Source organism: Stegodyphus dumicola, chromosome 3 (genome assembly GCF_044657685.1).
Source record: "Stegodyphus dumicola isolate Sdum_Otavi_A_Nest chromosome 3, ASM4465768v1".
Lineage (NCBI taxonomy): Eukaryota > Metazoa > Arthropoda > Arachnida > Araneae > Eresidae > Stegodyphus > Stegodyphus dumicola.
Genome location: NC_140770.1, coordinates 148630683 through 148774861, shown reverse-complemented (window position 1 = coordinate 148774861; position 144179 = coordinate 148630683). Strand labels below are relative to the sequence as shown.

The following is a 144179-nucleotide window of genomic DNA, read 5'->3' as shown; positions in this document are numbered from 1 at the left end:
CTGCCGAAAGCCTTAGCCAGTAAGATGGCTGTTCTCAATATCCAGAATGAGGACCACAAATGTCTCGTCTGGAGTGTCTTGGCGGCCCTTCATCCCGTTGAAGATTATCGACAACATGCGTACAGATTTTCACACTATAAGTCCTATGAAGGAGAAATCCATATAGATGGTCTGTCTTTTCCCACCCCCATTCACCAGCTGGACAAGTTCGAGAAAATGAACAACCTGTCGATCAACGTGTTCGGTTGGGAAAAAAATGAGATTTTACCTCTTCGGATCACCAGGAGTAGAAATGGTAATTTATCCTTATTTTGTAAACTTTAATAGACATGTTTTAGGTTTGAAAATTGTTTTATGGAATGATATTTTTCTTTTTTAGGTGATCGCCATATCAATCTCCTGCTCATTTCCGATGACGAGAAGAGACATTATTGTCTCATTAAGAACATGTCTCGTCTTCTTGCTGTCCTCACGAAACATAACGGCGTGACATTTTATTGTGAGTATTGTCTTCACCGATTCACAAAGAAGGAGACTCTCGACGCGCGTGTAGAAGACTGTCAAGTGCATGGAGTACAAAAAATTAAAATGCCGGAAAATAAATGGTTAAAATTTGACAAGCACCAGTTTCAACTACCCATTCCATATATAGTTTATGCCGACTTCGAATCCATTTTAGTAAAGTAAGCTACCTGCCTACCGGATCCTTTTAAGTCCTCAACCACCCCTGTAGCCAACCATCTTCCTTGTGGATACTGTTACGTGATCGTGGTACCCGACTGTTCATTTTATCGGGAACCTCAAGTCTACAGAGGGAAAGACGCTGTCAACCACTTTCTAGAGGCTTTACTGGAAGAAGAAAGGAGTATCTTTGAAATTTTGAAAACTGTAAAGCCCATGATTTTCACGCAAGAAAATCAGTGGGCCTATGAATCTGCCTCTGAATGTCATATCTGTGAGAAGTCATTGAATGGAGATAAGGTAAGTATTATTCGAATATTTTAACTTCACTCAGTAATATGCGTTTATAATAATGTGTTTTTAAAACTAATTTTTAATTTTTCTAGGTGCCATCTTACGGCAGTCTACAGAGGAGCAGCTCATAATGGATGCAACATCAATTTCAAATTTGCAAATTTTCTACCTGTGGTCTTCCATAATCTGAAGGGGTATGATTCTCACCTCCTGATGCAAGCGGTGGGAAAATTCAAAGACGAAGAGATTAAGTGTATTCCGCAGAATTCAGAAAAATTCATTTCTGTTTCTTTGGGTCGTATACGCTTCATCGATTCTCTACAATTTCTGAATGCTTCTTTAGACAAGCTCACGGCTAATTTGGAGCCACAACAATTCCAACTGACAAGAACCTATTTTCGGGAAAAAACAGATCTGATGCTTCGAAAAGGTAACCAGAATTTCTATAACATTTTATATATGGTAATGTATTATTACTTTCTTATATAGGTAATTTATTTTCATATTTTTTTCCCAGGTGTCTACCCCTATGAATATCTAGACTCGTTTGAACGATTTGATGAGCCGCACCTTCCACCTCTCACTGCCTTCTACAGCCATTTAACAGAGAGTGATACCAACGATGAAGATTACCAGCATGCGAACTGAGTCTGGGAAGAATTTGGATTACATCATCTAGGAGACTACCACGACCTCTATGTAAAAAGCGATGTTTTGCTTCTGGCGGATATTTTTCAAAACTTCAGACGATTGTGTCTTGATTTTTACAAAGTGGATCCGGCACACGTTTATACAGCCCCTGGTCTGGCCTGGCAAGCCGCTCTACGCATGTCCGACGTCCAACTGGAGTTACTCACCGATCCTGATATGTTTCTCTTTATAGAAAAGGGTATTCGAGGTGGCATCGCTATGATTTCACATCGCTTCAGCCAAGCCAATAATAAATATATGGAAAATTATGACCCAACGAAGCCATCATCTTATATTATGCATTTGGATGCTAATAACCTTTACGGGTAAGTATCCTTTCCAAATGTTTAGATATAATATTTTCTCTATTATTTACTTGTGATATTCATTATTTTTATTCTATCTTTTTAGATGGGCTTTGAGCCAAGCTTTACCAACCCATGACTTCCGGTGGCATGACGGACCTCTTAACTTCATGGAGATGGCTGACGATGCGGAAGAAGGATGTATCCTTGAAGTTGATCTGGAGTATCCAAGGGAACTTCACGATGATCATTCGGACTATTCTCTTGCTCCCGAACAAGTCGTCGTGACTCCTGATATGTGGTCACCTTACACACGAGACCTGGCAACTAAATTCCAAATCCCACCGAGCAGTTCTACCAAACTGGTGCCAAATCTGCGACCTAAGCATCGGTACGTGATACATTACCAAAATCTGAAGCAATATGTTTCACTGGGGCTTCACGTGACCAAGATCCATCGAGTGCTGACTTTCAAACAATCTCCTTTGCTTGCAACATACATTGAATTCAACACTAGGCAACGTAAACTGGCTAAATCTTCATTCGAAAAAGATTTGTTTAAACTCTTAAACAATTCAGTTTTTGGAAAGACGATGGAAAATCTCAGAAAACGTACCTGCATTGATCTGGTTCATCGAGAGAAACGAGCCAAGAAGTTAGTCGCTGCACCAACATTTCATTCCTTCAAGATCATCACAGACGATCTGGCTGCCATTGAACGACGGAAAACCAGCTTCGTCCTATCTATGTTGGTTTTGAATCGTCCTATCTATGTAGGCTTCAGCATCTTGGAATTATCAAAAACGTTTATGTATCAATTTCATTATGGATATATCAAGAAAACATATGCATCAAAGGCCCGTTTATTATTCACAGACACCGACAGTCTTTGTTACGAAATAGAAACTGGTGATATTTTTCAAGACATGGGCAACAATTTGAACTTATTCGATACCTCAGATTACCCAGAAAATCATCCGCTCTACAGCCTTACCAATAAAAAGACGATCGGTAAAATGAAAGATGAACTATCTGGACAAATTGCCCAAGAATTTGTTGGACTCAAGGCAAAAATGTACAGCCTACTGAGTAACTCTACTGAGAAAAAAAACTGCTAAGGGCGTATCGAAAACCATTCTTAAAAGACAGATTCGTCATGTGGACTATGTTAACTGTCTTTTACAACAACAACGCGGCCTTGCGCATGCGCAACGTATTGCTAGCCACAGTCATCAAATAAAGTCTGTGGCTTACACGAAAGCTACTTTGTGTCCTTTCGATACGAAACGGTACCTTTTAGACGATGGGATATCGTCCTATGCATACGGACATTTTGCCATATAATTTTTAGTTTGAATAATTTTATCTCAAAATTCTCTGTACATTCAATCAAAACTCTAAAAGTATTTTATTGTGGAAATTTATGATGTAAATAAGTGTAATGATATGTTTTCAAACTTTAATAAATGTTTATTTAAATATATTTTTTCTTGTTTTGTACTTTAACAAACTCAGTCTTCAGTAAAGAGAGAGTTCTCTTAATCTTTTTAAGAAAATGTTTAACACGTTAGAAAATAATTAATCTGGCAAGTTAGAAAAATTAATTTTAGTTTTATCAAAAAAGGGAAAGTTAGAAAAATTAAAAATCTAGTGAAACAGCTATAAATAGAATTGTTTTTCGAATAAGAATTTAGTTAAGATGGAACTGTTGAAATTAAAGCATCCTTTCACGATGTTAGCTGCTGGTCCTAGTGGTAGCGGAAAAATCATGTTTATTAAAAAATTAATGGATCACCAAATGATCACTCCTTTTCCTCCTAAAATTATTTGGTGCTATGGTGCTTATCAAAGTCTTTACGATGAGATGAATCATATTAAATTTTGTGATGGGTTGCCTGAAAACAACCACACTTTATCAAATTCTGTGATTATTATTGATGATCTTATGTCGGAACTCGGAAATGATATAAGATTGACTAAGGTATTTACCAAAGGATCTCATCATCGAAATCTTAGTGTTATTTTCATTGTACAAAATTTGTTTCATAAAGGTATTCGGGAAATGTCTTTGAATGCTAATTATTTAGTGCTCTTTAAAAATACAAGAGACAAGTCTCAAATTATGCATCTGGGAAGGCAGTTATATCCAGGAAAGAACAAGTTTTTTTCAAGAAGTGTATCAGGATGCTACATCTAAACCTTACAGTTATTTACTGGTTGATCTCAAACCTGAAACATCTGACGCCATGCGTCTGAGAACGGGGTTTTTTCCAAACGATAAATACTACATCTATCAACCTCGCTAGTCATTTGCTGGTGAGCTGTCAACGAGTGAATATGTCTGTGGTGATCGACTTTGAAGGCTTCCAACATTCTTCAAGACTTGTTATTAAAGAACTTGCAGCTTTTGCGGTAGGGGACCCAACGTATCGCGGCAGATGGACTTTTCAACCCCCATGTTCTTTTGAAGATTTCAGCAAGAAAACACAACTCGCGTTTTCGTGGGTATCTCTGAATATACATCATATGGACTGGACATATGGAGATATGTCATATACAGATTTAAATTAGTCCTTCAGATGCTGTTTCGTTCATTAAAAAAAGTATATGTCAAAGGTCTGGAAAAAAAGAAATTTTTTCAAAATCATACCAGAAAAGAAGTGATTAATTTGGATGATGTAAACTGTCCCCGTTTTAGTGACTTACCTCCAAGAGAAATAGTCTGCCCTTATTTGCATGTGAAGAACTTTTCACACTGTGCTGTTCAAAAAGCCGCCGCTTATGCACGCTTCGTAGAGACTCTATAAAAGCCCAACACTTTTTTCTTTCCTGTCATTCGTGTATAAAATGTCGAACTGTTCGCAGCACCAATTAGAGCAACTGAAATTCATCTTGAAAAGTAAATTTTCAAGTGATTTGCTTCGCAAGTACCCCAATAGTGTCATAAAAACTGTGTGTGAGTGTGCCTTAAACTTGCTTTGAGGTCATCTTGCCGTTTCCCCCAAGCGAAAGGCTGAATTAGCACCTTATAAACGAAGTTTACGAAAACTCGCCAATAAAAAAGTACCTCTTTATAAGAAAAGAAGACTGCTTGTACAAAAAGGAGAAGGTTTTCTAAGTGTTCTCTTACCTGCGGCTATTTCTGTCGTTATTTCTCTTATGGAGTTCAGTAAAAAACTTCTCATCGTACCAGAAGAAAGACGACAAACGGTGGAACATCTAACCGAACTGGATGAGAAAATGGATCTAATTTTAAAGAAAAAAGACCTTGATGAAAGTAAAAAAGCAGCTTTGTATCTGCAAGTACTCCAGAAATATATTACCTATCAATTACCACCACCCGTTGAAAAAACAGAGAAACCTATGGAAAAGAAAGAAAACACTTTGGTGAAGAAAGAAGAAATTCCTATGGAAGATCCATTTGAGAAAAAAGTTGTGAATGTGGCTCCTTTAAAATACAAGTCTCAAGCAAAAGACATTTATCATCATGTGAAGAAACATATTTCAGATGGAGGTGAACTCATTTATCGGGATCAAGTCGTTCCAGGGACTCATGTTGTGACACTCAGCAATCATTTTTTAAGAAATAAGAAAAAACCAGTTGTTAGACAAAATGAATTTTATGCTGTGTTAAAAGAATTAGATTTACCTACTATGTATGATGTTTATAACAAATTAAATGTCATGTATGCTCGAAGAAATGTATGGATTAGATATTAAATGAAACAATGTTAACTTGATATATGTGTCTTTATTGTGTTCTTAGGAATAAGATACTTTTCCGAAATTAAAAATAATTATGAAAGAAAAAAAAAAAGATAAAAAGATTTTTTCTAAGACGGAAAAAGTTTTATTTACAGTTTTTGAGATGAAAAATTTCAGTTTTTGTTAAATCGAAAAAAAAAAAAAAATTCATTTCGATTGTTTTTAGGTAGAACAAATTTCACTTTAATTTTTTTAGGGAGAAAAATTTCCACTTTTATTTTGTCTATGGGAAAACTCATGTTAATTTTAAAATGTAAGGGGGAAAAATTACACTTTGATTTTGAAAAGTCGAAAAAAATTCAGTTAGATATTTTTAGGTAGGAAAATGTTCACTTTAATTTTTTTAGGGAGAAAAATCTCCTTTTTTATTTTGTCTATGGGAAAACCTATGTTAATTTTAAAATGTAAGGGGGAAAAGTTACACTTTGTTTTTATAAAGGCGAAAAAAATTCATTTAGATTTTTTTAGGTCGAAAAAATTTCACTTTAATTTTTTTGGGGGAGAAAAATCTCCACTTTTATTTTTTTAGGTCGAAAAGTGTTATTTGTGTTGTTCTTCATATGAAAAAGTTTCGTTGTCATTATATTTAAAACTCAATATGCTTTTATATAAGTTGAAAAAAAGTCAGAAAAATAAAACACAAAAGAAAAAATACAATTCAAACATTTTATTGTTTAAAAATCATTCTTACACCGTAAGTTTTTTTTCACAAATTGATACAGGTTAAAATCACTCATTTTACATAAATTTTCAATAATGGCAAACATAGATTGGCCTTGGCTTCGTTTTAGTACATAATAAATACAGTATGCTCCACATACATTAGAAGTTACACTCTGTAATGGAATATTATTCCATTTTACATTTGAACAGTGAAATCCATAAACATCTGGAGATTGTCCATAAGAATCAAAAAATTATAATTCTTCATCTTGAAAAAAGGCTACCCAATGCGCTCCGGGTTCTGTGGACTTGTCTGTATTCACAACGATGGCTGATCTTCTAATTAAGGGAGGTATTTTATCTGCTGGATAAACTCCTCGAAAGACAGCTGCTGCTTCACGATGACAAAATGTTTTGTATGATACGAACATCCATCAGTTAAAGTCAAAAATGATGTTCCTCGATTTATTAATTTCAATCACGTTATAAAATTCTGCAAAGAAAAACACACACGGTTTGCTTGAGAGGTTGGTTGAACGTTAACTCAATCCGTAGATTAGGATGCTTAATGAAATTCATATGTTCTCCATCACAAAGGTCTGGTGATAATTCAAAACCAAGTAACACGTTACCTTGTAAATAGTCTTCTCTCGAGATAAAAATGCCTCTATCTTGCTGGGATTTATTGAAAAACAGGCTATGATAAGCTCGAATATAATTGTTGTTATAAAAATTTGGTTCCAGTGGATTGTAAGGCACAGGCTGTCCGTCGATGTACACTCCAATGAAATTCAGGTAATAATGTTTAAACTCAAATGGCGACTTGGCGAAATTTCCGTGAAAAGCGTCATTATCAACACATCCAATTACAATTCTTTGAGGCATCTGACCAACAAAAACATTGTCTTGTATCACGGACATGCTATTTTGGGGAATGGAATAGACTTTACATAATACTCTATTGATAGGATACTTAGCATTACTCTTCTCTAATGCTTTGGCATGACCTAGGATAACTCCAGGGCTCACACGCACTTTTCTCACGAAAAGAGATACATGTTCTAAAACCACTTTATGACCTGCTTTTCCTTGCAAACAAAACTACGGCTTGCTTCTGATAAGAGTTAATTTAACATCCACCATATTTAATAAAAGCCTTTCTTGATGAAATAAATCAAAATGAATGCCACCAATCATATCAATAGTAGAACTCAGTTTGAAAAAGGAAGATCGCTTCTCTAGATCTTTGTCATACATTTCAGCTGTCAATTTTGAAGTTTTACTATCATAGCCGTGATTGAGCAAAGTTCCAATATAAGCTCTATAGGGGTATGTGTTAGTAGAAGAAGACACCAGTCGTTCGTTTAATGTGACATCCACCTGAGAAAATAAAGAATGCAGGAACAAATTTACTGGGCCGATGCTATCATCCTTATTCAGATGTGAACCATCCGTTTTTATTATTTTTGCTCTCACGTAGAGTTGTGTTTGTGACAGGTCAATATAATCTTCTCCACTTCCTGAAATATGGAATTCTACGGGACCTCCGTCAAATACGTTAGATAGAGGATGAAACTGAACTCATTGATCACTTTGAATCGCCGTTTGAGTTCCAGGTAAATGAAAAAGTTCTAATTCGGATTTAACACATTCAGGGGAATCTTTCATGATAAAAGCCATTATGAATCGAAAATATCACGTCTTCTCTGCTTCACAGCTTTCGGAGAAATGAAGTGTTTTGACTGTTTTCGTTTCCTTTTATACTTGCCACTACCAACCATGGTCTGGGCTTTACGAATAGCTTTTGCCGCTAATACTTTTCCCGCCTCTTTGGCTCTTTGTTTAGCAGCAGACTTAATGTTTTCACCTGCCAAAACATCATTTGCGATGAGAGCTCCGGTGCGCAAAGCTTCTTTTCCAACCGTTTTGGCTCCTTTCACAAACAAAGGCATAGCAGAGCGAAATAGACTGCGAAAAAATCCACCGAGACCATAGCCCTTTTGATAGGGTTGACCTTGTTAATAAGGAAGCCTCAAGCCGGTTTGATAATGATTTTCATAATTTTGAGTACAACATTCGTATGGTACGAGCATCTTTATGTCTTTTTAACAAATAAAACGTTTCCTCTTCTGTTGTCATATTTATAGGATTTGTCGCCTTCGGAAATGAAGCACAAGAATTAACTTACCCCTCTCAAAAGGAACGAATGTACCCGAATTGAGCCGGATTTCCATTTCGATTGTATTAAATGAATTTCTTGCTACTGGTACATAATGTGGTCTGTCGTATTGTACATTTACGGTATCACCATCTTTTCCAGCAACTGTCACGACTCTTAAGAGGGGAGCTTGCACATTACCAACAATATGAGGCGAAACGATGTCACTATACACATAAAGTAATGTATGAGCAGAATGCAGATCCCCCACATATGGACTATTCCAAATACCTTCGACAATTTGCGGTTCGAAGCCTAATAAACTTGCCAATCCCGAATCATAAAATATTAACCGAGCTCCATTTTGCGTGACAATTTTTACTCTTTTTGTTGAACGATTATACTATAAGGAGATTTTATCTTTAAATGATGCTAAAGTCATGGCCTTTAAGAGATCTGGGACAGTTTCGTAACATCCTGGTGGTATTTTTCTATTGGCAACTTCCCTTACACCTGAAGAGTCACCCAAATCAAAGCCAAAGAGATTGTTATCTTTGTTAATATTGTACCAGGTATGCGGTAAATGATCTCAGAAAGACCAACTTCCCATTTCCCGTTCAAAGATATGGGTACTGGCAATTGAGTAATGAAATGAGAGATAGTATTTTCTGGAAAATAACGTTGAGAGCTATCACTAGGAACGTCATATAGAAAGACATCTTGGCAAATGACGATTCTTTATACGATGTGGAGTTTTTATATTCTTTTCACATCGGTCACCCATGCATTAAATTTTGGTGGATAACCTACGAATTTCACATAGTATTCCGTCACACCGTTTCTCTTTCTTTCTCGCAACACTTTTTCAACAGGATAATATCCCGAATCTGAAATTTTTTGCAGTTTCTTTTTGTAAAAGGTTCCTTCAATGACTTCTCCGGCAAGGTCTTTAAGTCGATAAACAGGTGGATTTCCAGGAAGGATTTCATGGATCGTAAATATTTCTCTTGTCCAGTTACTTTCATAGCCTTTTTCAAAAATCATTTTTAATTTGCTAACGCGCACTGTATCTCCCACTTTGAACCTTAGGTTGAGGTTTAGGTAGGTCTTTATATAATTGATTCCACACTTGTTTCTCATTGTTTTTATTGACATTCGCTGGTTCAGTTTGAATGGAGCGATGCCAGGTATAATTATAACTGTGAATTAATTTATCTATTACGTCAATATAACGATATGTATTCATTTCCCTGAAGTACTTCCACATTTTGCTTTTGAGGGTTCTGTGGAATCATTCGATGATGCTTGCCTTTACTGTACTGTTCTCAGTTGTGAGAAAACGAACTTTTTCTTTTTTAAGATAAGTTTGAACGATTTTATTCTGATACTCTTTACCTTTGTCAGTCTGTAACACACGTGGTTTTCTCTCGCTAAAAATATGCTCAAGAGCTGATTTGACTCTCTGACCTGTTTTATCTTTGATTGGAACAGCCCAAGCATATTTGGAAAACACATCAATACACGTTAGCAAATATTTATACCCATCGTTGTGTTTGGCAAGAGACTGCATATCTGCCAAATCAGATTGAAACTGAGCGTCAATGCCTCTGACGAGGACGCGATTGGGACGAAAATGTCGCTGGGTAGGCTTGTGCAAAGTATATGACGCTTTACTGGTAAGCCAATTCTTGATCGTTTTTTGACTTTCTTTGCCTTTTAAAGCACGATGCAAAGCACTCACTCCACCAAAACTGGCGGGAAGGACTGGATCGCGATACATCTGAGTCAGATTCAAGGTATGTACAGCAGTGATTTTTACTAATAGAAATGTGAAAGCTCATTTATAGTTTTCTCTAAATTTATAGTTTACTCTAAAACATACAGCCTCTTATTTCTATATCAATCCTTCTTATGAACGGAAAGTAAATGTGCATGAGTATTTATAGTGTTCCCTTAATTTTATATATATTTATTTTTAACTTAATTATGAGACAGTAAAGAGACCATTATAAACCAATAATTTTATTTACTTTTTAAACATTCATAATATTCAATACCATAAGCACCATATTTTTCTAAATTGGTAGGACGGACGCCAAATGTTGATTCTTCACGTTAAAACCTATGTTAATGTTATTTTATATATCTGACTTTGAATCTTGATTTTTTGAAGAACACAAACCTTGTCCAAACTTAAAGCTTTATTCAACTAAAACTTCCAAATGATGATAACTTAACACCATGAACAAACTTAACATCTTAAGTGGAAAATACCCGCACATTCAAATTCCTAGGAATGCTTTGAACTGTCAGCTATTCGGCGACTGAGGAAAAGAACACATCTTATAAGGACAAAAATCCATCTGGTCTCTCTGGCATAACTCGCCATTTAAGCTGAACTGGACTCAAAAACGCCTGACTGGACTATACTGGAACCCAGACTGGACTAGACTGGATTGGAAACCATCATCCCCTCAAATCTCCTCTGGGCAGGTCTGCACTGCTTCGAACTGAAAATGAACTGCGCCGCTACTAAGAAAAGCACCACCTTTTATTGACGGTTGTTGTCGTTACTATAGACGATTATGCAAATATTTAACAGTGTTTGATATGGCAGGAAATAAAACAATTGATGTTAAAGGAAGAAAAACAGTTCACATAAAAACAACAGGTCACGAAAAGTCTCATCTCAGCGTAGTGCTTTCCTGTTTAAGAGGATGGCACAAAATTAAAACTCATGGTTATTTTTAAAAGAATGAAGATACTAAAATGTAATTTCCCAAATAATATAAAATTATGGATGAGAAATGTTTAGCAAAAGCATCATGTTGCCTTAAAGAAACCAGAAAGTCTTTTAGTTTGAGGCATCTTCAGATCCCATTTAATGGATAATATGAAAAAATTGTTGAAAGAGAATACAGACATGGGAGTTATTATAGGCAGATTAACGCCATTAGTTCAGACTTTAGATATATGTTACCATAAAGCATTTAAAGAAAATTTGAAAAATAGTGTAATTTGTGGATGCCAAAAGGTGAAAAAGCATTTACAAAAGGAGGCCTCATGCCAGTCAAGAAATAGTGTACGAGTGGATAATAAAAGCATGGATTGAATTTAATCCCTACATAATTCAAAATTTATTTAAAAATTTTGTTTATTTAATAGTCTAGAAGGAATGAATGATTATTATTTATTTATGAATCAGAGTAACAGTGTTGGTGTAGAAGAAACAGAATTCAGTGTTGTGTCTGAAGATAAATGGAAGGCGAATATGACGAACTTTTCAAGTTATCAGATAATGAACATTTTAAAATTCATAATGTATGTCATTTCTTTTAAACAAACAGCATTTAGGTACATATTGTTTTACTTCCAATGGTTAGGCAATAAGTTACAAAGTACTAAAATCTTACAAATAAAGGATTACAAACAATAGAACTAAGCACAAAAACACCGAAGTCATTGTCTGAGGAGTGCTGTTGCCTCCCAGTAATCTTAACAATCTTTTTCTCTAACCCATGAAATCTTTCGCTCAGACCTCAGTTGATAATCAAAGTACCAAGATACTTTGATTACCAACATGGACAACTTTACTTATCCGGGAATGACTTTTGATAATAAATTAAGTTGGAAGCTTCATGTTGAGCAGCTTACCGAACGTGTTTCAAATACGAATTCTTAAGACTCTTAGCAGGATGCATTTGGGGCTGTGCTCGGTCAACTTTTAACATTACATTTAATACTTATATCTTGTCTTTAATGACGTATTGTTGCGAAGCTCTCCTCACTGTACCACAATCAGCCAATTTCTCGCCAAATATTTTTGGCGAGAAACTCCACGGTGCCATACTACTATCTAAATTTTTTATCTACATTTCGAACTTTAAGCCTAAAATGTTTCCAAAAAACGCGGTTTTTGCACATGCAAGAACCACTTTTTGAATACACAATTTAAGCTAAAAATACGAAACAAAATATTTAGATAGCAAAAACGTAAAGTTTCTAACCAAAAATATTTGACAAGAATCCATGTACACAGCGATATGTTTTAACTTAAAAAAAAACATCTACGAATTGCACAATCTAAGCAACGAACGAATTTATGAATTAGGCACACCTCGCTTTAATAGATTAACATAACAACAATAAATTTCAAAGAATACCATGTACACAGCATCCTCTTTAAATTAAAAAAAAACTTCTACGAATTGCACAATCTAGGCACGGCGCACAAATCAACAAAATAAACTAAAATAACAAACAATTCAAAAAACAACAAGAACAACATAAATTCATAGTAAAAATAATGGACATAACATTCTACAAAATAAAAACATGAAAATAAAATGCACTTACCATAATACATTCTTTAATAAAATTTCGCCAGTGATACAACGTCTTGCCACAATTTTGCTATATCACGTTTAATAACACCAAACGTGAAGGATGAAATGTGTGATCTGAAAAAAAATATGGAATTAAAGTAACTTACCCCCAAAGGATGACACTTCAAATAATGTGAATTACGAAAATTTTATTATATCTTGACATCGTGAAAATTTAAATTAATACTAGTATAAATCAAGAAAACATATCCAGACAGAAGACAATAGACGGCAAACTACTGCAGCAGTAAGAATCAGTCCTACCAATTTGAGTCCTAACCTTTGGTGCACAAAATGCGTAAAGTTCCAATCTAAAAAATCTCAGTTCATCTTCGTTACACAAAGTTACATGATAACAAAATTCAATTTTTATAGCGAAGGACTTTGACTTGAATTATTATTCAAGTATATTTTTGTGGAAAAACAAGGCTAATTCTAGCATCAAGATGCAACACGTGCACGGGAATTCCTTTCGAGAACGTCTCAAGTCGTAAAACATCATTCATTTACCGCAGAAGTCAGCATCTAGATCAATTTTAGTTGAATCTTCATATCACTTATTATTATTATTATTATTATTATTATTATTATTATTTGACAAAATGCTTTCTCTTGAAACTATATAGAGATGGTCGTCAGAAAGGCACGAAAAAGAACAAATTGCAGACACGCATCATCCCCGGTGAGGACGGACAGAAGTCTGCCCTACACCTTCGGAGTCTAGCAGCAGAAGAGGGAGAAAACCGGTTGAAATGATCAATCTCGCTCTGTCATTGAGCGGTCGCAGTGGACAGACTTGATGTTGAATAAATGTGGAGGCTTGCCTGCACACACGTCTTTCTGCGATTCAAAATTTCGAAAGTAACGATAATAACTTCCTCCAAAGTTAACTTACCACACGAAAACCACGATCCAAATCTTAAACTCCGCTGACAGCCACATTCTTTTACCACTCAGCATTTGATTGCAAATCCGCACAAGAATTATCAGAAACGCCCTTCTTCGTCCGAGTTCTCAAAGCAGCTCCGCATTTCGGACTCCGTTTTAAAAGTTCCACAGAAATTCCAAAAGTACACTTCGATCCTCATAAACACACCCGTGAACAAAAGACTCGTTAACAACTCCAACATCGTACCTTTTCATACTAAATTTACTTTCCACACAATCTAAAATACGCGACTGCAATCTTGCCATCAGGTCTATCATAGCAACATAGGGCATTTCAAAACACGCACGATACGAACCAATGAGCAATTAAACCACTGCAGCAAAAGAGTTAAGTTTCAACGTCAAAAGGGTTGCCATACAAACAACATCGTCCCCGAAACCAGCGCAGAACATATAGCGTCACATTTGGTGATCTTAGGGCGTATATAAGAGTACAGCCCTCGTTTGTAATTATTAGCTGTTTAATTTCGACATGATCCCAAATTCTTGTTCGATTCGGCCCAGGCACCGTGGTGTCCTAACACCGCTCCCACACCGGTCGAAAAGCAGATTTTCAAGAATACTTTGTAATCCAGACTACGATGCATTTGAAAACTGCATATATTAAAAGAGAAAATACAGTAAATCACAGTTAACACGCCTTTCAATGTTCCATTCAGAAAAGATATATATAAATAAGAGAGATGTATAACCGACATTTTAACTTAGGATGACTTGCATACAGTGCTTTAAGCAGTTTTATCATTGTGCCCATTGCTTTACACAATTTTATCTTGCATTTGTTTTCTTAAAATGTTATTTATATTTTAGTCGAATATTTTATTTTTGAAATCGCAAGAATCAAATATCATAAGATTAAAAAGTTTTAAATTAAAAAAAAGTACAAATACTAAATTTTACGCAAAAAATTATTTTTTCTTCTCTTTTTCTTCAGGCATTCTACTTTATTCTTGATCTTTTTCTTTAAGCATTCTACAAGTATATTAAAAAGCATCCAACTTTTCGAAATATCTTGGTATTTCTGACAATCATTTTAAATAAAGTTATCGTCTTCCATTTCATAAAGGCCCACAAACGGCCGAGCGATAAAGTCGATGAACACTGGTAGTTCACTCCGGGGTTCGAATCCCGGTAAAGGGGCTGGTTGCATGGGCGTTTTCGTGGATTTTCTCATGTGTAACGTGTATGTTAACTGGTTTCCCTTAGAAAGTTATTCACGAAAGACTTTCTAAGGGTTCTTTTAGGCAAATAGCCCTGCTTTGCCGTAACTTAATAATCCAATTCAATCCATTTCATCAGTATTTGGTCAGAGCCTTTATCAGTCTTTAGTGGCTAAACATTTTGAAGGTATGAGATAAAAGGAAAGACTGGTTTCATCAAGAGGTTTTGATTTATTAAATTATGACAATGCACAACTAGGTCTATCTGCCCAAGGGGAGAGATGCCTTCGTGGAGGATTTATAAATGAAACTGGCTCGTATACACGTTACACAAGGGGAGAACCACGAAAACACCCCTGCAGACAGCCCGTTCTCGGGATTCGAACCTCGGACCGAACTACCAGTGTTCAGCTTTACCGCTCGGCCGCTGTTTCATCAGGAGGAGAAAAAACATCTTTAGGTGACATCCACACACATCACTGGATAAACTCCTGAATCTTCAAATAATTCGACTGAGAAAATTCATGGGATTCTCCATTTATGATACGATATGATGTTTTTTAACGTAATTTAAATTTATACAACCATATAGTTTAAAACCAGTCGCTCTTCACTTTAATCTGCAATGATTTCGTTTTTGTCTTTTCTGTTAACCGCAAGCTCAATTGATGGTATTTGCTGGTGTACACGTCCAAGTGTTTTCTCTTTGAACATCTAAATTCTTTGAAGTATCCTGAAAGTATATTCAAAAGCGTCCAACTTTTTTAACCATCTTGGTATGTCTGACAGCCAAACTTCAATGCAAATTTTTGGTTACTTTTCTCCCTAATTTTCTTCTTTCCTTCTACAGTTATTTTCAGGGCTGACACAAGAAAATTAAGATTTTTCGATTGCTAGACTTCCATAAATTTTGCATTCTTGTCAATTTTTTTAAAATATCAATTACATGAATTACGTTTCAGCTAAAGACAGCTTTTCATTTTCTAGACATTTTAACTATAAATAAAGTTTAAAGCGAAGTTCAAAGGATAAATATTTTAATTAAAAGATTTTTGCTAAATGACAAAGAAATAAAACAGTCCAGAAGTGTTTATTCTGTACCACCGAGTAACCCGATTCTTATATCGGCTGAAACAATCTAAATCATATTAAAGATCATGTTTTTTAATCCAATCTATAACGCGAGAGAAAAATTAGCTTCTTAAAACATTCTTTCTAAGAGAATTAATATAAAAATTTATATTTTTATATATATTTTTAAAGCTGGGACTTGAACCGAACGGTCAAACTTTTAAAGTTTAATTTACATGGTGGTTATAATTAAAGTTCCACCTTGAAATGGTCATAAAAGGAAAACTACCGGACCAAATATTATCAAACTTGGGAATCGTGTAAAGGAGGTTATGAGAATTTATTTTCCGCGGGAAAAAAAAAAAAAAGTTAAAAAACTCACCACCAAGGGAAAATGGCACTGTATGCAATTTTGTTAAATAAACTTAGACATAAAAACATCTGTTTAAAAGTTTCCGAAACGTGTTACAAAGCATTTTCAATGTAGCGTCCAGCATTTTCCGAAAGCAAGTTAAATCCTGTTACTCTATTCTCAACAGCAGCTCTTAGCATATCAGGAGGAATGTTACGGACATATCGGTGTATCACATTTTACATTTCTGCGAAATTGTTTAGATTATCACCATAAACAGTGCTTTTAAGATAACCCCATAGCCAAAAGTCACAGATATTGAGGTCTGGGGGGAAGAGGGGAAGTGTCGGCCTATAAGACGTTCATTCGTGAAATGTTGCCTAAGTAACTGTGCGACACACGTGAGGTGGGGCCCAGCCCTGCATAAAAATCGTAGTATCTAAAATGCCACGTTACTGCAGTTCATGTATCACGAAACATTTTAACAAGTGAGCTGCAATCACAGTGGTCCAGCTGTCGAGTGCTCTTCAAAGAAAAATGGTTCAGCTATAAAACTAGCTGTCATTCAACACCAAACGGTGTGGAAAGACTGCTATGCAATCGAATGCAGTAGAAGAATGCAATGGTAGATAACATGAGGGATTTCTTTGGCCCAAATTGATTAAAAGCGTTTTGAATCAGTATCTTCATGTTTTATGGCTGAATTCAGGCTTCAAAAATTACAAATTAGCGATCTGTAAGAAAACGATTTTCAGATTGTACGCACTTGTGCGAGTGATTTGCGATCTCGTATTTTCTAATCGCTAATTCGTAGTTTTCACGGATTTCTCACTTACACGGATGGCGCACTCGACTTTTATCGAATTTAACGCCTTTAAATGGTAATTTGCTTACTTCAAAGTTTCTTAAGGGTATACAGCATATTAAAACCGTGTAACAAAAGGTTAAGTTACATTCCGACCCATATTTCGTTTAACAATATTGGATACAGGGCCATTTATTCCATGGTGGTGAAGTTTCGAACTTCCGTTTTTTTGCGCAAAATAAATTCCCATGACCATTGTATTTGTACACGATTACCAAAATTGATAACATTTGCTCCAGTAGTTTTCCTTTTATGACCGTTTCAATGTGGAATTTTAATTATAATCACTCTGTATATTCTTAAATTTTAATTTGAAGCTATGCTTTATATGTATACCATGTGTAAAATTTCCGCTTTTATGAAAAAAATAAATAATCGAAGCAAATATACTTAGGATAATGAACAAAAACTGAAAACATTTCCCCTCCCTCCGAAAATAAAGTATTGAAACTTCGACCTTGAATTTATTGGGTTATCGAAATATTTAATTTAACTTATCTTCTAACTCCTAATTCCGACAACAATTCCGCCAAAAATTCCGAATTACTGAAGCTGAAGTAAAAGGTTTAGTATATATTCACTGTATGTTAATATAGTAATCAGAGTGTAATAAAAATAGATTATAGAAAATATTTCTATGTTCAAATAACCAACTAACCTAGTTTAAGCGCGATTTCCAAGGGAAGTTACTAGCAAAACCCGAATACTCATTAAAAATCATGTAAGCTTGCCAATCGGAAGTAACATAAAAGATAAGGCGGCAATAATTGAATTGCTGGTTACGGTACGCTGTTTCTAAACTTAGATGGTCATTCCTTAATTAAATATAATTCATTTGTAACTTCTACTAGAGCTGACGTTAAGAGCTGAAGTGTAAATAAATAATATCGTGTGCAATCTTGATTAATATAGCCCACCAGCGGCCGAGCGGTAAAGTCGCTGAACACTGGTAGTTCGGTCCGAGGTTCGAATCCCGCGAACGGGCTGGCTGCATGGGCGTTTTCGTGGTTTTCCCCATGTGTAACGTGTATACGAGCCAGTTTCCCTTAGAAAGTCCTCCACGAAAGCATCTTCCTCTTAGGCAGATAGCCCTCGAGGCCATAATCACACGCATACAATACAATGCATACAATACTTGATTAATATAAATTAGAAATATTTGCATAGAAAAATATTGGCATTCAGACAAAGTGTGTGTGTGATTATGGCAAAGCCTCGAGGGTTATCTGCCTAAGGGAAGGGGTGCTTTCGTGGAGGACTTTCTAAAGGAAATTGGCTCGTATACACGTTACACATGGGAAAACCACGAAAACGCTCATGCAGCCAGCCCGTTAGCGGGATTCGAACCTCGGACCGAACTACCAGTGTTCAGCGACTTTACCGCTCGGCCGCTGGTGGGCCACATTCAGATAAAGTTTTTTGAAATATTTGTAATTACTTTATAAGAAAGATTTGTTAATAACCTTAATAATTACTTATCATATTACTGATGATTAGGATTCAGTTCTTGACAATTACAGTCTAAATTAGAATTTTAAGGAAATAATGAAAATACGCTACGCACAAAAATACATTTTAGGATAAAAATGAGTTGATTTTTTATGTTTAAAAGCTTCTTAAATTCATTTAATAAACATCGTACCCTCGTTGTTAATTGAATCCAGAATGTTTGGTGTCGTTTATATAATTATTCTTACTTGTCCACAGAACCTGATGACTTATCCAGCCATTAAGTAGCTGCAGATTATTTCTACATAACCATTGAACTTCTATTAATTCGGTCTCTAGAGGGTTATATGTTTATATCATACTTTTATAAAAATGATTATTCTAAATCTTATGTTTCTACACTCACGTTTGTGAAAATTGCAACACCAAGAAGGAATCGTCATAATTGAATGCAATTTAATACACAGTTGAGTGGTAGTGGTACAAATAAATGATTAAATGTTCAAAGCAAACAAACAAGAACAAGAGATCAGAATCAGTATTTTGTGTGGCCACCACGCGCCGCAATAAGTGCTGCTACACGACGTGGCATGGAGTCAAACAAAGTTTGAATGTCTGACTGAGGAAGAGCATTCCATATCGTTTGTACGCGTACCCAAAGTTCGTCTGCAGACGCAACAGGACGAGGATCACGAGCAAGACGCCGACCAGTGACATCCCACACATGTTCAATTGGCGACATATCCGGGGAACACGCAGGCCAAGGAAGAAGCTGTACCTGCTGCGCTGCAAAGAAGGATTTAACAATCCGAGCAGTATGAGGGCGGGCATTGTCCTGTTGAAATACAGCGCCTGGCAAGCTTTGAAGGAAGGGAACAGCTTCGGGCTGTAGAACTTCACGGATATACCGGTTGCTGTTCAGATTGCCCACAATTCGTAGCAATTGAGATCGTCTATGATATGCTATGGCGACCCAGACCATAACTCCGGGTGTTCGTCCACTGTGGCGTTCGATAATGCACTCCGGAAGGTGGCGTTGACCGGCATAGCGTCTGACACGAATGCGGCCATCATGGTACCACAAATTAAAGCGGGATTCGTCAGAAAACACGACATGCTGCCAATCAGCACGCCAGTCTCTATGCTGATTGGCCCATTGTAGCCGCAGGCGGCGATGGTCGTGCGTTAGGGGGATCCTGTATAAAGGAGTCCGTGCGCGCAGTCCACACTGCAGCAGACGTCTACGAATTGATGAAGCACACAATGAAACACCTGTAGCTATTGACCACAGTGCTGCCAATTGTCTAGAGGAAGCTGTACGGTCCGTCCGCGCCATGCGGACCAGGTGTCTATCATCGCGAGCTGACGTCACATTTCGGGGTCCACTCCCGGATTTCCGAGTTGTCCGACACTCGTCCGTCCACTGCTTCCAAACGCGCATCACTGTGCTGCTGTTACGCTGCACAGGAGAGGCTACTGCACGATACGACAATCCAGCTTCACGAAGGCCGATGATTCTCCCTCGTTCAAACTCTGTAAGTTGTTCAAATCTCGCTCTCTTTCGCCGACGAGGCATAAGTACAGATTGAGTTAACGTTTACCACTAGCAGATAACCACCGATAACCATACACGCCTCGCTACAGCCGTCTATTTATTCGGATCCATCAGCCGTTCAGAGGGCGCTGCTCAGCATACGCATGCGCTACGGATTTGCAATTCTAATCATTTGCATATCATGCGCTACTTTGCATTTCCTGAAAATTTCAGCTCACTCGCGTAAGTCCTTCATGGTGTTGCAATTTTCACAAACGTGAGTGTATAAATATATACTGTGCTTTAAAAGGATGGATGATAGTATCAGCCGCTTTTTCAGCCACTTCGTAAGCAACAGTTTGCTTAGAAATAAATTATGCTGTTAATGTCAAAATATTTTCATAAAATTCAAATAAACATCAAACGAAAGTTCTCAGTTTCACACAATTCGATTTAAAAGAAGTTAAAGTAAAATAGCAGACGATAAAACGCCGAAGGTAAAAATTTACTCTAATTTTTTTTTTTTTTAAAGGAAGAAAGAGAGAAATTAAAAAAAAATAGTTAAAAATTTGAATAATATCATGTATAATTTTAAAAAAATAGCTTTTCATATATTATTAATAAATATTTATTACGCATCATTGAGGGGAAAAAATTCATATAATTAATTCTTCGTAAAATCTTATTTGAAATTTAAGGTTAAAAATAGCTGTGGCAATTCACTGTAACAAAAGTCCATAAACCACATTTGGCGTTATTATCGCTCAAAAAAAAAAAAAAAAAAAAAAAAAAGATGCCAAATTTCAAAACGTGAAAATATGTAAATTCGTGTATATCTTAGAACATTTTGAATAAAAAAGTCTAATTTTTTGCAGATATGTTTAGAAATGCACCTACTTTAAGATGATGATAAGAATTTTATAGCTTATAATTCAAAATTTTTTTCGAAAAATTTATAAAAATTATTTAAAAATATAAATTTAAAAAATAAAACGCAAAAATGGGTAAATTTTATTTGGAATGAACCTTAATTTCGAAATGTGAAAGGAAAAATCAAAAAGGTTCAATAAAAAAAAGAGATATTAATAAATATTTGCCAAATTCAATTAACATGGAGGAGCTAAAATTTTGAGAGCTAATATTTTAAAAACTACTCGTATGATTTTTACAAAACTTGGCATTCTGGCATAATTTGATTCGTAGAATCGAAATATGGCAAAAAATTGGTATGTTATTTCAGAAAAAGTCCGATTTTGTGTCAAAATTCCTATGTTAGATAAGTGCTATATATAAATCTAATATATATCCTAAGTCGCGCTTTCGAGACATGAAAAACGCAGTTTGAATTTTGTCAATCGGCGCAGTAGTCCCTTTTTTTTTTTTTTTTTTTTTTTAGCAGTGTACATGTAAAAATCTAATTTTTGCATGGTCATCTTTTCCCTATTTTTAAATCTATAACTTTTATATCCGGCATATAATGCACACTCGTAAATTTCAGTCTTATTTTTTTTTTTGTATTAAAAGTGCACATTATACACCGAAATAACAGTATAGATACAGATATATAGCCTCATTTCTTTACCTGCATCTTTGTGAGGTTTATTTATTTTTATAGGCCGAGGGATTTGCTTTTTTCACATCTGTGAGTTTAAATGAATTTCGAAACTGAATTTCAGTGCATAACAGTAACAAAAATAGAAAATTACAGAATTAAATTACTTACTTTTGCGATATCTAATTACTTTGAATTTTATTGTGGAAACAGTAAAATACTATTTTAAGTAAGTTCAGTGGCGTAGTTAGGGTGGGACAAGGGAGGACATCTGTCCGCGGGCACAGCATCCAAGAGGCGCCAAACTGATGTGATGAAATTGCAGAATGAAATGTTTTCCGTTCTTGGTACACACAAAGGGGCGCAAAATCTTCAGTTGCCCCGGGCGCTGAAAGCCCTAGCTACGCCTCTGAGTAAGTTTATCCTCTTTAGCAGCCCCAAGGACATTTCTTCCAGTTTCTAGGTCTAGCATCGAGCACTAAGGTTGCTGAACACTAGTAGTTCGACCCAAGTTCGTATGCTGGCAAACGGGCTGGCTGCATGGGTGTTTTCGTGGTTTTGCCCATGCGTAACATGGCTATGAGCCAATTTCCCTTGGAAAGTTGCCCACAAAGGCATCCCTTCCTTTAGGCATATAGCCATCATATGCTTTGCATAATGAATTAAACCAAATTAATCCAATCTCCTAGTTTCCATGAAAAAATTCAATTCCATTATAAATGCTGCTCTTTATTGCAACTCTTTTTATACCTATTATCAGTTTCACTTATGGAAGGAAATTCCTCATCTGAGGGATGGAAGGGCACTTTCTTATTGTCTTAGGAGTTTTAAGATGGGAAAATTTTGTCCATCAGTCAAGTCTGAGAACTTTCATTTTTTTCCATCTGTATACTCTGAATTAGAAGGAAAACAGATTAAAAACTTGAGTTTATGAAAAAGAAGCAGGTGCAATTTTAGCTTGTAAAAATGCTAATCATTTTAGTAATTCGTTATGTAATATATTGTGAATTTCTTTCTAATTTGTTCCAAATTTGTTTTAAATTGAATGATGTTATCTCTTCTATTATTAATGTTATCATTATAATCATTGAGGCTCCTCTTTATATTTTGGAAATACAATAATACCATATGTTATCAATTATAGAATGGACTTTTTAATTTCTCGTATGTAAAAAATCTGATACTAAGATAATCAGTAAATAAAATAAAATTGTAAAATAACTCTTAAACAGATACATTATTGTAATACAAAGCTAAAATCTAATTTCAAATTGGTCTATTATTCATTTCTTTGTGAGTTAATATCCGAATCTGCTTCTTCTTCTATGATGCTGATTTCTGCATCATATTAATTCAAAGTCTGATTCTTCTTGACCTTTATTTATTACCTGATCATATTCAGTGCTCACAAAATATGTTAAACATTACAAATGCCTACATTTTCCCAGAGATTTACAAATATGCCCGTAAATGCTTACAGAATGAAAAATGCACTCATTATATTGTGATTTCTAATCCATCTGCTGTTGGCTAATAATAGCATCACATTCATCTGAAATAGACATAGTAAATTTGTATCTGAATTTTCTTGTTGCATGATTGTGAGTATGTAAAGGAAAGTATCAAAAGTATCCACCTGTCCACACTAATATAATAATGTGGTATGAGAAATTCAGTGGAGGACTTGTTTATATTATGGTAACCATTTGGGGCTGATTTGATGATAATTTATGAAATAATAACATAAAAATTAATTTTGATTTCAGGAAAGAGAAGAGAAATTAATTCAAGGAATTAAAAAGCACTTCACTGAAGTTGAATCGTTTCAGTTATATTTAGAATGATGTATTTCAAGTAAGTTTGTATTTCAGTTTGTTATAATTTTATGAATGCTTTATTACTCTGAATTCTTTTAATATTAATTACAGAGTTATACCTTTAAAACCATTTACAGAAATCTGCATATAAGATGCATATTATAATGGAACCCAAATTTATCATTTTCCAGTTTGATTTTGGGGGAAAAGAAACAAGCACAGAAGCTATTAAACATCATAAATAAGTAAAACTGTAAATTAATAATGTGTATTTTCAGTATGAATGAAATAAAAAAATATACTTTAATCCTCCCCTCCCCCCCCCCGAAAAAAAAAACTATGTGACTCAAATTTGCCCGAGTTGGAATTATAAGCTTTTGAGATTTCAAATGTTTTCACGGTTATGTCATTTCAATTGTTTGCATAAGGGGGAGGTTGTGAAAATCTTGATTAAATTTTTCATAGTATAAGAATGAGAGTTCTGCGACAAGTGGAGCCGAGGACGTGGGCAATGACGTCACAGGTGCAACGTGCAACATCCCACCAGGGGCGTGGCAAACGATATCGCGAGTTGAGTTGTTTTAGGCTGCTGGTTGAGTTGTAGACTTCCTTCTTATAATCTAAATTCAGTTTTCAAAATTGACAACGGAAAATATTTTCTGCATCTTAATTTTGGTGATATGCTGATGCTGCCCTCTGATTTTGAAAAAGTGAATCATATGTTTTAGAAATATATTTTTAAGTCTGGTGTTAAAATTATTCAATGCGCGACTCTGAAAACAATATAAGAGAAAAAAAATAAAAGACTCCCCTTTAATGACAATTCATCACATCAAATGAAAATGAAACTACATAAATGTTTTATTACACAATTTTATTCTGATACTTTTATCCTTTCTAGGTTTCCATGAACATTTAACTTATTTCTTATGTTTCTTGTTCATAATAAAATATTTATTTACTGTCATATTTTTTAATACTAACGTTTTTAATTTGTAATTTTTTATTTAATTTCCACATATTATTTTTTTCATATCTTTTATAATTTTCAACATACCCTGATTTTTAACTTGTACTGACTTTTACACGATATTTATTTGTTACATTACTTAGATGCAATTTGGCACTTTTTTTTAACGTTATAGTGTTCAATATATTCTGAAATTTAACTTCATAACTACGGTTTATTATTTCGTTTAATTTTAAACATAATATGAATTTTTTTTGGTCTATTTTTTAAGCGGTTCTAGTTTTCTATACATTATAGTTTTCTTTCAATAACGTTGGTTTTCATTACTTTGTAGAGATATTAGGTATATTTTTGGATGAGAAATAGCAAACGCCTTCGCCAGGAATCGAACCACGGACGTCAGGAATATTGGCTCAGCGTGCAGAACCATTACACCACTAAGGCCACGCTAGGAAAGTGGGAGAAGTACCTTATAACTTCCATAACTCTCTTATTTTGTTTTTCCATAACTCTCTTATTAGCTAACATATTTTCTTATGAACGAAAGATTGTCAAAAATATGACACAGTATAACTCTTACGAATATACATACTTTTACCAACATACACACATTACCGATCGAAACGAAGAAAGACACAGATATTTTACTCCAATCTACATTAAATTTCAAAAATATTTAAACTTTCATACATTCCCGAATACGAACGAAAACTAAATAGATATTGTTATGTTTGCATATATTAGACAAAATTTTTATGAATGATATTTGAATTAATGCTTAGAACCAATGGCGTAAATAGAAGTCTTGGGCCCCTTTGCAAAAAAATTTTCTTGGGGCCCCCAAAAAACTTTACAGGAAAAAAAAAAAAAAAAAAAAAAAAAAAAAAAAAAAAAAGACGAAAAGGAAAGAAAAGAAATAAAAGGGAAAAAATCTGAAAGGTTTTAAATTTTAACGATCAATCAAAAGGGTTTGTTAAGGGTTTTTACCCTCTCGCTGAGCACGCAATATACCAGTCTGCTGTTGTACTAATTCCTGCTAAACGGTGTTTTTTTTTTTTTTTTTTTTTTTTTTAATTTTATTCGTCTTTTTAGTTTTTCCTTTTAACTTTCATAAATTTCATTGCACTTACGCCACATACAGTTCAACACCAAAATCACAAAATTTTTAAAAGCTGAATAGCAGCATATGCTTAGAACTCTAGATGCAATGTTAAGTGTTGGCATACATTTTTATATTCTTTTTAGTTTTTTCCTAGTTTTTTACATCAGTATCTAGTTTTCTTAGTAAGATGGCTAAAAAATTTTTTTTTCACAATTAAGATTTTATGTGCTGCTTATTTATCAAGTATCACGTTCAATTAACTTGCGCCATATAAAAATCAGTTAAGCTCTACCCTACCCGACGAGACGACTCCTGACCTAAACTGTCCTGTAGGACAACGAACTGGATGATGCCATCCCACAGAAGGAAGAAACCACTATCAGCGCACCACAGCGAAGGGCCGGATGGCGGATCAGATGTGGTAAATTGAACGATAGTCATAAGAAAATGAAAGTTTTTGTTATGAAGACTATTGTGCCTTGTGCAGTAAGTCCTTCGTACGATTAAAAAAAGAAAAATGATTTGGGATGAAAACTATGTCTTGAAGGGAAAATGTAAAAAGCATTCCTATGAAAGTTAGGCATGGTTATTGGAAATTTTGACTTTGAGATTTTTGATTTAAAGAACTAGCATATACACCACAACCAAAGAGAACATGATTTGTGAATAAACATATTTTGACAAAATTTTTATAAAGGAACTAATAGTAAAGAGAAGCTATTTTAACATATCTAGCAAAGTTGCAGAACTCTGATGTTAAAAATTAGAGTAATAATAATAATAAAAATAATTAAAAAAAGTAAAATAGCAAAATCACAATAGAATTAAAAACAGCATATTTGTATAAGCAGGTGAGTTAGGGATCATAAGGGGAGATTTATTGTAAAAGAAAAGTAATTTTAGGTCTCATTCAGTATCAGTATATCAGGAATAAAAACTTGAATGGAGCTACAGAGTTCTCCTCTATGCTTCACTGTAAGTCCGTAATGTATATAAGGATGTACATGGTATTAGAATGGAGACAAATTATATAGGATGCGAAATGTTTTGCAGTTAAAATTCCATTTAATTTATTTTAATTATTTATTTACTATATCGATTTATTACTAATTATATTGGATTGGAATATTTGAATATGAATTAGCTGAATATTTAAGAAAAATATTATGACTGCGAGAATATAAAAAACATTTTTTGAATATTTGCTTTCTTACAGAAAGCAGATGAATTCATTTTTACTTAATGAACATCAATATTTAGTAGCTAATTAATCTGTTCTCTATCGAGCACCTTAGTTCAGTGATCCGTATTAATGTGCCCTTTTTTTTAAAAAAAATAAATGCTTCAAGAATAATTAGAAAAGGACTTAACTCTCTTCTTATCTTTAAATTCTTCGTTAAAAAAACTGCATTTTCAGCTATAATCAGGTGAAATAATTCTCTAACTATAATTCAAAGCATAAAAAATAAGGTACATAAACGGCTTGGAAATGGAGCTAGCATTGAGATTCTCTTTAAGAAATATGGTGAAGCTTACAAAAAGTCTGCGAAGCGAAGTAATTCCGTAGAATATTTTCTAACGCTTTATGATTAAATTGCACGGAATTATACTTTATAAACGACATGAAGATATGATTTAATGTATATGTGTGTGGCTCACTAGCGGCTGAGCGGTAAAGTCGCTGAACCCTGGTAGGTCGATCCAGGGTTCGAATCCTGGTGAACGGGAGGGCTGTATTGGTGTTTTCGTGGTTTCCTCCGTGTTTAACGTGCATATGAGTCAGTTTTTGCTTAGAAAGTTCTCCGAGAAGCATCCTTACCCTTAGGCAAATAGCCGTCGAATGATTTGCTATAATCAAACAAACCAGACAAAACAATAAATATGTAGCTTAACAAACTGCTATATTTTAAGTATACTTATAAAATAGTATATAAATATATATAATTATTAAAAGAAAAGTCGAATCTTAATTGATTGTATATAATTTAAACCCTATGAAGACCTTAATAATTCTTTCTCACACAAGTCGTAACCCAAAAGGAGAACAAGTAAAATTAAACTTCAGATACGTATAATACAAAAAATACAAAATAGAAAAATAAATTATATATTTACGAAACCTAACTAACCATTTATATTGATATTACGAATGGTAATGAACACTGCATAATAAAGATATTTTTCTTTGATATTTTATACCTTGTTCTATATTTTGTTCCGTTTATATATACCTATACGTAGATATATATAATTTAAGGATTCTATATTAACTACTACATATAAAACCCAAAAGTGCATCAATAATGTATTTTTCAGTATTATTTAACTTCTTTCTGAAGAATTTTCTGCAGCTTAATTTGCGTTATTTTATTCATAAGTCTCAAATAAAAACAATTATTGTTTATATGTCATTAGAAAATTAACCAATAAACAGCGACCACAATGTAATTGAAAAACAGTCCTTAGACGTGAAAAGATTGAAAGCCATTTGGTAGACACTATTTTCTCAGATACTCAGCTATTTCGCGTACATGTAACATAGAATTCGAAATGAACAACTCAATATTTACTACAAATTCAATCATGTTACAAATATCTGTCTTTCTACTCCTATGGCTTTAAAAAAAGATGTTATTTGCCTTACAGATTATCATTCAATGATACATTTTCATTGTACAAAATTGCATTCATTCGAAGAATTCAATTTGTATTTTCCCCTGTATAAAACTGAATGTATAGAAGTTAGATGTTTAAAGGACCTCCCACATTTTCTCAAGATCCCGAGCAAGATTATCCCTCCTTTTTAGCGTCTCCCGTGAAAAAAGGGGTTCAAAATTTACGACTTGATCGCATATAGGCTGATTTCGTACGGCCAGCCACATAATATAGTTATTACCAAAAAAAAAAAAAAAAAAAATGCATCAGGATGAGTCCAGCTAATATAATTTCATGAATTCCACACTTAATAGTGGATAATATTGTCAAAGCTGACGAATTTCTTGAAAATTTAAGTAATGAAAAGGAAAAAAGACAATGGGCACTCTTAAAGGAGAAAGAACACAAATCGAACCCCGCTTTGTTCCCAAAGTCAGAGAAGAAACGCTTTTTAAAACCTGTGGATGGTTCATTGTGATGAAAAGAGGTATTTGTAAAATATAAAATTTATTAAATATAACATAATGACACTTCGACGAGAAAACCGAACTGCTGCATCATTTCGCCACTCTACGAATAAAGATTTCAGTTTCTATTTTTGTAATTTTTTATGAACTGCTAATGTACGACAGTCAATTATTAATATGAATTGCTAATGTACGACAGTCACTTATATAATATTAAAACTGATACTGTGCTGCGGTACTAATAATTAATTTAAAACGGAAAGTTCGTGCGTTGTTAAAAAATTTTACTTTTTGACAAAACAAGAAACTTTAATTTCAATACTAACAAATTAATAAATTGGAATTCCAACATATCCAAAAAAGTAATTAACAATACAATAATAAATCAAATACAACGAATTAAAAATATCTGCACAGATACAATAGATCTACAACGCGAAATTTTGCTTCTTATTAAAATTTTCAAAAATAATCTAATACCCAATCAATTTATTAACCATTGCCTTAAAAGAGCAGGCGTTAAATACTCACTCTAAATCATTTAACTGATAGGGATATGATAATTTGTTCCTAAACCTGAGAAGGCGGTATAAGTTGGATGACTATCAGTGGAAGGATTTGTATATAATGTAATTACTCAGTTGCATATTTTGTAAAAAGCTAATTGTCTTCAGACTTATGCTGTTACTTAAAAAATGGGCATATTTCATAATCTTTAGTCTGTCAAATAGCTCTTTGACAGTGAAAATTCCTTTTTTCCTTTCTTAAACTCTTTATCGTTTCGACACAATTAGCCAGAAATTAATTAATTTCCATTCACTAGTATTTTCAAAATAATTTTAACAGAAGGTTTCACTCAGATAAGAACTCCACAGAATACATCCCTCAAGAATTCCGAGTCCCACCCACTACCATAAATTACTTCACCCAAGTCTTACCGACTGATATTATTCCAAGCCCCCGCTGCCGCTAAGAATTTTTCGGAAACACTACACTTCTGAGTCAGACGCGAAGAGAACATCACCTTGTCCACTCCCCACTAGAATTTTAGAAAATTAATTAATACCTTTTCTGGCCCTTATATCTTCATGTACATTCACTTTTCTTTTAATGTTTTCTATTTTTATATTATTTTTGATTTGGTTTTGCAAAGTTTGCATTATTTATCTTATATTTTGTAATTTTCTAATGTTTATTTCAACTACTTTGAACTCTATTTCATAATGACAATTTCCAATGTTTAATTTTTACAAATAATATTGAACTCAAATGCATAAACACGAGGGTGTCGGGGAACGGTTACTCGAGCTTTATAGAAATTTACTGCAGAAATTGCTTTTCACTCAAAATTGAAATGGCTAAAATGCTTAATAGGAATAAGTTCTTTGAATATCAGCATTGGCTCATAATCCCTTCTATTCACGGAAATATTTAGCCTGACTTGAATTGCCGATTTGGCTTAACCTTATTGCTCGAGTAAAGACGAAACACCTTCGTATTTATTTATTAATTATTGTTCATTGAACGGGAGTTGATTTGTTCCCCTTGAAAAGTCAACTAATTTCCGATCAATGGCAATGATTGCATGCATTTACTTTAATTCTTGCCTTTAATTTATTCCTTTTTACAATTTAAATTTTATTATTCATGATTTAATTCCAGTCCCCGTTAAAACATTTTTAACATTTTACTTTCAAGTTACTTCAAAACATCTTTCAAAATATAACTTACTAGTATGGATTCACTCTTTTAAGATAATCCTACTATAATTAAACTTAGGAGATAATATAATCAATTAATCAATATTTTTTAGTAAATAAATTATTATACAATATATATATATATATATATACATGCAATACAATATATGTATATATATATATATAATTGAAATTATGCAAGTTATATGTTGTGGGGTAGACAAATGTTGTGGGAATTCTACATGTCCCGATTTTGTTATAGTTTTAGGAATAGTTGACATGGTATTCTTCATAGTGTTCGTCTAACTGGAAGGTTCCGTGTTATGTACTAAAGTTTTATCACTAATCAAAAATGCAGGTTTTGAGCCGATCAGTTGAAACAGTTTGATTGTTACCGTGCACGGAGATGATGAAAGTTCATGTCACTCAAGGACAGGATGAGGACATGAGTATGGTTGTTAAAGAGGAGGCCTGACTGAGTCAATTCTCAAATAAACATGAGAACACAATTTTAAGGATGGATGAATGTGAACAGGTTTTGAACAATGTTTTGATGTTGCAATGGGAATCAGAGATTGCATTAAAACAACAGCTGCATAAAATTTATTTTAAATTTAAAAAAATTAAAATTACAGTACATTTTACAGTTCTGGAACTTTCCACAGACGTACTCATACAGCTCTTCTCAGTACAGCACGGCTAAATCAGCAGTCACTATTTCAAACTACTAAGATCTTTAAACACAACATAATACAAAGAAACATACCAATATTTTTTTTTTTTTTTTTTTTTTTCATATTTCGATTTTACGACTCAAATTACGCCAAACTACCAAGTTTTGTAAAAATCCCACGAGTCGTTTTTAAAAAATTAGCTCTCAAAATTTTAGTTTCTCAATGTAAATTGAGTTTGGTACATTTTTATAAATCTCTCTTTTTTAATTAAACTTATTTGATTCTTCGTTTCACATTTCGAAATTCAGGTTCATTCCAAATAAAATTTACCAAGTTTTTATGATTTATTTTTAAATAATTTTTATAAATTTTTCACAAAAAAATTGAATTATATTCTATAAAATTTTTATCATCTTTTTAAAGTAGACGTATTTCTAAGCATATCTGCAAAAACCTACAGTTTTTTATTCAAAATTTCCGAAGATATACGTGAATTTAAATATTTTCGCGTTTTGAAATTCGGCATATTTGTTGGAAGCGATAAAACTTTACTTTGCTAACATTATTTGGAAGTAGGAAAGGTGAGACCTTTTTCCTCTTATGCGCAATGCAAAAAGGTAGGAACGAGGTGCCTTTTTTTCCGCTTCGGCATAATGGAAGGGAAAGGAAAATTCGTTGCCATATATTAATAAGTTCGCTAAGTGAATTATTCTTGGTACAAACTGAAAAAATTGCCTCAACATAAATTTTTGAATTTCTCGTAAATTTCGCACCAAATTTTACAAAATTTAATATCTAGGCATAATTTGAGTCGCAAAATCGCAATATGGAAAAAATAAGTATGTTATTTCAGAAAAGTCCGATTTTGTGTCAAAATACCTATATTAGAACAATGCTGTATATAAATCTAATATATATCCTAAGTCGCGCTTTCGAGACATTAAAACGCAATTTGAATTTTGTCAATCGGCCCAGTAGAGCGGGAGATATAGAAATGTCCTATTTTTTATTTCCAAGCATGAAACGATGGCATAGCAGGAGTAATTACATCTTGGGGAGGGAGATATAAACAATATAACATATACAGATTGTTATGCCACCAGACAACATTCGCAGAGGTACGGATATACGTTGGATAATTTATACGATTTATATGACATATGAAGAGTACGAGCTAAATGCTGCAGTAACATCTTTAGGATAGAAAACCCTAATGACTATACAATTTAACTGTCGCACCTTAATCTAATCAGGGACGTTTCTAGCGGGGGTGCAGTACTATATGTCTACGAGAACAGCTGCCGCCACAGTGTCTGGCGGGTGGCGGTCACTATAGCCAAATAACGTAATGTAAAGAAGGAAAGGCTCCATAGACGTAATGTAAACCAGTTTGTCTTCTACGCCACTAGAAAGAAGAGGGAAAATTCGCTAAGGAATTTGGCGACGGAACCTGTTGGCGAGAATTTCCCCCTCTGTGATGTACAGGAAACTGAGGAACAAGAGTTAAGATGAATAAGAAAATTAGGTGAAGTTTCACGTTTACTGGCTGTTGAACTTGCATTATCCATATCGCAAGTTTGATGTCTGATTTAATATCCGTCAATATGGAAGGGGGGAAATAGAGTCACACAGTTTTAAACCCTTGTTAACGTTACCGTCGAACCTGTTCGAACTTCGACATCAGCTTCGAGTTTTGGTGCTTTTGGGGCGATAGATACTTCACGCATGCGCAGCTGTTTCCCTTTTCGTTCGAAGGGAGCCACTCCTGCTGCTGCGAAGTTTTCCTTCTTAACAATACATAGTTTTTGCTATAGCAACAGGGCTAGTATATTTGAAATAGGGGCGAACCAAGGGTTGGCAATTCATTTTTAAATGCGTCAAGATGACAAACTGAAGAATAAATATTCAAGACACCCCTACCGGAAATGGGTCAAGTCTCCTTTATATGGCAACAGACAACTGCAGACTAACTGGCGAGAGCTTTTGTTATCGTAGACAGACTGTACACGACGGCGGCGAAAATCAGGGGCGGCTGGACTCTCGCGATACCACGACTAAATATTTTAAACTCATTGTAATTGCTTGTCATATGTAAGTACTTATTAAGTATGAAATAAAATTTTTATTTAATCACTGATAATCATTTTTTTTTTTTTTTTAATTTTGGGGCGGCAATCCTAAGAAAGTACGCACTCAGCCAATGACCTAGGAACGGCTCTGAACCTATATATATATATATATATACGTTTCAGTTTCCCTCTCCAGCTGAAATACTTCTTCTGTCTTATAAAATGCATGAAACATTGTTTAAAAAGTATTATATTTAAAAGAAATGTTGAAGAAAGCAAAAATAACAACTTTTAAAGCTTTCGTTGCCTTTAACGTTAAAAAACATTCGAAGCTAAAGGCTTTTGTGAATAGGTATAAATTTTCTACTCAATTCTGAGCAGTTGCATGAGAAATAATTAAAAGCTTTATGTACGTAATTTTGAACTTAAAAATTCAAAGATTTTGCAAAGGTTGTTGTTTAAATGGCAAATTAACACGAACCTTAAAGGCCAACTATTTTATCGATTAAAATATATATATAGAAATAAATAAGATTGGACGATAAGAGAGGAAAGATAATTTCTAATGAAATAAACAACGTTCCTTCTCTAAACCGAACCATTTCGCTGCAGCTGAGAAATCTGATATTAAGCAGAAATAAGTACCGTCAGTTGATTGATCACACGTGCAGCAATGCCGAAGAGCTGCTGAAATTCAAAGCTAAACATTGTTTAAAAACGTGAGAAGTGACGAAGCGGTGAGGTTTTGGACATAGCGAGTAGTATAATCTTACGAATAAGCAATATAATCTTAAGTAATATAATCTTACGAATAAGCAGTATAAGCTTAAAGAAAGTAATATAATCTTACGAACTTAATATTACTTCTTTGGATAGTCATACTATTATTTTGTAATCATATTGCAAATACAGATATGGAAATTTTTAAATAACCCAGAAGAACAAGTTTTTGCTAAAATGATGTGAATCCCCGATATATTTTGAGCACTGAGAAAGATACGATTTTTACAACCTGGACAGATTATAAATAAAAAGATTCTCTCTTCTATTTGCATGCACGTTTGGTTACATTTTATTTTTTAATTTAAGCAAGCGCACAATTGTGCACTATATATCTTTATTGAAAGAAGCCGATAACAGAAACGAGACCTTTGGATATCTAGGTGACAGAAGATAATCACGTGTTGAAAACATTGTTCCCGAGATAGAAGCGAAGCATCAACTCGTCAATCAAGATGGCTGCCGAAGAATTCAAAGTTATATTAGTTGGTGAAAGTGGTGAGTTCATATACGCCAATAATTTAATAATTGTTTGCGATTACCCTTTCAATCTCCGTAAATTGTTTTCAATTTTATATTTAACGACACGCATGTGAATAGCGTTTATTTGAAAAAACAAGTGATTAGTTTCGCAGCTTTTTGCATAAACAATCCGATAAACGTTGCCCCAAATTCCGATATTATTTTTGCGCTTTAATTTTTAAAATGCGACTTTCTTTTTTGATATTATTTGAAAAAACAAGTGATTAATTTTGCACTTTTTTGCATAAATAATCTGATAAACGTTGCCCCAAATTCCGATTTTAATTTTTAAAATGCGACTTCCTTTTTTGATATTTCACGACAGTTCAGGCTATAAAAAAGGTGGTATATTTAATTTAATTTTTTATATTGTTGTCGTTGTAGTTTCGTTAGACAAATAGAATGAAAAAAATAAAATTATATTAAATGAATATATAAATGTGTTCAAAAGTTAGCCAAGTATAGATATCATTACAAGCAAAGCTCATTTATACATAATTAAGTAAGTATTCAACGATAAAGTGCAAAAAATTTAGCATTCAAAATTTAAAGAAAATTTCGCAAAGTTCTTTAAGATTAACATTGATAGTCATTCATTCAGATAATTATGAAATATTTAAATTTTAATACAATTTCTTTCAGCTGCTAAGATATACTAACAGTGCTTTTAATAGTGCTAACCTCGTATTCACAGGAAACATCAAAACAGCATATTATAGTTTAGTTTTGTTTGAAAATTCGAAAGAAATTTCATTACAAGATAATATTATTTGACAAACGGAATATGCTTTAAATGTCCGAACCTCATGTTAAAACTATTTAACGGAAATATAAAACTCAGTATTTATTACAGCTAGCAAATTTATATACTTTAAATCACAGGGCAAGAAAACAATATAACTAATAAGAATTAAATTTAAATTCCTAGATTGAGAAAACAAAAATAAAAATAAAGAGAGCAACAGTGGTTAATAAAAACTAATGTGTATGACCAGCTATTTTGTTTCGAAACCATGTTTTCGAAATTTCAAATTTAGAGTGCAAATGTTTTTAACAGTATTTTAATCCAATTACCTTTCGGGGAATATTTCGATTTTAAAATCCCAACTTTAATTTTTCAGTCCTATTCCCTTTCCAAAAATATCACTACTTGATTATGTATTCTATGTTCAATCCACTGCTTTACTTACTTGTACGAAGTAAAGGAAGCTTTATAATCTTGTAAAATTTCGGGTGTCTAATTTTAGCTAAAATATACATTTTGACTACTATTTTACTTGATATCTGTACGGGTGGACAGAATAAAGGACTCTTTCAACCCAAACGGATTGTAAAATGGATTTAAAGTGGATTCAAAAGGGATTTTTTTTTTGTGACATCTGAGCGTTCATGTGTATGTATGAATGTATATGTAAGCATCTCGCACAACTCAAAAACGAATAGTTGAAACTTTGAAATTTTTTATATGGGACTGTTATAACATCTAATTGTGCATCTCTCTTTTTCGTTGTAATCGGCCGCACCCAAAGGTATATAAGTATATATAGAGAGAGTATACATATATATTTCTACTCTGTTACCCGAATCTTTGAGTTCAGTATTGTTTATTTTTTCAGTAAATTTCTTTCGAATTCTTATATGTTGGTAAATTGTGCTTTTTTTGCTTTAAAAATGACTATGTTATTCTTATGTTCCGGTTAGTATTTTTATGCCTTTTCAATCGGCATGCATTAGTGGTAGGATTACCAACAGTTTAAAAGTTCTTTAAGTGTGCTAAGCCTGACTTGTGTGCCATTTGTTTCCATTTGAAGTACTTAGTACAACAATGAATTAAGTACAATTGGTGCACCAACTTCAATGCCTTTTTGTACAATAAGGCGGAACGTTAACTTTCAATTTTATTAAATAATCTTCCCGCTATTAACTAATAATCTTCCCGCTGGCGGAATCGCTTGTTTTTGTGTAAAAACTCATTTTAATTGTGAAAATTGCTTTTTTTTAACTGTATTTGGTATTTTAGATTTTTCTGTATTTTACAATTTTTTAATGAACTCGTTTTGAGATTTTATGTATTTTTGACTTTTTGCGAAGTGAGAACTGAATTGTTTGAATGGGAAATATATCTGTAATGAAATTCGTGGAAATAAGTTTAAATGAAGTGTAACGAAAAATGTGTATAATTTAATAGGCCGAACAAGGAAGTCGTGTCGTGCCCACATCAGATCTCTTTAATTTCTTTTACCCTCCTCCCCAAAAAAAAATCGAAATTTTATTTAAGGTTTTTAAAACTAAAATGCATTTTCATTCACGAAAATGTTAAATCTTCTTTTATCCACTGTCACATAATAAAGTATTTAGAGAACAGGATCAAAATATTTTATACTGAACAATCGATGCTCCAAAAAAGTATGTAACAAAGTTCTCTTAATATAATAAAATTGATACTAGTTTTCTTAAGATCATTACGCAATTTAAAAACAAATTTGTGTACTTTTCGTGGTTTAAGATGTACATCTGAGCTGCAACAACCACATATCCCATAGAGAAAATATGCCATCGGTAGATTAGTTCCTTTTCAAACGAGAATACTATTGCTTCGACAATGTTGGACTTGTTATGTAACGCTTCTCGTTTAATCCAGGTAATAATGTGATGTGAATCACACTGTTTAAGTGCCTTAACCTATTGGTAAACAGAACTAAACGCAGTTGCTCTGTGCTTCATGTGTCCATTTCATTTGCTGAGCTTTGCGTGAAAAAGGGAATAAAACATAAACTGCAGGCTCTAGAGTCATTATGCTTTTTCTTGAAGCAAGAGATGTGAAAAATGTGCAGTGCCGTCGCCGGGACTCGAACCCTGGCCCTCTCGACTACGCGTCGAATGTGCTTCCAGTTACACAACGAGAGAATGAGGAAAGAAAGAAAAAATATTTTATATGCTCACTTTTTTAAAGGGCGTCCGGGAATGGGGGGATTCAAACGCCAAATCCTGGTGCTGACGAATTATCGTCTGCCACCTTTTGTTCGGGCGCCACTGTAGCTGTATTAATTTTTTTTTTTTTTTTTTTTTTTTGCTGGAGACGTAAAAAGTGTGCAATGCCCTCGCCGGGATTCGAACTCTGGAACTCCGAATACATGTCGAGTATGCTTCAAATTACACCACAAATGCGTGCTAAGAGAGGGAGAAAATACTCTATATACTCCTCCTTTTAAAGGGGGGGATTAGAGGACCCAATCGCCAAATGCTGGGGATGACGAATAATCATCCACCACTTCTTGTTCTGGCTCCATTTTTAGAGTCATTAGGTGATTTTGAAGCTAGAAGTATGAAAAGTATGCAGTGTCCTCACCGTCACTCGAATCCTGTCCCTTTCGAATACGCGTTAAGTGTGCTTCCAGTTATACCACGAAGGAGTGCGGAAAGAAGGGAGAAATACCTTATAAGGTGTTGCATCCAACATTCAGTGCATATATAATCTATTTACAATAGAAACGTTTTTCATCTTGCGGCTACAAAATGATCGGTCAAATACCGATGTCTTGCCGTATTTCGTCGTCTTATAGTCAAAAACAAGAAGGCTGCGCTCATAAGGAATTGTCACCAACTGACGGTCAGGAACTGGTCATCTCAATACTCTATATTTGCCAAGAAACTGATTCCAGTACGCATGGACTATAGTGTGGATTTAGCTGCTTTGCAGCTTCTCAGATTCTGGCAGGCCTATTCTATCCAGCAAACTGTTCCCCCATTTAAAGAATACGAAAAACCGATTTCTCTGGTACATCGTTAATAATATTTCACACACACACACACCATCACACACACACACAATATATATATATATATATATATATATATATATATATATATATATATTAAATTAATCTGCTTGTACACAGGAAATATCATTAGACATTCAACACTTTGTATTGAGATTTGAGTGCAATTAATTTCCTACACGAAGATTAGTATGTTTTATTTATATATTACCTTTAATATTTATCTCTTCTATACACTTTATTTAACATCCATATTTATTTCTACATACTGCAGAGGAAATAATTAATTTTGGAGGGCATTATAAAAGAAAAATGATTTTACCAATACTTACCATTGTTGAATAATGAGTATAAGATTACACTAAATATCTCAAATTACATTATTAAAAAAATTTCTTTGAAAATAAATAAATAAAAAAAAATCTACTCATTTCTAGTAAGAATTCCAAAGAGTCACTTTTAAAAGTGATTCTTTGGAATAATTTTAAAAGGAATTCTTTGGAACTAAAGTTCTTTAAAACTTAACTTTAGTTTATCAGATAACTCTAAAATGATTAACAACTTTCATTATGAAAGTTGTTTATTACGTACGATTACTTCAATAATTTTTATGCTGAAGCAATTGCAATAAAATTCTTCATTTAAAAACAATTTTTTTTTAATCTTTGAATGGCGGTATATAAAATAATTTAAATTGTGGTAAAATTTTGACTGAACTGTAACTTATGGACCCTAAGAACACAAAATTGAGATTTAAAAAAATCTAGAGCGAAATTCTGATTTTTGAGTGCCAGTATATATTTTATACCGGTGCCCCTATAAAACATTTTTTTCCAGGTAGCTGCTAATTGTTAATTTTTGTTTTAATTGTTAAATTAATATTTATGTAATATTAATGTTAATTAAATTAATGTTAATTGTTAAATTAATTTTGCGTGCTTTTGATGTGCGTCTGTAGACATGGGTGATTGAATATAGTTATGTTATTTTGAAGACAAACACTTTTAAATTTCAGTAGAAATTTAAAATTTAAAAAATAAAATTCATGTTTTTACGCACTTTGATGATGCAACCCAGCTGAACATACTTATATAAAATGTGGGTAAAAAGCTTTTGAACTTGATTTTAAATTCAGTATTATTATTTTATAAAAAAAAAAAAAAAGTTATCAAATATAACACTGTATGAGTAAATCGTATCATGCTGTAACTGAACTAGTATAATATTACAAGGAGATGTAACTCAGCCGAAAAATAAAAAAAATTGAAAAATGAAAGAGCTGAGAAAGTATGTTGCATTGTTGAAGTTATATTTTATACTTTATATCATGGGTGTCTAAAGTGCGGCCCAAATGTCTTTAAAATGTGGCCCAAACGCAAATTATGAAAGTGTTTAAACTTGCACATTTTTATTTAAAAAATAAATGCTTAAATTTGACTCATATGTAATCGATTCGTTGGCATTTATTTTAAAATAAAAATTTAAATAAAAACATCTTAGTATGTCATGATGTATTAACTGCAAAGTGACATTCAACTAAGAGGAAAATTTGAAAATGTTTCTTTACTGGAGTTTTATAAAAGAATACCTACCCTGCAACAAATATCCTAATTTCACAATCATGCTTTATTAATGTCTTCAGCTTTTGGCAGTACCTATATTTGTGAATAATTATTTTCAAGACTGAAGCATACACACACACACACACACACAAAAAAAGGGGGGGACAAAGATCATTGGCAAACATCTTGAGAATGCATTAAGAATTAACACCTCGTCTATTGAACTCGATATCGATTTGTTTGTTCAAGAAAAACGAATTCATCCATCTCATTAATTTGAATTTATTTCATCTTTATAAATCCAAACTAAATGAAACGAAATTTTTACAAATTAATAATAAATATGTACCTATACATATCTAATTCAAGTTAAAAAAATTAATAATTAAAAGAAATTAACTAACTTATTTCAATAAAACAACATAGAGCTAATTTTTATTTTAATTTGTTAAAAAATATTGCATGTGTGGTCTCGGAAACCTTATTTCTTTGAATGCGGTGCCGCAATTTTTTTTTTTTTTTTTTTTTTTTTTATTTTTATTTTGGCGATGCGGTCCTAAAACGGTCATAGTTTAGATACTCATGCTTTAGATAATATGTAAAAAAACCATGCTTCATGCTATGATACCGTGAATCGCCCCCTCCCCACGCACACGCACTTAAGGCAAACATGGAGGTAGGAAAGGGAGGAGGGGCTATTCCGCGCTAGAAGTGAAGCACTGCTTTGAAGCTTGGGTCACCAGACGGGGTGTTCTTTGTTTACATTCAGAAGCTCGCTTGACAAGATTCTGATAGTATTTCGACACACGACAGTTCCATAGAAATCGAAAAAGGGACACTCTCGCATGAAAGAAACATTCATAGTGTGATGGATAATAGCAATTTCTATAGTTTACTGACATTTACGCAAAAATCACATCTTGGTTATTTTTCGATAACTAACAACAGCGATTTTGATTATGAATTTGTTTTATAAAATTCTAAGCTGTTGCACTACAAAAATATAGATTTTAAGAAAATTGCTAAAAGAGATCTGCCAAAATTTATTTTCTAGAAGATTTGAAAAGTTTGAAACTTGATGGCTAAATGTAAATATAATATTATGTATGTTAAAATATTTGTAATTAGGCACATAGGTCAGATTAAGTTTTTATTAAATAGAGTAACGCATGCAAGGGCTATCTGCCTAAAGAGAGAGATGCCATTGTGGAGGAATTTTGAAGAAAAACTGACCTTTGAGTGGGTATTAAAAATAATACTTATAATTTTCATTCAAATTATATTCATATATATTTTTTATGTAAAACTTTCGGGTGTATGCTAAATTAGTGTAAATTACTTTACACGAAAAATATAGTGAATGCGCAGAAATTAAAGATTTGCACATGCCGGAAATAATAAGTAGGAAATATGTACGGGTATTTATGCATGTGCTTGCAAAAAGCATGTATCTCCCTTTGACAAAATACTTAAATATTCATTAAATTATTTATAAATGTATTTGAAATGAAGAATTTATTCACTTATAAACAACTGTGAAAGTACTGTGAAGAAATCTAATGATTAAATGTATCTAATTTATAATGATTATAAATGTTATCTAACTATATAATAACCTTAATATTGAATTGTAAACATAAATTGAAATCCTGTTGACAAATACGTTATAAAACTATTTAAGCAAGAATTGTTCGTATTGGAAAGCAATCTGTTAAAAGGTATTGTAAAGCAAATGCTATAAGATGCGCACTTAACGTAATAAAGAGTTTTGGAATATGTATTGTTGAAATGAAGGGTAAAAAAAATCTGATAAGTATAATTAAAAGAATTATTCCCTTTACATTTTTTAATAACTCAGTTACAAGTTTTAAATAATACTTAAAAAAAAAAAAAAAAAAAAAAAAAAAAAAAAAAAAACCCTTATTTTATTCCCTTTCAGAAATGTTCAGAGAAAGTCAAATACTATTTAATATCTATTTAATTATTAGGAATTAGCGAAATACTTATTTAAAGTATTTCGCTAATTCCTAATAATTCTCTAATTTAAAATGAACCGAATAGAGCATTAATTATAAATTGATTTACATTTTTCGATTTAAAAGAAGCCAAAAAATCATGTCATATTTAAGAAAGTATTTTAGGAAGAAGCTCTATAAATAGAAAAGAAATAATGCATAATTTTAATATTAATAATACAATAAACTTTGATCTTAATTTTTGTACCTTAACCGAATAAAATCGAATTACCTTAATTTTTTTTTCTAATGTAATTAACGAAAACTTGTGAAAATATTTAATTCAAATTAAACCATTCTGAGAAAACTGTTCTGTGAAAAGTATGGCATTTAATTCCGTTCAGAATGAAACGTTGTTTAAAAATATGTTGTTTTCACATACTTAGGACTCTGAAGTGTTGTAGAAAAAGAAAATATATACATTTATATGTATATTTGCGACGTAATTACAAAATATTTACACCCGAACGCGTCAAATCCCATAGAACTCAATGGTAAATGACCCAATGTTTTGGTCACCACGTAGGGATCGCCGGTGCTTCAGAGCAGGGTACGGAGAAACTTGTTTAGGGCGACTCCTTCTTACTTCCAACCTCCATGAAGGCAAAGAATGTCTATGTAAAGAAGGAAAGGCTCCATAGACGTAATGTAAACCAGTTTGTCTTCTACGCGGCTAGAAAGAAGAGGGAAAATTCCCCAAGGGATTTGGCGACAGAACCTGTTGGCGAGAATTTCCCCTTTTTGATGTACTGGACCTGGCCGAGATTTTCCTCTTTCGTCACGTGTGTACAGAGAATTGAGGAACACGGATTAAGATGAATAAGGTGAAGTTTCACTTTCATTGACTGTTGAACTTGTATTATCCATATCGCAGTTTGATGCCTGATTTTATATCCGTCAATATGGAGGGGAAAAAATGGAGTCACACAGCTTTAAACTCTTGATAAACGTGACCGTCGAACCTGTTCGAACTTCGACATAACCTTCGAGCTTTGGCGACAGATATTTTACACATGCGCAGCTGTTTTACTTTTCTTTCGAAGGGAGCCACTCCTGCTGCTGCGAAGCTTTCCTTCTTAACAATACATATTCTTTGCTTTAGGATAAGGATCCTTAAGCAAAGAATCCCTTTTCAATTTTTAAAGGATCCCTTTTTAATTTTTTGTAAATATAGGTAGTAATATATCATTTTGTTCAGGAAGAAACGCCGTTAAACAATTTCATTATTTGATACAACTCAAATCACTTATTTCGGTTTTCAATTCTATTGGCTCCCTAAGAGCTCCTTTTTAACTTTTGGATATAATTTGCATCTAAAACGGGCTTTAGAAATATTTTCCCTCCTTTCACCAACTGTGAAAATTTATTTCGAAAAAACCCAATTATATCTTAACTCGGAAGGCAAATTTCTCTTGTGTTCCCTAGTCTTTCATCTGAAATTAACAAAGAATTAAAAAGAATTTCCTTAAAGAATAAAAGCATGCTTTCAAATCAGCAGTTTTTGTGATTACAGTAAGAGATGGAACTTAAAAGCATTTCCATTTCCCGTATTTTTTAAACTAAGCTTTCTCTTTGTGTGATCTTATCGCACCACACAAAGGGAGGGAAGAAGGCGTGACTTCCGAACTACAAATTAGTTGTCAATCACCTCTTTTCATTTTCGCTGCATTCTGAGATTTTGGAAAACACGAAGCAACAGGTGTCTTTTGAAGGCTACATGTCACATTTAACCCCTACAATTGTGTAAAGTTTTGATCCCAGACGGCAATTTTGAAATCGATGAGTCATTCTCTTGGGAAAGGGTGAAGTGCAGAAATAAAAATATTAGCTAAAGAGAGACGAATGAAACTCGAGTGGAATAAACAAATAATAAAAAGAAACTAATATACTTGTATTCAGTCCTAGCGCAGGGTCAGTAAACTTCCCATCTCTGCATGAATATAATATTAAATCCTAAATAACTTATAAATAATTCATAAAAAATTATTACATCATAAACTGTTATAATAAAAGAAATTCTGTCATGTCATAAAGTAGAAAAGGAGATGATTGGTACTGCCATCTATTTTTGTGGTACCCTCAGTCTGGGCGACGGTGTATGTTATATACCGGTTTTAAAATCGTATAAATAATCTTCTGTTAATTATCACTTCTGGCTGAAATGAAGTAAATATATAAGATTCAGCATATGTACGTCATATATTTTCAGATTTTGAATTTTTTCTTCCCTGCAATAGAATTTATCAATCTTCAAACATGATACCTTGGAACGAGGTATATTAATTTCTCCTTACCTTGGAACGAGGTATATTAATTTCTCCAAAATCCTAGAATGCAGCGAAAATGAAAAGGGGTGATTGACAACTAACTTGCCATTCGGAAGTCACGCCTTCTTCCCATTGCTTGGTGTGATAATATCACACAAAGGGAAAAAGCTTACTTAAAAATACGGAAAATGGAAATTTTTTAAAGTCCGTTTCTTACTGTAAATCACAAAAACTGCTGATTTGAAAGCATGCTTCTATTCTTTAGAAAAATTCTTTTTAATTCTTTCTTAATTTCAGATGAAAGACTAGGAAACGCAAGAGAAATTTGCCCTCTGGGTTAAGATGCAAATAGGTTTTTTTTGAAATAAATTTTCACAGTTGGTGAAAGAAGGGAAAATATTTTTAAGGCCTGTTTTATATGCAAACTAAACTTTATCTAAAAGTTGAAAAGGAGCCCCTAGGGAACCGAAGGAGTTGAAAAATGAAATAAGAGCTTTGAGTTGTATCAAATCATAAAATTGTTTAACTGAGTTTCTTGCTGAACAAAAAGATATATTACTACCTGTATTTACAAAAAATAAAAAAGGTATTCTTACGGTCTTCGATAATCTAAAGTGTGTGCGCGTGGGGCAGGGTACATATTATCTAAAGCATGGGTGTTTAAACTATGACCATTCGAGGACCGCATTGCCAAAGAATCTCTAAGGAGAAGAATGAAAGCTTCCATAGACGCAATGTAAACCTGTTTCGCCTCTGCGCTGCTGTACCGAAGAGCCACGGCTATGCAGTGAAACACCAGCGCAGGGTGGAATTTAAACAGCGCAGTTCGAGGAGATAGTAAATTTTTTACTTTGAAATAACTCAAAATGTTTTATTTTCATACATTTCTGGAGTTTTATGAGCAAAAGGATGTTAGTTGGAATTTCGGGCGAATTATAGAAATCCTGTCCAATTTTTACTTTCAATTTAAACAGCGAGCCATACGAAGACAAAATTTAAATGAATTAAATTTCTTAATTCTTTTCTTCTGTAAACTTAAAAAGGGGGGAAACACATGCCGTACGAAACGTAATAAATTTTTATGAATCCATAGTTAAAATTTTACAGTGAAATTTTAAAAGGAAAATTTGCAATAACTAACTGAAACAGAAAAAAATAATTAAAGACAATTAAAGGCACCCCTAAATAACTTGAAAACACTGAAATAAATTATAATTATCCGACAACAACTTAAAAAACAAATTACCATGAAAACTTTTAGACAATTATTTGGAATGACCATTCACCCAATAGCCAAAACCATTTCACTTACAGCGTTACATTTAAAAAAGTCTTTAAAATAATTTCACATAGCTAAAACCAAGTACCTCTGACTACAACAACAAAGAACCTTTTCGAACAACGTGGTAAAAGATTGCTAATATGGCCGACGGCATGCTGCTTTGTTGCCTCCTGATGTTATTTCGCACATGCGCAGTGAGGTACAGAGGGTTTTGGGATGGTTTGCCCCTTTAAAGTAAGCTTCAGGGATGTACATAATGTTTCTCTTCGGTCTGACGGAGCCACATTTGCCTCGGGGAACCTTTACTTCTTCTCCTTAAAGATTCTTTGGCATTGCTAAGGAAAAAAAATGCGGAGCCGCATTGCAAAGAAAAAATTTGCGGGAACACGTACAATATTTCTTAACAAATTGAAATAAAAATTAGCTCTATGTTATTTTACTAAAATAAATAAATTTCTTTTTATTATTAATTTTTTAATTGGAATTAGATATGTATAGGTGCATATTTATTATTAATTTGTAAAAGTTTCGTTTCATTTAGTTTGGATTTCTTAAAGATGGAAAAAATTCAAACTAATGAGATGGATAAATTTGCTTTTGTTGAACAGACAAATCGAGCCCGACAGGCTTCAATGAAACCCGTCTAGATGAGGTTGTAATTCTTGATGCATTTTAAAAATGTTTGCCAGTGATCTTTGTCCTTTTTTTACATTAATAAAGCATCGTGACATACTAAGATGTTTTTTTTGAATTTTTATTATAAAAAAATGCCAGCGAATCGATTATATATGAATCCAATTCAAACATTTATTTTTTAAATAAAAATGTGTAAATTTAAATAACTTCATAATTTGCGTTTGGGCCGCATATTAAAGACTTTTGGGCCGCACTTTAGACACCCATGATCTAAAGCATAAAATATAACTTCAAGAATGCAACATACTTTCTCAGATGAGTCATAGTGTTTCATTTTTCATTTTTTTTATTTTCCGGCTGAGTTATTATACTAGCTCAGTTACAGCATGATACGATTTATGCATGCAGCGTGATATTTGCTAATTTTTTTAATAAAATAATACTATTGAATTTAAAATCTAGTTCAAAAGCTTTTTATCCATATTTAACATAAGTATGTATAGTTAGGTTGCATCATTAAAGCGCATAAAAATATTAATTTCATTTTTTAAATTTTAAATTTCTACTGAAAGTTTTTGTCTTCAGATTGATTTTTCAGATTGATTCTTCAGATTGATTTTTGGTGATTGAATACATAACTATATTCAATCACCCATCTCTACAAACGCACATCAAAAGTGCGCAAAATTAGTTAAAAAAACAAAAATTAACAATTAGCAGCTGCCTGGAAAAAAATTTTTTAGAGGAGCACCGGGATATCCCGGCTCTCAAAATTCAGGATTTTGCTCTGGATTTTTTTTACGTCTCAATTTTGTGTCCTTAGGGTCCATAAGTTATAGCTCATGCAAATTTTTACCACAATTTAAATTATTTTATATACCGCCCCTCAAAGGGTCATCTTTCCCATTCATGATATTCATCAGACCAGGCCTCAAGGTTCCTCACTAGACCAGATTTTATTTGAAAAACTGAAGCAGTATTTGCATGTTTCATATTACAGGGACAGTGATTTGAAAGACGCTGCTTAAGAATGTTTGAAGTCTGTAATAATGCAGCATTTCTTTTTATACTGGATTCCAGTGTTTAACAAATCAACATGGTAAGTGTATTAGTAGTTGAAAAAGTAGCCTACACAAATCAACAACTTGTGTAATTTTAAATACATCACGTTGAAAATATTGCATGGAAGGACGTTTGAAAAAGCTCTCCACATCACAAAAATACCTGAAAGAGTGATTGTTATCCAATAACAAATTATCCACTGAAATATTGCATTTAAACAACTTTTTAACTGTTAATAAAAGTCAACGACGATTGGAAAATATAAATAATATATGGAAATCTGAAAAAAACGCAGCTACAAATCAAGAGGTTATGATAAATATAAAACGCCTTACTGCAGGTTAATGAGAGTTCATTGAATGGATAGAAGAACCGAAGAATTCTCAGAGAACATATACACGATTGATAATTAACAACTTTTAAATTTACAGGGATTTTTTTGAGCAAATTCTTCTGTTAGCCCGAAAGGGGCCTTAGTTCCGAATACGAAATTAATCTCGCACTGAGAAAAAACAACGATAATTAGAACCATCAAATTTTGAATAATGTATTCTTCCACCCGAACATTGAGAAAGTCGGAACTTTGAATTTCAGGTTTCTTTTATTACCTCTTTCATATTTTGTAAAACTTTTAACGAATTTTTGATTAACAAACCCAACGATTTAAAAGAGAGCAGTGGCGACACTGTACGAAAAAAAAATTTTGTCTCCAACGCGCGAGGCTGTCTATCGGAAATTCTAAAGATACGCTGATTTGAAATATTTTTTGATTTTGCAGTTGAATCGAATTTTATGTGCATTTCACCAAGATCGTGATATTTAATAAATAAAGTTTACGCACCAAACGTTAATAATAAAAAGAAAAAAAAAAAAACTGAACATTGATAGGATGAACTGAGAAAAGTAAAAAAACAAACAAACAAACAAACAAACAGATGAATTTATGCCAACACTTAATGCAGCATTGGGAATTCTAAATGTGTGCTACTACTCTGTTTTTAAAATTTTTGTAATTTTGCTGTCGGATTGTATTTGGCATAAACGCGAAGAAAATGATCTTTAATAACAAAGCTAAAAAGGAAAGAAAATGGTTGGTAGGAGTGGGGAAATTTATATTCTTAAATGCTATCAGAATACTGGTGGGAAAGGAATTAAGTTAATTATTTGAAGTAAAACTTTCTATGTATTATCACTGTTTTGTTACAGCAAACTAGCGTCAGAAAATTCCGCTTATCGTGTACATATTTAATGCAGACATACTTGAACTGATAAGCGTAACAAAAGAATTTAGTTTTCTTGTCAGATATATTTGCTTGCGGGCAGTTGGAAGATTAGCCTTCTAATACATTATTATGAGCTGATTCCGAATTTATCAGATAACTGTATGCAATAGATAATGTTAGAGTCCAAAACTTTAAATACATCTGTAAGCTGTATTTGGATATCGCTGTTTAAGTAGCGTATAGGTTTCTATGATAATGTCCCTATTACTCTCATTCCACCTCTGAAATGACGTTTAGGCTCAAGTGGTTGCCAATATAATTTCTGTGATGTTCCGGATGATAGAGACAAATTCAAATTTTTATGTTAAGCGCGGATTCAATTCCCACAGAAAGCTGGAGGGTTTTTTTTTTTTTTTTTTTTTTTTTTTTTTTTTTTTTTTTTTGGCGCTAGTGGGTTTTTTTTATGTGTGTGTGTGTTTGGTGTGTTGATGTTTCTCTCAACTGGTCTACTTTTCCAAAATAATGATGAAACAACGAAATCATGCACGAATTTGGCTATGAAGCAAAGAATACACAAGCAGTTTTTCCATTAAGTAACGCACTCTTCTACTCAAAATGTCGAACAACTGCCTTAGCGTATAAGACAACTAGACACTAGTAGTTCATCCGGCGTTAAAATAGAATGGATGGGTTGGTGCATGAGTATTTTTGTGGTTTCTTTATATGTAACGTAAATATGGAAAGGTCTGTAGAGACTATTTCGAAGCCAGAGAGATGAAAAATGAGCAACACCTTCGCCGGGAATCGAACCCTCGAACCTCTGGAATACGCGCCCAGCGTGCAGACCACCTCACAACGAAGGCATGTTAAGAAGGCGGGAGAAATACCTTATAAGTTATCCAGGGCATATCCTTATAGGACATTCCAGGACATCCTCTCTTAGGCATGTGGCCTTAGTATCCGCCACCATTATCCAACAAAATAAAAACCATTATCATAAAGTTCGTGGAAAAGACGTGCCATGTACTTGAAAATGTAACACTTGGGTATGGCTGTTAGACAGTACAGCTAGCATTTAAAGTACACTCATTAAAATAAATGTATGAACCGACACGATTCAGTAAAGCGCAATTTGTATTGCACAGCAGTTGAAACTAAAGACTCTTACGACCAGTCGGCTTTATTCTCATTTTGAGCAAACTGAGTTTGAACTAAAAACACGAATTAAAAATATCTGATGGGATACCACATGACTTCCTTACACGGTCTGTTAAATTCTGTATAGATTTTGCGGAGCTTCATTTATACTTATTTCATTGAATTTCATTATGGATATATTGCCTCATTCAATTATTTCAGTTCTCATTTCGTGGTAAGGCAAAGGTACATAAAACAATGAAATTAAAGATATTTAAAAAATTATTCTCTTTTTTGAACAAAAAATTAAATGAAATGCCATTACAAATAAAAAAAAGTTTCAATTTTTATACTTTGATCTGAATATATTTTGTCTCAATGTAAGTTAATGTATATTTCATTCTAGGTGTAGGGAAAACAAGTTTTGTAATTCGATACGCAGAAGGAAAGTTTCAAAGTAAGTTGTCTAAAAACAGCATTTCTTTTTAGTGTCTATACAGCAAGGGACAAGAAATTATAATTTGTGGAGAAAAGCGTTTTTGTTTTTTACAGTACACTTAGTTTTATTCAGTTGGTCTAAGGCATGAAAAGATGAAAGAATCTATAAGTGTTTATACATTTTTTTTTTTACTTCTGAAGTAATAGTTTCTTTCTAATGAAATAACTTCGTGTAAGAATTTGAATGACTCATTATGTATTTTCAGTATATTTAAATATATAAGATAATGTTTTAATTTTAATTTGAAATAGTCCCTAAAATTTTTCTTTTAGTTTGGTAATTTGCCTTTTGTGTCTTAAAACAATATCAAATATAATAACTTTTCTGAAGTTAATCTTTCCTAAACTTATGAATGTCATATAGTACATTTTCGGCCATTAAAACTGGAACACCATGCAACAAATGTCAAGTTTGCATGAAAGGTACTTCATGCAAACTTGACATATGTTGGTGTATGCAAATGATTAGCATTCCAGTACAAGTGCAAAAACCAGGCATGAGTAATGCAATCTAGATTGTGTATAAATAAGAAGATTGCACAATAGGTTTCTCATTTGGAAGTGGAATTTGAATGTTGGTTGTTTATATAAAGGTCGTGTTATATCTACTACACACTGACCTACTGAGCAACTTCCGACCTAAGTTATCCTAAAGGCAACAAACGGAATATGTTGCTCAGAGGTAAAACCATCTACTATCCATTGGCCACAACCTTAGGTCGGGGCCACAGGCATTAATTTCAAAGTCAAATTTCAAAGTTTACATTTGTATAATATGCAGAGTTATTTGGATATATTACATACTTTGGAGAAATACATCTGAAGTTATTATATTAAGAGTTTCCAGAATAGTTAAGACAGGAATTGACAGCCGCCTACAGTAACAAACATGGTAACAATAAATGCAAAACTTTTAAAGTAGAAGATCATAGTTAGATAAATGCTAGTCATATATAATAGGAAAACACAAGTAACTGAACAATAAGGATCAACACCCCGTTCAGAATCTGCACGCTATTGAAATGGAGTATATAGTCATGAAAGAATCAAGTTTGATCCCTAGACTCCAAGTTTAAGTGTAAATGAACATACTTTATGTTCCATTATCATGGTCAATGTTCCTTCCAACCTTCTTCGGGAACATGCAAGGACCTGACTCGGAACAGAGAGCTTACTAAAGCTATGTGCAAAACTGTGGGAAGTAAACAGGATACACAAGAAGGGTATACAAAACCCTTTATTTTTCTCTATTTACAATGACTTCCGAACTTCGGAATACACCGACCCGCTACTTGGGGTCAAAACGTGAAAGTATAAAAATAAAACTAAACTCTAATTTAACTTTAGAATAATAAACGTGGAAGATTGGCCTTATATTAACAGGAAGCGTATGTAGTACAGAGAACTGTGAACACTACAATACGTTTAAATTTATCAAGAGGATTAAAACCTCTGGCCTGGAAGGCAACAAGCAACTGCGTAAAACTTCTAAGGTAAGCAGCCTGCTCCGACTCACTGCTTCCTCTCTCTCGCTTGGCAAAAGGCCACAACTTAAATACTTGGCGTTCGCCAGACAAACTTTGCATAAAAATCTTAACGCTTATAATTCTGGCCGGAAGTAGAAAATAAGAAGTGATAGTAAAGATTTAAAATAAAATAAACGTTAGTAAAACTTAAGATCCTTACATACTTCCCGCCAGAGTTAATTAGTTTGAAACTGAGGTCTAAAACGACCTTGTTGAAAACTTTTATCTCTAGAATCTAACGCGAGGCGAATCTTTTACAAATATACTTCGCTAGAAACTAGAAATTTAAAAGAAAGAAATTTGTTTTTACAATAGCAGCTCCCAGGATACACAATTTTTTTCATCTGTACTGCATCTAAACAGGAGCTTATATTCAATTCTGGGTCCTTCCAGAGATCTGGAAGGAAAACTAGTTTAATGAAATGTTACACAATGAAATGGCAAGTAACATATATAATTATACTTCTCTTAACATTCTTATTTCATTCATGACTATTTTAATTATCTCTTCCCGTGCTCTCTGACATGTGTTGTAAAAGAACACCAAACACGAATGTGTTTCTGTCTACGTGTTCCACACTTCCTCCTACAATCAAAACACTAAAGTGTTAAAATTCAACATGCCAAGACCTCTTAACACACCCTAATTTCAACTCTAAACCCTGAGGTACTATTCTGAAAGTGTCTAACTCTAAAGTGTAGCCTCAGAGAGCCTAACTACATCATTCAACCTTTAACACATATTCGCCATGCTTTAGTCTTTTTACAGTCACACGAATAAAAAAAATTTTAACATTCACTTTTACCATATCACGGTATTTCTTAACATTTAAAATAACAGTTCACATTGTATATAAGAACATATTAACATGCCGTTAATTTTACACATTTGAAAACATACATTAGTAGTACATTGTTAACTTCTATTCTTTTCAAAGCAAGTGCCAATTCTTTCTACATTGAAATACTACATTTCAAAAAGTCTTACAGACTAAAACTTCTTTCTTGCTAGAATGTTTTAAATAAAATTTATACAATAACTTTTTACAACATTTAAGTCTTTACACAACGCTATTATACATCAACTTTAGTTTTACGCGCGAGTAATTGAAAAACATAATACCAAAATCGGTAACAACTCATTTCTCGCCCTTTTGGCGATAAAGGTAGATCTCGCATAAGGTAAAACTTCTTGAAATCTGCCACTTGCAGTAAGAATGAAAGATTAACTTAGTTTTGCAAAGTAACATAAAATTTTACTTATCTTTGTGATATTCGGACATCCTTTTCTGGGCCCAGTCCTTAAAGGTATTGCAGATAGTTGTGTGATTTATCCTCCTTCTTGTACGGGCTCGTCCTTCAGTGCCTTCCTCTGGAAGCTTCCTTTTTTCACCAGTTCGGTCACCCTTGAATACCTTCTTTTTCTCCTCTGCTTGTGGTCTTGGCCGTTTGATGGCAGCTGGTCTTGGCGGAACCGGGAAACTTCTTTCGTGTTCCTGCTTGGACCTCGTTGCTGGCCGTTCAAATTTTCCTTGTAACTTTTCCTCCGCCGTTGATGGCCCTTCCGCAGTTCGGCGGCATTTGCTGCGGAGAGTCCTGTCGGATGAGTAGATCTTCCGTTTTAGAGCCGGGTTATAGTTGCCGTCATTTCTCCTGGTTCTCTTCACATACGTCGTCCTTCTCCCTTCTTCATTCTGGGGGTGTTCGTGAACTCTCTTTTCTGGACGGTGGAACGGCTTCTTTTTCTTGCTACCTTCAATTTTTCCGCGGGGAAATTTTCTTTTCACTTTCTCCTGACTCTTAATGGCTTGCCCTTGTACTTGTAGTTTTTCCACCTCTGGAGCTTGTGCCTGCGGTGTCTGCCGTGCCGGATCCTGCAAAAGATCTGAAAATATTTGCATTTTATTACGATCGAAGTAGGGCTTGATTTGATCAATGTTTGCGGAGCAGGTTTCACCATTTCTGGCTTTCAACGCTACTACAGCGTGAGTTATTTTTTCTATAACATATGGTCCTTCAAATCGTGGAAAAAATTTGGCAGTCTTATCTTCTGGTGCTGAAGAAAGTGAATGCTTAATTTTTAAAACTTCATCCCCTACTTTATAAGTTACTCCCCGTCGTTTCAAATCATAATAGAGCTTCTGTTTTCTTTGTGCTACTTCCGTATTCTTCTTTGCTTCCTTAATTAGTTTTTCTATATCACCCATTTTAAATTCTGGGGCTCTTTGTTGCACATAAAATAATTTATCTAACGGCGTTATAATCTTTCTGCCTAGAAATAACTCAGCAGGAGTTTTGCCCGTTGTATCATGTTTTGCGGTCCTAAGGGCGAAAGCAAATTCATTGACATAGTTATCCCAGCTTTTATGAAAATTTTTAACATAACTACGGATAATTTTCACTATATTTCTATTGACCCGTTCCGCTATATTTGATTGCGGCCGATATGGGACCATTTTTAAATGACGTATGCCGAGTTTTTGGCACATGTCTTCAAATATATTACTTACAAATTGAGGACCATTATCCGATATAACTTTTAGGGGCGCCCCGTATTTTAAAATATATTTATTTAAAATAGAATCAGTAACTAATTTCGCGGAGGCTCGTTTTAAGGGAACAATTTCGGTCCATTTACTAAAATGATCAACCATAACAAGGAGATAGCGACTTTTATTTAACTGACTTTTTGGGAAAGGGCCCAATAAATCGATGCCAATTATTTCATTTGGAAATTCGGATTTAATACTATTTAGAAACCCGGCCGGGCGGAAATTAATATAATTAACTGCTTGACATGTTGGGCAGGACTGGACATACGCCCTTGTTAACTTTTGCAGTTCAGGAAAGTAGACTGCCTCGCGTACGCGTTGGATAGTTTTTCGAATACCAGCATGAGAAGCTAAAGGGCTGTCATGGAGCTCCTGCAGGATATTTAATCTAAGACTAGCTGGGATAACAGGTCGAAATTCGTTGTTGGAATTCGTAGTTTTTGTATAGAATAATAGACCATCTATTAGTTCGTAATGGGCCGCCCTATTTCTTATCGCCACAATATCTTGGTGGCTAAAATTTTCAGGATCCTTTAAATACTCATAAATGCTTCCAAACTCAGGATCCTTACCCAGTTCGGTTATTACAGTTTCTCGGGAATTTATTGTACATGCTGTGAGCATTGCCACCTTTACGGTATTACCTTGTTCATCTATTTTAATTCTTGATAGGGCATCTGCTACGATATTTTCCTTTCCGGGGGTATGCTTGATTACCAGATTATATTCTTGCAGCTTGAGTGCCCATCTTATTAACCTTGGGGATAAATTTTTCCCTGAGTACAATCTAGTTACCGCCGCATGATCAGAGTACACTGTTATCGGCGCCTTTCCAAAATAGACTCGGAACTTTCGACCGAAAGAGAGAACTGCAAGTGCCTCTCTTTCGGTCGCGGAATAGTTTCTTTGTGTTTGATTTAAAGTTCGGCTAAAAAATTCCACGGGCTGCTGAATTTGCGAAAGTACCGCTCCTACCGCATAATCCGAAGCATCCGCTGAAATTTCTAAATTCTCATCCTTTTCAGGAAATTTCAAGACAGGGGCTTGCGTTAATGCTTGTTTTAATTTTTCGAAAGCACTATTGGCTTCGGAAAGGACCTATAATATGAACAAAGTCCTAGAAAAGAAGAGAGCTTCTTTGCCGTGTTTGAAGTCGGATACTTTTGTACAGCGATTATTTTTGATTCGTCTGTCTCTATTCCCTTCTGAGATATCTTGTAACCTAAATATTTTAATTCAGGGGCTGCAAATTTGCACTTTTCGACATTAACTTTTAGACCGGCCTCATTTAATAAAGAAAACACCTGTCTTAAATCCTGTACATGTTGGTCGAGATTATCACTAGTAATAATGATATCGTCTAAATAGATAAATGTGGACTTTCCAAGAACAGGTCTTTACACAATGTCCATGCATCGCTGAAATGTTGCCGGGGCCCTTGAAAGGCCAAACGGCATACGCAAAAATGCATAAGTGCCAGAATTGGTTATAAAAGCAGTCTTAGGCACGTCCTCAGGCCTAAGCCCTATTTGAAAATGACCAGTCGTTAAGTATAAAGTCGTCATAAATTTGGTTGATTTTATGTTCCTTAGAATTTTTTCAATGATCGGTAACGGATATACCGGATATTTAGTTATGGAGTTTAATTTACGGTAATCAATAGCGAATCTCCACCTTTTTGGATGCGTCAAAGGATAGTCATTATTTTTCTTACATAAAACCACCGGGCTAGCATAACTACTTGAGATGGGCGTTATGATGTTTTTACGTAGCATATCGGTAATATGCCATTCTATAATTTTTTCCTTATTCTTATCATACCGGTATGGTTTTTGACGAACTGGCATTGCATCTCCGGTGTCAATACTATGGTTAGTAACCTGAGTAAATCCTGGAATATCACTAAATAACGAAGCAAATTCACTTACCACTTGTCGGATTCTTCCTTGCTCGTCATTAGGGAGGTGGTCAAGTTTTAACATCGGCGGTTTAGCCTTTTCTGCATGAACTGGTTTCATTGTCAGCTTAAGGGACGCTTCATTAAAATCCAGTGTTGCTTGTGCGTCTGAAAGAAAATCTATTCCTAAGATTATATGTGCTTGCAGATCCTTTACTATAAAAAACATCACCTTTACTTGTTCGTCCTTGATACGGATATACAACGGTACTTTACCTATGCACTTACATTTTTCTCCTTGCGCCGCTAACACTGTCGTATTATCCGAATTTTTTATGCGGTATTTACGAAAATACTTCCTAAAAAAATCTTCTGCCACACAGGAACACTGCGCGCCTGTATCCAGGGGTGCGGTGGCTGGGATATTATTCACCAACACTTCAATCTTCGGAAGAGTCAAATTTTTCACCATTACTGTATTTAACTTGTAGGAAGAGGGGTTTTCTTGGCCTTCGGATTTCCGCACCCTCCCGTCAGCAGAAATCCGTTTTAGTTTAAATCCTTTTTTGTTTCCATGCTTTCCTTCTCTTTGCACTGGCCTTGAGACTTTTTCCCTGGGTTGCTATTGAACTGTCGACGTTCGCCGGCTGTTTTTGAATGCGCGGGTTTGATTGCCCACTGATTCGCTTTGCTTCCGTAGCCGTGTGCTTGTGTTTGCTGTAGTCTTGGCGCACCAAATTGGTTTCGCTGTTGATATTGGCGTCTTCTTTCGACGTCCGCCGTTCTTCTACTTTCAAACTGGATTGCTAGCTCAAATAACTTTTCCAGTGTAGTCGGATTTCTTAATTCAATGAAGTCTTGCACTTGGGGCAGTAACCTCGGCAAAATCACTTGAATTATTTCAGGATCCGGACGGTTTCCATACAAGAGTTTGAAGACATGAATTTTTCTTAAAATAAAGCTTGAGAGGTTTTCGATTCTTTGTTGATATATGCTGAAAAGTTCCGTTTCTAATTTCGCACGATCCCTTACAACAGGGAAGGCTTTTAGTAGGGCAGTCTTGAAATTCTCGTAAGTATAGGTGGGACTTCCTGCTTGACCCAAGAGACTTCTGCCTATACATTTGAACCAGTTAAGCGCTTGGCCCCTCAAAGCGCTGGTAGCTAAGGTAACTTTTTGAAACTCGTGCACGGGGTAGAGCATGAAGTGATCATCCAATTTTTCCAAAAAACTGGTTACCGGTGAGTTTCCATTAAATGTTGCTTCTGGTTTCATCGAAGCGCGCATGGTCTGGACGATGTAACCAAATCCTTCCAGGGCGGCAGCTGGCATTTCTGGATTCTGAGCCGTTTCTACAGGCAGCACAGGTTCTTCTTGAAACTCGGCCATGGTTATTCTTCTTCGTTGGGCGCCACTATCAGGGTCAATGTTCCTTCCAACCTTCTTCAGGAACATGCAAGGACCTGACTCGGAACAGAGAGCTTACTAAAGCTATGTTCAAAACTGTGGGAAGTAAACAGGATACACAAGAAGGGTATACAAAACCCTTTATTTTTCTCTATTTACAATGACTTCCGAAATTCGGAATACACCGACCCGCTACTTGGGGTCAAAACGTAAAAGTATAAAAATAAAACTAAACTCTAATTTAACTTTAGAATAATAAACGTGGAAGATTGGCCTTATATTAACAGGAAGCGTATGTAGTACAGAGAACTGTGAACACTACAATACGTTTAAATTTATCAAGAGGATTAAAACCTCTGGCCTGGAAGGCAACAAGCAACTGCGTAAAACTTCTAACGTAAGCGGCCTGCTTCGACTCACTGCTTCCTCTCTCTCGCTTGGCAAAAGGCCACAACTTAAATACTTGGCGTTCGCCAGACAAACTTTGCATAAAAACCTTAACGCTTATAATTATGGCCGGAAATAGAAAATAAGAAGTGATAGTAAAGATTTAAAATAAAATAAACGTTAGTAAAACTTAAGATCCTTACACCATACTCCAGAACTAAATGTTTTTTGTCCAAAGCAAAGTAATGTGCAGTTCATGCAAGATTCAAGTCATATAACTCAAAGTTATTGGAATTTATACAAAATCATAGTAATAAAACCCAAAAGTTCATTCAAAAAGCTTGTTGATTCCAGTACAATTAACAGTTGTCATATAATTGTAACAATGAGTTAAAAAAGATCATACCAGATATATACACAATATAGAACAAATATTACGTTTCCGTACTTGATCATAAATGTGCCGGGAGAAAAATCTATGAGTACAATTATATTGTTACGAATTTGGTATTTAAAAAGCTAATGTTAGTTCAATTATAAATTAATTGGTTTTATTTCCCGCGCAGTGCAGCGCGTGACGAATATTAAAAGAAGAAAGCTAAGCCGGAAAAATTAAAAATACAAGAGCGCGTGCGTTAAATAAATAAATATCTCTTTTTGATTTCGAGAAAGTGCTGGAAAATTCTAGCGCGTGATTTTAAAATCTTATAAAAGGAGGAAAACATCTCAGTTTGTAGTTAGTAGTTGCTTAGTTTGTTGTTGTTTAGAAAACTGCTGTTGTTGATTATAGCGAATTCGCGGATTAGCGTTCTTTAGCTGTTTTGAATTACGTTCTATTGTACATTTGAGTAGTTAAAAGATAACTACTGTGAGATATTGTAATACTGCATGATAATTTGAGAAAATTTAAGCATTTTTGTTGTGATAATAAAAAGTTTTGTTCATTTTTCATCGGACTTGTGCATTCACTTCATAACGAATCCGTACGCACGCAACAATTTTTGGTGTCAGAAGTGGGATTTGAATGCCAATAACAAGAGCGATGGAAGAGCAATTAAGGCAATTGATAACAGCCTTTGCCTCGTTTAAAGAAGAAATGAAAGAAGAGATGAAATCTAGCCAAGGAAAGATGGAAGGGGCCCTCAACTCCGTTAAGGAAGAAATGAAATTGGGCCAGGAATCTGTTAAGGACGAAATGAAAGCCGTTCAAGCTGGTCAAGAAAAGATTGAAGCAGGTCAAGAAGAAATGAAAAGAGAGATTACCTGCATAATAGAAAATAAATTTGAAGCTATGGAAGGCAGAATTGACACAGTTGAAAATAAATTTGGACAAATTGAAGAAAAAGTTTCTTTTGTAAAAGATCAAATTGAAGAAAGAGTTTCTTCGGTGAAAGAAGAAATAGAAGAAAGAGTTTCTTCTGTAAAAGAACATATAGAAGGGAGAGTTTCTGCTGTGGAGGAACAAATTGAAGGAAGAGTTTGTGCCGTCCAACACCAAATCGAACAACAAATTGATGAGAGAGTTTCCGCAGTTGCCAAAGAAATGGACACTTTAAAGAAATTCGTAGCGTCGGCAGGGAGCAGGAGTGATGATTTTAAATTCTTACCAATGCCTGCTCGTCCACCTCTGAAGCTATCCACATATGATGGGAAGACCTCCTGGCAGGTGTATAAGACACAATTTTCTATCGTGGCGGATGCGAATGGATGGGATTCCCAAGCTAAGGCCTGTCATCTCGCCGCTTCTCTAAGAGCCGACGCAGCAGATATCCTTCAGCTGTCCCATCTCGCCTTTTCGGAATGCCCGACAGAAACAAGGGAAATCCTGTCCTTGCAATACTTTATCGACGGCATCCGAGATACTGAAATACAGAAAGCTCTACGAATGGCGGATGTAAAAGACTTAAAAAGTGCTCTAGTGTACGCCATGAAATTTGAGGCAGCCCAGCAAGCCACTCGTCGAGACCGCCACCCAGTCAGAGCTGCTCAAGTCCAGGAGCCAGGGGATCAAGTCACCGCTCGACTTGACGATTTAACTAGACAACTGAACGCCTTGAGACGGAATATTGGTGAGAAGAAACCGACCGTTAAGTGCTGGAACTGCGGTGCTGAAGGACACATACGACGAAACTGCAAAACACCCCAGGGTACTGATGTTAAGACCGCTTCTAACAAGCAGCAGGGAAACTAATTAGTGGCCATCTCGCGGGGCGGAGGTTGCCAGATAATGAAAAGCCCCCGTTTAAAGCGCTTCAGATTTCTGCAATGAGAGGCGGCAGTAATGGACTTTTCATAATAGGACATATTAATGGAGTTCCGTGCAATATGACTATAGATACAGGAGCCAATGTCACCATCATCCAAAAAGATTTGGCTCAACAACTAGGAAACAAACTTATCTGGACGCCGCCCTGCGTTACTCTCCAGACTGTGTCCGGTGAGAAGATCGACATCGACGGAAAAGTAAATGTTAACATCACGTTTGGAAGTGCCGCTTACCATCACACGGCATATGTAGCAGAGATCACTGATTCTTGCATACTCGGATTGGACTTTCTAAGGAAATACAATTTTTCCTTGGATTTTAAAAATAACGAATTGCATTCTACATCTGAGGACATAGCGTTATTTCTCGTTAATGATGAAGAAGTTAAATCTGTCCATAAAATCATAGCACAAGACTATATCACAATACCGGCAAGAACAGAAATTTTACTTCCTGGATCCATAGCCGAAAATAGAAATTTCCGCTACGGCATCAAAGAATATCCCAATAACTGTAATATCCCAAAAGGAGTACTAGTAGCCTCAACACTCGTCGACCTATCCAAAACGGTTATCCCGGTGAGAGTCGCCAATGTAACTGAAAAGTCGAGAGTTATTAAGAAAGGTGAAGTGGTTGCAACATGTACTCCAGTAACCAGCGTTGAAAGAAAGAGTAACATCCCAGAATCCGTGTCCTCAGAGAGCATTACATCGGAGTTATTGCAGAATGCACAATTAAACGATAAAGAGAAAAATGCTGCCGATCGCCTCATTAAAGATCTTCAAGTTGTTTTCTCCCGCTCGTCTTCTGACGTGGGTCGAACTAGTTTGACACAACATAGAATAGATACCGGCGATCATCCCCCGATCAAGCAACATCCAAGGCGTCTGCCGTTTGCTAAACAGGAAGAGGTGCGAACACTGTTAAAAGATATGGAAGAAGGCGATGTCATCGAGCCTTCAACAAGTCCATGGGCATCTCCCATCGTTCTCGTCAGAAAGAAAGACGGCTCAACAAGATTTTGCGTTGACTATCGCCGGTTGAATGAGGTTACGAAGAAAGACAGTTACCCTTTTCCTAGAATTGACGACATTCTAGACACTCTTTCTGGAAGCAAGTGGTTCTCAACGCTTGATTTAAAGAGTGGGTATTGGCAGGTAGAAATACACCCTCATGACCGAGAAAAGACGGCATTTACTACGGGACAAGGGCTTTGGCAATTCAAGGTGATGCCGTTTGGATTGTGTAATGCGCCGGCAACATTCGAACGCCTCATGGAGACTGTTTTGAAAGGACTTTCCTATGAAGCCTGTCTGATATACCTGGACGATATCATGATCGTCGGAAAGAGTTTTGAAGAGCATCTAGAAAATCTTAGAAAGGTGCTTCAGAAACTGAAAGAAGCCAATCTAAAGCTGAGTCCCGCTAAATGCAAATTGTTCCGAAAGGAAGTGACTTACCTGGGACATGTCATCTCTGCAGAAGGTGTGCGCACGGATCCTGAAAAGGTATCAGCGGTTAAATCCTGGAAACGTCCCGAAAATGTCCATAAGCTGAGAAGCTTCCTAGGGCTTTGCACCTACTATAGGAGATTCGTGAAGGACTTTTCTTCCATCACAGGACCCCTCCACAAGCTGACAGAGAGCAACCAAAAGTTCTTGTGAACAAAAGAATGCGACGATGCATTTAACAACTTAAAGGAAGCTTTAACATCTGCTCCAATCCTGACGTATCCTCAGCACGACCGACCATTTATTCTCGACACCGACGCGAGCAGTGAAAGTGTCGGTGCTGTTTTGTCGCAAGAAATAGACGGCCAAGAACGTGTAGTGGCGTACTGGAGCAAGTGCCTGTCTAAACCGGAGAGGAATTATTGTGTCACCAGGAAAGAGTTGCTCGCCATAGTCAAAGCTGTAGAACAGTTCCATCACTATCTATACGGCAGAAAATTCCTGCTCCGCACCGATCATGCATCATTGACCTGGCTTTTAAATTTCAAGAATCCTGAGGGTCAAATAGCTAGGTGGATACAGACACTCGAAGAATATGACATCACTATCCGTCATCGTAAGGGATCATCACACGGAAACGCCGACGCCCTGTCTAGAAGACCTTGCCAAGAAAACTGTCGATATTGTTCCAGGGTGGAAGCGAAATACGAGCTGCTGACTCCGGTCGCAAGACAAATTACAACATCAACATCGGCTGATCGAGAACCGTGGAGTGATGATGAAGTCAGGAAAGACCAGCTGGAAGACCGCGACATTAAACCCATAATTGATCTAATGGAGTCGTCAAACAGAAAACCTACCTGGCAGGACATTTCTATCTGTAGTCCTACAACCAAACAATATTGGGCACTCTGGGATTCACTTCACATTCGAAACGGCGTCTTATACCGGAAATTCGAATCGGATGATGGGAAGACGTTCCGATGGCAGCTGATACTTCCAAGATCCCGCATTCCTGATGTCCTTAAAGAACTACATAACAGCCCTACGGGAGGTCACTTTGGAATAATGAAGACCTTACAGAGAGTTCGTGAGCGCTTTTACTGGAATAATGCAAGGGATGACGTGCAAAAGTGGTGCCGATCTTGCGATGCCTGTGCAGGTCGGAAAGGACCTAAGAGACGCAGCCGAGGCAAGCTGCAACGTTACAACGTAGGGGCACCTTTTGAACGAATCGCCTTTGACATCCTGGGACCTCTGCCACGAACTGCTGATGGCAACAAATACATACTCGTTGTCGTTGATTACTTCACCAAGTGGCCTGAAGCTTATCCTATTCCTGATCAAGAGGCTGTCACAGTAGCTGAGGTAATGATACAGCACTGGATTTCCAGGTTCGGAGTGCCTCTTCAGTTACCTTCCGATCAGGGAAGGAATTTTACCTCGGTAGTAATCAAAGAACTATGCAAACTACTCGGCATTGACAAGACCCAAACGACGCCATTACATCCCCAGTCGGACGGCATGGTAGAGAGGTTCAATCGAACCATCCTTAATAACCTCTCATTAGTGGTTTCCAGAAACCAGCACGACTGGGACAAGAAATTATCGCTGATTTTACTGGCTTACCGCAGTGCTGTCCACGAGACTACCGGCTATTCTCCATCACAGATGCTATTCGGTCGTGAGATTCGTCTGCCTTGTGATCTATTGTTTGGCCGCCCTCCAGATGCTCCTTCATCGTCTGAGAAATATATTCAAGATCTCCAGGCCCGGTTTGAAGTGATGCACAACTTTGCACGAGAGCGAGTCAACTTAGCGACGGAGAAGATGAAGACCCGATACGACACAAGAGTTACTGAACATCAATTCCACGAAGGAGACAAAGTGTGGTTGTGGAATCCGACTCGACGGAAAGGACTTTGTCCGAAATTACAGTCACCTTGGGATGGCCCGTACACAATTCTAAACAGGCTGAATGACGTCGTGGTTCGGATTCGTAAGTCTTCGAACTCTAAACCTAAAGTCGTTCATTACGACAGGTTAGCTCATTACTATGGCCATAGTACGTAATGTAAATAATTGTAAATAGTATCAGACCTTGGTCTTTTTTGTTTATAAATGTGTATTTGATTTGATTTGTATTTAGTGTTTGATTTGCATTTAGTATTTGATTTGTATTTAGTATTTGTTTTGTATTTAGTATTTGATTTGTTTAAGTTAGTTATTGCATTTATTGTTTATATTGTTTGATATTGTAATGTAATGTTTATGCCTCAGTTGCATTTATGCCACAGTTGTAAGTTTAGCTTCCTGTCCAGGGATTGTACTGCCCGGGACGTGCAGTCCTTGGGAAGGGGGCAGTGTTACGAATTTGGTATTTAAAAAGCTAATGTTAGTTCAATTATAAATTAATTGGTTTTATTTCCCGCGCAGTGCAGCGCGTGACGAATATTAAAAGAAGAAAGCTAAGCCGGAAAAATTAAAAATACAAGAGCGCGTGCGTTAAATAAATAAATATCTCTTTTTGATTTCGAGAAAGTGCTGGAAAATTCTAGCGCGTGATTTTAAAATCTTATAAAAGGAGGAAAACATCTCAGTTTGTAGTTAGTAGTTGCTTAGTTTGTTGTTGTTTAGAAAACTGCTGTTGTTGATTATAGCGAATTCGCGGATTAGCGTTCTTTAGTTGTTTTGAATTACGTTCTATTGTACATTGGAGTAGTTAAAAGATAACTACTGTGAGATATTGTAATACTGCATGATAATTTGAGAAAATTTAAGCATTTTTGTTGTGATAATAAAAAGTTTTGTTCATTTTTCATCGGACTTGTGCATTCACTTCATAACGAATCCGTACGCACGCAACAATATGTTAATCTGCACAAATATTGAGAGACATGCATTCATGACATTGAACAAAAGATTACTTTCAGATACAACTAACCACGTGCTGTACACTTTATGCTGTTGCTTTTGAATGAAAAAATGCCAGAACGTTTATATCTTACAATTACTAAAAGTACAATTGTATTATTTCGTAAGTATGTCATTCCAGATATTCACTGGTCCATATAAGCCAAAACAAAATTTGATTATGCACAGATTTAAACAAGAATATTTAGCAGTAAGATAGAACATAGTGTAAATATGGAAAGTTCGTGCCAGATATATGAAGAGACAAACGAAGAAAGTTAATCGCTAAATTAAAGTAATTCTAAGCGCAATAGTCAACACTACATATTATTACACATTATTACATTTTATTCAAAACCTAGTTATTAATGCAGGTAAGAGATATACGCAAAGATATACAATACTGGTTCAAATACATACAATATTACTTATTTCATATAAATCCTACTAATTGCATTAAATTACACAAAACATATTACATATTGTTACATAATACTCAATATAATTATATGTCACATATTATCATTGTAAATATAAAAGACAGATCATAACCTAATATATTTAAAAAAACACAATACTTGTTACAAATCAATGCACATTATAAAAGGTTGCAGTATCAAACACCAGGAGTACACCAGATATTCATGGATAAGCATAATTCTAGTCAAACAATGTTAAAATTATTGAAATAAACAATATATAAGAAAAGATTCGAACAATTAGGTTATGCACAGAAACTCTGGTGAAGTCAAGTAAAACTAAATAAGAGCAAGAACATGTATGCATTTTGTTAATCTTGTCGTTACATAAACAACATTCAGTAGTACCATAAATGTGCTATAATAATTTTCCACCATTAAAAAAAAAGTATGACCATGTCAAGACAGTTTGCAAGAGAGGCAGGCCGATTACAGATGAATCTGTATACAAATCAGAGCATATACCAATCACAAAGTACAGTTACAAATAAGTACATAAAACTGAAACAAAGAATTTGACATATTAGAAGAAGCAGTCACCATGAGCAATGGGGAAACAATTATCCTATTTTAAATAAAGAGTCATATCAAAAATACAACCAAATCTAACTCATGCCATGGTAAATGCTGTAACAATTTCCAAGATAAAAGAAAAACAGCATTCAATACAACATATTACAACACATTATTACTTGTAACATAATAAAATTACTTTCAACTTATAATTACTCAAAAAAATTACACATTAAAACATATCAAGACTTACTATTAAATCATACAACACAGTAAAACATATTACTTGATAATATTACATGTTAGAAATGATGATTATTAATTAAACGTGTGACAAATGATTACTAAATACATATTGTAGCAATTACTTATAATTGGAGAACAACTAAAACTGTAAACAATTCTCAGAAAACAACTGACAATAACTCCTAAGAAACTAGGAACCTCACCCCAGATCTTACACTAAAGTATTCTTCTTCTTCTGCTGACGAAGAAGTCTGTACCTGTACACTGCATTGTGTCAGTACTCTCTGCAGCTGAAGCCTACCTGCGCGGTTAGTTAAAATTTTTCTAGCCACTGAGGCCAGTATTGCTCCAGCGGTTTGGGTAAAAGAGTTTGCTTGAATACTGGACAATCAAAGACATAATGTTCAATATCAGCTAATCCACTGCAGTTTCAGCAATCGTCTGCGCTAAGTCTAAATCTGCGAAGATAGCTCTTAAAGGGACCATGTCCCGAGAGAAACCATGTTAAAGCCGAATTAACAGTATACAGTTTTGTCGAAACTTTATGTATGAATTTAAAAACTCGTCTTCCAGTCAAACCAGTAGACCATTGCTCTTGCCATTTACTCTGCAGTAAATACCATGTTAAAGATTTCAGGTATGATTGTGGTAATGGAAGAGATTGTTCTATGCGCTCCTGTGCAAGAGCAGCCTCTTTTGCCAAACGGTCTGCTAATTCATTTCCGAAGAGACCTTGGTGTGATTTGACCCATATGAGATTGGGTCGAAGAGAAAACGGAAGTTGTAACAATAAGTGTTGTATATCTTGAACAAGAGAAGTTTTGCTGGTGTAGTCTAAGATGGCCTCTAAGCTGGAAGCTGAGTCAGAATAAATAGTAATCTTAATCTTTTGATTTGTAATTAGGACCATTTGGTGGGCAAGTTGAAGCGCTTTTCGAATAGCCAAAAGTTCAGCTTGGTAGATCGTGTTACATTTAGACAATCGCCTGTTCCAGTGAAAAGTCAACTGCTGATTCTTTGGAACACAAAGACCACTGCCAGTGCCACAGGCCATCCGTGAACCATCTGTAAATATAGAAATTTCTGCTTGACTTTGAGAAGTATTTTTAATATGAACTGAATATCGTAAGTTAAAGTCAGAGGGCTTGCAAATGAAGTTTGTAACCCGCAATTCAAAATCGTCTGGGTAAAATGTAAAGCCCAGAGATTTTGCTGTGTACGTAGACGTGTAATACTGGCTATAAGTGCCTCTCTCTCTACTTGTAGAGAGAGGGGAGGAATGCTTGTCAAAATCTGAAGTGCCGCAGTTGATGTTGTTCGATAAGCCTTGCTTATCAGAAGAAGATGTGATCTCTGTAAGGAATCTAACTGCAGCTTGGCTGCTTTATTAAGATTCGTGCCCCATGCTGATGCTGCATACAATATGATGCGTTGTGTAACTACTTGATACCAAAGTTTAAGGAAATGGGGTGGTACTCCCCATGTTGGTCCTGTTACTTTATGCATAGAATTAAGAATGCATATTATTTTACCCCTTAGATATTTAATGTGGGGAATCCAAGATAGTCGATTATTAATGATAACGCCCAGAAAAGGTAGGTTCTCCACGAAGGTAATAGAATAACTATTCAATTTTAGACTCGGATTACGCCAAAGTCGATGTCGTCTTCCAATTAAAATTGCCTTGGTTTTGGTGGGAGAAATGGTAATCTTGTGTCTTCTCGCCCACTCCTGGAAAATATTTAGTCCAAATTGTGCTCTTTTTCAATATTATGTCTACCGTAAACAATGATTATGAAGTCATCAGCATATGCAATAAGCTTTATATTTGTGTAAGAAGAAGAAACGCCTACTCGCACATGTAGGAATTCAGCCGAGGCAAGAATGACCTATCGACAGGACTGCGATTTATTATTCCGCGTGGCTGCAACTTGCGTTAGTTGGGGTCTAGTGATTGTCAGGCGAATATGGAAGCGATGTAGTTGGTTAATACTTGAATGCCATGCAGAATCCCAGAGGCCCGGACAAGTAACGCCCGTTTGGTTTAGCTTGGTTAGTTTATTTAATTGCGGTAAAGCATGCTAGGACTATCTGCCTAAACGATGCGTTCGTAGAGGGTTTTCTAAGGAAAAATGGCTCTTATATAAGTTACACGTAAGGAAGACCACAAAGGCGCCCATGCAGCCAGCTCATTCGCCTGAGATCGAACCCAAGTCCAAATAACAGTGTTCGTCGACTTTACCGCTCCGTCGGTGGTGTCCACTAAAGCCGGATATAAGAGACATGCTGTCCTGTCGGCCTTGCGGATCGTAAAGCCACGTCAGATATCCTGAGGGAGGAACTTGGCTCCTGTGCAGACGACAAGTGTCTGTATGAACAGGTACAGGTTGCAGGAAGGCCAGCACCTATGCATTCCCGAAGGTATATCAAATAAATGCTAACTGTTAAGCTCTACCCAAATTACATGGAAAAACCTCATTCTCATTTTCCAATGAACTCCCACCCCGGTTCTTCTACCACCAAGCACTCAACTTTGAACTCGCATTCGAGATCTCCTCTGCTGCACACCGTGCCTTTTTCGACACATCCATGCCTTCTCTGGTAATTTGGTAACATTCGAACCCGTGCTGATCCATATGGCAGTTACCGCCGCTAACCGCTATACCGCTTGGATGGCTGTCCGCACGGGTACACATCCCGGTCACCTCTTGTTCACACAGCCGGTAACGTGGACAGTCACCTTTGTATTTCTGACGTGTTAAGGCCTATGGCTCTGCCCTATTTTCGGAGCCTGCGCGACGCCACCTTTGACCAAGATAATGAGTGAGCGAATATTGCCAAAGTTGTCCACATCTTTCTCATTGCAATGGGTGTCGTCTGTTGCTCTGTTCGTTAACTGAGAATATCTAGTCATGGATTACCGAAAGACTCGGACGCCATCACTCGCTAGTAGCTCTGATTAATGAACTCTAGCACAGAGTTGATTGATGAACTCTGACAAAAACTGTATCTTTATAAAATGGCTTTCTCAAGTGACGGTGAGAAAAATGTTGTCCCAGCTTACGTTGAAAATGTGCCAGCCTATTTTTTAAAAGAATCAACAGAAATTCTGTAGTATTAAACTCTAAAGCAAAAATTCAGCGATTTGGGTTTCCCTAAGTATGCAAATACTGCCTTGCTCGGCTCCCAGAAAGCCGCAAATTTATATCACATTTGATTTCCATATTCACAGTCTTGAGTCTGCGAACTAATCGAAAAGCTTTTTCACTTGTGAAAAGAAGCACGTTCCCATCGAGATTAGTATGAACAGGCATTCACATGACTTTAGGTCCCAAAGTGTTTGTGTGAGTAGTGTGTTTCCAGCCATCCGGAAATCTGGTTGCTGAAAAAAAAAATCTGATGTGTACACCCCGACATCCGTGTACGGAATATTAAATCATACGCATTTTTTCTTGCATTTCATTTAAACTTATTGGATTCAATTAAATCTACTTCGCCGATAGCGCATAAGCCACAATAGAATAAATGCATTCTTTAAAATTCACTCTAGTATTTGTTTACCATAGCGACACTCTGGCGCTAGGTTCACTTAACAGTATTATATTTCTTTCATATTATAACTCAGAATGCACAAAATTTATATCATTTAAAGAATAGAATTATCTAATCGCTGCCACATGTTCTATTCAAATACTATAATAAAGCTAGAATGATGTACAAAAGAAATTAAGCAAACAAACAAAAAAGAAGCAGTTTTTAACAGACGATTGAGTATTTCTCATTCAATTAATTCCGTTCTCACTTCGCGAGAAGGCAAAAATACATAAAAACTCAAAATATCTATATTAAAAATTACTAAGTAAATCTTAAACACTTATTTCCTCGAAAAAATTCCAGAAACGATCAAGCATGATTTAATTGGCAATAATAAATGAAGGCGTTATCTTTGTTGTTGCGAAGCTAAGTTTCTCTAGATTGGCAACAAATCCACTAGTCTGCTGTTTCAAATGTAAACAATCAATGTCCGCCATAAAAAAAAAGGCTTAGCGGCACTTAAACAACTTTAAAATTGTTGATAATTCTAAAAATATTGCATACAGATTTACTAAAGGCATAAAAACCTTAACCAGAAGATAAGAACAACATAATTCAATCATTTTTAAAGCAAAAAAATGTACAATTTACAAACATATACTAGTAAGGAAACTGAGATCACTGAGACGGGTAACAGAGTGGATATATATATAAATATATTTACATACGTTTGGTGCGGCCGATTGCAACCAAAATACGAGGTGCACATCTACATGTTATAGCAGTCCTATATACAAAATTTCAACGTTCTGAGAATGCTCGTTTTTGAGTTATGCGAGATACGTACGTACTGTGATACTTCTTTGGCAAATGAAGTAACTCCAATGATGGAACACAGAAAAAACTTTATTTAGCAATCAAAATAGTGACATACAAAACAAGAAGAAAAAAGAATTCTAAAATTTAAAAATAAATTACATTCTTCGTGCGAGAGTCGCACGTGGCGCTCTAGTCTGGTTTCAAATATTGTTATTCACAAATACCTTAATGTTCATCTATTTAAATTATTTAAACTACAAGATTTTAATAATATTTAAAGCTGTTACAACCTCTTCCCCGACGGAGAGACTTTTACCGAAGGGAAAAGTTCTGAAAAATTCGAAAGTTTATAAGCTCGGCTTGCTTAAAGAGAAAAGGTAATTTTCTCTTATAGATTTCCAAATTTCAGGCCAAACATTTTAAGTTTTAAACAAATACTTTTACACCACATTTAAATAGAAAGAAATGGAGAACGTTCAAATACATCAGTTGAGCATGCATTAAATAATAAAATAAATTCTAAACGTGATTACATTCACTAAGTTATTATATTACTTAATTCTACTCAGAACATCTACATTCTTGTGCAAAGATCCTTTGCGATGAATGACCTTAAAATTATTAGGTTGTAATGAGAGTGCCCAGCGCATCAATCTAGAGTTACATTTGGCGTTGGATTGTAGCCAGACCAAAGGGTTATGATCAGATTGAATCAAGAATTCTTGCTGACCATCCAGATAAAAATGCAGTTTCTTGATAGCGTAGATGATAGCAGCGCACTCCTTTTCAGTAGTACAATAATTCTTTTCAAACTGTTAACTTCCTTTTGTAGTTAAATTAATCACTCGTAAAATGGTTGTAAAAGACAAACATTTATTTGAAGATAAATCTTAACCTATACGTAACGTATTCGTAAACGTACATAACATAACTAACGTACTTACTGCATCGTACCGTTAAACATTTGAAGCGTACATCATCTGAAAGTATATTTTTTAAAATTATAAATAGAACGACATCCAGAAATTAGCTGTTGCCATTTTCTCAATAGATAATTTGTCTAATAACAATTAAATAATTTACAATCGTTCTTACAAAACTTAGTAAATTTTTTGCTTATATACAAGATAGGATGTTCACGTTGTTCATCATCTAATTGGCATAGTTGGCATAGTTGGCATAATTGGCATAGTACTATACCCATGCCACTGTCGGAGGCATCGCTTTGTACAATAAACCTTTTATCAAAGTCGGGAGCATACAGAATTGGTTTCCTGCATAGCAACTCTTTTAAATTTTTAAAAGCTTTGTCATATATTTCAGACCATTGTATATTTCCTTTTTTTGTTATCCCTTTCAAAGCGTCCGGGAGGGGTGAAGCAATTTCCGAAAATCTCGGTATGTACTGGCGATAATACCCTACTAGTCCTAAGAAAGCACGTACTTCTGTTTTGGTTTTAGGTGTAGGATACTCCTTTACAGCCAGGTTCTTTACTTCATCCGGGGTTCGTTGTCCTTGTCCCACAACATGGCCTAGATATCTCACTTGATCTTGTGCAAATTTACATTTTGATGGTTTTAGTCGTAAGTTTGAAGTTATTTATTTGAAGTTATTTGTTTGAAGTTAAGTATTCTCTCTAGAACAGAAGTTAAGTTTTTAAGGTGCTCTTCCCAGTTTTCTGAGTAAACGGCAATGTCATCCAGGTATGGTACAGCGAAGCCTTCGCATCCAGCCAGGACTTTAGTCATAACTTTGCTAAAAAAATATGGGGCATTTTTTAATCCAAAGGGTAAACGTAGAGGCCTGAAACTTCCAAAACTAGTTACAAATGTTGCATATCTTTGGGCTCTTTCTGTTAACGGAATTTCCCAGTAGCCTCTAGATAAATCTAATAGGGTAATATATTTTACTTTTGCTACAGTTTCGATACGTTCTTCAATATTAGGCAAAGGATAGTATTCAGTTTTAGTAACAGCATTGAGTTTACGATAATCTGTACAAGGCCGACGATCCTTTGATGAAGATTCTATCAGAATCATGGGAGATGTATAGTCCGATTCTCCCGGCTCTATAATTTTAAGATCGAGCATTTTCTAGATTTCCTTTTTGAGAATTTCAGTCTATCGGGGTGACAATCTCTACGGCTTTATTTGTATTGGTTCGTTACTTAATAGCTCAATATCGTGACAAACTAAGTTTGTAGTCCAGGATTATTTCAAAAACAACCAGAATATTTCCATAAAATCTTTCGTAAATCTTCTATTTGCTCGGGTTTCAACCTTTTCTCGAGTTCATTCTCCTCTATGATGTCCGAGAAATTTAATATACTTGGATTGGAAGGTAAATGAGGAATGTCCATTTCTAAGTCTCCTTCCACTTAAGTTATCATATTAATCATTTCTGGTCTTTTGTAATATGGTTTAAGCATGTTAATGTGATAAACTTGATTTGGCTCATTTTGTTCCTCGAAACTTACAATATAATTGGTAATAGAATAAATTTTCTGCTCTTATTTTTCCAGGTCATTTCCATTGTACTTCTAGTTTACTTTGACGATTCGTTGATAAAACAAGAACTAAATCTCCTCTATCAAATTCTATTTTCACTGCGTTTCGATCGTACCATGTTTTCCTCCGTTGTTGAGCTTCTTTCGTGTTTTCCACGGCAAGTTCTTGGCATTTCTTCATTCGATTAATAAATTCGAAAACGTAACTGACAACATTATTACTTTCTTCAATCGGTTCTAGCCACTGCTCATAAAGTAAAGTGACTGGCGTTCGTAGGTTTTTGTCATGAACTAATTCTGCTGGTGCATAACCAGTTCTTTCGTGTGTGACTGCTCTGAGAGCAAAAAGAACTGATGATAGATAATTCTCCCAATCAGAAGTCTCTCCTATGCATACGACTCTTAACACCCTTTTTAGCGTTCTATGGAATCGCTCAACGGGATTACTCTGCGGATGATACACAGAGCTTCTTACATGTTTAATTCCGAAACTCTCCAAAAATTCCTCTGTCAAAGCACTGACGAAAGAGGTCCCCTGATCTGTTTGGATCACTTCTGGGAAACCCATACGACTGAAAATCTGTAAGAAAGCATCAATCACAGATGGCGAAAAAATGTCTGTCACCGCAACAGCATCTGGATATTTGGAAGATATACACAGAGCTGTAATAAAATTTTTTCCAGTCTTTGAAATAGGTAGCGGACCAACAGCATCGACATTTATTTTAGTTAATATTTCGGAAATTACTGGTACTAATGTCATTGTAGCCTTCTTTTTGTAATTTCCTTTTCCAGCGCGCTGACAAGCATCACAGGTTCTTACAAAATCTTCAGTTTCTTTGTAACACCTCGTCCAGTAAAAATATCTAGCAAGTCTGTCTTTGGTCTTTTTGACACCCAAATGACCAGAAGTTCCTTCGTGGCACATCTTGATGATTGACGGCTTGAGTTTTTCAGGTATAACTACAAGCTGTCTTTCAAAGCCCAATTTATGTGTCGGTTTTTTAACTAAAGGCTCTTTTCTTGTCAGACTATAGTTCTCAATTTTGCATGTACCTTCTTTAACTTCTTGGATGATTTTAGGCAGTTCTTATCAGTAAGCTGAAGTCGTGCAACTTCTTCTGAGTCAATGTTTACCAGTTTCATGAGAGCTTCATCTTCCGTATTTAGTTCCGGTAAATTATCTTCTTCAAAAACATCTCTGGATGCTTTATTTTCTTCTTTCATCGGTTCCAAGAACTTCTCTTTAGCTATTTCTCTTTTCCTTTGAGCTCTAGTAGAGACAGCATTAACATGGTGAGGACAACTATCAGGCTCCTTTCCTTGTTTATTCAACAGCGCAAAAGTTCAATTGCCTAATAAATACCTTCCTTTGGCGAGTTCATTTTTAATAATGGCAGCTTTAGTTATTACTCTCCCAAGATCGCAATTTAGTTCGATCTCAGCCAATATTAAACAGGTTGGATTCAAGTCTAATGGCTGTTGCACCCACACATTTTCACCTGTCAGCTTTCGGGCGTGATGTATTTGCGACAAACTATATCAATACTAGCACCTGAATCCCTTAATATAGGAATTTTATGACCATTTACGTAACCCATACTAGTATAAGGTAATAGAAATTTATCCTCTGGTTTTGCACTAATTCTGTTAAGATTAGTAGAAGATTCAGTACTATTCTTAAGTTTTGGACATTGGGGTCTTAAATGTTGATAGGACCCACACTGATAGCATTGTGGCGTCTTTCGGTTTTCATATTTATCATTTTTACGTGGACTTCTAGGTCTATGAAACCAGCTTTACGAATTAAATCCTGATGACATTTTTTTTCAGTTCTATTTTTATTATCTGAACTCAATTTACCTTGAGTTAGTGCATTGTATCTTCCTTTCTGCCGATCCACTACAGGCTTTTTTTGAAAGTTTCCGCAAACATTTTCATAGGCATCAGGTTTTTCAGCTAATTTTTTAGATGAAATCATCTCTACCCACTCATCAAGAAAATGATCTCGAATTTCAGGAGGAACTCGACGCTTAAGTTGGTCAATCACTATCAAATCTAGCAACTGATTAAAAGTCTTAACTCCTAGACCAGTCACCCATTCTTTGCAATAATTTTCAAATTCATAATTGAAATCCACCCATGTGGATTCGGTACTCTTTTGATGTTTCATAAATTTCTGCCTAAACTTTTCCGGGCTCAGTTTAAATCGTCTTAGCAATAAATTCTTCACGTGTTCATAGTCTTTAGCTTTATCGGAGGGTTCTCTAGCTATTAACTGGGTTACTTCGTAAGGAAGTAGTCCTAGTAAATGAGATACAAATTCTTCTTTATCAATTTGAGCCCATTCTGCTTGCCTTTCAAACAATAGTAAATATAGACTGATATCTCCTTTCTTGTCATCAAATTTCTGCATATGGTGACGCAGCTCCGTTTTTGGCCGGATCTGTCCGGTATTTTGAGACTTTGTCTCTGCTTCAAGTCTTAATCTCTCTAATTCATACTGTTCTTTCCTTCTCCGCTCTTCCGCTTCTTCCTGTCTTCTACGTTCTTCTCGTTCCTCCCTCTCTTTCTGTTCTTCTCTTTCCCTTTCCTCCCTCTCTTTCCGTCCTTCTCTTTACTCTCTCTCTTTCTGTTCTTCCCTTTCCTCCTTCTCTTTCCGTTCTTCTCTTTCCCTTTCCTCCCTCTCTTTCCGTTCTTCTCTTTCCCTTTCCTCCTTCTCTTTCCGTTCTTCTATTATTATGTCTAAGACTCCTTTGACGAATACTTCATCATAATCTCTACTTTCAACAATTTTCTGTTTTAAATCGACTATTTTCAAATCTGCAGTCACATGAACTCCCAGTTCAGCCGCGAGATTTTGCAAATCTTCCTTACGAGCTCTTCCTAAGTAAGACATTGTTTCTATGTTTAAAATTAGCGAACACTGTGTTCTTTATATTTCGTCAAACTAGCTCAATTCAATTACTTTAATTAATTAATGCAGTCAGGAATAACGAAATTAAACGCACTTTGTGAAGTACGTACAACTCAAAAATCAAATGTTTAAATTATATGAAGTTCATACTCAATACCACATTAACTCTGACTAAAATAAGAACAACAACATAGAGTAATATATATACAGTGTCTCACAAAAGTGATGGGACACTTGTGCTTTACAAGAGAAAACTGTAGTAAAATTAATTAAAAGAACATGTAAAAATTTTTTGTGGGTGTGTTTCATACTTAAAGTTAGTAACAATTATTACATAACATACATTTTCTCAAAATATTTAAATATTAATTTAATAAAAATACAATTGTTTAGAACGGAGCAAAAAATGGCTCACATAAGGGATGGGACACTTACTTTTCCATGAAATATTTATCCAAAAATTTTACTTTTTAAAAGGTTTTAATATTTAGTTGGATTTCCTTTTACTTTTAAAACATGATTTAATCTTCTTGGGATGAATTCGACTATTTTTTTTTTTTTTTTTTTTTTTGCGATTTCTGGAGTGATTTTACCCCATTCTTCTTGAAGCACCAATTTTAATTGTTGTTTTGAAGAAATGGTGTGTTTGCGAATTCTTGATTTCAATTCTTGCCAAATATTCTCTATGGGATTTAAGTCTAGAGATTGTGTGGTGTTTTTATTATTTCAGGACAGTTATACAGCAGCCAGAGTCTAGCGTTCAAAGCAGTGTGCTTGGGGTCATTGTCTTGGTAGAATTTAAAATCGTCATGAAGATTCAATTCTCGTGCTAAAAATTTCAAATTTTGATTTAAAATGTCAATATACTTGTACTGATCCATTATACTGTCAATAAAAACAAGAGTACCAACTCCAGCGGAAGACATACACCCCCATACCATAAATCCTCCTCCACCATGTTTTACTGTTGGCACCAAGTTCTGTTTGCGAAATTCTTCCCTGGGTTTTCTTCACACCAAGATTCTACCGTCAAAACCAAATATATTAAATTTACTCTCATCAGCAAACATAACTTCATTCCAGTAATCAGAATTCTTATTTATGTTGGATTTTGCGAAAGCCAGTCTGAGTTTTCTACTCTTTTCACTTACGAAGAATTTTTTCCTGGTATCCAGCAGATCGAATTACTCTTCTAATAGTCTCAGGATTAACAATTACTCTATATAATGCTTGTAAATCAGCAGCAACTTTAGGAGCACTCATTCTTGGATTTTTTTTAAATATTTCGAACGATAATTTGCTTTATTCCATTGGATAGCTTTGATGGTCAGCCAGGTCTTCTTTTATCCTGAATCATATGATTATTTTTATATCGTTTAATGATATTGAAAACTGTTGAATGACTCATGTTAACTGTTTCAGCAGTTTCTCTAATAGATTTTTCACGTTCAATATGCAAATTAATAACTAATTTTCGAATTTCAGGCAAAGTTTCTTTTTGTTTAGCATTCATGGCTACACAGAGCTAAAAAACACAAAAATTCCAAAACAAACTGGAGAGAAAGACTGCAGATGATTTTATAAATTATTGCTAATTGCTTTTGAGTAAAAATAAAAAGCACCAAAAATATTTTTATTGTAGTACGTAGTAGTATCTAATGGTGTCCCATCACTTATGTGAGCCATTTTTTGCTCCGTTCTAAACAATTGTATTTTTATTAAATTATTATTTTAATATTTTGAGAAAATGTATGTTATGTAATAATTGTTACTAAATTTAAGTATGAAACACACCCACAAAAATTTTTACGTCTTTTTAATTTATTTTATTACAGTTTCCTTTTGTAAAGCACAAGTGTCCCATCACTTTTGTGGGACACTGTATCTACCTTCTGGACAACTAAAATAAATATTAAAAATAATATCCAATACGGTAATAAAATAAGACAATTCAATATTAACAGGAAGTAATAATCTGGTATCACTAATATTATGTTCAGTGATGAACTAATAAAATAAAAATACGCACGATTATTCGATCTCCGTCGGTGCCTCCAAATTAATTATGTCAGTGATACTTCTTTGGCAAATGAAGTAACTCCAATGATGGAACACAGAAAAAACTTTATTTAGCACTCAAAATGGCGACATACAAAACAAGAAGAAAAAAGAATTCTAACATTTAAAAATAAATTACATTTTTCGTGCGAGAGTCGCACGTGGCACTCGAGTGTGGTTTCAAATATTGCCATTCACAAATACCTTAATGTTCATCTATTTGAATTATTTAAACTACAAGATTTTAATAATATTTAAAGCTGTTACAGTACGTACATACGTTCGTACAGACGCCACGAAAAATTATCTTCAGAATTAATTTTAAAGCAGTTTTATAATTTTTTTGGAGGAAACGAGTCTTTTTATTCTGTCCTTACGTACAGATATCTCGCAAAAACATCGTGAAATTGCATTCGATAGCGGTCAAAATGGATATTTTCGTTGAAATTTGCTGCCTGAAACTTTTCACGATTACAATACTTCCTTTTTACCTCGTACAAGGAAGTAAAAAGGTGTTAGGATTTGAAACAGAATATATATATATATATATATATATATATATATTCATTTGCTATAACGACTTGCTTGTGTTCCTTCTGTTTTTTTTTTTTTTTTAAATACTACAGTATTATGTAAGATTTTGTTTATTTGTTCGTTTTTATTACCCAATAAATCATTAAGAAAATGATTTTGTTTCATGCGACCAGCCGCTATTTTATTATTCTGATGACTATATAGCGCACTGGAGATACTAAATTCCACATGCTTGCTATAAAAGAAAATTTTTGTTTAGAAAAATAATTTATTATGCTTTTAATGATTAAAATGAGAACCTTCTAGATAGATCTGAGTAAAAACTTTTAGGAATTACAAATTTACTGCCTTATAAAAGAAAAGCATGACCTTGATTCATTGATTTCGCCCAAAGTCTAGTTGCATTTTACTTCTGCTCATAGAAAAACCGATTATTATTATACTAGAAGGTTTGCTCTAATGTGACGTCAGTGACTCCTGTTCAAAAGCAACTACTTCCTCCCTATCTTCGTTTTTCCCACTTCTGTAAGTGATATCAGAGTTGATAGGAGACTAAATTTGTTTGTCTTTTGGCTTTGTAAAACCTATCGTGCATCTGTTGGGGAAGGGGGAGAATCCGAGGCTTATACTCTAAAATGTTTGTATATTACGTAAAATAAAAAGTTTGTATTATGTAAGTTTTCTCCACCTGTTAGAATTCCAGAAAGGATGGCTGATAACAGACGACGCTGCGGATAAAAATCTCATATTTTCAATCATTATATAAAGTAATGTTTTGTTATAGGTATTATTAATTTTTTGGTATTTTAACTGGAGAGTAAATATATTCACGAAAAACATTATAGGCAAATAATTTGTAAGATGATTAAGACACAATAACACGCCGAACAAATACTAATTCAGAAGTCAAACAACAAAAATCTGCGTTATATTTTAAAAATTTTCACAGGACTAGATTCGATGGTTTTACCGAACCACCATCTTCAGCTGCAAAACCAAAAAAAAAAAAAAAAAAAAAAAAAAAAAAAAAAAAATATTGTGGTTTGGCTAAAACCATCTGTTCCGTCTTTTTGGTAGATAGGTGGCGCTCTTATTGCGCGCCGATAAAAAATATAGCACTTGACGCTTGAACTTGAAGAATGACTCATGTCATATAATTTTGATGCTTGATTATGTTTCATGGCCGCTTTAGGCGGAAGTAATATAAGTTTATCGTTAATAAATGTTATTTCTATGTTCTGTGAAATCTTGAAGTTTTGATTTGAAATTCTAATGCTCTCCCAACCTTGACTCCTGAAACGAAACGATCTTTGAAATTATGACTCATGAAAAGAGAGACACCATATACTTTTTTGGTGTTTGAAACCCGCGAAAAGGGGAATTACCTTTTGAAAGGTAAGAATTTTGATTTATTTGTTCTTGGTATCGATCTTTGAAAACGAAACATAATAGATGGTTTAGCAAAAGAGAAAAAGAAACGTGCTATTGTACGTAGTAAAGTTACTACACTTCTAAATAAACTTGAGAAATTATTATCGGAAGAATTAAGTAAAGAACATCTAGAAGATCTAAATTCATCATATGAATTGTTAATTGAATACCATGAGAAACTTAAAACTCTTGACTCAAAGATCGATGCTCTCATAATTGATGAAAAAGAATATTATAACGAACTACTTGTATGTGAAGAGTATGATGAAAAAATTATAACGTTTAAAGCTAAGATTGTTAGTAAAGTAAAGAAAATTAACAGTAATGAAGTTGTTGAAAGAAGTATAATTACAACTAGTAATGGTATTAGTAGTACTCTGAATGGTAATAATGTTAGTGCTTCAGTAAAGTTACCTAAATTAAATATTGAAAAATTTGCTGGTGATCCCAGTAAATGGCTCGAATGCTTTAATTCGTATGATAATGCTATTCATTCTAATCCAAGTTTATCTAAAATAGATAAGTTTACATATTTGAAAAGTTATTATCTGGTTCAGCATATAATTGTGTTTCTGGTTATGCTTTATCCGAAGAAAATTATGATCTATGCATTAAAAGTTTAGAAGAGAGGTTTGGTCGTAAAGATGTTATTATATCAAAATTCATGCAGATGTTGTTACAATTAGAACCAGTTAAAAGTTCTTCAAATGTTTTTGAGTTAAGAAAGCTCTATGATCAGTTAAAAATCTGCGTTAGAAATTTAAGTAGTTTAGATGTTACTAGCGGTTCATACGGACAGTTATTGAACCCAATAATTCTTAAATTGTTACCTGAAGATTTAGCTCTTGAATTCCATAGAAAAAGAACATCTAACCAAAATATAGAAGTAAGTGAATTAATAGAGTTCATTAAAATCGAAACTGAATGCCGAGAAGCAAGTATTTTGATTAATAGCTCAAAAGGTAATAAATACACAGGGGTTAATCCTAAACAAGGGTTCAAAAATTATAAAGTCAAATCACAAGCTTCTGCTTTTAACACATCGGTAAAAATGTTTTGCATATTCTGCAAATCAAACGAACATACATCTGCCGGATGTTTGAAATTTTCCGACGAACAAAAACGAAACAAATTGAAACATGAAGGTCGCTGTTACAGATGCTTTCTCAAATCACATTTGTCGTCGTTTTGTCGGTCAAAAATACAACCATGCGAAATTTGTAACGAGAAAAATCATAATAAACTTTTCTGCCGTTTGAAATTGAAAGAAATGGAGGATGTTAACTCCGCAGATACGCAAAATAAAACTTTAGTATCTACTTCCCACTGTAACACTCTAAAACCTGAAAATAGTGTGCTTTTACAGACATGTTCTGTTATTGCTCAAAGCAAAAATAAATCGAGAATCGTAAGATTATTAATTGATTCAGGTAGTGAACGAAACTTCATCACCCACAAGTTAGCGCGCGATTTAGAATTGCAAGTCATTAGAAAAGAATTTCTAACAATTTATTCGTTTGGAAATCAGCGCGGTAACTCGCAAGAATTCGATGTATATAGTCTAAAAATAAAAAATAAAAACGATGATCGCTGCCTTGTTGTAGAAGCTATAGGGATAGAATTAATATCATCAATAGAATTCCAGGCGCCATCAACATGTCAAAACATTAAAGAATTTATGACTAAAAAGGGTTTGGAACTTTCGGATACAAGTCCCGTTAATGAGAACATAAATATTCTGCTTGGCGCGGAGCATTTCTGGTATATACAAACAGGAAGTAATTCAATGATAAATGATGGTTTGTTTATAGTACCGACGATATTTGGATACACAGTGATGGGTAAAGTAAAAAATAATACTCGAATTAATGCGTTGTTTTTATCTGCCGTTGAAGGAAACACATTTGATTTGCAGTCATTTTGGAAATTGGATTCGATAGGAATTGAAAATGAAAACAAAACATTTTCGGAAACTGATTTGGATACTATTAAGCATTTTAACGACAGTTTAAAATTTAATAACGGCAGGTACGAAACAAAACTCTTTTGGAAGGACAATAAATCACAACTCGCTGATAATTTTTTCGTTGCTAAACAACGATTTCTAGGACTAAAGCATAAATTAAAGGGAAATGATTTCCTGTATAATGAATATGATAATATAATTAGAGAACAAGTTGAAAGGGGGATTGTTGAACAATGTAAGTTTGTTGAAAATGAACCTAACTGTTATTATATGCCTCATAGGCCCGATTTGACTTTATAATACGTGAAGGAAAAATAACAACAAGAATAAGAATAGTTTATGATGCCTCTTCTAAGTCTGAAGGAGCTAAATCGTTAAATGAATGTTTGATATCAGGCCCTAATTTAAATCCTAACTTGTTGGATATAATTTAAAAATTTCGCTTACATAAAGTTGCATTTTGTGCAGACATAGAGAAGGCTTTTCAACAAATTCAAATTGATAGTGAAGATAGAAACTTTTTAAGGTTCTTGTGGTTTGATCATTCTTACGACGATAGTGACAATAGTTTAGGTTTTAAGGTTTTCCGAATGTGCCAAGTGCCGTTTGGAATGACAACAAGTCCGTTTATTTTGTCTGCCACTATCAAACATCATATTAAGTCTTATAAAAAGAAATATAGCAAAGCTGTTGACATGTTAAATAAGTCCTTATATGTTGATGACCTTATCCATGGAGCAGACTCCGTTGAAGAAGTTTTCTCATTATCAACTGATGCAGTTAAAATTCTTCAAGACGCTGGTATCAACTTAAGAAAATTTGAATCAAATTCCGTATCTTAAAAAATCATTGGCAAGATATTGGTTTAATTAATATGGAAGATAATTTGGATAAGAAAACGTTAAAGGTGCTGGGAATAATTTGGGATCTGGATGAGGACACATTGAAATTAGATGTACAAGAACTTTTACAACCAGTTGACTGGAAACACGTTACAAAGCGAAAGGTATTACAGATTGTGGCAAAAATTTATGACCCAGTTGGATTCATTGCACCCTTTGTTATCAGAATAAAATTCTTATTACAAGAGTTATGGGAATTGGGTATTGATTGGGACACAATTTTGCCCAGTTATTTGAGTGAAAAATTTAAAACTTGGTACTTTGAAATTGAAGTTATTCTCAACTTGTGTATTCCTAGAAAATACATATTAAATTATGAATGTGTAAATTTCGATGAAATAGAGCTTTTTGTCTTTTGTGACGACAGCCTCAAGGGATATGGAGCTGTTGCATATTTTCGTGATCCTGATTCTTGCTGTACGTCTTTTGTTCCTTCAAAGAGCCGTGTATCCCCATTTAAAAAATTAACCTTGCCTAGAACTTATGGGAGCCATTATTGCCGCAAGAATAGTTAAATATTTAAGGAAATCATTTAATATCCAAGAAGATAATGTATTTTGTTTTAGTGACTCTAAAATTGTTCTTCACTGGATCAGGGGTACCGCTGATAAATGCAAACTCTTTGTTGCTAATCGTGTAAGTGAAATACAAGATATTTTATCACCTTCCCAATGGAAATACTGTAAGGGAAATGACAATCCGGCTGACATAGTTTCACGTGGATTAAGAGCTTCTGACCTAGTGGGAAATAAACTTTGGTTCAATGGACCAGTGTGGTTAAAAGAGAAAAATTTTCCTTCATCATCTTTTGATCCTTTGATCGAGCCTATGGTGGAAGAGGTACAGGTAGAACAGCGTCAAACTACTGTATGTTCTGTTATTAGTCAAGAGGCTGAATTTGAATTGACATCCAGGTTTTCATCCTGGAAAAAATTGAAACGCGTAACTGCATGGTGTTTAAAATTCTGCCACAATATTAAACCTACATCTTTAAAACTCAAGGGTTTTTAACAGTTCAAGAATTGGATAAGGCAAGCAATTTGATTTTTAAAATCATGCAAAATTCCGAATTTAGAGAAGAAATTAGACTTTTGAAAGCAGGGAAGAAATTGAATCTCAGCAGTAAAATCCTGAAATTAAATCCTTTTCTTGATAGAGAAGAAATCCTTAGAGTCGGTGGTAGACTCTGTAACTTGAATCTTTCAGAAAACACAAAGTATCCAATCATTCTTCCCAAAAGTCACCAAGTTACTGAATTTATAGTCAAACACTTTCACGAAGTGAACCTTCACGGAGGAGCCACATTAACATTATCTGCTCTGCGACAGAAATATTGGATCGTTAATGGCCGAGAAATTGTAAGAAAAATAATTTGGAAACGTATAAAATGTTTTAAAAATCGAACAAGCACATCCAGTCAGATAATGGGCGACCTACCTGCTTCTCGCGTATTGCCGGATAGAACATTCTCGAATACAGGACTAGATTTTGCAGGCCCCTTTTTAATTAAAGCTAGGAAAGAAAGAGGAGGAACGAGATATAAATGTTACGTTTGCCTTTACATATGCTTCACCACAAAGGCCATTCACCTAGAAGTAGTCAGTGATCTAACAACTGAAGCATTCCTAGCATCTCTGAAAAGATTTGTGTCACGCAGAGGAAAACCCAAGAAAATCTTTTCCGATAGAGGAACCAACTTTGTTGGGGCTGATCGAGAATTAAGAAGATACAAAGCTACACTTTCCTCTGAAGAAGCATTTCAAAACTACCTGAGCGGTGAAAATATTCAATGGATCTTCAATCCTCCTGCTGCCCCTCACTTTGGAGGCCTTTGGGAGGCTGGAGTAAAACAAATGAAGATTCACTTAAAGCGAACTATTGGGACCCAGGTTCTGACATACGAAGAATTTCACACCTTAATTACACAAATAGAGGCGTGTTTGAATTTCAGGCCAATAGTTTCCATCTCATCTGACCCTGAAGATTTTAATCCTTTAACACCTGGACATTTCCTAATTGGGACTACATTAACAGCAATTCCTGAACCTGATCTTACAAATAATAAGCTAACCCCTGCTGAAAGATGGAAATTGACACAGCAAATTTTCCAGAGCTTTTGGAAACGTTGGTCTAGAGATTATCTTTCACAATTACAAGGGCGTACCAAATGGTTCAGGGATAAACCAAATTTAGCCCTCAATGACTTAGTCTTGATAAAGGATGAAAATTTGCCTCCATTAAAGTGGCGACTTGGACGAGTAATTGCACTATATCCTGGTGCTGATGGAAAAGTTCGTGTTGTGAAACTAAAAACTTTATTGGGCAAAATGAAGCGTCCTATACATAAACTTTCCCGCTTACCATTGAGTGAATAAGACTCTAAAAAAAAACATTAATTGCATATTCATAATTTGTGTCTTTATTATTATTATTAATTCAATTGTGTTTCAGATTCAGAGAATGGACCACAATTGTGGATTATGGTAATTTAGCAGTTTCATTATTTTGTTTTCCTTCTAGAGATTGTAAGTATGTTTTATTTGTAAAATTTTGTGCTAAATTTAATGTTGTTATTCAATTTAAATTTGTCATTATGCATTTTTATTTTATATGATATACTGTTGAACTTTGGAAAACTTGTTTAAATCTAAAATTGAAGATCTTTATAATAATGTTGTAATGAACCAATGTTCATCGGGGCGGAGTATGTTCCATCTTTTTGGTAGATAGGTGGCGCTCTTGATGCGCGCCGATGAAAAATATAGCACTTGACGCTTGAACTTGAAGAATGACGCATGTCATATAATTTTGATGCTTGATTATGTTTCATGGCCGCTATAGGCGGAAGTAATATAAGTTTATCGTTAATAAATGTTATTTCTATGTTCTGTGAAATCTTGAAGTTTTGATTTGAAATTCTAATGCTCTCTCAACCTTGACTCCTGAAACAAAACGATCTTTGAAATTATGACTCATGAAGAGAGACACCATACACCATCGAATCTAGTCCTGTGAAAATTTTGAAAATATAACGCTGATTTTTGTTGTTTGACTTCTGAATTAGTAATTTGTAATATGATTTAATAAAAAATATAAACCAGTTATTTATTTATGATAACCGAAACACATTTGTTAAAAATACGTTCCGAACATAAAATATTCGAGTTGAATACATGAATAAACGGGGATACTTGCAATTAAAATTTTGTTTTTATAATTTAATCATAAAAGAACACTTTGAAGATCCATAAAAGAAACTCTTCCTCTCTAAATCTCTGTATAGCTTTCAGCACTTCTGATAAACCTTCATTTTCTTACATTATACCATTAACAAGCTATATCACCAGCAAATAAGGAAATAGTTTTGAAAATGGTGTACAATCTTAATATAAATTGTGTTCTACGAGAGAAAAATCAGGAATGACTAAACAGGCTTCTATAAACATTCAAAGTAACAACCGCTCAGTTGCCATGGCGGCGAGGAAGCTGGCTACCATAAATTTGGCTCGGTTTCGAATCCAGGAGAAGGCATGGTTATTTTTAAGCATATGGTACTTTGCGGCATTGGGATACTTAAAATACTGTCGAGATGGAAACCTTCTCGAGAGACTGGTCGTAAAGGAATAGGATACCTTAGGATACGTTTTTTTTTTTTTTGGTATTTACCATCCACATCAGGAAGGAACTTCCTTTTCTTTCAGGTGTAATATCGGTCGTCCTCTGGGGTGCATCCTGGAAAACGTTCTTGGTGATGAGGTGTGTAAATGACCGATAGGTTTCTGCCATTCTAGACGAATGCATTAGCTTCTAAACATCCGGCCATTTGCAACAATAGTTTTAAAAGAGCGAAGGCTATGGGAAGAGTGTTCGAAGACCGACCGAAGAGAGCTTATAAACATAAAAAGGAGGAAAGCGATGCCGTTAGGCTGGTTAAGCGGCAAAATATTTCGTTGGTACTAATTCTTAGTTTCATTCTGGATCTGCTTGAATTCTGGATCTGGTGAAATATCTGCTATTGGGTAATGCTACTTAGAGGAAGAATTTTAAAGCGCTTGTAAGGTTTTCAGCATGTTTACAATGCTTAGAAATACCTTAAGTATAGAGAGAAGATATCCATAAAAATAAACTTGATTTTTTGAGTTAATGCCACAAAAATAATTTTTATGAATAAATTTTCCGCTAAAATATTAAAATTAATCTGAAAAAGTAAGCCGTATTAGTAGTGGGATTTTCAATCGAGGAAATTCTACCTGTAGCGTGATGTATTATAATCCTGCTGTTAAGAATTTTATCAAGCACAAAAAGTTACATAATATGTGTGTTACTTATAGTTTTAGTCTCAATTTTCTCGTTTATTTTTTGGAGGTACGGGACAGACATTCGTATATGTATTCAGTTTAAGACTTTTGAATTTTAGTTACGAGTCAAGTGCTGTATATTCCAAAATATCCCAAGTTTTGTAAGTTTATTTTCCATGCCTGTTACCATCTTAAATTGAATCAAATCTGGAAAGCTGAAAGAAATGTAGCTCGTGTTGGCGATCAATAGTTTTATCTCACTCAGATAAAACTGCATTCTTTATTAAATTTATTATGTTATTCTTTATTAAGCATATTTTTACGAATTTTGTACATATACAAAGGCTGTTCATACATTTTTTAGACGATGTATATTGTATTCACAAAACTAAATTACATAAAATTCTTGTGTTTTAAATGTTCTATTTGACATCCTTTATTCTGAACTATCTTTCGACACCGCAATTTCCAGGATAACAATGCCTTTTGAAGTGATAGAAGAGGTATTCTATCCCATTCCTCCCGAACAGCTTTCCAGAGTCCTGTTAAGGTTTTGGGACAACGTTTGAATAACGCAGTTTTTAAAAATCCGAAAGCACAAAAACCCATAGGTGATACATCGGGAGATTTAGTAGGGATATCAGTGAAGGGTATGGCTTTGATACCAGTTTTTTGTTCCATTTCTTTTAGGAAATTTACAGTGCATTTTGATGTGTGACTGCTAGCTTTGTCCTGATGGAGTCTCACAGATGGATGGCATTGTGGGTAAAGAGATGGTATTTCATTCAGAAAAATTGGCGATAAAATATGTTCCTGATAGTATTTGGAGTTAATCTTGACATTTTTTTTTTTTTTTTTTGCACTCTCTTTATTTTTAACTTGCCATTATAAGAAAAACCAGCAACAATCATGAATTCCTAAGAAAAACTTTCTTTCGATTCTTTGAACCATGTACTTAAATTTTTTTCTCTCCTTAATTGATAATAAATGGCTCTCTTTTTGTTACAATCATTTAAATACACCCATGCTTCATCTATTGTGACAATTGTTTTCCATTTTTCTTTGGATAAGCATTTCTCATATAGAATTCTGCAGCGTGTCCTGCGTTGAGCGATATGCTTTGGAAGAAGACGATGCACATTGTGTTTTTTCTCTTTCTTAAGATTTAAATCAACGTTTATCATTTCGTTTACGGTGGACACCGAGCAACTGTCCTTTGACTATGGGGATTTTCTTTTAACATTAAACAACGTACCTTTGCAATAGTCGAAAATTGGAATTTTTGTCCCACTTGAGGCTCCAATTTGACGTTTGTTTTCCTTTCTTGTTGATGATATTACCTATCGACGCTTTAGATATCACAAAACCATGACTCTCACATCGTTTCTGGATAACGGAGTATGCATATTTCTCTTCGGAAAGAGCGTAAATGTAGCCTTCGAAATTCGCCATTTTGAATGAACAGCCTCTGTATATATAATTTTAGTGAAATTTAGTGTTATGAGAGGTCATGTTGGATAGGGTCGCATAAGAGTCTTTTATAGTGTAACAATAATTTATTAGCAGGTTTAAGTTACACACGGATATTACATTTAACTTTAAGAAAATTGCAGAGCAAGAGTATGAAGCAACCTATCAGGTTAATAGTTTTTACTGAAGTCCTTCTCAGACTACTCAACTGAGGGCACACTTGTTGTTACAGTTAGTCCAACAGTTTATATTAGCAGCAGAGTTTATATCAAAGGTTTGGTAGCAGTGTGCAATTGCAGTACTTGATCTAAATCTAAAGAAGTTTATCTAAATCTAAAGAAATTTTTCCAGAAAAGTAAGAATACAGGACATTTAGTTAACATTGATGAAATGGTTATCTCGTTAAAGTGGCGAGATATCGCCAAGCTGGTGATGGTTTTCACGATTAATTAATCGCGATAATTTGCAACCATATGGAGCAAGAAACTGGATCCAAATGTCGCCAAATGGTTGCAAAATTGGCGACATTTGGATCCGGTTTCTATATAACTGTAATGGGTATTGTAATTGTAAAGCTGTAATTAATGTTATATGTAGCTGTAGCAGTATTCGGCCATCATAGAAGAAGTGAAAGGTACCAGAAATCTCTTGGTGGCAGGGAGAAAACTATAAAAGGTCATTTTCGGCGTTGTTGATGTTTAGTTTAGCATGAGTTCAGAGTATTGAGAAATCTTCGTGTTGGCTTCGCTCATTAGATAAGTTTTGCATTGCATTGTGTTTAACGTTCTTATTAGCTTGGAGTTAAAGAGCTCTACAAGTATTTTTGTGGCAAATTCCAGAACTCTAAAGTGTTTCTTTTTGTAAAATAAATTTTATCAAACTATCATCGTTTCTGCGTGCATTCAGTCCATTACGAGCCCTCACTCTGTAGAGTCATTAGGTTATTTCGAAGCGAGTGAGATGAAAAATTGAGCAATGCTATCCCCGGGACTCCAACGACGGACGTCTCGAATACGCGCCGCGCGTGCTGACCACTACACCACGAAGGCATGCTAAGAAGGCAGGAGAAATATCTTATAACGCAAGCAAGAATGTTTTCGCAAATTCTGGACGCAGAAGTATGGAACCTTTTTTTTATCTATTAAACATTTAACACTTTATTTCAAATCTTAATTTATGGAAGCCATATAAGAAGCTTGATTTTGTTTTTGTAGAATTTTTTCTACTCACAATAATGAGATTATCTTTTTAGAATGTGAAAAACATTTTATAGTTAAAAGTGAATAACATTATCGTGTCGTGAATTTCATATCTACAACATATGTACAGCTGCACAGAAAATAAAAGTTCCAGTGTAAACACAAGGATTATCCGCTTAGCGGTTCATTATCAACGAAACCGTAGAATTTTTAAAATTTATAATGCAGGCTTTTTTTGTTGTGTATTGCATTACACGTTTCCTTACGCATTTCAGATGTCTACGAGAGTACTGTTGGAGTAGATTGCAAAAAAGTTCGAATCACAGTAGAAGATACTCCAATAGATCTTCAAATCTGGGATACAGCGGGCCAAGAGAGATTCAAAAGTATTATCAATAGGTAAATTTTGCTCAATTTTAGGACATATTTGTTATTTAAATGCATTTTATACCTCATTGTCGTTAATTTACTGTTTTACTATTTTATTAAAAAAGCATAATAATGACAAACTTAGATCCACCAGTGGCCGAGTGGATAGAAGAGCTGCACACTGGTAGTTTAATCAGGATTCGAAACCTATGGAATAGGCTATTTACATGGGCCTTTTTTAGTAGGTTCTTCCTCAAGCATAACGTGAACCCGAATTTGTTTCCCAAAGAAGTTTCACACGAAGGCAATTATTTTCCCTAATCAAATAACCATCATGCGTTTTTCTAAAATCAGTTAAACAGTTATGACACGAATCTGGTAAGTAATACATTAAAAATATAATAAATAAATTTATTATATTTTTTAAGGTATTACACTATTGCTACCGATATACAGTGGTTCATTTATTTAAAACATTAAAATAACAAGAAATTTAATAATTCATTGGATATCCTTTAGCTAAAATTAAACGTTTCATACGCTTCTGCATGGATTTATCTATTTTTTTAAAGAAAGAATGATATATTTTGTTCCATACCTCCGTAAAAATTAGTTTTCATAGAGCTCTCAATATAATTTCAAAATATAATATATAATTTCAATATATAATTTCAAAATTCTTTTCTCTAACTCACTCCTAACATACTTCATAAGATTTTAATCTGGAAAACATGGAGAATTTTTATTAATTTCGGGACAGTTGTGTAATAACCGCGAGCGAACCTTTATGGTTGTATATTTGCAGAGACAGAGGTATTTTTGGAAGCAGGCAAGATGAAGAATGAGTAACGCCTTCGCCGGTAATCGAACCACGGACCTCTGGAATACGCGCACAGCGTACACACTACCACACCACGAAGGCATGCAAAGAAAGCGGCAGAAATACCTTATATACTCCACTTTTTAAAAGGCAACTGGGGTTTTAGGTAACCCAGTCTCCAAATCCTGGGTGTGGAGAATCATCATCCAACACCTTTTTAGCTCGGGCGCCACTGTAGAGACATTAGGTATTTTTGGAAGCAGGCAAGATGGAAAATGAGCAACGCCTTTGTCGGGAATACGGCGTCCGGTGAGCGTCAAAGAATGGAGAGAACATCTGGCTCCACAACTTCCCATATGTAGCGATCACTGTTGAGCTTGCTCGCAATCTGTAGTATATGGGATGGACAATAATACTCAATAGCTTCCCACATCATGATGCCAGGCGTTTGTGAGATATGACGCTGGATAGCACACTGTGAGAGCAGACGTTCTACTCTCTAAAGTCTGACGCGTACTCTTCCATCATTGTACTCCAGATTATAGTGAGATTCACCGGAGAAAACAACTTGTTGCCACAGGGTACTCCATGAACTCTGTTGCCATACCCATTGAAGTCGGAAGCGTCTGTGTAGTTATTGATTATTTAGTGTGGGTTAATTCTCAGTTTGATCTAAATTTTCTGTATTGATTCTCAATTTTCGTATAAATTATTTTATTAAAAGGAATATTTTGATGATATTTATTTTCCAACAAGCAAGGCTGAAAATAAACTAAGTAACACATCAGAAAAATATTTGAATATTTAATACAAGATTTATGCAGACACGTTTCAGCAATACTAAAGTCCGAAAGCAAACATTGAGCTACAGTGAACACAGCTATTCTCAAACTTTTTTTCTTCATGTTTAATTCATGTGTTAGGATGTCATTTCTCCCATCCCCTCCCCTTCCCATTTTTTGACTTAAATGCTGTGTTTTAGTTAATATATAAAATCGGAAATATTTTTATTAAATATGGTACAGTGGAACAGATAAACTTTAGTTTTATTATTTTTTATAAATATGTATTATTTATATATTTAACAATGTATAAATTATATTTCATAAATGAAAGTAAGGAAACGTTTCATTGCGATAATATTGTTACGAATTTGGTATTTAAAAGCTAATGTTAGTTCAATTATAAATTAAATGGTTTTATTTCTCGCGCAGTGCAGCGCGTGACGAATATTAAAAGAAATCTAAGCAGGAAAATTAAAATACTAGAGCGCGTGCATTAAATAAATAAATATCTCTTTTTGATTTCGAGAAAGTACTGGAAAATTCTAGCGCGTGATTTTAAAATTTTATAAAAGGAGGAAAACATCTCAGTTCGTAGTAGTTGCTTAGTTTGTTGTTGTTTAGAAAACTGCTCTTGTTGATTGTAGCGAATTCGCGGATTAGCTTTCTTTAGCTATTTTGAATTACGTTCTATTGGACATTTGAGTAGTTAAAAGGTAACTACTGTGAGATATTGTAATACTGCATGATAATTTGAGAAAATTTAAGCATTTTTGTTGTGATAATAATAAATTTCTGTTCATTTTTCATCGGACTTGTGCATTCATTTCATAACGAACCCGTACGCACGCAACAATTTTTGGTGTCAGAAGTGGGATTTGAATGCCAATAACAAAAGCGATGGAAGAGCAATTAAGGCAGTTGATCTCAGCCTTTGCCTCGTTGAAAGAAAATATGAAATCTAATCAGGAAAGGATTGAAGCGGGACAAGAATCCGTTAAGGAAGAGATGAATACCATTCAAGCTGGTCAATTAACTTTTAAAGACGAAATAAAAGCTGTTAAGGAATCTGTTCAAGAAGAAATAAAAGCCGTACAAGTAAAGATTGAAGAAAGTCAATACGAAATGAAAAGTGAAATTGGATGCATAATAGAAACCAAATTCGATGCTATGGAAGGCAGAATAGATGTGGTTGAAAATAAAGTTGGGCAAATTGAAGAAAAAGTTTCTTCCGTAAAAGTTCAAATTGAAGAAAGAGTTTCTTCGGTGAAAGAAGAAATAGAAGAAAGAGTTTCTTCTGTAAAAGAACATATAGAAGAGCGAGTTTCTGCCGTCGAGCAACAAATTGATGATAGGGTTTGAGCCGTTGCGAAAGAAGTTGACACTTTAAAGAAGAGCATAGCGAACGAAAGAAGCAATTCTGAGGGTTTTAAATTCTTACCGATGCCTGCTCGTCCATCTCTGAAGCTATCCACATATGATGGGAAGACATCCTGGCAAGTGTATAAAACACAATTTTCTATCGTTTCGGATGCGAATGGAAGGGATTCCCAAACTAAGGCCTGTCATCTCGCCGCTTCTCTGAGAGCAGACGCAGCGGATATCCTGCAGACGCTTCCAGAAAACCAAAGACTTGACTTCGAAGCTTTATCCGGCGCATTGGAGCTGCGCTATGGCGAGAAATGTTTAAAAGACTACAGCAGGCTTCAATTAAAATCCCGTCAACAGAAGCCCAGCGAATCACTTCAGGAGCTCGCCATGGATGTTGACAGGCTGTCACATCACGCCTTTTCGGAGTGTCCGACAGAAACAAGGGAAATCCTGTCCCTGCAATATTTCATCGATGGAATCCGGGATCCCGAAATACAGAAGGCTCTACGAATGGCAGATGTAAAGGATGTAAAAAGCGCTCTGTTGTACGCCGTGAAATTGGAGGCAGCCCAGCAAGCAACTCTTAGAGATCGCTACCCAGTCAGAGCTGTGCGAGTCCACGACCCAGGAGACCAATTGATGGCTCGTTTAGATGATTTATCCAGACAAGTCGATGCTTTGATACGGAGTAGCAGTGAGAACAAAGTGGCTGTAAGATGTTGGAGATGTCGTTCTGAAGGTCACCTACGACGGCATTGCAAAACACCCCAGGGCACGGATAATAAAACGGATGAGTTGACAAGACCAGTGAATGCTTTAAGACGGAATAGTGGTGAAACGAAACCGACCCTAAAGTGCTGGAATTGCGGTGCTAAAGGCCACCTACGAAGGAACTGCAGAACTCCCCAGAGCACGGAAAATAAGGCATACGATTTAAACAAACAATTAAATGCCACGGGAAGGAAAAGGACTGACAAGAAACCAAAGTGCTGGAACTGTGGAGCTGAAGGCCACGTACGAAAGAATTGCAGAACACCCCAGGGTACGAAAATTGAGACAATTTCTGAGCAACGACGCAGGAAACAAATTAATGACCATATCAAGGAACGGAGGTTGCCAGATAATGAAAAACCCTGTTTTAAAGCGCTTAAGATCTCTATAGTGAGTGGCAACAATAACGGACTGTCCATCAATGGGAATATCGATGGAGTTCCTTGCAATATGATCATTGACACAGGAGCTAATGTTACCATCATTAGGAAAGATTTAGCTGAACAGTTTAAAGATAAACTTATTTGGACGCCATCCTGTGTTACCCTTCAGACTGCGTCTGGTGACAAGATCGACATAACTGGGAAGTTAAACGTAAACATCACGTTTGGAAGTGCCGCCTACCATCACACAACCTATGTGGCGGATATTACAGATCCATGCATACTCGGATTGGACTTTTTAAGGAAATACAATTTTTCCTTAGATTTCAAAAACAATAAGCTGCTTTTAGCATCTGATGGCATGACTATCCATCCTCAAAAGGGATCCTCGCCTGGAAATGTCGACGCCTTGTCCGAAAGATCGAGCTCGGGAAGCTGCCGAAATCATATCAGGGTCGAAAAGAAACGCAAGACTACCAGCTATTCTCCATCCCAGAATCTCTTCGGTCGAGACCTTCGTCTGCCTTGTGACCGCCTGTTTAGTCGCCCTACGGATTTGCCTTCATCGCCTGAGGAACACATCCAAGATGTCCAGGCCCGGTTTGAGAGGATGCACCGTTCTGCACGAAAGCGAGTCAACTTGGCGACGGAGAAAATGAAGACCCGATGCGACACACGAGCTACTAGACATAGATCCAACAAAGGAGACAAGGTGTGGTTGTGGAACCCGATTCAACGAAAAGGACTGAGTCCTAAATTACAGTCATCTTCGGATGGTCCATATACAGTGCTGAACACGAATGACGTCGTGGTTCGGATCCGTGAGTCTTCGAACTCTTACGACAGGTTAGCTTATTACTATAGCCATAGTAAGTAATGTAAATAATTGTAAATAGTATAAGACCATGGTCCTTTTTGTTTTTAAATGTATATTTGATTTGTATTTAGTATTTGATTTGCATTTAGTATTTGATTTGTATTTGAATTGTATTTGATAGCATTTGATTTGTTTTATTTATTGCATTTATTGTTCATGTTGTTTATTATTGTAATATAATGCTTATTAATGCATTTATGCCACAGTTGTAAGTTTATTAAAAGAAAGCTAAGGAAAATTGAAAATACTAGAGCGCGTGCATTAAATAAATAAATATCTCTTTTTGATTTCGAGAAAGTACTGGAAAATTCTAGCGCGTGATTTAAAAATCTTATAAAAGGAGGAAAACATCTCAGTTCGTAGTAGTTCCTTAGTTTGTTGTTGTTTAGAAAACTGCTCTTGTTGCTTGTAGCGAATTCGCGGATTAGCTTTCTTTAGCTGTTTTGAATTACGTTCTATTGGACATTTGAGTAGTTAAAAGGTAACTACTGTGAGATATTGTAATACTGCATGATAATTTGAGAAAATTTAAGCATTTTTGTTGTGATAATAATAAATTTCTGTTCATTTTTCATCGGACTTGTGCATTCATTTCATAACGAATCCGTACGCACGCAACAATATGATGCCTAAGCTTTTCTCTGTTTTGTTTTTTTCTACATAAGCGATTTAAACAACTTCGTAATTAATAACTGAGACTTGGTAGTTAAGATTGTAACAGTTGGTAATAATTGAGATTATTACACTCAAGCAGTAAAAAAACCTGAGGTTAATGTATGGATTCTTATAGACTAAGCTTATCTATCTAGATCGAAGAAGTATCCTATAACACTATGAAATTCAAGGAAGATTCCCTTACTGGAGACTTATTAAGGCAAGGTATTTGTTGTTTACTTTATGCACCGAGAAATCTGAAAAATGTCATGCCGACAGCTTGTTTAGCCACTAGAGAGAGTGTCCAGGACTACGTAAAAGTCAAAAACGAAAACATTTAACACGTTGACTGCTGCGCGACTTTATAAGAAAATTTCCTCTAGACTCCGAGCGCTGATGTGTGAGATTTTTCCGAATTAAGAAGTTTAGAATGTCTAGAATGGGACATTTTGGGACATGCATTCAGTTAAAAATCTTTCCTCAAGAAAGAAGTTTCTGAGAAAGGATGCTTAGATTCGCAAATTATTTCTTCTTTTCCAAATACGTTTCTTGTAGTGACAAATGACTGAAAATTTTTTTTTCCGTTTGTTAACTTCCTTTTGTAGTTAAATTAATCACTCGTAAAATGGTTGTAAAAGACGAACATTTATTTAAAGAGAAATCTTAATAACCTACACGTAGCGTATTCGTAAACGTACATAACATAGCAAACGTACTTACTGCATTGTACCATTAAACATTTCAAGCGTACATCATGTCCATGTATATTTTTTAAAATTAAAATAGAACGACATCCAGCAATTAGCTGTTGCCATTTTCTCAAAGATATTTTGTCTAATAATAATAAATAATTTACAATCGTGCTTACATTCGACCATCCTGACTTTTCAATTGTCCTCAATTGAACCAAATCTTGTCATGCAATAAAACGACAAATGAACAACAACAAAAATATAATAATAGGTAGGAAAAAATAAAATGAAATATAATTTTTAAAAAAAAAAATTCTATAAGTCCTATACAAAGTCTCTATAACGCAATGGTTTGCGCACTGTTCGCTTGGGCCTTTTAAGTTCGTCGTCAACCTCGTCATTATCATAATCTTCTGTATTTCTGGAAATGATGCCCTCCGAAGATCTGTTTTTAGCACGTGAATCAACTTAGTGGGACTTTCGACAACCCATTTTTGATCTGTAAAGTAGACAAGATCTAGAGCCTTGACCGCGTGGCTGCTGTTCTTCGTCATTTGCCTCAGTATCATTACTAGTTGCTTCTCCTTCCATTCTACTTTGACTGCATTCAGTGTCATTCCTATGATAGTGGATTTTGCTTTTAAAGCACTTTTGATAAAATCGTCTAGGATTCCAGTGATTGTCTTTTCCACCTCCTGAAACTCTTTCTTCGTTTTTTCTTTCATTTTGTTCATCTTCATTTCGATCACGTCCAACGTTTCGTGGAAGTCCTATGAATAGATAACTACAATATTGCCTGAAGTAAGGATGACGTATTTGCCTTCGTACGGGCCTTTGAGGTTGTAGTTGCTGCTTATCATCTACATTCTCTTGGCTCTGACTACCATCACTTTCGTCATTCTGTCTTTGCCTTGGCATGAAGTGGTGTTTAGAGAACAGTTAGCCACAGTGTCGATTTCTATTTGCAGCATAAGGACTAATTTTCAACGAAGTGACATTCAGTCCAATCAGATTTGCAGCTTCATTCCTCTTCTCTCGAACAACTTCAAATGCACCTAATTCACCATCTCTTACACTTCGAGCAACACTTTTGTATTGTTTTTCTTTACTGCAGTTTGATGGACGAATATATCTTCTTTAGTGTGCATTTTTATGAGATCAGTGCACTCGAGTTCTGAAATATTCAGTGCGAACCAATTTCTGTATTCATTCGAAAAACACAATAACTCTTGCTGGTGATCAATGTTGAGATCCGAGCCAATTTTAACTTGGCTTAAACTTATAGGAACTTTTATGTTGTTAATATTTTCAGTTTTTCCTAAGTTCGAGCTCAATTCAGAAATTTCAGCTCTCCCAACGCATTGATCTTTTTGGAGCTTAACACTTCTATCACCAACGTTAATCACTGGTATACAAGTTTCGCCATTTTTTATTTCTAATAAACAGCCGATACTTTCGGAAGGATTTTCTATCATAATTAATACATTATCTACAGAATCTGTTTGAAAACTGACAAGACTGATTGTATTTTTCTCTAATTCATTTGCCTCAAAAGCTTTAAGGCAGACTCGATTTATTTTTTCATCAATTTGGAGGTTACTAAATAGTTCATCTTCCCTATACCCGAAGTGAAATCTTTTTCCTATTCTGACATAAGCGATGTGAGGGAGATCAAGCCATGTCCGTCCGATGATTAGATCAACTGGCTGTGCATTATCAGGTACAAGGTATATATTTATGCCTTGGCCTTTTACATTATCAACTTCAATATCGGCTTTAATGATTCCTATAGAAGTCACTGCAGGCACCCTTTGATTTCCAAAACCGTATAATTCATTCCTAGCAGGTTCTGGTTTCATTTTAAGTTTCTGAGCAACTGAGGTCCTTAAGAGACAACAAGAACTCCCCGTATCAATTAAAGCCTGTACTTCTTCAGAATTATTCAGTTTTGCTTTCTTCAAATATGAATTGCTCTCTTCTAAATTTTCGCCAACTTGCTCAAAAGAATAATTTTTATCATTTCAATGATTATTTTCAGCTTTGGTAACACAATTTTTAGCTTTATGACCTGTTTTATTACATTTTGGGCATGTTACTACGGTTTGGGCAGCGGACAGTCCCTTGAGATGTGTCCAAAATTATTACAGCTGAAGCATTTTGGTTCACCTTTTTCTTTATGTGTGATACCGTAGAGGTTTTTCTTTTCATTGATTGTAGCAGCTGGACCATCTTTAAAGGAGTTTCGCTTGTAGTAAGACCCTTCCTTATGCGGTTGTTTATTGTTGAAAGTTGACTTCAAGGTATCATAATCATCTAGTTTTTCAACTAAATCAATTGGTGAAATCAACTCACCATATGTCAATAAAATGATCTTCTACTTCTGGAGACATTTTACGTTTTATCTGATCCTCTAGAATAAGGTCGCTAAGTTTCTCAAAAGTATCTACTTTAATTCCGCTTATCCATTCATTAAAAAAATTTCTTAACTCATACGCAAAATTCTTCCATGTGTTTCCTACACTCTTATTGTGCGTAAAACGTTTTTGGCGAAATTTTTCAGGTGTCATCTTGTACCGTTTTAATAAGATCCTTTTAACTTCTTTATAATCGTTTGCAATCTCATCGGTTTCTCTGGCGATTAACTGAGCAATATCATACGGCAATAATGATAATAAGCCAAACAAATTAGTAACCCATGTATTTTCTGGCATTTCAACTTGTTTAGCCAAACGTTCAAACATGATTAAATATAAACTGATATCATTCTCGTCAGGTTTAAATTTTTGCATCAAACGATGAAGCTCTAACTTTGGATTCATGTGCGTACTACTAGCATTTTCATTGGGGCCAGAATTTGTAGATCTACTTTCTGCTTCAATACGTAGTTTTTGCAGTTCAAATTCCATTTCATGCCTTCGTTTTCGTTCCTCATATTCTTCTTTTCGCCTACGTTCTTCATCTTGACAATTTCGTTCTTCAATTTCTTCTTTTTCTTTTCTTTCATTTATTATAATATTTAACCATTCTTTGGCGCTTTCTTCATCGTACTCTTTGCTAGCCAAAATTACCTTTTTCAAATCGCTCATTTTATGACTCTCATTTACATCTTCTCCCAATTCTTTAGCTAATATTCTTAAATCGCATTTCTTTGCCTTATCGAAAATAGACATTTTCGTACTCATTAAAATGCAAATTATATATATATATATATATATATATGCTATTATTATTAACTTCCGATTAGACAACTTAGTAGAACACAGTTATTGCTTTTTTATAAGTTTGTTTGACGTTCTAAATATACTTCAAAATTTAAAGAAATGAAAAAGAAATAAACTCTCTTTCCAAAATGATAAAAAAATAACAAAATGGTTAAAATGCGATTTAGCCCACTGCTTGGCGATTGTTTTTCAATGGGCAATAAACGCGCCAACATGGCTAACCCAATGTTTTGAAGCTGTGTTGTTATTCTGTTGCCACTAAATGTTATCGCCCTGTGTTATATTTAAAGAAATTAAATATTGAAAAATCTGCATAAATGTTTCTCGCATTGTGATAAAACAACGGTACCTAGAGCCATCAAATTTTGAATAACATACGTTTCCAACCTAATATGGGCATCTGGAAGCCCAAACTTGAAATTTTTTTTATTATCTGATTGATATTTTGTAAAACTTGAACGAAATTTTTATTAGCAAACTCAAAGATTTCAAAGCGAGCAACTGCAACACAGTACGGGAAAAAAAAAAAAAAACATTTTTACGTGCAGAGCGCAAAACTGTGTATCAGAAATTCTAAAGATATGCTCATTTTAAAATTATTTTGCGATATTGCTGTTGAACTGAATTTTATGGTTTAAGTGTAAAGAACATTATACGATAAAGAAATGTAACACACAAAACGTTAAAAAAAAACGCCCTTTGGGCGTAATGTAAAATCTAAAAGCTTTCATTATTTTTATTTTATTTATTTATTTTTTTTTACTTGTTAATTCTGTTGCGGTTTGAATGTTCTTACGTGGTTTCTTTTTTTAATCGAGTGTTTCCCCCCCTGTGGGTTTTAGCCTTTTTTCTGCATATATTACGGAAACGGCGTATAAACGTTTGTAAATTTATTTAAAGATGAGGGGGGATCCAAAAGGGTTTCCCCCTAATATAAATTCATATATAAAACCCCTCAAAAAGACTTTACATTTTTCTTGAAAAGGGTAAGTGAAAAAGTTTTTCTTGTATGGTTCGTTTTAAAGTTGCTTATTTTAATATTTTGTATTTCTTTTTGGCTCAATCCTAGATGATTGGAAAAGCTAACGTTGTGCAACTCTCTGATTTTTTTAATGAAAATAGATCGATATGTACATGGGCAAAGCCAATGCGGTGCGCAATGCCGAAGTTGTGCGCGATGCCGAGTTTGTGCAATTCTGGGAATTTTTTTTAAGTGAAAATAGATAGATGTGCACATGGGCAATGCCAATGTGGTGCGCAATGCTGAGTTTGTGCAATTCTGGGATGTTTTTAGGTGAAAATAGATCGATGTGCACATGGGCAAAACCAATGTGGTGCGCAATGCCGAGGTTGTGCGCGATGCCGAGTTTGGCCAATTCTGAGATGTTTCTTTAAGTGAAAATAGATAGATGTGCACATGGGCAAAGCCAGTGTGGTGCGCAATGCCGAGATTGTGCGCGATGAAGAGTTTGTGCAATTCTGGGATTTTTTTTAAGTGAAAATAGATCGATGTGCACATGGGCAAAGCCAATGTGGTGCGCGATGCCGAGTTTGTGCAATTCTGGGATTTTTTTTAAGTGAAAATAGATCGATGGGCACATGGGCAAAGCCAATGCAGTGCGCAATGCTGAGGCTGTGCGCAATGCCGAGTTTGTGCAATTCTGGGATTTATTTTAAATGAAAATAAATCGATGTGCACATGGGCAAAGCCAATGTGGTGCGCAGTGCCGAGGTCGTGCGCGATGCCGAGTTTGTGCAATTCTGGGATATTTTTTTAAGTGAAAATAGATCGATGTGTACATGGGAAAAGCCAATGTAGCCAATGTTTCAAATTGTGGCCAACAAATATTATCGCCCTGTATTATATTTAAAGGAATTAAACGATTAAAAATCTTCATAAATGTATGTATGTTTCCCTCATTTTGATAAAACAGCGGTACCTAGAAACATCAAATTTAGAATAACGTCATCCTCCTGCGAATGGGCATCTGGAAGCCCAAATTTGAAATTTGGAATTTGTTTTATTATCGTTTTCATATTTCGTAAAACTTTAACGAATTTTTGATTAACATACTGAGGAATTTCAAAGCAAGCAATGACAATGCTCTACAGATAAAACATTTTTATCTCCAGCGCGCGAGACAGTGTATCGGAAAATCTAAAGATATGCTTATTTTAAAATTATTTTGTAAAATTGCTGTTGAACTGAATTTTACGGTTTAAGTGCGAAGAACATGATACTGTCTCACAAAAGTGATGGGACACTTGTGCTTTACAAAAGGAAACTGTAATAACATTAATTAAAAAACATGTAAAAAGTTTTTGTGGGTGTGTTTCATACTTAAATTTAGTAACAATTATTACATAACATACATTTTCTCAAAATATTAAAATATTAATTTAATAAAAATACAAGAACGGAGGAAAAATGGCTCACGTAAGTGATGGGACACCATTAGATACTACTACGTACTACAATTAAAAAAACTTTGGGTTTTTTTATATTTACTCAAAAGCAATTAGCAATAATTTATAAAATCGTCTGCAGTATTTCTCTCCAGTTTGTTTTGGAATTTTTGTATTTTTAGCTCTTAGCAGCCATGAATGCTAAACTGCTAAACGAAAAGAGACTTTGCCTGAAATTCGAAAATTAGTTATTTGTTTGCATATTGAACGTAGAAAATCTATTAGAGAAATTGCTGAAACAGTTAACTTGAGTCATTCAAAAGTTTTCAATATCATTAAACGATATAAAAAGAATCATATGATTTAGGATAAAAGAAGACCTGGCCGACCATCAAAGCTATCCGATGGAATAAAGCAAATTATCGTTTGAAATATTAAAAAAAAATTAAGAATAAGTGCTCCTAAAGTTGCTGCTGATTTACAAGCATTATATGGAGAAATTGTTAATCCTGAGTCTATTAGAAGAGTAAATCGATCTGCTGGATTTCACGGTAGCGCAGCCAGGAAAAAATTCTTCGTAAGTGAAAAGAATAGAAAACTGAGATTGGCTTTCGCAAAATCCAACATAAATAAGAATTCTGATTACTGGAATGAAGTTATATTTGCTGATGAGTGTAAATTTAATATATTTGGTTCTAACGGTAGGTTCTTGGTGTGGAGAAAACCCAGGGAAGAATTTCGCAAACAGAACTTGGTGCCAACAGTAAAACATGGTGTAGAAGGTGTTGTGGTATGGGGGTGTTTGTCGTCAGCTGGAGTTGGTAATCTTGTTTTTATTGAGAGTATAATGGACTAGTACAAGTATATTGACATTTTAAATCAAAATTTGAAATATTCAGCACTAAAATTGAACCTTCATAATGATTTTAAATTCTACCAAGGCTATGACCCCAAGCACACTGCTTTGAACGTTAGACTCTGGCTGCTGTATAACTGTCTTAAAAAAACAAAAACACCACCACAATCTCCAGACTTAAATCCCATAGAGAATATTTGGCAAGAATTGAAATCAAGAATTCGCAAACACACCATTTCTTCAAAACAACAATTAAAATTGGTGCTTCAAGAAGAATGAGGTAAAATCACTCCAGAAATCGCAAAAAAAAAAAAAAAAAAAATAGTCGAATTCATCCCAAGAAGATTAAATCATGTTTTAAAAGTAAAAGGAAATCCAACAAAATATTAAAACCTTTTAAAAAGTAAAATTTTTGGATAAATATTTGATGGAAAAGTAAGTGTCCCATCACTTATGTTAGCCATTTTTTGCTCCGTTCTAAAACAATTGTATTTTTGTTAAATTAATATTTTAATATTTTGAGAAAATGTATGTTATGTAATAACTGTTACTAAATTTAATTATGAAACACACCCACAAAAAATTTTTACATGTTTTTTTAATTTATTTGTGGTGTTGCGCGGCCCCAACCTACACGCAACAATGACAGTGACTGCTATGAACTGGAAAGTACACAAAACTCTTAAGAAGGGTTTAATTCCCTTTTTATTCTACTTTAGAAGTTACAGATGCCTGCACTTGACGCTCACAAACTACGCCGAACCGGCGGTAAAATAAAAATAAGAAACTATAAATGAATAATAACAAGTTACTACCTACGAGGCTCTCTAAACGTAACTAACCTAACCGCGTTCTAAGAAACAGCTGAGATTTCAGCAAACTTTCTGAATATTAAGTTGAAAGATTCAACATCTGCCGAGGCAAGCACACAGGCCGAAACGCGCGGTTCTTCAATTTCTACCTAGCACCTTCACGTTCGTGAAGCAAGAAGCACACTTACGAACTTGTTTCCCTTCTATTTAACTCAAATTACTTCCGCTGACGATTTGAATACTTGGGCGTTCTACTAAAATTTACATACTCTGGCATTGGCAATTCTAGGGGAAAGTAAGGTTTGACAGGAAAGATAGTTTAAACTTAAAATAAATGTTAGTTAAAATAAATATAAACCCTACATTTGCCGCTGCCAGAATTTGGTAAACTTGGAAGCAGGTCCTAGAAACGACCTGTTGAAAAGTTTCCAACTATTCTGAACTAAGAGCCTCGTTTACAAAAAAAAAAAAAAAAACAAAAACAAAAAAAAAAAAAAACTCTTTTCTCACAAATTAGAATAAATTTCTGTAGATAATCATTTTACCCTCTTTTCTTACAGCAACCTTTCCTGGACTTCAGTAATCAATCTGTTCTCTTCCTTCCAGCATCTGGAAGGAATAAGTATCAGTATCTTTCTAAATACATTATAATTTACACTTTCTTGACACTGAATAAGTTTTTGTTTTTGAACGATTTATTTTCCTTAGTTACTGCTTAATTCACATTCATTCAAGTATTCAAACATGAATTAACTGTACCCTGGCTCTCCACCATGTGTGGTGTCAAACGGGAATATTCGTGTTTTAGTATTGCAACACTTCCCCTAAGCACAATGATTTGTTAGAATTCAACGACCAAATAGACACACCTTACTCGACATTCTAAAACTCGATGAGCTATTTTAACATTCTTAAAATTCAAGTGTAGGTGGAGAACCCTACAAAACACATTCATTCTAACTTCCCCCTCATTCATATTTAGACATGCAGGCTTTCGCTCTAAAGCATGATTTTATCTGCTGTTTAGTACTTAAACTTTAATTCATTTCTTTCGAGTATTTATTTTTAGCATCTAAAATTTTATGCTTCTAGACTAAATTCTACTTTTACATAACTTTCAAGTATTTACGTATATTTACAAAATTCTATTCCATATGATTTTTACAATTTACCATAAAATGAATAAGAGAAAATAAATTTTTACTTCACGTATTCTTCGCCAAGCTGGCGGCACTGAAACTAAAGTTCTTATTAATACAAGAATACGAAGTTATTTTTATCTTCGGCCAAATTTTGGCTTTAACATAACAGAATTAGTCTTTCGACCAACAGAAACTGCTTGTTCTTAGATTTTATACTTAAAGAAAATAATACTTTTGCCTTAGCTAAATAAAGTAAAACAAAACTAAGTCTCAACCGAGACAAATTGACTTCCTTCAAAACATAGAACTTCGTATTTACGCATAACATTTCGGAACAAAAGAAAAATTTATAGAAGATTTTAACTTATCTTTGAGTTTTCTATGATTGGAACTCCGACATCCTCTTCTGGCAGAACTGCTCCCACGTTATGGAATTCATCGAAGTCAGTCGTCTCCTTTGTGTTTTTCGAGTTTCGTCCATGTTGATTTTTCTTTTTCGCCCTCTGTATGCAGGCCTCTTGGAGTGGTAGTCGTCGGGTTGCTGTTTTTTCCGTTTTTCCCCTGGACGGCTGGTCTTGGCATCCTCCGGTCTGGAATCGTGCTTGAAATTCTTCCGTTGGTGGTGGTCTTTTCGTTCCTCCCGCTGTCTTTTCGTTCTCGTGAACAGCGGCCTGGTTTGCTCCTGAATATCTGTCCCTGGAAGGGTTTTCCTTCGATGCAGAATTTCTACTGCGATACGTTGTAAGTGATCTTTTCCATTTTACCAAAGATTCTTTACACGGCGGCGTTGCTTTCTTGTATTTCTTAAATGCTGGAGTCTGAACGTTTTCCTTTCTTCTTTTGGGTACCGTCGCATGACTTGTAGAAGGGCTAGGTTTCTCTTCTGTTCTCTGCCTCTTGGGTGGTGGAGCGGGTGACGTTACTTCTGGACCTTCCACTTCTTTTACGCTTGAGTCCCGCAAGAAACTTTTAAGGATTTCAAAATCATTTTGATTATAATATTTTTTCACCTGGTCGGGACTTGCTTTACAGATTTCCCTTCTCTCGTTCTTAAGGTACAATACGACTCCCTTGATTTCCTGAATTACATAGGGGCCTTCAAATATTTTAGCTAACTTTGCAGTAAAATTGTCTGGGGCACTTGATAAAGAAAATTTCCGCTTCAACACTTTATCCCCAACTTTAAAATCTCTGCTTCACGGCGTTTTCTATCATAGTATAATTTCTGTCTATTTCTTGCCGTATCCGAGCTTTTAACCGCCTGGTCAATGAGTTTTTGCACATCTTTTTGTTTGAACTCTTGCTCTATTTGTTGCACAAAGAATAATTTATCTAGTGGCGTAATTAACTTCCGTCCTAAAAATAATTCTGCTGGAGTTTTCCCCTTAGTATCGTGATTTGCTGTTCTTAAAGCATAAGCTAACTCATTTATGTAGCCATCCCAGCGCTTGTGATGTGTGCTAACATAACTTCGAATTATTTTTACAATATTTTTATTAACTCTTTCTGCTATGTTTGCCTGTGGTCTATACGGAACCATTTTGATATGGCGTATGCCTAGTCCAGTGCAAATGTTTTCAAATATTTGGCTAACGAATTGTTTACTGTTATCGCTAATGATTTTTATCGGTGCACCGTATTTTAAAATGTATCTGTGTAAGAATGCATCTGCGACTGTTTTTGCTGACGCGCGTTTAAGTGGAATAATTTCTGTCCATTTTGAAAAATCATCTACAATTACTAAAAGAAAACAATTTTTATTTAACTCACTCTAGGGGAAAGGACCAAGACGATCTATGCCTAAAATTTCATTCGGAAATGTAGCGCGAATGCTATTTAAGTACCCGGCCAGGCTGTAATTAATATCATTTATTAACTGACATTGATTGCAGGACCTGACATACGCAGTTACTATTTTGTATAATTGCGGGAAATATACCGCCTCGCGTACCATTTTTAAAGTCTTTCTGACCCCTAAATGACCCGCTGTTCTCGCGTCGTGTAATTCCTTCAAAATGCTTAATCGAAGCGAGGCTGGGATGACTGGTTTGTATTCGAAATTTTCGTTTGTTGTTTTCGTATAAAATAATAAATTATCTATTATTTCATAGTTTTCTGCTCAATTTCTTATTGAATCGATATATGTGTGTTCAAAGTTTTCGGGGTCTTTCAAATATGCATAGATACTTCCAAATTCAGGATCAGCTTTCAATTCAGCAATAATTGTTTCTCTAGAATCTAAAATTTTTGAAGTCAACACAGGGCATTTAAGTTCATTTCCTTCATCGTCCAGTTTTATACGAGAAAGTGCGTCAGCTACATTGTTTTCCTTACCTGGTTTATATTTTATTATTAGATTATATTCTTGGAGTTTTAAAGCCCATCTTATTAACCTGGGCGTTAGGTGTTTCCCCGAGTAAAATCTACCAACAGCCGCATGATCCGAAAAGACTGGTCCTGGCGCTTTGCCGAAATAAACTCGAAATTTGTGTACAGCCATTAATACGGCTAATGTTTCTCTCTCTGTAGCTGTATAATTCCTTTGCGTAGGCTTCAAAGTTTTACTAAAAAAAGCCAAAGGATGGCCATTTTGCATGAGAACAGCACCTACAGCATAGTCCGACGCATCTCCTGCAATTTCCAGATTTTCGTCCCCCTCCGGGAATTTCAAAACAGGGGTATTGATGAACGCTTCTTTTAACCTTTCAAATGCAGTATTTGCTTCTGCTGTCCACGTGAATTTACTTTTCTTTCTTTTAATTACTAACAAGGGTTCAACAATATTAGCAAAATCTTTTATGAACGACCGATAATATAAGAACATAACCCAAGGAAAGAAGAAAGTTTCTTGGCGGTGTTGGGAGGTGGGAAATTCTTGATGGCTTTTATTTTTGAATCCTGAGTTTCTATACCCGTTTGCGAAATTTTATAACCCAGATATTTAAGTTCTTTACTTGCGAACTTGTATTTTGATGCATTAATTGTAAGACCAGCCTCTTTTAATAATTTAAAAACTTCTTCTAAGTCTTTAATATGTTGTTCCAACGTATTACTCGTTATAATTATATCATCTAGATAGATTAAAGTCGATTTTCCTAGGACATTCTTTAGAACAATGTCCATAGCTCTCTGGAATGTTCACGGGTCCCCACACAACCCAAAGGGCATGCGTAAAAATGCATAAGTGCCCGATTTTGTTATAAACGAGGTTTTATGTATGTCTTCGGGTCTCATAGCTATTTGATAGTAGCCAGACGTTAAGTCCAACGTAGTCATGTATCTCGTAGATTTAATCTTTCTAATAATTTCCCCTATAACCGGCAAAGGGTAAACTAGGAATTCAGTAACACTATTAAGCTTTCTGTAATCGATAGCAAACCTCCAAGCCCTTTTATCCGAAGGAGGAAACTCGTTCTTTTTCCTACATAGTACGACTGGACTCGCGTACTCACTATTTATGGGCGTTATTATTTGGTTCTTTAACATTCCTGAATGTGTTCTTCGATGATTTGTTCTATCATAGCGGTAAGGTTTAGTCCTACAGGGTTTGTCGGCAGTTAACTGTATATCATGCGTAACAATTTGACAGTTACCAGGACGTCCTGAAAACAAATTCGAAAAAGTACTCACCACTTGCTGGATGGCTTGACTTTCATGGTCATTCAAATGGCTAAGGTCGACTTGCGGTTGTTCCACTGGCTCCACCACCCTCCTGTCCATCTCCAGCACAATAGAACTTTCCTGAAAATTCAGTTTGGCCTTCGCGGCTTTTAAAAACTCCATACCTAAAATAAGTGGACTTTGCAAATTTTTTACTACAAAAATTAATATTTTAAGGCTTTCGTTTTTAATTTGTATTTGTAATGATAATTTGCCAATACATTGACAAGTTTGTCTTTGCGCTGCTATGATTTCTGTGTTTTTATTTTTAAATAATCGTAACGTATTAAAATTCTTCTTAAAAAAAGTATCACTCATAAAATTACCTTCTGCTCCTGTATCGATGAGGGCTTCTACTGGTACATCGCCAACCAGGACTTGTATAATCGGTAATTGTGAGTTTTTTGCGATGACCGTATTTAAGTATCTTCTTGAGGGTTTTTCCGAAACTTCCGAGGTCTGGACCCTCGCTTTTACAGGCCCCTCTACTCGTTTAAAGCTTTCCTTTCAACTTCTGCCTACTGGGTACGCTGACGGTTGTTTTCAAATTTCCTTTTTGGACCTTGACCTTCGAGCTTCGATGAGTTAGCTTGATAGCTCTTTCCCCCATAAGAGCGATTTGCGTTTCTGGTCTGCTCCTTTGAAGATTGCCTACGGAGACCTTGAGAATACGATTCCCCTCTGGCTTTTTCCGCTATTCTGCGATTTTGGAACTTGACCGCCAACTCGAAGAGTTCCAGCAATGTGCTTGGGTTTCTAATTTCGAAGTAGTCTTGAACAGCAGGTAACAATCTTGGTAAGATTATTTCAATAATCTCCGCGTCGGATTTCTTCCCATACAGCATATCCGACAGCTTAATTTTTCGCAGAATAAAGTCCGTCAACTCTTCTATATTTCGTTGATAAAAACTATATAGTTCGGCTTCTAGCTTTGCTCGGTCTTTCACTATGGGGTCTTTCACCTTTAATAATGATTTTTTGAAATTTTCAAAGGTATATGTTTGGCCTCCGAATTCCCCTAATAAAAATTTACCTATATTCTTCCACCATAGCGAGGCCTGTCCTCTTAGTGCAGATGTGGCAATGGCAACTTTTTGTCTTTCAGGCACAGGGTAGAGCTGGAAATGGTTTTCGAGGCCTTCTAAGAATATAGCCACCGAATTTTTTCCGTCGAAATTGACGTTTGGCTTGATTGATGCTCTCATCGTCTGGACCAGGTATCCAAATCCTTCCAATTGGCTTGCCAGTTCTTGTTGTTGGACTTGTCCAGAAGCTTCCATCCAGTTTTCGGCCATTTCAGTTCGACAAGTGTTCGGGCACCAATGTGGTGTTGCGCGGCCCCAACCTATACGCAACAACGATAGTGACTGCTATGAACTGGAAAGTACAGAAAACTCTTAAGAAGGGTTTAACTCCCTTTTTATTGTACTTTAGAAGTTACAGATGCGTGCACTTGACGCTCACAAACTACGCCGACCCGGCGGTAAAGTAAAAATAAGAAACTACAAATGAATAATAACAAGATACTACCTACGAGGCTCTCTAAACGTAACTAACCTAACCGCGTTCTAAGAAACAGCTGAGATTTCAGCAAATTTTCTGAATATTAAGTTGAAAGATTCAACTATCTGCCGAGGCAAGCACACAGGCCGAAACGCGCGGTTCTTCAATTTCTACCAAGCCACCTTCACGTTCGTGAAGCAAGAAAGCACACTTACAAACTTGTTTCCCTTCTATTTAACTCAAATTACTTCCGCTGACAATTTGAATACTTGAGCGTTCTACTAAAATTTACGTACTCTGGCATTTTCAATTCCAGGGGAAAGTAAGGCTTGACAGGAAAGGTAGTTTAAACTTAAAATAAATGTTAGTTAAAATAAATATAAACCCTGCATATTTTACTACAGTTTCCTTTTGTAAAGCACAAGTGTCCCATCACTTTTGTGAGACACTGTATTTAATTAATAAAGGTAACACGCAAAGTGTTAAAAAAATGCACCTTTGGGCATAACGTAAAATCTTAAATTTCAGATTTTATTTTGTGTTTTAATTTCAATATATTTGTTGTCTTTTTTTTAATTTCCTATCGTTGACAATATTACCTATCGTAGCTTTAGATATCGAAAAGCCATGGCTTTCACAGCGCTTTTTAATAACTAGATACGAATAAATTTCTTCGGAGAGAGCACAAATGTCCGAAGACAAATTGTCAATTAGCAGACGATAATTTATGCTTTCAAAACTATACTTGCAGTTAAAAAGAATTTCCAAACAGACGATTTCTTTTGGAATTTTTACTTCGTAATTTGAGCAGTTAATTCATTTGTCGTTTGAATGATCTTATGTGGTAGTTATCAATCGAGTGGTTTTATCTGTGTGTTTTTGCCATTTTTCTGCATATATTTCGTTAAATAAACAATCGCTATGCATTTATCTGTGATGCTGAGAGAGGTGAGTGAATGTACATGTACGAGTAAATTTATTACTTTATTGGAAATGCAAGGGAAACGTGCCGTCATTGTCAAAAAGACTTTTTATTTTCCTGAAAAGGGTAAGTGAAAATATTTTTTGTTTTTAAAATTGCTTATTTTTAATATTTTCTTATTTTCTTTCATTGTGAGAAATTAGATTTTTTAAATTTATTAATGTGTAGAATTCTAATACGAAAGTATAGAATGTGTTTTAGGAATTTAAGAAACATGGAAATTAAAGCTGTGAATGATGTTGATATTCAATAATAAATATTTTCCTTTTTTTTATTAATATAAAGCTTAAAAATTTTTAGAAAATAATGAAGATTGTTTACTTACTAGTATGTAAGAGATAGTGTCGTTACGTAGCAATAAGGTAATTTTGTAAAGATGATAAAGTTAAAATGTTCCGCAATATGAAATTAAAATTTTAAAAAATCTGTTTTTATTTGTATAAATACTAAAGCTTAAAAATATTCACCCTGTATGAGAGACTGCGACGTTGTTTACAGTTTTAATAACTGTTACAATTCAGTTACCGTATTTAATAGTTTGAAATACAAAAAATTTAGTATACATATTTCTACATCTCTAGAGAATACATTGTGACGTCTCAATCTTAGTCCCACCCATTTATGAACGTCACATAGCTCCGCCTTCGCAACTTTGTTTATACAACGTTTATTATCGATTTTGAGAAAATCGCCGCTACTGAAAATCGCCAAGCAGTGGGCTAAAGCACATTTTCACACAAAATTAAATTCTATAATTAATATGTTACATCATTTAATGCACATACCTTTAAATTCAATTATTTACGTATAGCAAATTCTTGTAGCTTTAGGCTTAGGTTTCAGAATAATCCCGCTTCTAATTTACGTTAACTTCCTTTTGTAGTTAAATTAATCACTCGTAAAATGGTTGTAAAAGACGAACATTTATTTAAAGAGAAATCTTAATAACCTACACGTAATGTATTCGTAAACGTTCATAACATAACAAACATGCTTACTGCATCGTACCATTAAACATTTCAAGCGTACATCATCTCCATGTATATTTTTTAAAATTAAAATAGAACGACATCCAGCAATTAGCTGTTGCCATTTTCTCAAAGATATTTTGTCTAATAATAATAAATAATTTACAATCGTGCTTACACGTTAAAATTATTCCTCCCAAAATCTGTAATGTTGAAGAAAAATGAAAGATTATTTTTTTTAGTAAATCATATAGCAGTGAAGAAGAAACCTGTTGCAAGGCTTGCAACAATTCGAAACAATAACGCTGAGGAATAATCCAGATGTTTCAGAAAAATAATTATAAAAAAAATTACATTCTCACCCAAAGACAGATGACTCGATCTAATCAGAAGTTTCGCCTTCACCCGAATGTCACCATTCTCTTTACCACTAGTAGACAAGTTAGCCTTGTACTCTACTTTTGTAAAGTCTGAATTGCTTCTGAATTTGCAATAAAAAACGGTTAGTTTCAAAATTTGGGGGCATTAATTTGGCGATAAAATTTAGTAAGTCAGTGGTAGAGACTCATGAAAGATGAGACAAATCAAAAGCACTTTCTGGCAGGCTGTTACGTTGTTCACGGTTTTACGTTACCTACTGAAACACATATTGAACGATGAAAATTATGCAAATATTCTTGAAACTCATCTGTTTGAAGCCATGAGAAAGTAAAGAGCGGATTTGTTCAAGATACAATGTATTTTCTTCAGAACAATGTTCGACCATATATCGTTGCTGTGTCATTAGTAACACTGGTTGATGAAGAAGACGTTATTTTCTTCCTTGACGTTCGTACGGGGTTCACAGATTTGGAGTGAGTAACAACGACACTTGATGAAGTATCAAAACACACTATATTTACCAGTATGAATCAGGTAGCTCCAAAATCCCTTTTACAGTCGTCGAACTGTTATAAACACGCTGACACGTTCAGCGATACAGCCTTCACATTGTCACGGTGGAGACAGCTTTACTGCAAAACTCCAGAGTACAGCTGCCGACTCTGCTTGGTCGTTCTCCGAACTCCACGTACTCTCGAGACTCTCCACGATACGACTCACGATGCACTCGACGATGCTCTCGACTCAACACAGTCTAAGACGAAACTCGACGATGCACTAATTCGAGATGCACTCGACGACCAACTAGCTCGGCGCTAGACTTCGAGACACTCGCTCAATGACTGAGTATCAGCTCGCTAGACGAGGCACTTACTAGATACTAACTAACTCTCCGCGTACCAGCAGGGTTTATATAGCTTTGGGCTGGTGTTCGAGAACATTCTGGGCTAAACCGGTAAGAATTCGTTCCAGAAGGTTCTCCATCTGTCCATGGCATATAGCACCAATTTTGTCGCCAAATGGACGATTTCTCGGCAAATGTGGCAATCCTGCTTTCCTTGCCATTTTATGGTAACCCTAAAACTGCTTTGAGGGAAAGCCATCTTACCGCGCCTATACATTTCGTAACACGCTCTATTTCCTATTTCAAATTGTTTATAAAACGTTAAAAATGTTCAAGTGAAAGCCTCTTTTATGAAAAAGTAAACATTACACAGTCAAGAGAGTTAGCTGGTTTTGAATAAATGGATCAATCTGAAAACTTTTCAGCCAACCTATTTACCATAGTATTGAAGTAAAAGATACATTATGAAATAGCAATAATAAAATCTAAAATGAGAAATTTAAAATTAAAATAATTGAAAACAAAATGTAAGAAATAGATCATTCATAAATTGTGACATCAAGGAAGGGGAAATCATAAATAAATTTAACAATCACTTGAAATCTTAATATTAATTCTGTATGGATATTTTTTCGCAAGCATATTTTAGAATAAATATTTCATTTTAATAGATTTAGAAACTAAAATAAGCTTCAAAATTTAGTACAAACTGCAAGTTATAAAACCGATGAATGCAAAACAGTATGCCTGTTTGTCAGAATTTACATTTCATTTAAATTTTTTTCTTGAACAGTTCCATTTCACAAGAGCTTTCCAATGTTTGAGTTCACTAAAAAATTCTAGGACTGTTTCAACAGCTTAGGTGTTAGTTACATATTAAACTATTTAAAAAAATTTTTTTATTAAAACAACTTTAATATAGCATGATCAACATCTATCAGAAATTTATATTCGTATTAAATAATACAAGTATAAAAAAGAACAGAAATCAGAACTCTCTGAATCAGTTCCGAAACAGTTGTGATCTTAAAAGAAAGGAAAATGGCGGAGGCTTAGCTGCAATCCGTCTGGAATTTCTTGCTTTTTTGGGAGTGATGCATGCCGAGGGTACCCTCACATTTTTGAAAACTTTATTTTATATTAAGAATATTAAAATATTTTAAAGATTAACCTAAATTAAGCTATCATAACCAGTAAATTCTTTAAGAGGTATATGATACTCGTATATCACTAAGCACAGTCGTTAACGGTGATTATTATGTTTAATATCTCTCATTTTATTCAGCAATGATCTCAATACACACGCCGTAAATCTCATGCGGAATGAAACTACAATAATTTCTAGAATCGGAAATTTGACAAGCTATGTAATAAAATAAAATAAGTATTTGTCATATTATGCAACGAAACAAAATTATTATTTGTAAATAAAATTAAGACATCTGAAAGGTCTGAAAAATTTTTGATGATGCAAAAAGTACTTTGAAAAGGTTAAAATAATTTATTCCTTATTATGATAGGTTCTTCAGATCAGCTAATGGAGCTATTGTGATGTATGACGTAACAAACAAAGCCACTTTTGATGAAGTGCCTTGGTGGTTAAAAGAGATCAGAGAACATCTTTCTGGAGTCCCAATCTTACTAGGTACTCTATTGGTAGGATTAGTTAAGAAGTCAACGCAGATAAATGATTGATATAAATCAATGATCTTTAATTTAACTTTTATTACTCCATTTTCTCACTTCATCATGTATTATTTCTCTTTCTCCCAGGTAAGTGATACATTCCAAAAAATAGGTAAAACTGAAAAACTAAATTTTTTATTTCAGTATGTACTATGAAAATATACTCAATGCTATGGTTTATTAAAACAATAGCATTGCATATATCTAATGACATAAATTATTTATACATTTATTAATATGTAAATTATTACTATATTTCATAAATAATAACTAAGGAAATAGTTTTGTAGATCTCATTGAGTTTACAAAATGCTCAAATGTAACTTTAACCCTCTTGGATCACATAATTTGAACGGAGAAAACAACAACGCAAGGCGAAAATGCCGTCGTATAAAAGTGGGAGACAACAAAGCAAGAAGAAATATCAAAGTTCTAAAACATCGTAGTGCAAAACCTTTCGTCGACAATAAAGCTATTCAAAAACTCAGTTTAACCCCCTCTTGGTCAGAAGGTTTTTTCGAATTTCTAATTCAAAGAAAGTACTTTTTTATTGCTGAAAATTAACATAGATTCTATCCTGATATAGGAAATGCAAAACAATTTTGTAAATAAGGTGTTTTTTGCTTGACCTACTGAAGTCATGCACAGTACAGTATCATGCACTTCTAATCTGTCCCGTTTGAGACACCATACAGTTTTAGACACTAGTTTGAGTACCTATAACATGTCCAAAGTTAGCTATTGTAAAAACTTAACACTATCGTTTACATAATATCATTCACAACAAGGCTACGTTCATATGCCCGTAATGTAAACGCATGTTATCTTTCCGAGTGAATGAATTAAAAGTATTTTTAATTCACTTTTCCATAATACATACTTCACAGAAATGCTTACTAGATCCCATCTTTTATTCTTAGAAGTCTTCTACCTTAAAACAAAACGTTATATTTTTTTCTAAGTACATGTTAAATATTCTGCAGACCTTCTTTGTCGTAATTCTTTTCAATACTGACAGGCAAATAAGCATTTTTCTGATGTATAATATTTGGTATAGCATACTGCAATATTCTTCCTCAATAGTAGTATTTTTAAATGATGGAAAAGCTTTGAATAATTTATTAAAAAACACCAGATTCTATCATATCACCTAAAGGAGAAACCATGTAAGTTAGGTAGGTAGGTAGGTAGGTGACGGGGACGCTTGATGTGTGACATAGGTAAACAGGCATGTGTCCCGCATCCTCCCAAGTCCTAATTGAGAGTTTATTAGTTTTAAAAGAAAATGCATGCATTGCCATACAAGGACGCTTTTGACATATTTGTTGTATGGTTGTATTGTTACCATGGTCATTAAAAAATATACTTAGACACAGTTATGGAACACGTACGAAAAATACCGTCTCATGGATGACTGTGTAGACTTTGTTGTCTACCCACTAAGATATTAAATGTTTATAAGCCCAGGACCAAAAAAATCTTTGGCCCTGATATCTATCCTACTTTTTTGCGAAATAAATATACGAAAATCTCATAGTTTATAAACGTTGTGTGCACGTATGCATTAAAACTCTTTTGTATCTTAAATAAAACTGCTCTGCATTATTTTCAAGTTACTTTTACCATAAGTATCTCTACATATAATAAAAGAAAGAGTCTGTGTGTGTCTTTCGTTCGCGCAGCGCGTAACCTAATTGACCCACGACTACGAAATTTGGTTCATAGGTGCTTCTAGACAAGAGCCAGTGCACCTCGAAGCGATTTTTTCGAAATTCGCATTCGAATTTTTTTATTTAATGTTTTGTGACTAAATCGCGTCATTTTGAGACATAATGGGCTATAGGGAAGCGAGATTTTACTCTACACACTCATTTTCACATCGTCATGAAACGTAGGTACTTAGCTATTTTACGAACTTAAAATAAATTTCGTTTTCAATAAATCGATTAAATACGAATTTATCTAACAAAGGGAGCTTAAAACCTTTTCAACGGGATTTTTTCTAAAAAGGTTTATTTTTAAAAAGGTTTTTTCTTTGATTTTTGGACACGTTAAACTTTCATCCTTGCGACTGCTTTTACAAAAAGAATTTTAGAAAAATGGTAATATTTTGTATTTTTAGAAAAATTTTAAATGAAGCTTCCGAGGACACTTCTCGCATCTCACATCTTTAAAAATGTGATTTTGCCAACAATTTTACTATCTTATTGTTGTTGATAGATTTTGATTAAATCGCATCATTTTGAATAGTTTTATTCTTTTAGAAATATGGATTTGGCAACAATTTTTCATCGTATTTCTTATGTCACTGTTTTTAAGAGATTGGCATATTTCATTGTCATTTTTTTATATATATAATACATTTTTATTGATTTTTTTAATAAAGTTGTTCTGCGAAGTAAAATTTTGCGCGCAATTTTATGTTTTTTAAGTTTCTTTCATGTTATTTTTTGCTTATTTCAGTGTTTGTAAGATATTGAAAAGTTTTGCATGATTTTTTCCCTTCAACGGAAAGTTGGTTCATTTTTTATTAGGATAATTAATATTTGTATTAAGGGATATAGCTTATTTCATTGTAATTTTTATCTCTTGAAAATATAGGATAAAATATCATTAATTATACTTTGCTTTTCAGAATTTTTTGTATTCTTTTATGTTATTTATTGCTCATTTCACTGTTTTTAAGATATTGAAAAATTTTGAGTGATTTTTTTTTTAGGAAACAAAGTTCTTAACCTCCATTATACCATTTGAGTTCTTAAGATTTTGCAAAGGGAAGTTAATTTATTTATTATGATAATTAATATTTGTATTAAGGGATATTGCTTATTTCATTGTAATTTTGTTATACATAATAACTTTTTTTATGAAGTTGTTCTGCAGAGTAAAATTCTATGCAGTTTTTAAATTTAACGTTTGGTGTTCCCTTCAGCCATTTTTCCGGTACATTTAAAAGCCAGACGAAAGTTGGCAGCGAAACTACTATCTTCTCTACAGATAATAAAAGAAAGAGATGGTGTGTGTGTGTGTCTTTCGTTTGCGCTGCGCGTAAGCTAATAGACCCACGACTACGAAATTTGGTACATAGGTGCTTCTAGACAAGAGCCAGTGCACCTCGAAGCAAGGTTTTCGAAATTCGAATTCGAATTTTTTTTTTATTTAATGTTTTGTGACGAAATCGCGTCATTTTGAGACATAATGGGCTATAGGAAAGCGAGATTTTACTCTACACACTCCATTTTCCCATCGTCATGAAACGTAGGCACTTAGCTATTTTACAAACTTAAAATAAATTTCGTGTTTTAAGAAATCGATTAAATACGAATTTATTTAACAAAGAGAGCTTAACACCTTTTCAACGGGATTTTTTCTAAAATAGTTTATTTCTAAAAATGTACAGTTTATTTTTCTTTGATTTTTGGACACGTTAAACTTTTATCCTTGCGACTGCTTTTACAAAAAGAATTTTCGAAAAATGATAATATTTTGTATTTTTAAAGAATTTTTTAAATGAAGCTTCTGAGTACACTTCTCATTTTTCACATCTTTAGAAATGTGATTTTGGCAACAATTTTCCTGTCTTATTATTGTTGATAGATTTTTGATGAAATCGTATCATTTTGAATAGCTTCATTCTTTTAGAAATATGGATTTGGCAACAATTTTTCATCGTATTTCTTATGTCACTGTTTTGAAGAGATTGACATATTTCATTGTCATTTATATATATATATATAATACATTTTTATTGATTTTTTTTTTGATAAAGTTGTTCTGCAGAGTAAACCTCTGCGCGGAAATTTATGTTTTTTGAGTTGCTTTCATGTTATTGTTTGCTTATTTCACTGTTTGTAAGCTATTGAAAAGTTTTGCATGATTTTTTTTCTTCAACGGAAAGTTGGTTCATTTTTTATTAGGGTAATTAATATTTGTATTAAGGGATATAGCTTATTTCATTGTAATCTTTTTCTCTTGAAAATATAAGAGAAAATATCATTAATTATACTTTGCTTTTCAGAATTTTTTTGTTTTTTGTATTCTTTTATGTTATTTATTGCTGCTTTCACTGTTTTTAAGATATTGAAAAGTTTTGAGTGATTTTTTTAGGAAACAAAGTTCTTAACCTCCTTTATACCATTTGAGTTCTTAAGATTTTGTAAAGGGAAGTTAGTTAATTTATTTATTAGGATAATTAATATTTGTATTAAGGGATATTGCTTATTTCATTGTAATTTTGTTATATGTAATAACTTTTTTTTTATGAAGTTGTTCTGCAGAGTAAAATTCTACGCAGGTTTTAAATTTAACGTTTGGTGTTCCCTTCAGCCATTTTTTTCGATACATTTAAAAGCCAGACGAAGTTTATGTTTTTAAATTTTTCTATAAAAAAGTCTGGAAGACTACAAACATTAAAGATTTTCAGGATTACTATTTCTTCTAATTGCTTTGGCAAACATAACTAGAATCCTGAGTGAGGACAAGGAGTTTACTCAAAACTATGTTCCTGAAAGTGTAGAAGATAACACAAATGGGAAGGGTTTAACTACCGTTTATTCTTCACAGTTTACAGCTGTTCCCGCACTTCGAGATACAAAGACTAGTACTTATGGTCCGAAACGTAAAAATAAGAATTACAAACCAACTAAACTTAAATAAGAGCTAAACCAGTGGCGTAGCTAGGGTGGGGCAAGGGGGGACATCCGTCCCCTGGCGCAGCATCCAAGGGGGGCCAAACTGATGATACACATTTTAGAATGAAATGTTTTACATTCGTGGAACACAGAAAGGAGCGCAAAATCCTTAGGTGTCCACGGGCGCTTAAAACCTTAGCTACGCCTCTGAGCTAAACTCAGATACTTTACAAAGACTAGTAACGCGAAGATTGGGCTTTTGATCTTTACGTATGTAGTATGCAGAATACAGGAAAACTACAATACGTCTTCAGTTATAAAGAGGACTAAATTTCTGGCTTTATAGGCGGACTGAAAAGCGGGTGTGAAGTAAGACGGCGAGAAATCTCTTTCTCTCCCTAACACTTTCTTAGTTAAAAGCAACAACTTAAATACTCAACAGTTTGGAAGCTCAATTTGCATAACTAAAACTAACCGCGTTTATTTTGGCCGGCCGGAGAAAATAAGAGGGAATAGTAAAGTTTTAAAATATAATAAACATTAGTAAAACTTAAAATCCTTGCAAGATAACCATATTTAACAACTGTTTTACTCTGACTAAATTTTGGCTTTATAAAAATTGCTTAAAAAGTTAAAACTACAAGGTATTTGTTTTGTTTGTTGAATAGTAAGTCCAGTTAGAGTTTATGATGATCTTCACATATCATTCGGTGGGAAAAAAAACTCAGTATTTTTTCCATCATATACGGAAGAGGAGAAAAGTAAAAAGGATAAGCTAAAATCAATTCAATTTGAGTTTTAGCACCATTTTTAACACTTGATTTTCGTTTTTGAGAATGGTAATCGTAAATGGTTTTACGATCTCCATAGATTTTTTTTTAAAGAAATAATAACCAGCCAAGTTCTTAAAACCTGCTTAAATTAAATCCAGACGTTTGAACGCTTCAATTAATTCCTTCAATGCAATACCTTATGCATTTACTCATGTACTTACTATTAAAATGCTGTCTGGGTATCTTTCAACTGAAATAAATACTAGAACTCTCTATTATCAAGTAAGCGTATGGAATCTATATGGCAAATTCTAGATTTCGCCTTAAAAGAAATAATGCCTTCTAGTACAAACTTTATTGAGTTAGAGAATGAGGGACATTTACTTGTTTCGTTTACAGTTGTGTGGCCAGATATCATTACCGTTTCATTGATGTTTTAGTTTCTTTATTGCACCCTTAGCTTTTCTTGGCCGCTTTTACATTGAGGATTTGCAAAGCTTCTTTTTGAAACTTATTACTTCGCCTCAGGGTCTCAAGTGAAAAGCAGATTCACAGCTAAGATTAGAGACGCTGATTCTGGCAGAGTGCAATCGGAATTGGATTTTCATTTAGCTAAGTTTCCACAACTTGGTTGCTTTTGCCAGATTTGTTATCAATGCGTGCAATAATGGCAGAGCTCAGGGACTTAACTAGGATGGCATGCACACTGTGAAAAAAAAAAAAAAAAAAAAAAAAAAAAAAAAAAGGACAGTTCTATATCTCCCGCTCTACTGGGCCGATTGACAAAATTCAAATTGCGTTTTAATGTCTCGAAAGCTCGACTTAGGATATATATTTTAGATTTATATATAGCGTTGTTCTAACATAGGTATTTTGACACAAAATCGTAATTTTTCTGAAATAACATACCAATTGTTTTCTATATTTCTATATTTCGATATGTAAAATTTGGTGTGAAATTTACGAAGAAATTCAAAAATTTATCTTGGCTCAATTTTTTCAGTTTGCGAAAAGAATAATGCATTTGGCGAACTTCTTAATATATGGCAACCTATTTTCCTTACCCTTCCATTATGCTGGAGCGGAAAAAGAGTACCTCGTTCCTATCTTTTAACATCTTTTAACATTGTTTTTGGGTGAGCAGAAAAAGTCACATCGTTCCTACTTTCGAAATAATTGTAACAAAGTGCGCAAACCACATTTTTGTTATTATTGCCTTCAACAAATATGTCAAATTTAAAAATGCGCTAATATATAAATTCACGTATATCTTCGGAAATTTTGAGTAAAAATCTCTAACTTTTGCAGGTATGCTTAGAAGTACATCTACTTTAAGATGATTGTAAAAATTTTGTAGTTTATAAATCAAAACGTTTTCGAAAAATTTATAAAAATTATTTTAAAATATGAAATTTAAAAATAAATCTTAAAAAATGAGCGAATTTTATTTGGAATGAACCTAAATTTCGACCTGTGTAAGAAGGAATCAAATAAGTTTAATAAAAAAAGAGATATTAATAAATACATACCAAATTGAATTAACACTGAAGAGCTGAAATTTCGATAGCTCATTTTTTAAAAACTACTTGTGCGATTTTTTTCAAAACTTGGTAGTTTGGCGTAATTTGGGTCGTAGAATCGAAATATGGAAAAAAACTGGCATGTCATTTCAGAAAATGTCTGATTTTGTTGCAAAATATCTATGTTAGAATAGTGCTATATATAAATATAGTACGTATCCTAAGTCGCGCTTTCGAGGCATGAAAATCGAAGTTGAATTTCGTCAGTCGTCCCAGTAGAACGGGAGATATAGAACTGTCCCCCTTTTTTCCCAAACTGTACATAATATTAGGTGGATAAATAACAATTTCAATAGGCAGTAAGCTATTTTCAAAACTGAAACATTTTAATGCTTTTCTTTTTTCCCCACAAGGACAGTAGGCAACAAAAATGATGACGGCAAGCAGACAGAAGTACTGGAAGAATTAGCACAAGATTTTGCGGAGGAAAATCGATTGTATTTGTACCAAGCGAGTGCCAGAGACAACGTGAATGTTTCTGAGGTTAGCTTAAATTGCTCTTATATGCAAATATGTTGTGTACTTCAATAGAATAATGACTAACGCTGTGTTAATAAACAGGAACAAACTTAATGCAAACAAGGGCAATAATTTTATTAGTTCGTAAATGCGTTTTGAAAGCAAAAATAAGACATTAATACAGAACACTATATTGCTGAGAATGCGAGAGCAATTTGAACCATTTTTGATAAAAATAGGTTGGTAACTTTAAATATTGTACTTACGCATGTATTTATATTGAAAAATAACAAAATGAAGCGCAAACGTTTACAAAAACAGTGTCAGTGCTGTTGGTAGAATTGACGACTTCTAAAAACTCGAAACAGCACTAAGATGAATGAAATGAAACTTCCATTCAGTAACATATTCGTTCTACTTTTTTAATTAATTAAGAACTAATATGCAAAAATTAAGTACATGCGAGAACCAATTTTTTAACTTTTTTTAACCCATTTCTAAGAACATCATCGTCTTAATTTTAAGATATTTTGCAGAAAATCTTCATTAAGGATAACTGAATAAGAACGTAAATGTCTGGAGCATCTGATTCTGAAATCACTTAAGCTTAATGAATATTTTAGAAACCAGAATTACAGCTCTGCGGGTTATAAAGTTAGGGAGTTTTAAAGAATTCTCTATTTTAATTTTGAGATTGTTCTAATCAAATCCTTTAACTTATTACAAGAAAGTTCCTATTTGAAAGTTCTAGAATCAACATTAAATGAAGAAAAAAAAAGCGCCGTATTTTTAATCTGTTTTGAGTCCATTATATTAAGTATAAAACATAACAAAAAAAGTAAAGGGGCTTAAAAATTACCAAAAGTAACTTCCTTTGTCAACGAAACAAGCTTAAAAATGGTACAATAGTTATAATTTATTGTCTAATCCAGTTCTATGTAGTCATAAGCAGACACCCAGACGACATTAAGAAAGATAAATCTGTTTTGAGTGACCTGCTGGGGCCAAATAGCAGTCAATTTAAACTTCTGTGAAAACGCTGCTGGTCCTAATCAATTTGCACATTATATTGTAACAGAAACTTTAAAACTTAAAAATGAGTTCCAGGTATTCATGTAATGAGTTTTGTGAACATATAAAACCCCACAGTGTTTCTAAGGAAAGTAGCACCTAATGAAAATCTGTAAGAATGGGCCACAAACTTCAATCTTAGTCATCTGCATTATCTTCATAGTAGACCTGTTGAACAAGTTCTACAGTTCATATTTCAATATCTTGATTATTTTTGTTGCCCTTACATGAATTAGTGTCATTCCTTCATTTAGACCTCTACCTATTATAAAGACTTATATCTGTTATACAGACGGTTATGTTATGCTGTTATGTTTATAACCATTGAAATTGATTTTTTATTAAGTGTCCTATAGAAGTACGCGTCCATAGAAAATTTTCAAGCTGGAGGAAGTGGGCATAGAAAAAAAATTATCACATCAATAAATTTAAGATTTTAATTTGAAGAGTGAGTCATAAGTAGGTTACATAATACAGAATTTCAGCAATGCAAATCACATATATTTATACTTTGCCTTACATGCGTTAATACAAATACATATCTTTTATTTAGTTCCACAGGTTCATGCGTCTCTTTTCCACTCTTCCCTCTGCAAGCGCCGATGGCCCTAGATTTGCATTCCTAAAATGTGATAATAAGTATAGGGGACCGTATACATTAATGAAATTATATCGTATTTCAAGGAACTGCTTTTATTTATTGTTTTCTTCTTAAATAGTAATTGCAGGTATGTCATTTAACAGTCAGTGTTTGAACAATCAACTCTGTCAGACGACTTCCTCGCTCCATTACACATTTTTCAAAGGGCGTTAGAAGTTACCCAGCGCTGCATGGATCCCCCCGAATATACTCACTGGTTACAGTCACATTCCGCATGTTTTGAACATCAAGCCCGAGAGTTTTATTACTACGTGATGTTAGGTGTCATCTTTTGGAATTACTAGGCCATAAAGTTTTGATGATGATGACGATATGGCTTAAGTGTCACCAATAAATATTCTTTAATGATGATGTAAGATTTCGTTCTTCTTTTTCAGTTCCGACAAAACTCGATCATGTCTTGATGGAATCATAAAAGCACATAGAGTGTGTATGGATTCTCTTTATCATAGTGTTCTGAACATTCTGTCCAAAAATTAATTTTCCCATTACAGTGGCATTTCTTAGTTGCTATTCACTCTTGGCCATCCATTCTATTATATGTCATTTTTTTACGTAATGAAGCTACTTCAAGCAGTCACTATCACTAATTTGCCTGGCGGTAGGTTTCGATGAATAATGGACAGCATCCAACGCCGTTTGGAAGTGTGTTCGAAGTCATAATTTGATAAAAAGATCTATTCAAATATTGACTGTCAAATGATATTCCTGTTAACTGCTGTTTGAGATGCAAAATAATACATAAAAAGTGATGCCATCATTGATTTTATTAATATGCCATGAATTGCGCGACACCTTATAGAAAGAGCTATAAGTTTTTTTTTTTTTTTTTTTTTTTTTTTTTTTTTTTTTTTGAGAAGTTCTGTAGATGCTCAAATTTTGTTGGAGCGTAAGGAATTATCAGTTTCAAGCATTGGGATTGCTTTAATTAAAACTCGTGACTCTATTAAGGATGAATATTTTGAATAATAAGTTAATTAAGTAAATACTGTAGATTAAGACACTGGTAATATAACTGTACTTTTAAGATGGGAATAAATTTACTGAAATAAGTGGGGTGAGAATCATAAGCTAAGGAAATATACAAGAGTGAAAACCAGTAACCAACCGAGAATATAATAGGTTATTTGTCAAGATACATACATAATAGTGCTAACAAGATATAGAATATATTTTTTAAAGCTTATATGTAAGAAATATTATACGCTGGCATTATTTTCATAAATATTTCTTCAAATAGGTTAAATAATAGGAAAACGTTTGTCCATTGGGTTTTCCGTTGATTGAATGTCTGGCATTTTGGCAGAAATTTTCATAATTATATTAGTTAGGGAGAGTCCTTTGAACAGATTACATATTTCTTTAAGAAGTTTGAGAACTTCACCCAGGGAACTCGGGTTAAAGTTGTTGCTATTATTTTTGTTTACATCAGAATTAATTGGGTTTGATGAATGTCTATTAGCCTTGCTGCCTTTTTTGGGTAATATTTGCATAAGATATGCCATTAGTGACGTGATAATATTTAGTTTCTATGGGCTTTGTAATTGCATTTTTGTCATTATTCAAATGAATATTAGCATTGTTTTTGTTAGGTTTAGGGAACTTGGAACAACCTCTGAAATTGGCGGTATCTCCCTCTTACAAACAGTTGCAGCACTTTACCGCATCAAGTCTCTTAGCTATGCATTCAGAAGTCTTATGATCGCCAGCGCACTTGACGCAACGCGGTCTGAGTTTGCAAGTATACGAATTGTGATGGAAGTGCTGGCAGTTATAACACTGCACAACACATCCATTCACTTTATATTCGACAAATTCTACACAGAAAAGTAACAAGTACTTGACTCCATAAATATTTTTTACCCCTGGAACATTTTTTAGTTAGATTTGGAATAGTGTCATGGGCGCCTTAGTCTTTAGCCTGTGCATTTGGCTTATTTTCCTCACTTTAAATCCTAAATTAAATAGTTCATCGTGAATGTCATCAATGGCACAATCTATCGGAAGACCTCTTACAACTACATTTACTGGTCGTTCATAATTTTTTGTAATGAGGTAGTGACCCACTTTTAGTTGTTCTAAGTAATGAGTGAAACCTCTGTGATCATCTTTAGTTTTAGAGAAGATTTTCAGGAATTATCCCTAAACCTTATTCGCGAAGTTTAATTCAGTTTCCTGTCTCATTTTTTCCCCCAGAAATTCTGAGTACTTGATATCAGGCTTAGCCATTATGGGCTTAATTTTTTTGGAGTGACAACATCAATAATTTCTGTTTCCATAACATTTTTGTTATTATCTGCAACATCTTTGGGCAAATTGTCGAATTTATTGTTTAGAGGGATTTCAACGTTACGTTTGATTAACTTAGATGGTCGAGCCTTTTTTGGGGGGGCGAAGTGAAGCCGTCAGCACCTAGATATTGTATTATGGGCGTTTGCTTGATTTTTAGGACGGCCGTTTAGACATAGGGGTTTTGGAAGTCACAGTACTTACATCAGTATCAAAAATTGGTGGGCTCAGAATACATTTTTCATTCGTTATCATAATACAATCATCTTCCATAACCTTAGTACCATTAGAATTAGCATTATTAATGGGGTTTCCATCATTCAGAGATACATTATTAGGCATAGCATGCAATATACTATTATTAATTTTTTTAACATAATCAGATTTTACTTCACCGAATGCTTTGCACTTACCTTCGAATAATGTGAGTAATCCTTCGCTGATTGCTTTTTTTCTTTTGTAGTGGTTCATGCTAGCAGACATTAAGTCCTGTTTGAAAACAGCGAACACACCATCCAGGGTTTGATTTTCAGTACGTATTATGGTCACATAATTCAGAAGTTTCAAATATTTCTTATGAGTAATCATATCTTTTAGCAGTATTCTGTTCCAGTCCTTAGCTAATTTTTCGTCCGCGAATTTCCTCCTACGATAGTAGTAAAATCCCTCTTTCAGAAGAAGAGCGAACTTCCACCTTGTGGCACAGCTTCTGGACAATTGGCAGAATGCCAGTTAAAGTTGCTTTGGACGCGATCGAATTATATAGATAAATTTACCCTAGCTTTTTAAAAATTATCAACAGATTGAGAAATTCAATATATAATATTAAGCGATATCTTAATCTTTGTACGTATTTTATTGCACAGGTCTATAAATTTATTAATACTTATCTATTTACTTTGGTAGGTTTTTGATAATTTAGCTGCTATGATGTTGGCTGACAAACGTAAAGCTGAAGAACATGATGAAAGTACAAGACTTTGCAGAAGCATAGATTCTGCTTTGGACGTCCGAAAAATTTATCTCAACTCTCAACCAGAAACCCCCAAAAGAACTTGTTGTAGTTACTTTGTTCCTGATAGGAAAGCTCACGTCGTTTGAGTTTTAAATCATATGAACTGTAGCTTCTCGAGCAACCTACAGTACTCAAGAAAATGCCATTTTGAAATCATTGGCAAAGCATAAGCGATGATTTAGGTGATATAAAGTAGTCTGCAAGACATCTCAGATATAAAAGATACAGCATGTTTAAAACTCAACAAAAACATCAAATTTGGGAAACATTTAATGTACAAAGGAATACATATATATGCTTATGTCGCTTCTAAAAATGCAGTCTGTGGAACTTAGTTTAATTAAAATGTTGTTTCTCGTATTTTGTGTTCAAATAATACCTTTTGAGCTCCCAATTTATTGTATTGAAATGTGAATAATTTGATTTTTTAATGAAGGTTGCTTTCCTTCACAAAATTTAATATTTAACTGAAATTTTCCAATTTTAAAATTTTGAAAATTAATCTATCTCAAAGTTATAATTGAATGCTGAAATATGCTCAAAACTGTTAAGGAATTTCGGCTAAAATTTATCAAATATTAATTTATTTACGTATTTAGGAGTTTAATTAAAGACGAAATGAGACCTTTCGCTTCTGGAAAAGATACTTTTTGTTGGTTATTCTGGCATGCAGGAGGAGATGCACTACTTTTGCTCTTTCCAGTTTCTTAAACGAGTTCCCTTAGGGTCCTGACCTATGTAAAAGTCCAAAAATGAAGCACTTTCAAACATAATATTTAATACAGTAGCCTCTACTTAGATCGTGGTTGCTATGACTTCTTAGAGAATGGGAACAATGAAATGAAGTTTTCCTTAAAAATTTCGGTTCGGTTAAATATTGAAAACTTACAAATACATATAATATTACGTCATATTAACTATGTAATTTTTTAAAAATTTAACGAGTTACTAGAGTTCAGTAAAATGGATAACTTAATTCATTTCCATTTTGTTTCTGGAAATCATCTGACGGATGTTACATCTTAATCTCAAAATATGCTCTTCCCTGTCATCATAAAACTAAGAGATTCTTTTTGAGAAAACTTCTTTACATGCTGGTTTTGAGTAGGATTGGGAAAGCGATTTTCTTCTTTATGTTCCTCTGAATCGTTATTTCATAACAGGCTAGCAACTTTAAAGCTGTTTCTTGCTGTCTTTTCTAAAATACTATTACGGAACATATTAAATAAACAAAAAACAACTGGTACAAGGGGTGATCAAATGAAAAGGTACGAAACGACACGGTGGGTATAAATGTAGACTTTATTCAAAATATACACCATAGGCCTGAGCACAACGATCCCACTGATAAACAAGCCGCAGGATTCCTTGTTCCCAGAATTCCTGTGGCCGTGACGAGACTCAGTCCTTCACAGCGTCCTTGAGTACGTCGTCCGAGTCGAAGCGCTTCCCTTTCAGGTGTTTCTTCAGTGGACCAAACACATGAATATCGCAGGGCGACATGTCCGGACTGTAGGGCGGATGGTCCAAAGTCTTCCACTTGAACTTGGCCAGTTCCATGTGTGTGACTCTGGAGACGTGTGGACGCGCGTTATCATGGAGCAGAACCACACCCTCCGTTAGCAGCCCCGGTCTTCTGTTCTTGATGGACCGGCGTAGACGTCAGTAGTAAGCCGGGGTACTCAGCCGACGGAAGTGACGTCACAGAAAAGGGGGCGTGGCCCCCACCATTTTGAATTTCTCCGGAAGTGACGACACCAGCGCCATCTTGTATCACGTGATGGAATGACATCATAAAAGTTTCGTTTTTATTCTGTGGCAACGATTTTATGTTTCAAAGTTTTTATTTTTTGTGGCATCGAATATATATTTTTAGGTTTTGTGGCAACGAACTCTTGAACCACGTGTTTGGAATGACATCTCTTTTAATTTATTATTTTTACTTATTTGACATGTGATTAGTATTAGTTTGATATTTGATTAATATTAATACTATTTTGTATGTCATTACTTTTACTTATTTACTCTTTTTAATAAGCATCTTAATTATTTAGTACGTCATTATTTATTTAATTATTACCTTTAATTAAATTTTATTGAATTTAATATTATTTTCCCTGAATTTTAAAAATAACTCCACGAACGGTATTCGAACCCGCCACCTTTAGTATGGTAGCCGATTGCCCAAACCACTATGCCAGCGAGACCTTTCAAGCAATGTTAGATTATCGCGTTGAGTAGAAAAACAACCATGACGTCACGAGGCTGGGGGAAACAGGCAAACGTCATCTCTTTCACGTTGCAGCTTGCGGAAACCGCTTCACGCTTTCTACATCCGCCGTGGTGAACGTATACAATCTTAACAACCAATCAGCATTTCGCTAACAATATCTATCTTATTTCAGCCAATCAGCGTTTCTCTTTCATTGTATATCGCCTATATATTCGCTCGCTTTGACGGCTGCAATCATTCTGAGTTATAATAGGAGATTACGTAGTAGTTCGATACGAAAGCTGTTTGAGTTCGTATTATTATTTTGCTCTACGAGTGTGATTCTAAAATTTAGGAAGTGAAGGAAATTTATTTATAAATAGTAAGTGTTTTTCGTTGGTCCCTTTCGAGAGGTGTACTTGGAGTAGCTCATCTGGACAAGTTCGTGAGTATATTTTCGATTTCTACGCTTTCATTATGGACATTGTCTTGTACATCGATAGGATAGCTTGACTTGGTAAATATGGATGAGATAAATGATTTAGCAGTCCTTAATAAGCGCGATATTGTTGATAATATTCTTAAACATGGCACGATTGAGGATTGTAGGCAGATTATGGCTGAGTTTAACTTAGCGTTTAACACGCTTAGAAATGGCTTACGGAAAATCACCCCAGAAATGAAGCAATGGCTCCAAAAAAACCTATGCAGAGCTTGAGAAGTGTGTAGCGATTAAACAAGCTGCAGGAGATTCAGTGCAAAATATCTGCGGTAGCATCCCGTTAGTTAATACTAGCAACGATTCGACATCTAATCAAACTACAAAGCAACCTAAACCAGTTTCAAGTGTTATTCAGAAAATAAGCAAAATAAATAATTATAATGAAAAATGGATTACACCCAAAAAATACCACAAACGCACACTCTTAGTGAAAGCAGTAACGCTTCAATGACGTCAACCAAAAATAAATACGCTTCACTAAAAATAGATGATAAAATGGACACTACAAATGTTAGTTCGCTAAAGTCACAAGAAGGCAGTACTAATAATGAAGGTGATTTCATTACGCCCAACAAAAAGGCTAACAGAATTCCGCCGATTATCATTTCAGATGTCACGGACTGGAAAGCCCTCAGAGATAATATTAAGCAATTTACCATATCCACGGAATGTGTACAGAAAGGTGGTGATATACACATTAAAGTAAAATCGGACACTGAGTATCGTGAAGTCACGAGATACCTAGACGAAAAGGAAATTCCTTACCATACCTTCCCTCTCTCTCAGGATAAACCGATAAGAGTTGTAATCAAAAAATTATCTGTTCACACCAAACCCGAGGACATTATGGAAGAACTAATAGATAATAACATCCCGGTTAAAACAGTAAGACAAGTTACCAAGAAAATAGACAATGAAATTGTCAAACTACCCACTTTCATGGTTGAAGTCAAACGCAGCATAGAAGGCAAGAAAATATACAACATAACGCATATTCTAGATTTGGATGTTAAAATTACTTCTTTCAGACCCACTCCAGGACACAAACAGTGTCACCACTGTCAGAGGTATGGCCACAGTCGTGCTCACTGTAAGCACAAGTCCAGGTGTTTAAAATGCGGGCAAAACCATATTACTACTACATGCACAAAAGATAGAAGCTTACCCGGCAAATGTTGCCTCTGTGGAGGCCCCCACATTAGTTCGTACCGTGGTTTCGAAATGCATCCGGATAACTTGAAAAGAAAATTGCAGAAAAAGAATTCCAAAAAGAAGCGAGAAAAACTTCAAAAAATAATCCACCTGATATCAACTTAGAAAATTTCCCACCTCTGCCAACAAGAAACATAACCCAAAATAGCAGTGAAAATGTTAATGATCAGAATGCTTCATCCACCAATCAGGACGCAGCTGTCGAAAGTGAGAACTTAGGGTCCGTTTCCGATTTCATAATTTGGCTGAAGAAATTATTCCTGCAAGGAAAAAATCTCTTCGAGCGGTTCTTAAAATCTAAATCAATATTGGAAAAAATCCAAGTCGGCTGGGAAGCCTTTGAAATTTTATCAAGCAGCAATTATGAATTTTAACCACATTAACAGTAATTCAAGAACTCACCTCACTGCCCCCAGCAGTTTAAACCTCGCATTTTTTAACGCCAACGGTATTCGCCACATGAACGTTGAAGTTACAAACTTCCTTAATCACCATAATATTGATGTGTTTCTAGTGAATGAAACTTGGCTCAGACCTAATGATAAGTTCAAAATCAATGGTTACAACTCATTCAGGACGGACAGAGACCATAACAGGGGCGGCGGTACTATGATATTAATTAAAAGGCATCTGCACGCCAACGAGTTTAAAATTCCCAATAGCAGCAGCATTGAAACCACTGCGATCGTTGTGCATTCGCGTACAAATGAGCCGATTGTCATCATTTCGGCTTATAATCCCCCAGAAACATTCTCACCAACAATGACTTGCAAATTTTTATCAATATCACTCACCCTGTTATTATAGCAGGGGACCTGAATTCTAAACATCATAGCTGGAATTCTCAAAGAAATAACACAAATGGCAACAAACTTTATAGCTATGCTCTTACGAATGACCTTAGAGTTTTTGGACCAACGGAACCTACCAGGTATCATCATACAGGCAGCTCGGATGTTCTCGACATTGTTATTACAAAAAATATCCAGCAAATCCCTTTCCTACAGGTGATTAATCAATTAACCTCTGACCATCTCCCTGTTAAATTTACTTACCATGGCTTTGAGAAGACCTTGCCTTTAAAGAAAATTATAAACTGGCAGAAATTCAATAATTCTCTGGAACAATTACCTGCACACCCGGCTCTTGCCGATATTGTAGTCATTGAGTACAATATCACTAAGATCAATAGTAAAATTAAGAAAGCCCTTGATGATTCCACCAAATTCAAAGATTATAAGAAAGACAAGATCCCCGACCACATCATTGAGAAAATAAAAGACAAAAACCGCACAGCAAAAATCTGGCGAAGAACAGGCGATCCCACTGTTAAAAGAAATCTGAACAGAAAAATTAGGAACATCAAGACTCTCTTCCTAGAGTACAGATCAAATTGTTGGGACGATTTCTTAGACTCTATGGATTTCTCTCCGAATACAGTCTGGCGTATTGGAAATTCCTTAAGGAATACTAATAACAGAAATATTGGTCCTCTCCACACCAGTAGTGGAATTGCTTATTATGAACATGACATGGCTGAAGCCCTTGCGCAGAATCTAGAAAAGACTTTCACCAATCATGCCTCTAATAATGATGAGACAGATGAAGAAGTCGATAATTTCATTAACCACCTAGCTGACAGAAATTGTAATAATCACTTCAACCCAACTTCTCCAACAGAAATAAGTAATATAATTAGCAACTTAAAGTCCAGGAAAGCTCCCGGCTACGATAGCATCACCAATACAGTTCTCAAAGCTCTCCCAAGAACCTACATAGTCCTCATTACAAACATAGTCAATGCTTGTATGAGGCTCAGTTACTTTCCGCAACAGTGGAAGCACGCGCAGATAATTACGTTTGTCAAGCCGGGGAAAAACCCAAAGGACTTAAACTCCTATCGTCCGATCAGCCTTCTCCCCAGTTTGGGAAAGGTATTTGAGCGTGTGCTCCAAAAGAGATTAACTCAACATCTAGAGAATAAGAAAATTATATGTAAAGAGCAGTTTGGTTTTAGAGCCGGTCATAGTACCGTGCTCCAACTACTGAACGTTACAGAATTTATTGCAGACTCCTTCGCAAAAAAGAACACAATCGCCAGCTGATTTCTAGATATAGAAAAAGCATTTGACAAGGTGTGGCATGAAGGTCTCCTCTACAAGCTGCACCTTGTTCATCTGCCCATCAGTTTTATTAAGCTCATGAAAAGCTATCTTAAAAACAGGACCTTTCAGGTAAACATTAATGACTCTCTCTCTTCAAGAAAAAGAATTAAAAGCGGAGTGGCTCAAGGAAGCGTTCTGGGACCGCTTCTGTTTAATATCTACACGAATGATATGCCGGTTCCTTTGAATGCAAAAGTAGTGAAATATGCCGACGACACAGCAATTTTAACCAAGTCGCTAAAACCTCAGCTCGCTGTAGATAAACTAGAAAGCGCAGTAAATATCATAGCACACAATTATGATTCATGGAAATTAAAAGTAAATCCGTCAAAGAACCAAATTCTCCTTTTCAGACGTCATTGGAAGTTCACTCCTGTGAATGTAAATATAAAAATTAATGATCAAGCCCTAGCAATTGTTTCAAGTACCAAGTATCTAGGAGTGGTCAGTAGTTAGGATTTGAGTATCCCTGCACCCCGGAAGTGCAGTCGTCCATGACATTCAAAAGTACTTGGATGAGCTAAGGTAGTAGGCGGTAATGTAGGCGAGACTGTTTGTCATATACTATGTTTTTCTAAAATAGTGCGTCTAATGTAATGAGGGAGGAAAAAGGTTAAATGAAGGATGAGAGGCTTGTTAAAAAAAAGGGGGGAAATGATTTAATTAAAATTCACGAGTCGAATGTAATATGCGCATTTGAAAGGGTTGGTTTCAGTTGAGTGGGCTGGGATAATATTCTGCATTGCTAAATTAGGAACGAGATGGTCGCTTTTCCTTGAGAAAGGTTAGATCAAGGTTAAGATTTTGAGGGGGAGGGGAAAGTAGTATTTGATGAAATACGTGTTTTGAAAGCGTAAACATCCTGTAAGCGCACAAGGAGAGACTTGTGAAACTTTCACTTGATCATTAAATTTCGAAGCGGTGAGGTTGGTGCTATCATCCTCCATAAGGATTACAATGGAAGCGCTCGTAATGGTGAGTGAAACGTAAGGTTTTTTTTTTTTTTTTTTTTTTTTTTGTGTGTGTGTGTTATTGTTTTTTTTTTTTATTGTTAAATACTTTCTGCGATAAATGTTAAGCATAAAATTATAATTAAAATTAGTTTATTTTAGAACGCAAACGTAGATGTTTTGACACGTTGGGGGATGTGCAGCCGTCGGAAGATCTTATTTTAAACCTCACTCCCGAGGAAGGCGAAACCTCCCGCAAAAAACTCAAAAAAATTAAAATATACATTGGAAAAAATGTTTCAATAGAAACTGACTTCAAAAATGTCAATTATGTTTCATTTGTAAGGGTATCCCGAAACCGCCGCCACCCCCAAAAGATTTAATATAAATATGAATTGTATTGATCGTATAATCGAAGCTTTGGGGGTGATTAGAGTCACTGTATGTAAAATTTAAAAAAAAAAAAAGATATCAAAATGCTAATTTTGCTGGAAAGCGGTAGTGGAATTGAGTAAATTAATATGAATTTTATATAATATTGTAAGCAAAAAAGTTCCATTATTTATTATTTTTTTTCAAATGATGAATTTTATTCAGTTAGCGCAAGCCCACCGAGGCTATTTGCGCACTTTAAGAACAACATTCGATGCTTCTCAGAAAGATCCGTATGAGATATTCAGAACGGCACGCCCTGCCATATACAACATTTTAAACACTAGATCGAGTTTAAGACTCAGGATTTTAATATGTTTGAAAATATGTTTTGAGAAACTGGGGAAAGATGAAAAAGAAATTAATCAGTGTTTTTATTTTTGTTCTCATTGCGAAAGGATTTTATCCTCTAACCAAATCTACGAAAGCATTGACAGATGCTTTAAAAAGATTTTAAATTTGATAGATAATTTTGTGCGTAATGGAAGCGGGTGGAAAATAAAAAAGTTAGAGTACCTTGACTTACACGTTGGAAACTATCGGGAAATTCGCGGTGGTTGTAAAAACATCGCTTTACCGACGGGATTAAAAAATAGAAAAGCGTTGTTAAATATCAAATGTGGTGACGACAATTGTTTTTTATATTCTGTTGCCGCAAGTGTTTTTCCGAAATCCACTAGAAATCCTCAGAAGGCTTACTTGTATAAAAAGGATATATCACGTTTTAAATTAGGATCCCTCAAATTTCCCTTAGCGTTAGGCGACGTAAAAATGTTTGAAAACCTGAACGATGTATCCATAAACGTGTATGGATATGAGGAAAATGAAATATTACCTTTGCAATTAAGTGAAAAGCGAAATACAAAAACAGTAGATTTGCTATATTTTCAAAAATATTTCTTTAATAGACGATTAAAATTTCGAATACACGAAATTTTAATCGTCTATTACACGCAAACGAAAAACGAGTAAATTTTTTTTGTAAAACTTGTTTAAGTGGGTTTCAGAGAAGGGAAACGTTAGAGTATCACAAAACTCTTGCAATGAAAACAAACCGCAGAAAGTTAGCATTCCTAAAAACACACTTCTTAAATTTACAAATTTAATGAAAATGCATTATCATCCTTTTTGTGTCTTTACCGATTTTGAATGCCTCACGCGCAAGATTCAAACTGCGTTTCCTTCTCCACAACAGAGTCATACTACCCCAACTGAACAGCATATTCCTATTAGTTATACCCTAATAGTTACTGATGTGGAAGACAAGATTATTTTTCATGAATATTTTTGCGGAGAGAATGTAATGGAACATTTTTTCACAACGTTGAGCGAAATCAAATCTAAAATTTTACAAAAGCTCAAAGAGTGTTTACCGATGCAGGAGACGTCGGAAAGGAGTTACGATTCAAATATATGTCATATATGTTTGAATCCTTTCTTAGAAGGCGATGTTCGGGTCAGAGATCACTGCCACTGGAGTGATGGGCATGTGAGAGGTCTTGCACATCGCTCCTGTAATTTGAATTTTAAAGTGTCAAACTACATTCCGGTAGTAATTCATAATTTCAGGAATTATGATAGTCCCCTGTTACTAAAACACATGCCGAAAATGTATGCAAATAAAGTTAACATTATTCCGGTGAATTTGGAAAAATTCACCATGTTTACACTAGATGAAATGAAATTTATTGATTCGTTTCAATTTTTAGATGCGTCTTTGGACACTTTGGTGTCGAATTTGAAAACGTCACAACATGAATTTAAGTTGTTTAATGCATTTTTTGAGAAAAATCCCCAACGAGAATTGTTATTGCGGAAAGGCGTATTTCCTTACTCATATTTTGCGTCAACATCGGTGTTGGATGAAACTTCGCTTTCACCGCAGAGCGCGTTTAAAGGCCCGTCCACACGAGGACGCTCCCGACGTAGTTGACGTAACTTTTTTGACGCCGGCGTAAATTCGCAGGACGCAGAAGACGTAAAACTTAGTACGCTCCTGTTCAGCTTTTTCGCCCGCGACGCGCGCGAATAGCCAATAGCCGACCGAGTTCTTATCACGTGTCATAATCAGAAAACCTTCTTGCTTACTCGTTTCAATATGGCGTCAGAGCCACACAGAGATGAGTTTTTGCTTAGAAATATAACTGTATACAGCAATAAAATAATCAGCATTGTTCACGCCATCTTCAGATTTCTCAAACCGTACATATTAGTATAAATTTAAAATTCTCATTAAAGGGGAAAACTGTATACTTATAAAGCAATGATCCGACCAGTATATCCATATGCTTCACCTATTTATAAAACCGTAAGTAATAGGAGCCTAAATAAATTACAGTTTCTACGAAATCAAAGTTTCTGCCTTACAAAATTCTCCTTAATTATTATAAATATTGGCTATATCATGTGTAATAAAAAGCTCTATACATATCCCAATATTAAATACATCAAAAACTAACTTCAGCAATATAAAAACTTCTAAAATAAAGCAGTTGACTGTGAAAGAGTATTCAATAAAATACAATTACGAAATTTTGGAGGAAAGTTACAACTTGTGTCATATAGTAATCATTTATTTAAGTTTAATTAAATGACCTTTGCAGCGACTTCTACTTGTTACATTATTTTTCACAAACAATACTATCACAGATAGCTGAGTGGTCAGCGCGCTACTTTGGTGGCGGAGGAATGGAAAGGTGGCGAGTTCGAACCTCACCCGTAGACGGTATAAATTCACTTAGTTTTTCTCATTTTGAAACGTGTTTCTTATATTTAATCATGAATCATTATATTCTTATTTTACCTATTATTATTGTTTTTATTTCTTATTTTATTCATTATTATTATTATTGTTTTTAATTTAGTTTAAAAATGTGCAGTGCAAATAGAAATCCTTATGTAAAAATATATCTGCATCTCTTTATCATATATCATCTATAAATTCTCTTTTTATTTTTACTTTATTGCATATTTTATCATGCACATAATTTCTCATAAACTGTCCAAAGTTTGAACCTCATTCTAAATTCAAAAATAAATAAAAAGAAAAACAAAAGACCAAGGGACAGCGAGTTAAAAAAAATATGAAGTTGGTTTTATTATATGGTGGATGGTGTTTATATACTGTATTCCAAACCAATTTTATAAATCCTAATTTTCATACGATATAGAATCTGCTAGTCTGTCAAACTGGTCGATATTCATCCTGAAGGAATTAAAAAACAAGTAATATACCCCCCCGCCGAAAAAAAAATTAAGTCAATTCCTACTTAGGTCCAGAAAGAAAAATTTAAAAATACAAAAATAAATAAATAAATAAATAAAAATACAAACATATTTTTTTAATTAAAAATTAAAAAAATTTTAATATCTGAAAAAGCTGTATTAACATCAAGTGTCATTCACTGCAAGTTTAAAAAATTGTATTTGAACTTGAGTGGATGAATAAAAAGCATTTATGTACTGAAAATTTGAACAAGATATAGGGAGAGTGTGAGCTAATAGTAGGAATTTAATAATTCCAGATATTCCTTTCGCAAACAAGGCAGTAAAAAAAAAAAAAAATCTCTTTGAACAGGTCGCTCTAAATAAATCTTTCGGACCCATTCTTGCCATTTTTTGCGGTTTTCCCTCTGCTTAATAATTGCACATAATAGTAAAGTTTCAGCTATAAAAAAAATCATCTGATTCGGACAACTTGCCGCAAACATACAGAAGAACAGCAAAGTAATAAGATACAGCTCTGTTGACGCTATATTACAGCGTCACGTGATTTTTGCGCAAAATAATTCTATTGGTTAAACGCACTCTTCGCAAGCGTACTCGTTTGGACGCTTTTACGCTGGTAACGTAAAAGCGCGTTCGTCAGCTACGTTTCGAGCGTACTCGTGTGGACGGGCCTTAATAATGTATTACAAGGAGAAGCAGTTTCCGACGAAGATTATGCACATGCCACACACGTGTTTCATTCGTTTGGATGTAACACTTTTGCAGATTACTTAGAGTTATATCAAAATACAGATGTTATTTTGCTAGCCGAAGTATTTTTATCCTTCAGATGCACCGCTCTAAAATATTACCTGTTGGATCCTGTACATTTTATAACGGCTGCTGAATTAACGTGGAATGCCGGACTGAAAGTGTCTAAAATTGAATTAGAGCTTCTAGGAGATGTGAATCAATACATTTGGTTTGAAAACCAAATGCGAGGAGGTATTTGTTTTCTGGGTAGACGTTATGCTCTTGCAAATAATCCTTATATCCTCGAGAGTTATAAACCCGATTTACCACACAGCTATATCTTAGACGCAAATAATCTATACGGGTGTGTAATGAGCCAGCACCTGCCATTGGGGGGTTTTTACTGGTTAAAGGAAAATGAGGTGGAGGCGTTTGATATTTTGTCTTGTGTTGAAGACGGTGATGTGGGGTATATTATCGAATCCGATCTGTTATATCCCTCCCATCTGCATGACCAACACAATGATTTACCGCTAGCACCGGAACATTTTGAACTCACTTTTGACATGCTATCGCCTTACGCCAAAACCCTGAGCAAAAAATTCCAGTTAGAGACGACACTTCCATGCAAAAAATTATTACCCATTTTTTTTTGGAAAAAAAAAAAAAAAAACTACATCGCTCATTATTTAAATCTAAAGTTTTACGTAGAACAGGGTTTAATAATTAAGAAAATTCATAGAATTTTAGCTTTCAAACAAGGAGCGTGGCTTAAAGAATACATTGCTTTCAATAATATGAAAAGACAAAATGCGTCTAGCGAATTTGAAAAATCTTTCTTTAAAAAGATGAATAACGCTTTGTATGGAAAAACCTGTCAGGAAACGTATTCGCGTACAGGGCGTTTTTAGTGAGGAACAATGCCAAAAAAAGTTAAACAGTCCTCTGCTGGAATATTTTGAAATAATTAATGAAAATTTTTCAGTTTTCAAAATGAAAAATCCAAATTTGTGTCTAGATAAACCGATTTATATAGGTTTCAGCGTTTTAGAATTAGCGAAGTTGCACATGTATAAATTATTCTATTCCCATTTTAAACACTTTTACAAAGAAAAATGCGAGTTGTTATACACAGATACAGATTCTTTGTATCTCTATATAACAACTGAAGATGTATATAGTGATTTAAAAACGAATTTTTTAAATATTTTGGATTGCAGTAATTTCGAACCCAATCATATAATGTTTAATGAAGAGAACCGTGGAAAACTGGGATTTCTAAAAAGTGAGACACTCACCCTCATATCGGAATTTGTGGGTTTGAAATGCAAAATGTACGCATTTCGTTTCGGTGATACTGTTAAAAAGACCGCGAAAGGAATCAAAAGGAGCGCGCTCAAAAACATTGGATTTGAAACGTATAAAAACGTTTTCGAAAATGTTTCCCTGATTAGGAATTCTCAATATTCAATCATTTCAAAAAAGCACGAACTGCAAACGATTTTTCAAAATAAAGCTAGCCTCTCGCAGGATATTATGACAAAAAATATTTGTTAGATGATGGAATTCAATCATTGTCTTATGGTCACTATAACACGCGTGAAGAAGACATGAATTAAAAAAAAATGATGAAACTTTTTTGTAACATTTTATTGTAGAGTGTGACATTGTATTTTTGCAACTTATATTTTTTTATGCTAATGATCGACAAAAAACAAAAATGTTTCCCTCCCATAGAATACCCAGAAGAGATGGCTTTATTTCAACCAATTTCTTTGCAAGATATGTGTATTCAAACTATTTTATCTTCGATATTATGTATAGCTGAACTGTATAATGTAGAAGTGAATATTCCTCGTATGATTTTAAGAGATATAATAGAGAAAGGTCGATTCTGGATTGATTTTGAAAGTAGTTTTTCCTTAGAGAACAGAGATGTATTTTGGGATGAAAGTTTAACTCTCTATGAAAGAATTCGATTTAATAAGTGGTTTTCTAAACAATTTATTGCCTGGTTTTTCTTTGATGATGATGTTATATTTCTTTTACACCTAAAGATTGCACATGTCACATTTGTAAAACATGTAATTGTTCAAAATAATGAGTCTAATATTTATTTGAAAAGCTGCAACAAATGTTTAGAATTGTGGTTACGATGTCAAACAGACACTACCAGAACGAAATGTAAAATTTTCAGAAAATTCAATCATTTCTTATGTTATAATGAAAGGGATACCCTTTCTTATATGCGAAATGAAGATAACTGGTGTGAGATATGTAAGCAAAGTCCTCTGTATTTCATTTGCGACGAGAATTCATGTTGCATTTCTTTTGGAAACTTGATACGCGAATGTCCCCGAATTAACCATGATCACTGTTATAATAATTGCTATGGAGGTTATGTAGAAAACTTTTCTTTTAACTGTCGAATATGAACAAAAATACTGATACATTATGGCAATATTCTGATTAATCATTTTTATTTTGTAAACACCCCGAAATTTTTGTTGATATGTAATGATTCCATTTATGTTTGTAACAATGTGAAATGTACTTTTTGTTTTATTTGATTACTTATTGTATTATCAATATAACATCTCACATGGTGTAATTAAGATAATGGGTTAGTTTCTATATAAATTTACAACGAAAAATCGTTTTGATTTATTTAAATGTTCATTTTAATTTCTGATACTTATATGCGAAATGAAGATAACTGGTGTGAGATATGTAAGCAAAGTTCTCTGTATTTCATTTCCGACAGGAATTTATGTTGCATTTCTTTTGTAAACTTGATACACGAATGTCTCGCGAATTAACCATGATGACTGTTATAATAATTGTTATGGAGGTTATGTAGAAAACTTTTCTTTTAACTGTCGAATATGAATAAAAATACTGACACATTAAGGCAATATTCTGATTAATAATTTTTATTTTATAAACACCCCCTCCATGTATGTTTCGACGAAAAAGAAGGGGGGGAGGGAAAGAAATTTTTGTTGATATTTAATGACTCCATTTATGTTTGTAATAATGTGAAATGTACTTTTTGTTTCATTTGATTACTTATTGTATTATCAATATAACATCTCACATGGTGTAATGAAAATAATGGGTTAGTTCCCATATTGGATTTACATCGAAAAATCGTTTTGATTTTTTTTAAATGTTCATTTTAATTTTTGATACCTTTATATATTTTACAACAGTAATATGTTTTTTGTTTCATTTGATTTTTTCATTGTATCATGCATACAAGAATGATTATTTTGTATGTAATCCTTTAGAAAAAAAATTAAAAAAAATGGACCTTATCCAAGAGGTCCGGTTTTAGTATCTTCTTGGAGGAATTTACATTTTATTAATTTCTTCAAGGCAGATGCTTTTACCGGAAAACAAAACAGTGGAATAGAAAAAGGCAGCTCATAAATAAGTGTAAAAATGTATTATTTATCTAAATATGATTTTTTTTTTCAGAGACAAAAAAAAAATTGCATTTGAAAGAAAAAAAATCCTTTTTATTGATCAAATTGTTTGTGGTACACACAAGTGCGATGTAATTCTCGCACAATAGCATCATCATTCAGAATAACAAAGTAAGCAATTTTAATTACATAGCTTTCATCTCTTATACATTCACTTTCATATCCAGTTTTTTTCGAAGAAACACAATCCAACATGCTATTATATAATTTACTGCATGCCGAAAAAAGAGCTATTTGTTCATTTTGAATATATAAGTAGCAATATCCATATTGTTGTTGTGGTTGATGGTCAGCTTTATGAATATGCTTGACCACGTCGGCATTCTTCAAAATTTTCAGGTAATGACGATTTCCTTTCCCGCTAGTGTTTTCATCGTAAAGAGCATTACGAATGCAGTCACTTAGGTTTTTAAAGAAAAAATTATTAATTTTTTCAACGTGTACTTCTTCAACAGGACTGTTTTCGGAGTTTCCAGTGTGCAAATAGCCGTAACGTTCCATCGTCGACTTCTGAAGCGTTAGTGATGTTTTGCAGGAATAACACGCATATTTATCAAAGACACACAATTTTGTTTCTTGGCATGAAAAGCATGACAACAGCGGCGACGTTTGAATTTTTTTAAAAAAAATTCCCTAATAAAAATTTCATTTTTTTTTCTTATCTTTCGTGCTGAGGTCCTTCAAAGAGTACCCTCTTACCATACAAAATAAAAAATAAAGAGCAAATTTTCCGCAGGATGTACTGGTATCATCTTGAAAGCATACTTTATTATAAAATGTTTTGTTAGCGTTGGTCATTAAAAAGTTTAAAATATTTTTGTTAGATGGAGCAAGACCATAACTGTCGAAGTAATATGCCGTGCTGTTTTTCTTAAAATATATCGAAATCCAGTGGTTCCCAGGTAAAGTATGCGGATCCGAATTCACTATAAATGAGAAGTAATGTCTCTTTCGTAAGGGTATGAAATCGGAAGGATATACACCTCCAAATGTTTTTTTGATTCGACTATCGCCACAGGCATATTGACACAGAGTTAAAGTATCCATTACCGCCTTTGTTCGAAATGAATATTTCTGTATATGCTTTTAAACACTTCTTCGTACACTTGATGTTTCTTTGATGGGAAAATTTCAATAATTTTTCGGCAAAAGCGAGAAAGAATGCAATGCGCAGGTTCGCTATTTTATTGGAAAACATCATATCGCCTATACTTCGAATTACCTCCTCGCCTGCACCCGCCTCCTTAGCTAGTTCGCTAATTTCATTTCCGTATATTTGCAAAACTTCGTCCATGATTTTTAATAATCTGTCGTGACTCCGCGTGACTTGTCTATTTCAATTATGTTCCTGTATTCAGCATAGACTATCAGGGTAAGTGTTTCTGGCAAAGCCCGATGCAAATTTAATATCAATGGCTATGTTTCCGCTCTTATTTATGCTTACATGGCTTTCATTAGATGCCATATTTGGAGTCAAATCAACGGCATATAATGTATACCCATCCTTGTATTCATCAAAGGAGATATTGATGTTGGGGCTTGAATGATATCGATTTAAATCTGTAAAAATGCTTAAATAACTTCGCCCATAAAATGTTTTTTCGAAATTGGGCTGATAGGGTTTGGAAGGTATTATCTGTCCCCCATTTAATATGCATAGGTAGTTTAGGTTATAGTGATGAAATTTAAAAGGATTTCTGTTGATGCTTCCATTATAGGCGGCATTAGATACAAAACCTAGAATGAGACGTGTGGGTAGCTGACCAATAAAAGCGTTTGCTATAGTTGTCGATTGCAAACCGCTCGATATTGCAAAACTTTTTATGTCAATCCTATGAATGAGCACCTTAATAACTCCTTTTTCTAAAGCCTTTTCGTGTGCTATTAGGATGAAGGGAGCCACGCTGACTTTTCTCACGTATAGTTTTGCTAGCTGAATTCTAATTTTATAATTGTCGTTTGCCGACATCAGAGTGAAAACATCTTTATGCCTTTCCAGTTTAATGCGTACATTAACCCCGTTGACTAACAATTTCGGTTGAGTGGCCAAATCGAAGTGCAATGGTCCCACGAGGTCGAGGCTTTGGCTAAGCTTGCAACGATTTGCACGCGTTGTATAACCTTCGTTTTCGTCTCCCACAACATCATGCTTAGATGCAGTATCTTTTGCAAATAAGCCAGCACTCAGTAGATTATCTTGAGCTGATTTGGAATAGAACAACAAACTTTCCAAAAGGG

The 144179-nt window shown here is 34.5% G+C and overlaps 1 protein-coding gene across 4 annotated transcripts; it reads left to right on the top strand.

Moving 5' to 3' along the window:
• Positions 1-33995: 33995 nt before the first annotated feature.
• Positions 33996-127380, top strand: LOC146998124 (ras-related protein Rab-13-like). 4 transcript variants are annotated; one of them, XM_085813451.1, is made up of 7 exons: positions 33996-34604; positions 49998-50048; positions 89637-89760; positions 114376-114500; positions 121884-122008; positions 126469-126537; positions 126912-127049. In XM_085813451.1, exons 1-6 carry the CDS (start codon positions 34562-34564, stop codon positions 126529-126531), a joined length of 531 nt encoding a protein of 176 aa, XP_085669577.1. In that variant the 5' UTR covers positions 33996-34561; the 3' UTR covers positions 126532-126537; positions 126912-127049. The 4 variants fall into 4 exon arrangements, with proteins under 4 accessions (XP_085669577.1, XP_085669576.1, XP_085669575.1 ...); XM_085813448.1 differs by lacking the exon at positions 126469-126537 and having other exon boundaries at positions 34045-34604; positions 126912-127380; XM_085813450.1 differs by lacking the exons at positions 114376-114500; positions 126469-126537 and having other exon boundaries at positions 34015-34604; positions 121879-122008; positions 126912-127380.
• Positions 127381-144179: the final 16799 nt, after the last annotated feature.

Bases quoted from the DNA above. Each gene is read 5' to 3' on its own strand.
- LOC146998124 (XM_085813448.1), top strand. From the start codon at position 34,562: ATGGCTGCCGAAGAATTCAAAGTTATATTAGTTGGTGAAAGTG. The intron at 89,761-114,375 runs GTAAATTTTGCT...TTATTATGATAG, and splicing joins TTCAAAAGTATTATCAATAG to GTTCTTCAGATCAGCTAATG. The intron at 122,009-126,911 runs GTTAGCTTAAAT...TTACTTTGGTAG, and splicing joins ACAACGTGAATGTTTCTGAG to GTTTTTGATAATTTAGCTGC.